Below are 106,677 nucleotides of genomic sequence, written 5' to 3'. Positions count from 1 at the left end.
AATTTACAAATTCGCATTTAAATTTAAAAATAGATTGAGACGAAAGAATATGTTTGAATTTAAGAATTTTACATTGTGAATACCCCCGTGTTGAAAGTATACGTCTACTGACAATATAAAAATAAGATGATATGATAATTGGTATGATTGCCAATGAGACAACTCTATACAGAAATTACTTAGATAACTATAAATGCATAGGATAAATAAGAGACTACGGACTACCTAGCTTTGAATAATTAAGACTATAAGTTGGTAAGTAATACTTTAACACATACATCACCAACTCTAGACTATATACAAATGAGGAAATGTCGTATTATTAGGATTCAGCAATTAATTAAAGAATCAAGCTTAAGGCAAAACATAACAAGCAAATAATGCATGGATAAATAACGGACACAGTTCACAGATATGATTTGATAGTAGAATGCCGACATTATTTATTTAATTGACAAGTATGTGTATGTGTGACAAAGGATGCTCAAGGTTAAATTCTAAAGAGAACAAGGGTCAATATCCCCTAACACGTAGGCTCATATTCGGATTTTCCCCTGGTTGTCAGTGGAGCGAACAATTTTTAAAAGATAAAACAGTTTAACTCGGAATTGTTCCAATTCATAACTTTTTTATAGACTTCCTTGAGCATTCAATTCTGCGACCGTTTACTTTGTTGTGCATGAGAACATCTCATACGTTATCAACATTTAATTCTACCGTTTCTAGCTTTGAAGACAAATAAATTGTCCTATATATCGGATATTGCTACTTGCTTTGCTGATCGATGTTACGAAGAAAAAAACGATTACTATGTCTATAAAAACTACGAGCAACATATCTGCACTTGCACGCAACATATTTACGATAATCTATCAAAGTAACATAGACTACATGGAATCATTTTAAATATCCTGTATAACATCATTTGCAGTAACTATTTAAGTCAATATCTAAGGATAAAACTATTACCATGAAACATGTCGATCATATTGTTTATTAATAATACAATAATCTTTATATGCATATTTCCAAATTTCTTGGTTTACTTTGTGACAACAAATATATACATATATATATCAAGGCAATAAACAGCAAGCATGACATAGATCGTATAAAAGCAAGCATGAGATATGTATCCTTACGTCACCTTAAATTGGTTATTACCCATAATCGGACATCTTTTAGGTTGACGCTTTAATTTTTGATTTTTGTTGTTGTCCATGACGTTATTTCTTTTTATTCCTGAGTAAGTTGAACATCTACCATTTGTCATTCTTTTAATAAATATACCTGATGGAATAGTCGACAAGCATACATAAATACTTGCAAATAATTGTTAACAAATGCAAAGAGTTCCAAGGTAAATTCTAAAAGGAGAATGTCCATAAAACATGGAAAACTCAAACACTCGACTACATCAACTAGCAGAAAGAAAAAAAAAACTGTCATACTCCTGGCCTAGTGCAGGTTTTTTTCTGAAAAAAAATTAGATTAAACTTGGCTGTATAGTAAACTAAGGGTTGGGATCCCGTTAACATGTTTAAACCCGCCCAATCTGTATGTATGTGCCTGTCCTAAGTCAGGAACCTGTAGTTAAGTGGTTTTCGTTTGTTTATGTGTTACATAAATGTTTTTCGTTCATTTTTTGTACAAAAATTAGGCCATTAGTTTTATCGCTTGAATTGTTTTACATTGTCATTTCGGGGCCTTTATAGCTGACTATGCTTTGCTCATTGTTGAAGGCCGTACGGTGACCTATAGTTTTTAATTGCTTTTTCATTTTGGTCTCTTGTGGAGAGTTGTCTCATTGGCAATCATACCACCTTTTCTTTTTTTATATAAACCTCCCACTTGTACGACAATTGCTTATTGTTCTGGTATATTGACAAAATTGATAGAGCAACCCAAATAAACGCAATTGATTACTAGTAACGTGAAAATCCAGAACATACATCACAGACATAAAACAGTTGGCTGAAAAATTCAAACCAACATACTGATAAATCTTAGAAAGATGCAAACTGAATCAATTTGTAGTAAATGGCATATACAGTAAAGTAAAATTCAATATACGTATATGCACCCAATGAGAGCTTTTAATACTGACATGTGACAGCCAGATATAAAATAACCCAAGTGTGTATTGCAGACCGTTATTGTTAATCTACTTCCTTGTCATTTTGATAATGATTTTAATTTGAATTTGAATTTTTTATACTGGCTAAGGAAATTGACAAATATTCATCAAACGTGGTACGGCCGGTTCTGATTTAAATGTCAAATATAAAAGTACTTGTAACTTAATACAGACCACATAACTCATTAAATATTGTAAAATCTTTAAAAATATAATTCGCATGTAACTAGAAGGTACTCTGTTGCAGATTCTAGATTTTAGCGTCTGTTTTTTTTCTATGGTATAGTATCACCGTGTTACATGATTATCACGACTGGTACCACATTATTAGCTTGATCTACCTACCCTTCAGGTGCACCTGAAAACACCCCAGTTTTAGATATGGTTCGTGTTGCTCAATCTTTAGTTTTCTATGTTGTGTTGTGTGTACATTTGTTTCTTTTCCGTCGTCTTTGGTTTTTCAACCATGGCATTGTCAGTTTGTTTTTTTACTTATGAGTGTGAATATTCCTTTTTTGGTATCTTATGCCCCTCATTTACTTTTTGTGTTTTGTGATGCTTATTTTTATACTATATATCGCATATATGCGCACAGTCTAGACTGTGTTTTTCACACATGTAAATATTTGCTATCACAAAAGATTTTTGGTTGAGTATATAAAAATGTCTGAAATTGCATACTCCTGTACCAAGGCAGGAGTATGGCCATTGTTATATTTTAAGTTCTTTTCTGTGTGTGTTACATTTTAACGTTGTGGTGGTTTTTTTTTGTCGTTTGTTTCCTCTTATATTTGAGTGTGAATTCACATTGTTATAAAACGTGTCACAAATCTTTTCTATCCCAAATTCATGTATTTAGTTTTGATGTTATATTTGTTATTCTCATAGAATTTTGTCTAATGCTTAGTTCGTTTCTGTGTGTGTTATATTTTAATGTTGTGTCGTTGTTCTCCTCTTACATTTAATGCGTTTCCCTCAGTTTTAGTTTGTTACCTGGATTTGTTTTTTTCTATCGATTTATGAGTTTTGAACAGCTGTATACTACTGTTGCCTATATATATACTACTGGATTTGATCCATACTATGAAATCCCGACAAATATAATTTTAAATCGTTTAATTCTCATGTAACAAATATTTACAACAAAATTAAAAGATTCATGTATAAATTCAATGAGTCTATTGATAATAACAATAAGGATACATAACATCAGCATCATCTAAAATTAGAAAGTTTCTATGTATCAACCAAAAGTTTTCCGAAAAATTATAGCAAACGTCTTTGCTACTTAGTATTTGATTGAAGCTTCCAAATGATTTGGTCACCATTGATAAGTCATTATAATTATCAAAGGTACCAGGATTATAATCTAATACTCCAGACGCGCGTTTAGTCTGCATAAGACTCATCAGTTACACTCTGGCGTATTAAATTATAATCCTGGTACCTTTGATAACTATTGGTACAGACATTTTCTTATTTAAGGATAACTTTCCTATGAAAGGATATATAGGGACTGTCGACTCTTTTACTGATTGGCTAAATAAATGACTGATTTTTCAGGAAAGTATTCTACTTGTTTTCGTAGTAATATACATGTGTCACCTTTGAAAGCTATATATTTTTATTTTACAACAAATGGACGTAACTTAAACGTTTGTGACCAACATGTTACAAGGGTTCATGTTAATATTCTACAAGGGTTCGTATAAGTATACAGCGCTCCTTCAACAAGAGTTAAAAGAGCGAATATGTTAATTTCTAATATATCTGTAAAACATGATTTGTTCTGCATTGCTCCTTACTTTTAAATATACATGTATATCAACACTAGTATGTAAAACAAGAACTTCATTCTTTTGTTAATATGATCAAGATACTGAAACGTCGTAATTGTAATAATCCGACAGGAGATGTTCTTTGCCAATCAAGTATTCCTTAGAGCACAGCGTTTTCCAAGACAGACCCAGAATTAAGTAATTTTTTAGACAAGGCATAGAAATTAAAACAAAAATCGGATAACAACTAGTAATTCCCTGGTTATTACATAAATGAACAAATTGAATGTTTCCTTTTGAAAATGTATATGCCGTAAAAAGCGTTGATCATGCGCACTTTTTTAGAATGCAGCGTAACATCTACCACGCTTCATATAAAATGTGCTTCCGTCAACACTTTTACACTCCAAACAAACAAGCTAAAGAGGCATTCAACTAAATTAAATTCCTGTGGGACTAATGCAGGTATAATTGTTCTATCGTTTATTTGTTTCGTATGGTATAAATAGTCGATAATAAGTAACGTATTATTTCATAAGTTCAAGATCAAAACGAGGCTACTTGTATACACTTTAGACCTATTTCCTTTTTAGGGACCGTGCAATATTTATCAGGCACCAAAACAAAATTACGACAAAAAAAAGTGAATAACCTATACTGATTTGGGCTGTAAAAACCCAATGACCTATGACTTAAATGATGAAAAAAAGTATGTGTCCTTTTACACTACAAACTATTCAGAGTCAGAAAAAAGACTATATTTTGACTGGTTGAACAGAGATTTGATATGACTCTACATAATCTCAACAGCTCTCTTTGGTCTTATCTTTACTTAATATATTAAAGTCTGATTGAGGACTTAATTATCTTGGTACAATCTGAATATGGTCTCAACAAATTGATAGCTTGGTTCATTTCTATCAATTTTAAGGATTGAATTATTAAAACGATAAAAGAGCTAAAATTTTCAGTTGGAACTAATTTTAGACATCATTTTTTTATTATTTTTTTGTGAATTTTCGAATCAACTTGCTTATAAACTAGGTTATTTGATAATTTTGTGTATTGCCCTCAAATTTATGAATTATATTAATTGGTAAAAAGGTAAACATTTTGAATTTAGGCTTAAATTAAGATAGTCACCTTTAAATTTTTTTATAACTTTTTCAAATTAACTTGTATTTTCATATAGCTCTACCGCAATCTCATTTATATGTTGGGCTTACACAATTACAGGTTGTTTGGTAATTTTGTGTATTGCTGACAGTTTTATAGATTAAGTTGATACCTAAAAAAGCGATAACTTTCAGTTAATGCTAAATTCAAAAAGTTACCTTTAATTTTTTTTTATAACTTTTTCATATCTACTTGGATTTTTATAAACATCTTCATCTATCTCATTTATACATTGATCTTAGAGAATGCTAGGTTGTTTGGTAGCTGCCATTTTTAAGGATCTTATTTTAGAATAGGTAAAAGAAGGTAATATTTTCTGTACAGGCTAAATTTACCTGAAATTTTTTTTCAAATCAACTTGGATTTTTATATGACTCTACAGCTATCTCATTTATATGATAATCTTAGAGAATGTCAGGTTGTTTGGTTGTTTGGTGTATTGCTGTCAAATTTATGGATTTAATCAGTAGGTTAAAAAAAGCTAAAATTTTCAGTAAAGGCTAAATCCAGATAGTTACCTTAAAAAAATGGTATAACGTTTCAAAATCAACTTGGATTTTCATAAAACTCTACCGCTATTTCAATTTTATATAGATCTTACAGAATGCCAGGTTTTTATGGTAGTTTGGTTTATTTCTATCAAGTTCTATAATTTAATAAGCATGTAAATAAAGCTACATAAAAGTCAAAAACATGTCTGCTTTTGCTTAATATCATAATTTCTTTCTTGAAAATTAGAATGTATAAAGTAAATATTTGAAATAAAAAACATAATCTGTTATTAAGACAATGATTGGTAATTCAGCATATGATAATATGACTAGTGTTAGAGATATTGTCCCTTAATTTTAATTATTCCCTTTATTTTAAATTGATAGAGTATTTTGAAAATTATATACAAATTGGATATTAACAGTTAATAATTGTTTTTGATTGTCAACAAGTTTGAATAAATCTTCATGTCCTATGTTCACAAAAGTGGAAAAAAGTGGTAACTCTATGCCTGAAGTGGATGAAAATTGAGTTTGTTCTACTAGGGTTTGTACCGGTCCTACCTGCTTGATAAATATTGCACAGTCCCTTAACATAATCAATATACAGAGGTCTTAATTAAAATGTATTAAAATGAGAGCTGTTCATCAAATGATTATTCCTCACAGCACTGTATTTTCTGAGGCAGAACCAGAATTAGGTAGATATTTCAAATGTGTTTCTGTTGCAAAAGTTGAAATGTTAGTACACTTTGTAGCATTTGAATCAAGATCTTCTGTGTACCTAATAAAGAGATTTCTGTACATGTTCGCTACACGCGAGTTACATGTATATGATAGAAATATGTACACACCTTGTAAAGCATTGAATAACGAAATTATTATAGATAGGTGCGTCATGGCCAGAAATGAATCAATGATCTGCAAAACCCAGGTTATACCTGTCAAACTAAATAACTTGATATATATTACACTATTGTGACGGGTAGCTTTGTTGGTGCTTGATCTTTCCATTTTTGGTGTCATGCTTATTTTGCGCATTGTCATGAGAAAAAATATTATGTTGCAACCACAAATTACTGCCACAGGAATGATCAAACATGCTATTACTGAAGTTGCATTTTTGAGGAAGCAGATTGTCTCCCTCTTTCCATATCCTGTGTCGTTATACTGTGATAATGTAACGGTTATATTTATGACTATGATAGCAGCTGGTGTACAATAAGAATATAAAAGATATAGAAGCATAGTTCGTTTCTCGTGGTGTGCGTCATGTGGTGTGTTGATAGTACTAAATGCCTGGAACATATGGAAGGTACAAACGCTTAAACAGGCGAAAGAACTTAAAAGGAAGAAATGAAGAGTTATACCAAAAACTTTACAAAAAACATCATGGTCAGTTTTGCTAGCTCCGAAAGTAAAAACTGCTTGCAAAAAGAAAAGTGAAAATACGAGTGACATGTTATTTTTACCTGGAATGGATCTTAAATTAGGAAATATACAATAAGTGACAAAGGTCAGAAAGAGACATATCATGGATATGACAGAGGCAATGGTCGTTACAGTATTGAGTATGTAATTAATGCCTACTTCTGGTTTTTTAAGCGATTTCATTGTATCTACGCATATTCTTGCTCCACCACTTGCTGTGAGTTTGAACATTCCTTGATGTATTTTTATATTAGTCGACTTTAAAATGATGAATGAAGAAGCTGTTGAATCTATAATTATTTCATCTTCTTCCAGGTTTACTTGTTGACATAAAAGGAGCTCAGACACGTGACTAAATGTATAAAATTTGTGTGACCGTCCTTCTTTTGAATCAGTTTTTGATAAGTAACACATCCCAGTAAACTGTGCAGCGTTGTTTATCATTGTCTTTGTATTCCTTGCCCTCTGATCTAAACTCACTTTGAGACTGATATGAAAATCATCACTAGAGATGTTAGCTATTTCTTCTCTTAGATGTACAAGCTTGATTTCAATGTCTTTTCTAAATACACTTTCTTTGATGAAGAATTCTACATTTGCCAATATCTCTACGCCAACTATTTCGTTGGTGTCACAAGAAATATTTGTAACCATGTTCGAAGAAACCACATCTAGTTTCTTCTCAAGTGTTAGATAACTCTTAATGAATTCTTCTAATCCATTTTCAATATCTTCTAAAATTTTATCATATGCCACAAGATTTATAATGCATTCTATTCTGATCGGTAATATATAGCCCAACTGTTTAGTAACCAGGAGCAATGGAGTACAAGAAGCATTGACAAGGACATATCCAGGTGAACAAGTTACGTTTCTACATTTGTTCTGAAAAATAAATAATGTGTATTTCTGTTACAGAAAGGAAAAATTTGCCTTGATAACAAGACCGTTAGTTTTGGACATGGAATCGTATTACACCTACCAAAGGCTTATTAATATAGGCAACAGTGTTTTACCACTGTTCACAAGTCATAAATCGTTAAGGATAAAACAAATTTGGGTTACAAACTAAAATCGAGGGAAACACATTGACTATAATAGGAAAACAACGGAGCAACAGAAACACTTGAAGTTATTTAGGGTAACAGTTTGTTGATTTATATATATAATAAAAAGCGTATACACATATATTTCTTAACATCCTTATTACTCTTGTTATATTTTCATAGAATATATAATGACATGCAATCATATGCCTTATACGAAGAATTGATGAAATATATACCCCTTCCACTAAAACAAAATATAAAACACTTGAATTTGTGTTAATAAATAATAACACAAGACTGTGGGTCTCAACCATACCATTTACATCAAGTCGATTAATCCTTTTTAAAAGAGGAGCGAAATTACCAGAGGGACAGTCAAACTCATAGATCGAAAATAAACTGACAATACCATGGCTAAAAAAGAAAAAGACAAACAGACAAAAAACAGTACACAAGATACAACTTAGAAAATGAAGACTAGGAAACACGAACCCCATCAACGACTGGGGTGTTCTCATGAGCCCCGATAGGGTAATCAGATCCTGTGACACCCGTTATTTTGAAAAGGTTTGAAAATAATAGGAAAGAGCTACTCTCTTGTAAATGAATGATGTTTTGCTTTGTTTGACATAAATTAAAGTTACGCTGGTGTTGTTAAATTTCAATAAGTTATATTTCGGAGAGGGTTGGGTTTTTTTAAGGAAGGAGTGAGAGTGGTTTGTAAATAAATTAGTGTGGTTTCATTTAAGGTTCTGACAATATTGGTTTGATTTATAAACATTTCGTATTCCTGTCTCATTGCAAGAATCTCCTAAGGAAATGTCGATTTTTTATTTATTCTGCAGAATAAGATTTATATTTCTGGTTCTATTTTTACTTTTTTTTGTTTCCCTATTAATAAACTTTATATCATATTCTTTTAATATTAAATCGGCCTCATCACACTCAATGCCTCTTACCATAATTATATCCTACATTGCTCATATTATCACTTTATTACTTTGTGTATTACGTATTGTGTATTTCACTAATGTTTTATATAATCATTGTATTATGATGTTTTTGTATGTTGCACGACAAGTAGTACTGCAACTGACATCGAAAAAGACGCTTAGTTAACGAGTTTAATGGTCCGGAATAACACACGGCTGCAAATTGTTTTAAATGATAGAATAATATCTATATTTTAATTTCTGTCGGGTCGTGAAACGTTTCTATGGTCACATTTTTGTATTTTATCCCTTTAATGGGGGTACCCCTCAATTTACGCTTTTGGGTAGTTACCTTAAAATCCAAAAATATATTTTTTGGTTAAATTTCCCGCTATTTTCGTAAATATTTTCTATGCACATATCATCAAGGATCATCGGAATGATGAAGACATAAATATAATACCATCTCCAAGTAAAACTTTCAAACTTTAAGTTGGCTGATTTTTTAGATAGAAATTTAACGCGTTTTTCTTTGAAAACGAGAAAACATATGATTCAAAAACAGTATTTGACATTTGAGAGGACAAAACATATTATTGCGATACTGCATGCAAATTTTGTTGGGCAAATTCCAAACAATTTTGTCAAAAACTCAAAAATAAAAACATCATTTGTACCTTTTTTAATTACGGAAATTTCCTATCCGTCAATCAGCTCCACCATTTATTTTTTCCTTCACAATCAATTTGATAGTTTCGATGTGATTATGTAGATTTTGTAGGAGAAGTTAATTTATTTTTGAGTGATTTGAATATATATATAGTAGTTCTTTCGTGTATTTTCTGTAAAAAAGTTATATTTTTGTTAATAAAATTTTGACTTTATATAAAAGTTAACCAAATCCTTCGGATAAGAGGTTTTTCCGGATAATGACTATAGTTGACATTGTGTGAAAATACATTTTATGTCAATGTTTAACCCCAGAGCAATTAATATGCATGCAAGTGGTCGGGGGAAAAGTACTATTGAAGTTTCGCAGAGATTTGGTGTGTGACAAGGTGATGCTAAAACCAACTTCTCTTGATATTCTGCTTTCCGTGGGCGAATCATCAGTGATGTTATGAGACTTGCACCAGAAGGCAAACTTGGTGTGCATCTTTAAATTAGATTGATTGATTGATTGTTGGTTGCTTAACGTCCAGTGGCAAATATTGCATGCATGTTCAGGATGAGAACAAGTTAACAATAAAAAACAATAGTTAGGTTTTGTCATAATAGATGCCATTCGGGGTGATGATCGGGAAAATTTAGACTGCCAATGGAAAATGATGGTATATTGGATTGGGACAGAAGTTGTCCATTGCAACATGCCACCTACGGACCCCTCAAAGAGTTGATGCAAGGGTTTTTAACGTGCAAAGAACGTGACACTCCCTTTACACGAGGCATCGGATTAAACGTCCCCATTCTGACCGGACGTGACTGCGAACTTGATACATCCCGCACAGCCAAACGGACGCCCCACTTCGTTTTACTGCCGGTCGGGGGAAGACCAAGTGACCATATTTCGTTTCCCCAGTCACCCTTGGGGAACTTTAAATTAGAAACAACAGAAATCCATATATGTGATCAAACTAATCAACATGTATCCTCACAACCTGACACTTTTATACGATCTCGCGCTCAGTTTCTTCCTTGTAGTTGGATATGAAAACAAGGTTTTTGTGTAAAAGAAGAACCTTTAAAAAAAACAGAAAACTACGCAAAACTGAGTCCTTTAAACGTGTTGACAGTCTTTAAAGTTGTGCTTATTAATGTGAGTAATCATTTATCCATGCATAACCAAGTACTTATTGAAGTCAACACCTGTGCAATTAAGTAAAACAGTTACTGAAAAATTAGAATTTGAACTTGCTGTCAGTTCATTAATAACGATTGTTAGTGATGTGATTTGTTCTTCCATAAGAAAAAGCCTTTCTCATGTAGCACATCCTCTATATATACCGATCAATTTTATCCAAGATTGTCTCTGATGCTTACCAAACTGCCATACTCGAGAACTAACTAGATATTATGACACCTTACAATTCAGACACAGTGAAGCCAAGGGATATGAAATATAGAGTTTAGCTCTGAACTCAATTTAGGGGATGCCGTATCTGCTGCAGGAAAATTGAAGTCTATGTTAAGACTTTCAGAGTTACACCAAGGTGTGTCTAAAAATATCAAGGATACATTAAAAGAAGAACAATTACTTCACACTGCCACCAGTGCTCTTATGAGCTATGTCCTCGTTTTGGTATTTCTATGGAAATGATGCCCGCATAGCTTGTTAATAGATATAGGAAGATGTGATATGAGTGCCAATGCTACCATTAAAGGTCACGGTCCGGTCTTCAACACGGAGCCTAGGCTCAAAAATTCATTTGTTAGTTAATTGATGAAAAATAACACAAAGGCGCTTCTGAACCGTATATTGTCCCTAAAGATAACAAAAATTCGTAAACGTATGGCTATTATAAAATCAATCGTTTCTGCAGCAACATTCGCCCCATTACATTTGGGATTGGAAGTGCAGATACATCATGCATATGCATATGGGAATATGGGTCACGAACATTGATCGAAACTTTGTACTCACATTTCTTTTGTGTTTCCTATGCAAAGGTAAGACTACATCTGACGAGTTTGACCGAATCATGACGGTATTTACGCTCCAAATAGCATTTGTACTCAAAAACTGTGTTTGTTTTGAACAAACTCTGTCCTGCGCCTTACTTGCTCTTATAAAAAAGGGACCTCGCATTCGCCTCGGGTGACTATAGTATATTTTGTGTTATAACTGCTCAGTCCAGACTTTGCAAAAACACAATATGTATTTATCTATAACTAGATACTAATTTTTACAAAATACACAACCTTTAAGATGCAAAATTAAAAACACTGTTTCAGCGCTTGAATTTTGTTTTTTTCAAAAATAGAAAAAATATTGAAATAATTTGATAAAGTGGTGTTTTAAACTTTAGAAAATAATTCTGTAATATACTATAGTGAAATACTATACACAATATGAAAGTTTATGGATGTGAAAAGGTCAAGGCCACTTCTTCTTTTGTTATGTCTTAAATGGAAAAAAATCAGAAGGTTCCAAATCAACGCCATTTTGTGATGACAGCTCTTCATATAAGTAGTCAAATTTGTCGTTTTAACATCGTTATAGCATATGCCTATGATTGAATCGTTTTTGTAGCATTCTATTGAATAAATATCAAAATATTTCTCCTTTTTGTCCTTGTGGTTGAAATATTGATATTTTTAGGTCTGACCTTTGACCTCAATTTCACAAAATTGTGACCACTCTGGATTTTTACGACCCAACTTTTCTCATTGTAAACGTTTTCCTCTTTCTGTCGATATATAATTTAGGTGTGTGTTCTTCCGGACCATTAAAGTTTTAAAAAATGAACTCTGGTTGCAGTTCTAAAGGGCCCGTGATTGGTATAATAAAATAATGTCTAAATGTCTAATGTATTTGCTAAAATAAATAAATATTTTGGATGTGATTAAAGCCGTTTCATTTTACGATATTAAAATGAATCTTCGTATTATTTACATCTTATACTTACATTAAGTTTATCTAATACTTGGCCGATTTTACACTCGGTAATTGTCACCTCCGTATCTGTGGGTATAAGAAACAACGTCCTGAATGTAGTAACAACTCCTCCCGCGTAGGAACATGATGTACAGGCTATATTTTCATGATGAGAGGGGGTTGTTGCTTCACTTGGTGTAGTTGTAGTGGATGGTTTGAATCCTAAATCAGGATTACAAAGTGTACAGAATATGTTCTTATAACCTTTATAACTTTTGAGATATGTAGTATTCAGTTTCTCACAGGCCCAGACGACATCTTCATCAAAACGAGGCCATGTACCTGAAACATTGCACAGTTTTATTGTGTTTTCTGTGTCATCGCAAAGAACTTGATTTCGTTGATTTGGTTTATATTTAACACCACAGTTTATCTGGTTAGCATCTGCTAAGATAGAAGTTACGGAGAATTGAAAATAAATCTGTAATGACTTCGTGGCTAAACAAGTAATTTCTATATCCCATGGTTGAAAAAAATGTGTAACTGCCATGACATCGAAAGGTTGCATATTAACCGAATCGTCTGCACAAATTGCACAAAATATATTTCTGAAATGACTTTTCGAGTCATGTTTGCTTACTGGAAGATCATACATCAACTCGCCACGCTCATAGCAGTACGCATTCAATCCTTGATCAGCATAACGACACATACTTGATATAACATTTCCTCCGGAACAATCCAAGTGCTGGTCAAGTTCATAATCAATACAACAATCACGATTAACCGAACAGTTGGCAAAACAGGAACACTGCAATGATTGGTTACCGGTTAATTGTTCTTGATTAAAATTGTAGATTCCGCAAAGTTCGGGACCATATGATTGTGAGTATAGGGACATCAAATTAGACATATTGACTTGCCGGTCATTGTCGAAATACAGAAGTTGAGAAGTAAGTTTTTTTCCTTCATTCACATGGATACCTGATTTATTGATATAACTAGTAAGATATTTTTCTAAGAAATCAGCAATGAAATAGGCACTACCTATTTTGTATTTAATTTGATCATTATTTTTATCAAATATTAGTGATAAATCTCCTTTGATATCAGCATATTGATACAAATCATTTTGTCTATTACACCAGTAACAAAATGCATTTTTAAATGGGACTGTCACGGCAGTTGTATTATAAACCATGCATGCTTCGTCCACGGATCTAGACTTAAATAGTCTCTCGTCACTCTGAATGCAAGATGAAACGACGGTGGAATTTGAATCTTTCCGCGGAGGATTACAAATAAGGCAGAACACACTTTTATAAATATCAAACGGAAGTTGAAATGAATCGCAAGCCCAATCGATATCATAATCATAGTTTTGCCAGGTACCAGTTATATTACAACGACCAATCAGATCTTCCTTTATTGGTTGGCATGTATGAGCCTCGTAATGAACATTTTGTTGGACATAACGAACGGTACATTTCTTTTCTATAACCATATCTGCTATTTCATCGAAACTTGATAAGAAATTAAAATCTGCAAATTCTTTACAATTGATGTCTACTGTCCATGACTCGGTGTCTGTTTCATTATGACACAACGCACAATGAATATTCCTATAGGTTGTATTTGTTACACTTGTTACCGGAACCAATGAAAGATCAGAAGCAAGTTTTGAGTCATCTTCACACAGTTTACTCAGTTTCTTATCGGTGCCATTGGGGCATGTTGTGATCATTGAAATATAATATTTTGAGAGCAGATTTTTCGGGTTATATATAACATCATTTTTACAAATTTCCTTATATTTGGGTAATGCTAAGTCTGGGCAGCAATTTTGGTTTAGAACACATCTATCGCAACTACATGTTGGACATACAGAATGTATGTCTTTTAAATCTCTATCATAATATGGCAGCGATAAACCGGTTACATTACAAAACTGAAAGCCACATGTCGCAGCATACTGGTTATAGATATATTCCAAATCAGGTAAACAGTCAGTGTTGCTTGAACAGCACAAAACAAAGACGAACAACTTGTGTATTCTGTAATAAAGATAAATAATGTGACATTTAATTATAATTATACATGTAAAAATTATGATTTCATAAATGAACTCTTTTTACTGTCGATTTACACGTACAACATGGATATTATATCAAAGATTTCCAATAAAATCACACTATTCGACATAACAAACATATCTGAAAGTATGCCTGCCTTGTACATTGTATCCTAAAGCGGAAGAAAAGACAACATGCATATTTTTCTCGTTAAATATACAGACATTGTGGAAATAGATGCTTTAGAAAAATTGACACAGTCTGCAATTCAAATATTCAAATCTGAGTGATTTATTGACAGCAAGCTTTTAATCCAATCAAGTTACTGGTAAACACATGGACCGATTACTACGCAGTCATTTCACTCCATCCATATCAATAGTTTATTAAGAGAGATTGTTTTAAATTATTTAATCAAAATAAGGTTTGAAAAAATTCAAATTATAAAATCTGAAGTGAGATAATTATCGCATTTTACTTCAAATAAGGTATGTGGTCAAAACAGTAAAATGTGTACACGTCTTACTTTATTCTATAATTTATTTAAAATTCCTCAAAGAAGTAGAAATTCATCTTTCCGTAGAATATAATTAAATAGATTTGCTGAAGCTGTATCCATACAAAAATGATTTCACTTGACTAAATCATTTGTTGTTTACTTCTTGTATTTGCTTATAATGACGCAGTTATGGGAAGAGTATGTAAATGTATTTTAACGTCATTGCTTAGATATTGTTTTATGACATATTTGGCGTTTAACTTGTCCAAATTACTTCTGAAAAACAAACATGTATGGATTTTGATATTTTATTAAAGTTTTGTTTATGATGACATTTTCAGTTTTATGACCGACTTATGATGTCAAGGAGATATTATAATTTCTAGTCTGTCTCTTTCACTGTGACAAAAAGTTTGTCGCTAATAGACCAACCGATTTATAAATGTTGAAAATGTAGATAAGCCGGCAATATACTATTATTCCTACGGATTGTTTTGAAGTTTATGCATCCAGTACAAACAATTCAAGTTTTCAGAATGAACCCGTATGGTCCTAAATACCGTTGCTACTTATATTTAGCGTTGTGCAAAGTACAATTATAAAAAAGGGATATCATGACGTTTTAACTGGATTGTATATCGAAATCTTCTTATCAATTGTTAAGTTTCTTATTTGTGACACATAAATATTGGAAACACAAATTCGATGACCCCTTTTAAATGCCTACCAATATAAAGGATACAATACTATAAGTTTATGTACTTCGAGGCATACAAATTATGTTGACTCATATTGTGTTTTGAACTGTCATTTCTTCAAAACAATAAAATAAACGACACAGAGCAATCATTTATCGATCATTCTTTCAAAAATACAAACTTTATAGTGGATATTTTTATCTATAGATTTATTGCAAACTTTAATACAATATGCCAGGATTTGCTTATTTTAACATAATGTCCTTGATTGATGGTTACTGCTTTTATTGCAATAAGAGTACCATATAGTTAAGTTTAAACATCCTTTTGAAAGTTGTGTAGGTGCAGTCATGAATTGATTGAAAATTTAACACGTACGTTGTCGAAAAATAATCCGTCCTGCTTACCCCGATCACCATTTTACAGAATGCAACTTATCATCGTATTTGACTTGCAAGAATGGTACTAGAAGGGCAGGAAGTGCAAGCTGCAAAGGCCTAATAGTAAATTGATACATAAAAAAAGTACGAAACATAAAAGGAACTGCAACCTTCTTCTTCTTTCGTAATTCCCTCCTGTTTAGGAGCACTCGGATGAGACCGATAAATGTTAACAGTATATGTACATTAAAACACACAATAAATCCTCTGTAAAATATGAATGAACAGCATCCTCCACCATAAAAACCAGAGTATTTAGTCGTGAATTTATATATAAGCATTTTTTTTTATTTTTAATATTAAACATATTTTATTAACAATCACCTGTTACATCAACCCTCAGTTGCCCAGGGGAGCAACTAAGGGGCCCCAATTTTTACAGTCTCATTTGTCGGGAAAAAAGCAAATGAGAAAAAAAAACTCCCACTATGAATTATTAACATCACCTTTATAAATCTTATCTATCCTTGTACAAATGTACATGTACCTGCAATCATTATCGATCTATATATCTTTACCAGCTCTCACCAAATATAATTTTTTGAATAAAGTATGTTTTTATCTTTATTTATTTCTCAAAAAGGCTACCTGTATTTATTAGGCAGTTTCAATTTTATCGTACACATCAAGTCTTTTGTTATGTTATGTATAAGCATTAATATAGGGACTTTTAAAGTAATGTAGTATTAAATTGGCAAGAGATATACTAAATAAATTACATGTTCGAAGACTCATAAATTTAAACAGGTGCTTTTCAATGCAATGTAAAACATAAGCATGACTAATTTGGATGTTGAGTTACATTATTTAATTAGGCTTAACGTTAATTTAAACTGCCAAGATATAGTATAATCATCATGTACTTTTAGTGTAAGAATAAAGTATCTAAGTTTTCTTATAAGATGAAAATTTATATAAACTGAAATCATGACTTTGATGTTATAGAGGTATTATTTTGATTAGTTTAATAATGTTTGTATGGCGTACTACTTTTAAGTTTTTTGAAATGACACTGGCTTGACCTTACACAGAGATATACCCCTAACTCCACGCACTAGCTAGGCATTAGTAATGTTCATTCTTTTCATGTGGATTAGGTGGCAGTAGTCCCTTGATTTCATTTCTATTGTTCTTAGTATCAGTTTGTCATTCGGGAGAATATTCCTTTCAACAAAGCTTTGACAGTCTATCAATAATTCTGTGATAGCCAATTTGCTATTGAAATTGATTGTCCATACACTACTTCCAATTTTGCTAACAATATATTCTTTTATCTGTTGAAAGAGCGATTTTCGAATGTGTCTATACGCTGGGCAGCTTGTTAGAAGGTGTTGAAGATCTTCAGCTTCAATCTTACATATTGGGCAGGTAGGATCTATATCTGCTTTATGGAGCAGACATCACAAAATAAAACATACATACTACATAAAGCAATGGCAAAGTTAAGAAATCGCAAAAATAAAATTCTGATCGAAAAACAAGGTAGAAGGCACACGATAGCATTGTATGACAACAGGGGCAATAATTGTCAAATTAATGTTCACCGATTTGACAAAAATTATTATACTTTATTTATAACATACTGGAAGGTATATCTAAACTACATACTATCCCAATGTATTTTAGACCAGACGCCATATAATAATCCATCCAGATGATCTCCAAAGGCTGCCGACGATCATATAGCCATATATGAACATACATGTATATATATATTCACAGTTTTCGAGCACGTGCAATCGGAATTTTCAAGGTCTGTTTGATTTCATCTAATAAGTTAAAATAAAATATATGCAAATTATTGTTTTACCTCAGATCAGGCAACAAAATGGTTTTTCCTAGTTCCTCCCATGTTTCACTTTTGAATGTTGCCTTTACTTGTCTTTCAAATGAATAAACATTCTGACCATCACATGCTAAGTATGCGCACAAAAAGGTCAAACTCCAGTTTGCATGAATACGGATTTAAAAAAAGTGAATTAATGATTTACATTTTTAAATAGTACATCAGGGATGTTTAAATACCTGATTTAGACGATAATGCACCAAACTGACTGCTAAAAGCAACACATTATTTCTATAATCCGCTTGTTGCAACATAAAACAAATCTTATTCTAGTATGTTATTTGTTTGTCTTATTCGTATCATTTGTCCATTAGAGAATCTGACTAAGTTTCAATAAATTCTAATGTAAGGAGGATGGAAAAACATGAGTATTCACTTCCTTTCTTTAGAAACGGCATCCCAAAAAAAACAAAACAAAAAACTATAAAAGAAAAATTGCATTATATTATAAAAATTGAGGAAAGTCTCATTACATTCTACGCTATAGTGTACTCTGACAAACTCAATATGATGTGAAGTTCGCCAATATACAATATCTGAGGACAACATAATAAATGAGGTGCAAAAAAAACGTCAGTTGTTCAGAATTCAGTCACGTTCAAACGGTTCGGGAGCAGTTACGGAAACAAAAATGCGAAAAGAGACTAAAAGGACAGACGAACAAAGAGACTCCATCATCACTTCATATCACTCAGTAAAGAAAACGGAAAGCTTAATATGATATGGATGATTAGAATAACAAATTTCATTTTTATATAAAATTCTTTATTGTCCTACAAACAAATGAAAGAATTGTAAGATATGGATTCAAAATCATGTTGTCCTCATTTTTTACAGGTAAACATCAGCAGTAGAAAATAGCAAATTCGAAAATCAACTGTAATTTAATAAAATGTTGTCTGTTGACTGTTCGTATCACTATGAGTAAGACTTTAAATCTTCCTTACATGAGTTTGAAAATCCATAAACTGGTCAATTCCTTTTTTTCCAAAATCAAAATCACTAAATCAGATCTTTTTTTCAATTTATCTGAAGTCTTATATTAAGTTTTACAATAACTTTGTTCGAAATTTGATTTATAAATTTCAACCTACCTTAGAATCATGGTTAGTTTCTGCAAACCTGGCAAAGTTATCAAAGTAGCAATTTGTTACCTGTGATTTTATTTTTTATCTTTTTTCTCAAATGATGATAGCATTTTCCATTATTTGAATTGTTATCATAAATCCTTATTTGTACTGTCCTTACTTCAGAATGAGTTAAAACTAAACAATCAGATATTCCCATATGTAGGCTGTCAGTTCAAATACTACTCTGGTAAAAATACATAACAACATTCCCTTGACGAGAATGATTGTAAATTTCCGGGGTATGTACTAAAATCACGATTTTCAGTTTAATGAGTTTTATGTGATTGATCAGGCTCCATTAGTTTTTATGAAAGAAGTTGCTCTACAATTTGTTTTCGTAATCGATTCAATTTAACACTAGGTCAGTTGATATTTATTCATATAATTTTGAAACCTTTGTTTAAATCTAAGAATTCGGTGATTATTTGAAAATAAGAATTAACATCATACACGTACGCACGCTCGTACACACGTACGTACACACATTTTTATTTGAAATATTACACTAATAAACAAATTGTTGTGTTCATTAAACAGTTAATTGTGCTAAAGCTCCGACTGAGACTCTACAATGCGAAAAGTAAAATAACAAAAATACCGAACTCTGAAGAAAGTTATAAAAGGAAAATCTCTAAGCAAATGACAAAGTAAAAAACTCCAACACATCAAACGAATGGATAGCAACTGTCTTATTCCTGACTTGGTACAGGCATTTTCTTATTTTAGAAAAATGGCGGTTTAAACCTGTTTTTATAGCTAGCTACACCTCTACACTTGAATGACAGTCGTTGGACTGTTGTGGCGCTGTTGCTCTTTTTTCGAGGGTTTATTTTACTCTATAAATTTATCTGTATTTGGCTTGGCTGATTACTGGTTCCGAATGATGTTCAAGGCACCAATTTTGTGCGTACGGGAATCGTTTCAACTTCCGAATAAACTGTTAAAACAACAGATGGGCAGAAAGTTTTACCGGATAAGTAGAAAATCATACCATATATTCTTCTCTTATAAAAGTCAGAGTTGCTTTTTTTTCTCTCTCTCAAAGAAGTAAAATGTGTGTATGTTTTTTTAAGCAATTGAATTCTACCTTCTTATATCGAATTCTGACTTAGTGATAAGTTTTATATTTCCAATATTACACATATATAATTACATTAGATGTATGTTTCATTATAATACGTTATTCTGATTGGCTACACTGCAATCTCGCGTTATTCCTTAGTCAATTGCATTAAACAATAAAATCTATCATTCATGATGACAGGAGGTCCCACAATAAAGTGCACAGGTAAATTAAATAAAAACTTGATAAAAATCGTGTTTTCATGATCCTAGCTAAAACATGTAATTATAAGTATTGAATCCTTCATTTTGTAACTTCATAGGGATTTGTTTATTTTTCCACATTTTGTTTTCCTAATTTTTGTAATTTTAAAAACATTAGTACTTGAAAATTTTTAAAAAATCACAATGTTCCTTATGAAAACTAGACCATTTTAGCTATTAAATCCATTTTTTGACATTAAGAAAAGTTTTACGTGAAAGAGGATAATGTCAAGGTACCATAAAAGATACCATATCGATATGCTCTACAGACAGTATGATTGTACAAAAATGTTTCTCCAAAAGGTAAATACTGAAATTATTATAATTTAGACTTAAAAGCATATAACTCATTTATATTATGTAATAATATATAGACAGTGATTAAGAAATAATTACTATTGGCCATTATATTGGCATCAAACAAATAATGTAAATACTCAGCTTATAAAGGAAAGATATATTCTTTTTATATTAATACTTGGCAGTTACAAACATATCAATTAATGTAATATCAAAATCAATACACTGGTAATCTTCATTTTCATAAAACTGATAAATGAATAAATTCAATATGATGACTGCTTTTATCGTTATATCTTAACAATCATTAATATTTATTCACGGATGTTCATTTTCAAAAGATTAAATTTAAAAAAACAAATAGGGAATATGTCCATAGGGACACAGATCATGCCCCGCTAGCATATATCGTTATAAAAGGACACAACTGAAGAACGATTAAAGTGACGCTACCAAATTTGAACTAAAATTTAGTTTTGTGGTAATAAACATTGTATATATATATTCCATAATATTAAGTTTTAGACAAACTTAAATTGTTAAGGGGCATAACTCTAGAACAGTAAAAAATGACTCTTCCAAAATTCATACTTCATCTGTGTTTTATGGTAATACGCAATGTATATAAGTTTTATAACATTTGATGGAAGCAAATTAAAGTAAGTAAACGGAGACAAAAAAAAATCATTTTTTTTTTATTTTGTAAAGGGCCATAACTATTTAACGGTAAAAGTAACGCCACTGAAATTCAAACTGTATCTGTGTTTTATGATAATAAGTAAATAGTGCCTTAACTATCTAACTAAATTTTTACCACATCTTAGATTGTGGTTTACCGTCTACGTCGTCTGGTCTTTTAAGTATCTGAGAATGAATTCGCATTGCTATCAGACTTGTTTCGGTATTTGTGCATTTAGCATTCGTGTATTTAGTTATGATGTTTGATTTAGAAGAAAAACAGAGATAGTTAGATAATACAATTAATGGTTTCATTACTAACACAAGTTTATATAAATATTCTTGTAATTGTTACAAAATACATTTATTTCGATTTTTATATTCATTTTTTAGAAACTTACATGTGACGTCACTTTTTGTGGTATTCATACATTCGTGTGACGCATTGCCTATTACGGACTGTGCGTCACACGAATGTATCAAGATCACAATTATCTCTTAAAATGCCCTGTACCAACTCAGGAAAATAGTTCGTTTCTTTGTATGTTGCATTGGCGTTTTTTTGTTGTTGTTGCACTTCAGTCTTTTTTCTTTTATAGTTGATGTGTTTCCCTCGATTTTTAATGTAACCTAGTCTTTATTTATATGACAAAAATTACAAATTTCTGAAAGAGGGACGAAAGATACTAGAGGGTCAGTCAAACTAATAAATCGAAAATAAACTGACAACGCCTGCTAAAAATGATATTTACATTTTTAACTATTATGTCTGTTTGTTTTGTTCACGCATCGTTGTCAATATAATGAAATTTAATGCGACTGTCATACAAGTGGGAAGTCTAGCTAGCTATAAAACCAGATGCAATTCACCATTTTCTACATATGAAAATGCATGTACCAAGCCAGGAATATGACAGTTCGTATTCATTCGTTTGATGTGTTTGTGATTTTGATTTTGCCGTTTGACAAGGGACTTTACTTTTTGAATTTTCCACGGAGTTCAGTATTCTTGTGATTTTTTTCCCACTCGTACCATCAGTTGATATAGTCTCACATTTGATTAGGACAGTTTTTATAGAATTCTCCTTTTTGAATTTACTTTTTCACACCTTTGACTTCGGTATTTTTGTTATACTTTATTGGTATGAAAACTTGATGTTGACGCAACTTTCTTCTATCATAGCAACTTTGCAATTTCTGTTTTTCTTACTAGCTAATTAATTTATACTGAGAAAGTTTTCATGAAGATACAATTAGATGTTATATAATTGTCAAATCAGATAATTATTTTCTCTTACAACACTTCTTGTCTAAAATTATACATATTGGTATATTTTTTTATTTTTTTCTTATAATTCTCAAGTCGGCCCTGTGATATCAATAAGCAAAACGTACTCATTACATTCACATTTTTAATTCTCTACGTGATTTCCCATTGGTCGCTTAAATTATTACCATATTCATGTTTAAGCATGAGTAAAAAATAATAATTTAAAACATGTTTGTCATATTTTGCGTCCACACTTAAACTTCCCTTATGTGGCTCATATTTATCAAAGAGTATATTATATATCCAAGCAAACTATAAAAGAATTCCAACGGACAGAAGGCAATGTTACTGAAAATCCCAGATTACTAGTTAAATAAGAATGTTGATCATTTGTGAAACAATAGACTAGATAAGTTTAAAATGGTTTCAGTATGGCTGTCTATCTCAGTAGAAAAACAAACAAATACAATGTTAACAGTGTTTGTACTATTTTAAGAAAACATGTGTAAAACATGAATGGAACATTCAAAAAATAGAATAAAACTGAAAACTCATACGATATATTCTTATCTTCATACAAAATATTGTAACTGACGAAAATCAGTACTTAAGGAAAAACACATTTTTTGAAATGTGTAAGGCAACAATAGTATACAGCTGTTCAAAAGTCTAAATCGAATGAGGGAATACAAATCCGGGTTAGAAAGTAAAACCAAAGGAAACACATCAACTATAAGTTGAAAACAATGGAAGAACAGAAACACTGAAGTGCAACAAAAACAAATGCTAAAGCAACATATATAGAAACGTTTTTTATGGCTAGCCAAACCTCCTGCTTGTATGACAATGTTACACAAACTGTTAAAATGACAACGTTACCAGATCGGAATACAGTACAAATAAAAGCAAGAACACTCAGTACAGACAGAGAGATACATAAAAAACAAATGTAATATTACATGTTGACGACATGTAAACCACAGAATAAAAACGAACACCTGAGAGCCCTAGTGTAGTGGATAGCGCATCGGACTTCAAAGACAAAGGTTCCTGGTTCGATTCCCCATTACGAGCAAAACATTTCAGGGACTGAATTTTCGGCTATTCATTGTCCTCATATGAGAATATGGTCTTGAAAAAACAGTGATAGCCATCAGAAGGGGACGATAAATGGCTGAACCGTGTTAGAAGAGAGCAATATATGTTGCACATAAAAGACATCCTTATAGATTTTGAAAAAGAGTAAGCTAATGCCGCTACAAAGGAACACTCGCATCAGCAAATTGGAAAAGGATTGTTATAAGTTGTAACAACTTGTTTCCCAATCCACTATAAAATAAAAATATATGTTTAAACTAGCAACTAAAATTAATTTACGACAGTACACAAATACAGCAAAATAGACTTATGAACTGAGCGTAACACGAATGTTTCAAACGCTACTAAAGGTGTCGTCACGGGTATGTTTTTCTAAATTGAATATGAAATCGGGATTAAATTTGTAATGGTGTTATTCAACCATTTTCTATCAATAACAACCATATCTTTTTTTTAATTGTGGTGGTAATGGTGCAATTAGTTGCATTTTCTAACAAAGTCGGTGTTTTTTTCTCATTAGTCAAAACGATGTAGAACAAATAGATCCTTTGAAATCCAGTGCATATTGGTAATGTAAATGAAAGATCATACAAATTAATTAGGTGATTAATAATTTTACTTTGACATACATATAGAAAATGAAAATAGATTAAAACCACAAATGATAAGACATAAAAAAATATACAATCAAAATTACAAATAAATTAAACCATACATAAATACGTGGGACGCAGTACAAATGTCGTTGGTGAGTTTAGCCACAAACACATCGTATAGATCAACAAATTCGTGATGGTGTCCATTTGATTTACGGAGTGTCATGTTTAATCTTTACTCCTCGTAACTCTGTTGGAGCAGTTTCGACGTAAGGAGCACACTCCTGAATATTAAGTCTGTATACTGTGAACTTTAACGAGCATAACCTATCAATTTGGATATATAGAAAATATACGATGGGACACAGGGGAGAAGAGTAGTTTACTGCTTAGAAATGTAAAATTGATAATTCGGAAGTTGAAATTGTCCCGTTTGTCATAATTTTAGTGTGAAGTCGTGTATGTGTCAATATTGAGGAAATAATCAAGGTATGAAGCAGTCCTTTTAGCATCAGTAGTATTCTTAATTACAGTTTCGTTAGAATATTTGAGATGTGAGTACTGGCTGAAATATGGGTTTTGAGTTATAGGACATCATCAATATATCTGGAGGTAAAAATAAAGAATTTCGCATGGTGCTTTTTGTTTTTGTCTTCAAGAAGGTTCTGAATTGATTCTGTATCACACAAGTATAAAAACAAATCGGCCAGTAGTGTTGCACATTTATTACCCGTTGCATAGGTAAACATACATGTAAGTGAAAACAAAATAATGGAATTAATTTTATCAATAAAAGTCAATTTGTGGAAGATAGCGTTAATCATCGATTGAAGTTCAGATATTGGTTTTCTATATATGATTGATTGATTATTGGTTGCCTTGAGAAAGAAAATATCTTTCAAAAATCGGAAATTTAACTAACCAATGATATTGAGCTTATGAGTTAACAATAAGAAACATTGCAGTGTGTGTTGTAAGATATTGCGTTGACAAAGGGACAGTTTGACTAATGTTTCTTACGAATGCATGTATTTATTCATTCATCCTCTACTTTCAAATGTTGGAAACAGGACATTTTGGTAGTGATGTTTTTTTACGAATGCATGTAATAGTATTTATACATATATCTTCGACTTTCAGATGTTGGAAAAAAGTAAAATCAAAAAAATACTGAACTCCCAGGAAAATTCAAAACGGAAAGTCCATATTCAAATGGCAAAATCAAATGAAAAAACACATTAAACAAATGGACAACAGCTTTCACATTCCTGACCTGGTACAGACATTTTCAAATGTAATATAGGGGACATTTGTCCTATGGTGTTTTTCACGAATACTTGTATTTATACATGTATCTTCGACTTTTAAATGTTTGAAACGGGACATATTGGTAGTGATGTTTTTCACGAATGCATGTTTTTATTCATACATCATTGACTTTTAAATGTTTGAAACTGAACATTTTAGAAGTGATGTTTTTCACGAATGCATGTATTTGTACATATATCCTAAACTTTTAAATGTTTTGGTATAATCGTTCCTGTTGAAAGTATCCATATCGTATAATTCACTCACTTATTGACATTCATTTACCTTTCATTGTCACCTTTTCAATTCGGTTCAATCGATGGTATTAATGACGTACTATTCAGTTCAAATACATTTCATTCAGTCAGATGATTTAAGTCACGTTCCTAGTGAATGTTAATAGAAAGTTATTTACAGTAATTTTTATCACAAAAACTCGTAATATTCGTATGGGATGAATATATTTAATTTTGAAAACATAAGGGACTGTCTGTTTGATTATAACTTTTAATCATACCATAGCAATATTTGATCAACTGTTTTTATCTTGTCTTATATCTCAGTTCGCTTATTAGGTCTTTCCACTTTTCTGTGGAAAGACCTATTGTTTTTCTTCTGATTATTTTTTTTTTTTTTTTTTCTTCCGCCTAATTTTGTTCTTGCGATAAACATTTGTTTCGCAATATGTCGCTTAGATATTTGGTATATGATATCGAACAGTTTATGCGCTTTTGGAATTTACCCTGCGTAAACGAATACTTTTCTTTGTAGGAGTTATCTCCCCAAACACTGTTTTCCTTGTTAGCGCATCTCCTTCGCAACCGTAAAATATTATGACAAATTTATTTTACAAAATTGCTCGTTATATCCTTCGCATGATTTGTCCTATTTTGACCGAAGTGATATGAACGCTCCATATGAGAGTTATTTCCCCTTATGCATTTGATATAAGTGATATGCATTTCTATCTTGTAAACCATAAGTGCTAAAGACCAAGGATCTTTTGATTTGAGGTCCTTGGTCCAAAAAAATAAAAATTAGGTCAAGGTCAAAGGTCAAGGTCATATTCCAATTTTTGAATTTGGCTTATTTCCACTAATTTCCAGAAACTGTATAAGATATCGACAAATTATTTTTTCTAAATTGTTAGTTGCGACATGTCGTAACACGTAAATTTTGATTGCAAGGGTACGTTGAACGTAAAAGTGAGTTTTCTCCCCTCTTGTATTTAAAAATACGTGTATGGTGATATAACTGATTAACCAAATATAATTAAGTCCTATGGTCTTTTGATTTGAGGTCCTTGGTTTATGACCTTGAAATTGATCTCAAGGTCATAGATTAATTTGACGTTCTAGTTTTTGACCTTTGCTTTCAGCTCATATTTATACATGATATATCCATGAGACTTTTGGCGAAAGGTATCAAACCATTTAACCTTGAAAAAAACAACCGGAAGTGACCTTGTGTAAACCGGAAGTAGCTATTTTTGTACCTTATTAATAAAAAAGTATATAGAACCAGATCTTTTTGGAATCAGTGTCAATTAAATATTCAAATATTATCGGAAGTAACATTTTTCAAACCGAAAGTAACAAATTATCTCCCTTATTTAAAAAATATTGTATAGAAACCATTTATTTCTGGAATCAGCGTACAATAACCTATCAGTTGACGATTGAAATGACATTTTAAACTTAATTTTACAACTTTCATATTAAAATACATTGTTTTCAGTGGAAAGACCTTCAATTGTTCTCTGAACAATTGGTTTTTAATTATTCTAATTTTTGGTTGATATAAATACCTGAACAGATTAGTTAATAATAAAGTGTAGATACTAGTTTGATTCTAGAAAGTACATGATACTATAACGATATAGATTAGTAATTGTTCATGTTTCGAAATACGGACCGTAACGTGGCAAATGTAAGAATAGTTTGCCTTGTTTTTCAGAAATTACTGTCATCGTTAGTCTTTGAAGGTCGTTTTCATCTTTATTTTGTAGCTTTTTCAGTTGGATAATTACAGCAAGGATATGATAATCGAAGGATTCGATATTTTCAAAGTTGTCATTTTGGCTGTAATGTTTCTCACGAATGCATATATCTATTCATCTATTTTCGACTTTCAAATGTTTGAATTAGACAGTGATGTATTAACGAATGCATGTACTAGTATTTATACATATATCCTCGACTTTTAAATGTTTGAAACGGAACATATTGGCAGTGATGTTTTCACGAATGCATGTTTTTATTCATATATCATTGAGTTTTAAATGTTTGAAACGGGACATTTTGGTTGTGATGTTTTTCACAAATGCATGTATTTATACATATATCCTTGACTTTTAAATGTTTTGGTGTGATCATTCGTTTACTAGTAATTCTCTAATTTCTAAAACATTTATTCACTTTTCATTGTCACCTTTTCAATTCAGTTCAGTCGATGGTATTTATGACGTATTATTCAGCTTCAAATACACATCATACAGTCAGATGATTTCAGTCACGTTCAAAGTGAATGTAAATAAAAATTTATTTACAGTAATTTTTATCTCAAAAACTCGTAATATTCGTATGGGATGAATATGTTTTATTTCGAAAACATAAGGGACTGTCTCTTTGATTATATCCTCTTATCATACTATAGCAACATTTGATCAACTCTTTTAATCTTGACTAATATCACAGTTGGTTTCATATTCTATTAAATTATTTACTGTTTATTGCTAAAAATGCCTTTACAGTTTAAATGATTAAGTTTAGATAAAATTTCACTTATATAACGTACATGATACTTTAACGTTATAGGTAAGTAATTTTTCAGGTTTAAAAATACGGATCTGAACGTGATAAATGTTACTTTTACCTTGGGTCACTTTCAAAAAATTCTGTCACCGTTTGTTTAAAAAAGGTCTGTCCTATGTGTTCTCCTATTTATTTGTATTGCAGTCCGGTAATGTTATGTTGTCATTGAAATGTTATATTTAACATTGACATTAAAGCTTGAGGTTTGGAACCAGGTTCAACCCCCATTTTTTTTCTTTAAAAAATGTCCTGTACCAAGTCAGGAAAATGGACATTGTTATATTATAGTTCGTTGCTGTGTGTGTTACATTTTAACGTTGTGTTTCTGTTGTGTCGTTTGTTTCCTCTTATATTTGAGTGTGAATTCGCATTGCTATAAGACGTGTCACGGTATTTCTATCCCAAATTCATGTATTTAGTTTTGATGTTATATTTGTTATTCTCATCGCATTATGTCTAATGCTTAGTTCGTTTCTGTGTGTGTACCATTTTAATGTTGTGTCGTTGTTTTCCTCTGATATTTAATGCGTTTCCTTCAGTTTTAGTTCGTAACCCGGATTTGTTTTTTTCTATCGATTTATGAGTTTCGAACAGCGGTATTCTAATGTTGCCTTTATTTATATTTATTTTGTTGTTTTCTAAAACTGGATGTACAATAAGGATATGATAATGGAAGGATTTCATATTTTGAATTACAAATTTTTAGAGTTGTCATTTTACGTTTATGTTTGTTTAAAGGGTGCATGCTTCATAAATTGTAAAGGAAGGTGCCAAAAAAAACATGTGAAATTTGTAATTTTTTAGGACCATTTTTAACCTTCGTGAACCTTCTCCTTTCTGCACACTACACTTAACTATAATATCTAAGATTGCTAACATCTTGTTATATTTTTTTTCTTTAGTTTAGTTTGCACAAAATTATCTATTATGTTTGTCTGTCTGTACTTCGACATGAAATTTGAAGATGTTCAATGGACTGTAATTTCGCTGCATGGGAACTGACTTTGAAAAAGAAGTTTCCCTAAAACGACAAAGTGTGGTTTCAGAATTAATTCAATCAAATATTTTATGTTTTATCGTAAACGATTCGAAACAATTTTCAAAATTTCAAATTTTATAGATTAAGATAATAATTTCCCCTCTCCCTCCCTCTCCTAGAATATAATTATTAATTACAACTATTAAGATTTCTTATTCATGCTGCCTCGTTCTGTAGAATATCCTGAATACTTGACTTCTAATTCTTCTTTATTTTCTCCTTTTATTTGAAGTTGTGTGGTTTTGAACTATGCAGCTTCAAATAAACCTCATCTAATCTCATGATTTACGTCACATTCAGCGAAAGTGTCAATAAAAAGGTATTTGCAGTGATTTTTATTACAAAAACTCTAATACAGTTGTATGGTTATAGTATATTTTTTTTGAAAACATAAGGGACTGTCTGTTTGATTTTATCACCTAAACAGAGCATAGCAATATTTGATTAACGATTTTAATTTGGTCTTGCAAATAAGTTGACTTCAAATCATTGATTAAAAACGATAAAAGATAAAAATCATAAAGTTCAGAGTCTGTCTGCACGTCTAAAATGCACTTGCTGCTTTGAATGATCTGGTAAAGGTAGGTCTTTTTTCTGTTTTAAAAAGCTTCAAGCAGAAATAGTCAACAAAGGGATTTGATAATCCAGGGTTGCAATCATTTAACAACATATTTTTCAAGTTCTTATTTCAAGTTGGATGATTTTACAACATGTCATCTCATTTTTACTTCTACCATTTTGTCTGGCCCCAGTTGTGAGTTTTGTTCAGTGACCGGTTGTGAACATAATATAACACATGAATTATTTTGGATATGTTTAACGAAGTTCATATTTTCTGACGGACAAACATTCTTCGAAGCTTAACACGAATCGTATCTGCGCACTCTGCCAGTAAGTGTCCTCACTGAAATAGTCAACGGTTAGTGGAATCCAACGACTGAAAACTGCGGTTCGGATAAGACTCAATAGAATATCGACAATAAAACCGGAACAACAAATTATCGACGATAAAACTCATTCGATTATTTAGTGACTATAAAAACACTCAATCATTATCGACAAAGGAAATCCGATCAATCGACTATCGAAAATATATAGTCGCTTGGCATTATTTTTTTGAAGAAGTTCAAGAAAACAAAATTCCAGTTTTCCTTATGTCCTTTCCCGGTTTTTTTAATTTGAGGTCATATATCAAAAAACCTATTGCAAGAGACCTAATGGTTTAATCATGTACCGATATGAAGATATAGCAAATGTCTCAATTTAAAACATCAAATAATATTTGACCATAAACTCAGTTTCATGTTCATTGGTCATGAATCTGATATGAAAAGCCCAAACGTAGGGATAATGTATGGTTTAGGAGTTATGGTGACTTGAAATATATAAGGGGAGATAACCGATTTAAAGAGACATTCATAACACTGTAAGTCAAATGTAAAGAGAGTTGCGCCATGTTGTCAAATGTGAAAAGAGGAATAACGTTAACTAAAAGTACATGTCACTGCAAAATTGGTCGAAACATGCTGTTAAATTGATAAAATATCGTCCTATATGTTACGGTAACAGGAGAGGAATAGCGATAATAATAATAATAAATATATGCAGGGATATATCACCTATAGGAATAGGTTTTAACCATCGTCAATGTTTTATTCACGCGCTTAAAATATATTCAATATGTTGCGAAACAAAAATAAAACCATCTTAGGTGGGGAGGAAATAAACGATATTTAGGACAAAATCATATCCAAAAGATGAACTAAAAAATCAACTGAATATAAAATTCTGTATTGTTTGCTTGAAAGGCTTACAAAAATATTTTTCAAAGTTCAATATTAACTTCATTTACTGTCATTTAAAATCATGGTGTTCATATAGGACAAGGCGATTGCTAAAATAGTTCTTAACAGTCTTAACCTGTAAAATTATCCAACCTCAAATAAGATCTTGAAAAATCTTCTGTTTTAACTCATTGCTGTTTTTCGCCCTTTAATATACATTATTGTTACATTACATTTTATCACTTATTTGTTTTATTATGGTCAATTTTATTTAATTCATACAAGATCAGGACAATATTGATATTATTAGAGAATAATGCGTTTTATGCCTTTATATTTCATATTTTACAGATAATTTCATAAAACAGAATGTGTGATAAAAACAAATATTTGAGAGTTGTCACCTTTTGTGTGCATTCATTCTTGATAAATATGCACATGAGTAACTGCCAGAATCAGCCAAATTTTGAGCGTATCTATAACCACTATGCTGCAGCCTGTGGATTGCAATTCTGCAATGTTTCACTTATATCATTGTCATATTTTCACAATAATTTAACAACTCTTGGCTCTGTTTGTCTTCCATGTCACTGTAATGATTGCATTCTGAATATAAACTGTTGTCCTGATTTTGGATTACCTCGCTACCGAGAGAAATGTATGAACGATGTTATATACAATCCATATAATCTGTTATCAGATGTCTACTTTTCTGTGCTAGACAAATGTCCTCCAAACACGCCCCCGAAAATTAGAAATCTCTGTGAAAAAGAAACTGATCTCATTCAAAATTTAACTCTGGTACCCGTGACGAGTAAGACCAGGACAACTTATAGAAACGTTTATTGTGCTCAGTGTCATGGCGAAACAGATTTAGAGCCATGGACTATAGACATAAATTGTCAAAAATTTGCAGATTTTAACTTTTTGTCCAGTTTTGAAGAAATAGCAGAACTTATAAAGGTAAAAATGTGTACTGTACGATACGTTCAACAAAATGCCAATAATAAGGCTGTCCCGTGTAAAGGAGCAGCTGATAACTTGATAGGAAGATGCAACATGACAGGGACTTGGAACTCATATGATTCAGATATCGATATGGCATGTAATCACTTTCAACTTCCATTTGATAAATACAAAAGTATATTTTGTTTGATGTGTAATCCTCCATCACAAGATCCGTTTACGGATTTAGTCTCTGTGTGTAACATAACAAAGGACAGCACAAAAAGTCTAGAAAACGCATGTGAAATGTACAAACAAAGCAGCGTAACGTTTCCGTTTAAAAACATGTTTTGCTACCTTTGCAACAGACATGACGACAAAGATAGGTATAATGATATAAATGGGTATATAAGTTTAATATTTAAAGATGATATAGTGGTTTATAACATGGAACAATTAATATTTAAGAAAGATTTCTTGACGCCATATCTTTCTAATCAAAGCATTAAACTAAACACCAATTTCAAACTTGGGAACAGACTAAACAGTTCATATGATTTTTTTGACAATGAACGACAAGTTAATGTGACTAATCTTATGACTCTATTTTCATTAGCATATGGGCCAAATTTATGTGGAATTTACAACGCCGACCCTAAACCGTTGGCACCCGATTGTTCCTGTCATGAAACTTGTGTTTCGTATGGTACCTGTTGTGTCGATTTTGAATTAGATCAGCTTTTGGAATGCTTAGATGGAAACATTGTGGCTGGTATATGCCGTTATACTGATGAAGGTATCAATTCATATTGTGAAAGGAGGGGTGAATTCATGTATGATCTTCCTGTTAGTAGAAGTGACACCAAAAAACACTACAAAAATATATTTTGTGCACTGTGTGCAGACAAGAAATTTAATTTCCCAATAAGATTTCCCGTGAAGAAGTACGCCCATAAATATTTTCATCCATGGTCGGTTGAGATAACATGCGCAATATCCAATCTGCTTCCAATATATTATCAGCTCTCTATGACAGACATCTTTAAATCTGCTACTAGAAAAAATTGTGATATAAAATTTAAACCTGCCCAAGGAAAAGATGCATATTGTGATGACAAGCCAATCAAGATAAGCACATGTAATATATCGGATACATGGTCACATTTTGATGCTGATGTGTTATGGGCTTGTGAAAAGCTAAACACAACATTTTTGACAAATTACAGAGGATTTCGAAACGTGTTTTGTACTTTATGCAATCCTGATGTACACCTAGGGTTCATTCCACCACTACCACCACCAACGACAGGCGTTATACCTCGGGATCCTGAACACCGTCCAGTTATTTGCACTTCGTGTATAAGCAGCGCAGGGGTTGTTACAACGTTTAGGGCATTATTTCAAATATCGAACGATGACGACGAAAAGGTAACTGAGTGTACTAGAGGACAGGTCTTGGATACTTTACATGTAAGTTAAACTTATATAGCTCTACAAGAGATTGAAATTTCCCTTTCACAAGGGTTGCACCGCTTAACTACTTTAGCTTTGTTGGCAGACCGGTGGTATGCTATGTCTAAGGTACCGGATTCAATCCCAAATTGATTAAGTTGTAGTTTTGAAAGGAACTCCATGCTCGATTGTCACAAATATATCAAAAACGTTCAATTGTCTCGCATTTTATGGCTATAGCTCGCAAAATTGTTTTCCCTTATAAATAAAAAGAAATCACAAAGCGGAAAAAAAGGATAATCAAACAAATTATCAAAACAAAATTGATTTTTTGTTCGTGTATTGTTTGTACATAAATAAGGCCGTTAGTTTTCTCGTTTGACTTGTTTTGCATTTATTATTTCGGCGTCTTTTATAGCTTTCAATGCGGTTTGTATAAACTACTATGCGGAATGGGTTTTAATTACTGTTGTCAGACAATGTAAATGTCAAGGCTATTATCTTCTTGTTTGTGATTAAGACTATTGGTGGAGAGTTATCTCATTGGGTAAACACCTCATCGGAATTTTTTTTTTAACATTTTATAACATTTCCACTTAAATTATACACCTCAAATACTCTCTGGATATAAATGAGAGGGGTAAGAGGGGTCCTGATCCCGAAATCCCGGGCTTAAAAACACAGGATCCCGAGGTCCCGAAATTCGAAAAAAGAATTCCCGGATCCCGAAAGGGTCAATCCCGAAATCCCGAGCTTAAAAACACCCGATCCCGGAGTCCCGATAAAGGTCCTATCCCCCCTTTTTTAGTGTTGCGATAATAATCTCTCTATCTTCAATTATGTATTCCTGTCAAGTTATTACAAAAACGTATTTAAATTGTTTACTTTTGTACATGTATTTATTTTTGTGTCTTTCAGAATAAATGCAGAAACATTATATGTTCTCCTGGATATATACTTCTTAATTCAACTTGCGAACCAATACTATCCATGACTAAAAATCTCGGATATTTGCTACCTATCCGTTTGGAATTTGTATCTAAAATAAATCCCGCCTCATATGATTCCTTGTTACAGAAAACGGAAACAGCAATAGAAGATTATTTGCGCAGATACCTTAAGCTAAACACAGGCCTACATGTTTTATCTGCCGACCTAATCACAAATTCTTCTTGTGTCATAAATGAAACTGTAGGAATGGAGATACTAGCGAGCATTGAAGTGTTTATTGACGAGATAGTTTCTAGGAAAGACATCGAAACAAAATTAACCGATATCAGTGAGGATGTGGTTAACATCACTGGATACGATAATGTAAACCTGACAATCTCCTTAGATTATAATGCAATAAGCACAAAAACAAAAATAAATGATATCGGACAGTTTACTGGACTCTGCTATTCATCCACAACAGACTCAGATTTTAAAAGATCGCACATGTATTATAAGTTCAACCTCGTGTCTAATCTACTCTTTTGTAAGCAGGTAGCCCTCGATAAAAGTGAAGTTATCGTTCTTTTCAAACCATTTACTTCCGTTACAATCGTGTCAAGTAAAGTTGAAATAGAACAAGGACATTTTAGAATAGCCGAAAATGGCATGGTAAGAATATGTATCGATACACTGTTGTTATTGAAGAAACCTAAAGTGCTAATAGACAAGGTCATTTCTACAATAATGGCCGCAGCAACAATTATTTCAATGATTTGTCTGTTCGCTACTTTTGTTACATACTGTATATTTCCAAGCCTGCGATCTGTTCCTGGTAAGAACAACATGTCTCTGGTGTTTTCATTATTTTTTTTACAGGCTGTATACACTTTTAGTGCGAATCAAATCGAAAACCCTCTGTCTTGTCAAGTGATCGGAATTATAATACACTTCTTTCTATTGAGCTATTTTGCTTGTTTGTGCGTTTGTACCTTTCACATGTTTAAAGCATTTAGCAGCATCAGCGGACCGTATAGTACAGGCTACAGTTATCGAATTATGTTAGCGTATTGTTTGTTCTCTTATTGTACTCCCACAATTATAATTATTATCAATATAGCGGTTACCTTTTCGTTGGCTGATAACATTGGTTATGTTCAGTTCAGTTTCTTGTATATTCCTCCATTAATTGTGGAGCACTACCCAATGGGTATAGTTTTAGCAACTATGTACACCTTAAAACATAAGGAAACAATTAATTATATACAGATGACTGAATTTGGTTATAATAATCACTAAATGATAAATATCATAATTAATTCATAGGATTGTCATCAAAAAGTTTTAAAAGATATATAATAATTCATATGTGCTGGGTTGTAAGAAAATTTTAAGAGACAACTGCATATATTTACAAATAAGAATTAAAATGGTCTCAAGTTAAAATTACTTATAATTATTAGTTAAGAGTGCTATAATTACATCAGGAACTATAATGAAAATTATATTTCATAAGACTTATGTAAAATGGTTGGGGTTTGGAAAAATTTAAGCTATCTATATGGCGTCAGGGGGTATATCTGCTTTTTAAAATACTCATCTGCAGTTATTGGAACAGTAATCATTCCTATTTCGTGTATTTGTGTGTGTAATGTAGCATTTTTCATCATAACAATGCATAAAATAAGTTCTACACCGAAGATACAGAGGACAAGTTCACACAAAACTACTCATGACAACAGCATCGTCTACATTAAACTTTGTAGTATAACGGGTATCACGTGGGTATTCCCGATCATCGATGCGTTTTTACCAATGACCTTATTAACTGTGATGTTTTCGTTGTTAAATATGTTACAGGGTGTGTACATCTTTCTGTCATACATATGTAATTCACGTGTAAAAAGGTTGTATAAGAACTTGTGTGGTTGTAATAATACAGATGGCTTGGATTCAAACTTTACAGGGATAACCAATAGTTCACAAGTTTTGTCAGCAAGCAGTGTTAAATATCTATCGCAACAAAACACAAAGTCTATCCGTGAAAGTAAAATTTGATCTGTTCGACTTAAAGATTTGAGCCTTAGGGCTTGATTTTGCTGTCAGTACCAATTAAGAACAATTGGTAATCATTTGCTCGTGAGATGCATTTTATTGGAAAATCAATTATTTGTATGTATTGAAAAATGAGCTATTTGCATATTATATTTCAATAAAACAGTGTTTTTTTCTTGTCATTTTAAAACAGTTTCTACGTTTGTTGAAGAATAGTTTTTACAATGATAAGTTAAATTCATGAGATATAATTCATTGTTAAATAAAGGCAACTGTAGTATACCGGTGTTCAAAGGTGATAAATCGATTGAGAAAAAAAACACATTCGGGTTACAAACTAAAACCGAGGGAAACACATCAACTGTAAGAGGAAATCAAAGGAACAACAGTAACACTGAAGTGCAACAACAACAAAAAAAACGCCAACATTAAAGAAAAGAACTATAAGATAGAGATAACTTGATATTCTTTCCCTGGTGGTACTGTGCTAAAATCAATGTCACTGGCGGACCCAGAAATTTGGAATTGGGAGCGTAATTCTATAAAACGGATTAGAAAATGTCCCTCTAGACCCGCTACCGAAAGTGAAGAAAAGGGAACAAATAGAATACCGTACACACTGTCTCTGTTTTAAATGCAATTTAATTAGTTGATTTTATTTGATTAAAAAATCTAAGTTGTATCTAATTATATTTAAGTATATGACATAAGTTATCCAAATATATTAGGCATGTTTTCTAACTAAACGCACTGAGGGAACACCTAGCTATCAATGACAATATGTCACGCGAGTCTTAATGGTCAAGTTGTATAAGAATAACAAAAACCAGGACATACTGTTCCCAGCAAAAACATACTATGGATTCTTAAAAAAAACTCTTGATAATCTCTGTTATCTTAAAGAATGAACATAAAGATTGTTTTAATCCTCAATCTGCTTTTATAAGTTATAAGAAGATGATGTATGATTGCCATTGAGATATCTCTCCACCATAGAAAAAATTACGAAGAAGTTAAAAACAATAGGATAAACATAAAACTGGGTCATCATACGTCCTTCGACAATGAGCAAGGCCGTTCTTGCATAGTAAATGTGAAACAATTGAAACGAAAACACCAACGGCCTGATATATGACAAAACAGTGAACAAACACACGTAGAATGTGAATACATATAGAAAGATATGGGATGAGTGCCAATGAGACAACTCTCCATCTAAGCAACACTTTATAAAAGTAAACCATTATGGGTCAAGGTACAGCCTTTAGATATGTTCATTAGCGATTAAATTCCCCCATAACCTAATATAGAGATGTAACAGCACAATTGAAGAACTAACTGTAAAGATCAGATGACTCCTTAGATCGACACGAAGTACAAACACAAATAACACAGATACAGACATAAAATGTCGATTTAAGTGCAGTCTCAGTTTTTGGATGTCATTTAAAAGTCAATGATTTTTAATAAATAATCATGTTCTCCCAGAATAATGAATCAGTCAGTATACATCCAACAGATTCAACGTAGGTAGAGACGTCATAAAGAGAAAACTCAATCAGATTTAAATCAATTTATTTAAGCGTAAAGCAATTTGTATGTAATGTGTCTTTCCAATGGCAAAACGTTTACTTACGAACGAATGGTACTCTTGGTGACCCACATTTCAATTATAAAAACTATTAAGTAGGTCAAAATACAGTGGTGGTTGCTTCTGATGAGCATTTCTAGATTGGCATTCATCATGAACACTTTAAATGTCTAATAATAGGACAGAACAATTTGGAATAATTGTATATATAACCACAGAAGTAAAAAAATAATTAATCAGAATCAATTTTACATGAGTAAGTTTAATACTACCTACACCCTCCCAGTTCTCCTGTGGAAAAAAAGAGAAACTAAAAAAATAACATTACTATATATGTGCAATGATTAAAATGATAATGGTTTATGTGATTTTTCATTTGATTTTATTTTTTCACAAGAATGAATTTACAAGGTGTTTATAACATACTCGCACATATAATGAGCAAAATTGTTAGATATTCTTTTGCTTAATATGAAAATACTTATGTGAAGAAAAATGTATAACATATTTTTATCTTTAATATGTATGACTCTGATAAATTAATACAACTTTAACCTCGTTGACTTAACAGATTGAAATATAAAAAAAAAAGAATTGACTTACTGCCCCCTAATCAAAAGCCTATATTAAACATTCTTAGAATTTGCTCGATATTCTTTCAGAATTTGGGAAATAAAATCCATGAAAAAAACGTTTATAGAATATATTTATCTTTCATATATAACTTTTTGAAAGATATGTTTTACAAAATTACAACGAACTTTATCTTCTAAAAAAAAGTTACTGAATGACTCGAGTCGATATTACATTTACTTTGCTTTAATACAATGTGCATCACATATGTCTTAAGTGAAATAAACTTCCGTTAGTAACCACATACTGTTGTACCGAGATAAGTAATCTTTAAATTAAGTAAAATGTGAAAAAAAATCTCAGAATTTTACAGAAAGATATGACAATAGGTTTTGATGACATCATTATGCTCAGTAGATACATGTTCCTGGTACACGGTTATTCTCAATAGAAGTGTCCATTCACATGCATCGCTGGTCAATAAGTTTGTATATTGAGTCATTGTAAAATTCATAAATGATACTTGAAATATGTATATTTGTAATGAGAGTTTATCGGTATAAATAATATAAACATCTATATATATAAACTTTTTGAATAAAAATAATCTATATCCTTCAACACAGATCAATTCATATATTACAAGATATAAACATATATATATAAACTTTTTGCATTAAAATAATCTATATCCTTGAACATGTTGAACGCAGATCGACTTATATAAGTAATTAAACTATAATGATTCATCTCACTATATAAGTAATTAAATTATTCATCTAACAAAGTATTCTTCAATACTACCTTGTCTGAGGTATATTGATCAAAACGTATATCTGATACAAGATACATATGCTGAGAGCTGTCTGGCTCATCATTGGTTGTGTAATCCAGGTAAACAAATCCATACTAGATACGATGGAGGTGAAGACAAAGCTAAGGTTTTGTCTGGTGTTTTCCGCCATTGCATTGGTCCTAAAGATCATAGTTTTTATCAGTCCAGGATGGGTAGTGGTCAAATCTTACTTCCGGGATCCATTACCAACACATGTAGTCCAAAAAGCAGAACATGTGATAGACAGGAGACACGGAATTTCCATTTCTTTTGGAGTCTGGTTCTACAAGGTAAGTAAATAAGTTAGTAAGTAACATACAGTTATACAAGTATATTTTTTGGGGCCCTTTATAGCTTGCTGTTCAGTGTGAGCCAAGGCTGCGTGTTGAAGGCCATACCTTGACCTATAATGGTTTACTTTTATAAATTGTTACTTGAATGGAGAGTTGTCTCATTGGCACTCATACCACATCTTCCTATATCTATATATACATAGCAATTTGATATTTACATCCGGTGCATTGGGCCTATATGTCATTTAAGCAATATTATATCCTTTTCGAAAAACGTAAAGGTTTACAAAATTGAAATATAAAATTAGACGTGATGGGTTTTTTTCTATGAATGAATGCTGAATTTACAAATTTTGTGGTTGGAATTTGATAGTCCTTCAGTAAATGAATGTCTTTCTTTATCAAGGTGTGTAGACATGAGAGGAACAACGATGAGGGGGATGAAGGGAAGAGGGAATTCATTGAGGAGAAGACAACACCTAAGGACACAAGACGGACAAGTGAAGGCCGCCATCACCACCACGAGAGACACCCCCATAGATGCTATCACAGAAGCTACAAAAAACAACAACATGGACAAAGAATTGATTATGTTGGTGAGGACATTGAACAAGCCCAGAGGAATGACAAAACATTTGAAAATAACATACCAACAGATTTTATTGAGGCAAGAGAGTTTATCAACACATCAGTTGGTAAGTGCTGCAATAATTGTTCCTGTTCTTTGTGTTACTGATGTCAAGTATATTATATACAAAATAAGACTTTACAATAAGTGAAGTTTCCAAGTAATACAGAAAGTCGAGAAATCTACCTGTAACATGTTAACTTATCATTCGGTCATTACAAATAACATTTATTTCATTGTAGACTAGAAATCAAAATCTGACACTAACAAAGGAGCCGCTAATGGTATAATTCAAACCAATGACTAAAACAGGAAAACCAAAAAGAAAATAACGACAAACTCATATATTATTCAGTTGTTTTCTTTATCTGTGTTTGATGGTATTAATGGGATAGCGAGTCGGCTATGTTTTGCATAATTATAGATTAAAGTTTCTACCTTATACATTACTATGGTTTGTGGTAAACTGTGGAAAAGGAGGTCATGTCTTATCCCAAAATATTTAAGGTCTGTCATGTACTTTACGAAGACTTAATGGGAGACTACTTTATTTTGTGTTTGTTTTTATTTATTTATCCCCTATAAAAGAAAACTAGTACGTGATATAGGGAGGTGGAAGATTCCAAAGAGACATTCAAACTCGTATTTCGAAATAAACCGACAAGATTCCGACAAGGCCATGCCTGGCTTAAAAAAACAATCGACAAAGAATTAAAGACTGAGCAATACGAACCTGTCGTGTATCTCTTGTTAATACAAACTCGATGGTAAATTTAATTCGGTATGTCACATTAGGGGAAAGGGGATAAAATTGCAGTATCATTTTAATATTTCCTGGTTAAAATCAGCTCTATTGTTGAATTCTTTCGTTTCCGTATATAATTTACTTAATATTGTGATTTGAATAGCAATGGCTTAAATTTGAATCTGACGAAGAAAGGTTTTTTAAAAGTACGCTGATAATGACTCAATGTTAAACGTGACCCTTACATTCCTTATTGAACTACTAATATTTAAGTCAAATAGCATTTGTATGGTCTGAAATGTTGAATGCGAGAATAATATCTATGTTTGTTTTAAATAAAGTGTTAATATTTGCTGATATCTGAACCTAAATATACAACAAATAATACACCGAAAATAATTTTGCAGTAAAACTATATAATAAGAAGAGGGTGTGGAAATCCTGCATCTGTTCATAAGACTTCATAGACTGTGATGTCTTTACTAAGAAAAAAATCAATGTTTTAAAGATGATCAATTTAAGTTCTACAGTAAAGATCCTTTAAGAAAACCATATTACGGCAGGAAGATGGACTTCCTAAATTGTATTTCTCGTGTCAATTTTGCTGTTAGATTTTGTTATTTAGGTCGTGGTTAGACGGTAAGAGAGACGAACAATATTGAATTAAAAAATAAAAGCTGTTTTAAATATCGATATTCGTTGTAGCAGTTTGTCAATGAATGGTATAATGGGAGTACAAAAAAGAAGATGTGATATGATTACCAATGAGACAAACCTTCACAAGAGGCCAAATGACACAGATGTTAACAACTATAGGTCACCTCACGACCTTCGACAATGAGCAAAGTCCATACTGCATAGTCAGCGTTCATTATTTGTTCTCTCTAAATGTACAGTCCTACGTCAGCATATATCGAAATGAACATGCAAATTACTGAGAAGTACGAGGTAAACAAAAGATACAGCAAACTTTAATTAAACAATAACGCTACAATTACCTTTCTTTTTCATGCTAGAATTTGCTCGCCATGGACGGTATGAGTTGACATGTTATGTTACCATTGGCCTCATTCTGGGATTAATTGGTATGGCTGGTGCCATTAAGTACGCACGTGGTGGTGGTGTAGGAAAACATACTGGAAGACTCGTTTGTTCGACTCAAGTTTTCTCATGTAAGTATACGCATAAATAGACAAAAATGTTGTACTTTGTATTTCGTTAATGAAAAACTCAATTGCAATTCTTGTCGTCAATAAATGTAAGGTGTACACAACATCCAGATCAAATTAGAAATATTCTTATACACGAATAACAGTTGTATCATCGAAAAATAACCGCTCAAGCTAATTGTTACCAAAATTCAAAATCAGTTCTTCAATCGCATGCTACAAGTTGTAATGTTATTTATATTAAAATGATTAAATAAAGACAATTCAGTAACGTTCTATTTCCTCTATTACAAAATGTTTCTGTCTTGTAGCTTTCTTCTACTGGGTAGCCATTATCAGAGTTGCTACGTTCGTCATTCAGCTGAGAACTATTCAGAAGCATGAAATTCTTGACGATCATATGGGTCACGATGTTTGGTTTTCTGTTCCTTGGTGCCTTATCGTGGGAGCCATCGGGGCAATTGTCATGGATATATCAGCTTTATTCCATCTCATCATGATATCACGTGACCGGAAGTCTGATGGGGTAGAATACTCATTTCACACAGAAAAACACGGCTCAAGTAAAGTTCCGATTATTGCTCCGAGAGGATACGAACAACTTATGATACCACCACTATATACTCAAGAAGAAGCCGGCCCACTTCCCGAAAAAGAACCTATTTCGTAGACTTATATTGTAATTTTGTAAATTTTTCGAAAAATGGTTTAAACATAGTTTTGACGAGAACGGCTTGCCATATAATACAATGATTATATAAAACATTAGTGAAATACACAATACGTAATACACAAAGTAATAAAGTGATAATATGAGCAATGTAGGATATAATTATGGTAAGAGGCATTGCGTGTGATGAGGCCGATTAAATATTAAAAGAATATGATATAAAGTTTATTAATAGGGAAACAAAAAAAAGTAAAAATAGAACCAGAAATATAAATCTTATTCTGCAGAATAAATAAAAAATCGACATTTCCTTAGGAGATTCATGCAATGAGACAGGAATACGAAATGTTTATAAATCAAACCAATATTGTCAGAACCTTAAATGAAACCACACTTATTTATTTACAAACCACTCTCACTCCTTCCTTAAAAAAAACCCAACCCTCTCCGAAATATAACTTATTGAAATTTAACAACACCAGCGTAACTTTAATTCATGCCAAACAAAGCAAAACCTCATTCATTTACAAGAGAGTAGCTCTTTCCTATTATTTTCAAACCTTTTCAAAATAACGGGTGTCACAGGATCTGATTACCCTATCGGGGTTCATGAGAACACCACAGTCGTTGATGGGGTTCGTGTTTCCTAGTCTTCATTTTCTAAGTTGTATCTTGTGTACTGTTTTTTGTCTGTTTGTCTTTTTCTTTTTTAGCCATGGTATTGTCAGTTTATTTTCGATCTATGAGTTTGACTGTCCCTCTGGTAATTTCGCTCCTCTTTTAAAAAGGATTAATCGACTTGATGTAAATGGTATGGTTGAGACCCACAGTCTTGTGTTATTACTTATTAACACAACTTCAAGTGTTTTATTTTTTGTTTTAGTGGAAGGGGTATATATTTCATCAATTCTTCGTATAAGGCATATGATTGCATGTCATTATATATTCTATGAAAATATAACAAGAGTAATAAGGATGTTAAGAAATATTTGTGTATACGCTTTTAATTATATATATAAACAACAAACTGTTACCCTAAATAACTTCAAGTGTTTCTGTTGCTCCGTTGTTTTCCTTTTATAGTCAATGTGTTTCCCTCGATTTTAGTTTGTTACCCAAATTTGTTTTATCCTTAACGATGTATGACTTGTGAACAGTGGTAAAACACTGTTGCCTATATTAATAAGCCTTTGGTAGGTGTAATACGATTCCATGTCCAAAACTAACGGTCTTGTTATCAAGGCAATTTTTTCCTCTCTGTAACAGAAATACACATTATTTATTTTTCTGAACAAATGTAGAAACGTAACTTGTTCACCTGGATATGTCCTTGTCAATGCTTCTTGTACTCCACTGCTCCTGGTTACCAAACAGCTGGGCTATATATTACCGATCAGAATAGAATGCATTATAAATCTTGTGGCATATGATAAAATTTTAGAAGATATTGCAAATGGATTAGAAGAATTCATTAAGAGTTATCTAACACTTGAGAAGAAACTAGATGTGGTTTCTTCGAACATGGTTACAAATATTTCTTGTGACACCAACGAAATAGTTGGCGTAGAGATATTGGCAAATTTAGAATTCTTCATCAAAGAAAGTGTATTTAGAAAAGACATTGAAACCAAGCTTGTACATCTAAGAGAAGAAATAGTTAACATCTCTAGTGATGATTTTCATATCAGTCTCAAAGTGAGTTTAGATCAGAGGGCAAGGAATACAAAGACAATGATAAACAACGCTGCACAGTTTACTGGGATGTGTTACTTATCAAAAACTGATTCAAAAGATGGACGGTCACACAAATTTTATACATTTAGTCACGTGTCTGAGCTCCTTTTTTGTCAACAAGTAAACCTGGAAGAAGATGAAATAATTATAGATTCAACAGCTTCTTCATTTATCATTTTAAAGTCGACTAATATAAAAATACAGCAAGGGATGTTCAAACTCACAGCAAGTGGAGGAGCAAGAATATGCGTAGATACAATGAAATCGCTTAAAAAACCAGAAGTAGGCATTAATTACACACTCAATACTGTAACGACCATTGCCTCTGTCATATCCATGATATGTCTCTTTCTGACCTTTGTCACTTATTGTATATTTCCTAATTTAAGATCCATTCCAGGTTTTAATAACATGTTACTCGTATTTTCACTTTTCTTTTTACCAGCAGTTTTTACTTTCGGAGCTAGCAAAACTGACCATGATGTTTTTTGTAAAGTTTTTGGTATAACTCTTCATTTCTTCCTTTTAAGTTCTTTCGCCTGTTTAAGCGTTTGTACCTTCCATATGTTCAAGGCATTTAGTACTATCAACACACCACATGACGCACACCACGAGAAACGAACTATGCTTCTATATTTTTTATATTCTTATTGTACACCAGCTGCTATCATAGTCATAAATATAACCGTTACATTATCACAGTATAACGACACAGGATATGGAGAAAGGGAGACAATCTGCCTCCTCAAAAATGCAACTTCAGTAATAGCATGTTTGATCATTCCTGTGGCAGTAATTTGTGGTTGCAACATAATATTTTTTCTCATGACAATGCGCAAAATAAGCATGACACCAAAAATGGAAAGATCAAGCACCAACAAAGCTACCCGTCACAATAGTGTAATATATATCAAATTATTTAGTTTGACAGGTATAACCTGGGTTTTGCAGATCATTGATTCATTTCTGGTCATGACGCACCTATCTATAATAATTTCGTTATTCAATGCTTTACAAGGTGTGTACATATTTCTATCATATACATGTAACTCGCGTGTAGCGAACATGTACAGGAATCTCTTTATTAGGTACACAGAAGATCATGATTCAAATGCTACAAAGTGTACTAACATTTCAACTTTTGCAACAGAAAAACATTTGAAATATCTACCTAATTCTGGTTCTGCCTCAGAAAATACAGTGCTGTGAGGAATAATCATTTGATGAACAGCTCTCATTTTAATACATTTTAATCTAGACCCCTGTATATTGATTATGTTAAGGGACTGTGCAATATTTATCAAGCAGGTAGGACCGGTGCAAACCCTAGTAGGACAAGCTCAATTTTCACCACTTCAGGCATAGAGTCACCACTTTTTTCCACTTTTGTGAACATAGGACATGAAGATTTATTCAAACTTGTTGACAATAAAAAAAAATTATTAACTGTAAATATCCAATTTGTATATAATTTTCAAAATACTTTATTAATTTAAAATAAAGGGAATAATTTAAATTAAGGGACAATATCTCTTACACTAGTCATATTATCATATGCTGAAATACCAATCATTGTCTTAATAACAGATTATATTTTTATTTCAAATATTTACTTTATATATTCTAATTTTCAAGAAAAAAATTATAATATTAAGCAAAAGCAAAAATGTTTTTGACTTTGATGTAGCTTTATTTACATTCTTAAATTATAGAACTTGATAGAAATAAACCAAACTACCATGTAACCTGGCATTCTGTAAGATCTATATAAAATTGAAATAGCTGTCGAGTTTTATGAAAATCCAAGTTGATTTGGAAACGTTATACCATTTTTTTAAGGTGACTATCTGGATTTAGCCTTTACTGAAAATTTTAGCTTTTTTTAACCTACTGATTAAATCCATAAATTTGACAGCAATACACAAAACAACCAAACAACCTGACATTCTTTAAGATTATCATATAAATGAGATAGCTGTAGAGTCATATAAAAATCCAAGTTGATTTGAAAAAGTTATAATTTTTTTAAAGGTGATTATCTAAATTTAGCCTGTACAGAAAATATTAGCTTCTTTTACCTATTAATAAGATCCTTAAAAATGGCAGCTACCAAACAACCTAGCATTCTCTAAGATCAATATATAAATGAGATAGATGAAGATGTATATAAAAATCCAAGTAGATATGAAAAAGTTATAAAAAAAATTTAAAGGTGACTTTTTGAATTTAGCATTAACTGAAAATTATCGCTTTTTTAGGTATTAACTTAATCCATAAAACTGACAGCAATACACAAAACTACCAAACAACCTGTAATTGTGTAAGCCCAACATATAAATGAGAGCTATATTAAAATATCTTTATTTAAGCCTAAATTCAATTTTTTTTCACCTTTTTTACCAATTAATATAATTCATAAATTTGAGGCCAATACACAAAATTATCAAATAACCTAGTTTATAACCAAGTTGATTCCAAATTCACCAAAAAAAATTAAAAATTGATGTCTAAAATTAGTTCCAACTGAAATTTTTTCTAGCTTTTTTTATCGTTTTAAAAATTCAATCCTTAAAATTGATAGAAATGAACCAAACTACCAATTTGATGAGACCATATTCAGATTGTACCAAGATAATTAAGTCCTCAATCAGACTTTAATATATTAAGTAAAGATAAGACAAAAGAGTGCTGTTGAGATATATTAACAAAAGAATGAAGTTCTTGCTTTACATACTAGTGTTGATAAATTAACATATTCGCTCTTTTAACTCTTGTTGGAGGAGCGCTGTATAATTATACGAACCCTTGTAGAATATTAACATGAACCCTTGTAACATTTTGGTCACAAACGTTTAAGTTACGTCCATTTGTTGTAAAATAAAAATATATAGCTGTCAAAGGTGACACATGTATATTACTACGAAAACACGTAAAATACTTTCCTGAAAAATCAGTCATTTATTAAGCCATTCAGGTAAAGAGTCAACAGTCCCTATATATCCTTTCATAGGAAAGCTATCCTTACATAAGAAAATGCCTGTACCAATAGTTATCAAAGGTACCAGGATTATAATTTAATAAGCTAGAGCGTAACTGATGAGTCTTATGCATACGAATCGCGCGTCTGGAGTATTAAATTATAATCCTGGTACCTTTGATAATTATAATGAATTATCAATGGTGACCAAATCATTTGGAAGCCTCAATCAAATACTAAGTAGCAAAGACGTTTGCTATAATTTTTCGAAAAACTTTCGGATGATACTTAGAAACTTTGTGAGCAAAGTAGTATTTTTTTCTAATTCTAAATGATGGTGATGTTATATATCCTTATTGTTATTATCAATAGACTCATTGAATTTATACATGGATCTTTTAATTTTGTTGTAAATATTTGTTACATGCGAATTAAACGATTTAAAATTATATTTGTCGGGATTTCATAGTATGGATCAAATCTAGTAGTATATATAAAGGCAACAGTATTATACAGCTGTTCAAAACTCATTAATCGATAGAAAAAAACAAATCCGGGTTACAAACTAAAACTGAGGGAAACGCATTAAATATAAGAGGAGAACAACGACACAACATTAAAATATAACACACACAGAAACAAACTAAGCATTAGACAAAATCCTATGAGAATAACAAATATAACATCAAAACTGAATACATGAATTTGGGATAGAAAAGTACCGTGACACGTCTTATAACAATGTGAATTCACACTCAAATATAAGAGTAAACAAAAGACAAAAAAGAAACACAACGTTAAAATGTAACACACACAGAAACGAACTAAAATATAACAATGGCCATACTCCTACCTTGGTACAGGAGAATGCAATTTTCAGACATTTTTATCATGATATATACTCAACCAAATATTTTGTGATAGTATATATTTACATGTGTGAAAAACACAGTCTTGACTGTGCGCATATATACGATATATATAGTATAAAAATAAGCTATATGCGCACAGTCAAGACTGTGTTTTTCCCAATTAATGACACAAATGGCGATCGATAGAGAAATTTAATCGAAAGTGGGCACTTTTACAAAGCAAAAAATAATGGAATGAAAACGGGGCGATACAGGCCAAATTCTGACATGAAAATGGGATTGGACTACTATTTAATGTATCTAACTTGCTAGAATGCCCGAAAACTTATACAATGTTAGATAATAAAAATCAGATATTTGCAAAGGCTTTTCCGTGCAAAAACTTCAATCATCACATAAATCAGTATGAAACTAATTATGCCGGCATCACACATTGGCGTATAGACCGGCGTGCACCAAACGTACAAAGAAAATTCACAAAGTCAGTATACGTTAGTTGTACGCCAGAGGAACGCTAAGCAATCGTTAAACGCGCGTTGCATAAGTTTGAAGTACTTTTTTCCTTCGTAGCGTCATTCCATCTACATTAGACAAACGACAGGCATACGCAACCATACGTTTCTTGAACGCCCGATGAACGCTTAGGCACACTTCTCGTACGCCCAATACACGCTTAAAGCGCGTTGTGCACACGTTACAGTTATGATTGACAGGTTCAATACATCTAAAATTACTAGCGTATTGGCAGCGTACATGATTTTTTAACACGCCCGGCGTACGTCGGAGCTTTACACTGTTGTGTGACGCCGGTATAACGATACCTATAAAACAATACATGATAATACAAAAATAGCATAACATAACTAGAGGCTCTCACGAGACTGTGTCTCTCACCTGATTCTTCATTGGTTTTGGAAATCATGTAAAAATAGATTAAAATCATAAGACAAAATTTGTTTAAATATTTGATATACAGTAGTTCTCTAAAAGAGTTAAAACACTTTGTCAGCACCTCATAAGGAACATTTATGCCATGTTTTATTTCATTCCATTCAGTGGTTCTCTAAAGAATACATTTGTATGTTTTCCAATAAGGTCAATTGTTAAACAAGATCCACCTCTGACAGTCATCCTGGACGAAGAATCGTTTTCAAAGTGAAAACACTTGGTCAACACCTGATAAGGAACATTCATGCCATGTTTGGTTTCATTCCATTTTGTGGTTCTCAGAAGACATTTGTTTGTATTTTCCATAGGATCCAGTGTTAACCGAAATACCGGCGCTAACGACCATCTTTGATGATGGATCGGCTACAAAGATAAAACACTTGGTCAGCACTTCATAAGGAACAAGCATGCCATGTTTTGTATCATTCCATTCAGTGGTTCTCTAGAAGTTCATAATATAAAATTTTAACGATGACGTCGACTGTGTTGGTTTCCCAGTTTTTTTCATTTCGTTATTAACTTCCCAGGACAACTACTCAGGGATTATAGATGGATATGCATTGTTTTCATAGGAGACTTTAATTTTTTTTTAGTTGTTAGTTTCCCGAGAAAATTAGTCAGTGATAATATATTAATATGTATTGTTTCCCACCAAAAGTTTTTTGATAAGTTTCACGGGCAACATATAACGGGATTGTAGATTAATATCCTGAAGAAACTAATCAGGGATAATGGATGAATATGTATTTATTCAAACGGAATCGTTTTTGTTTTCTAAATAAAAACAGGACTTTTATACATTGCTAATAGTATGGAAAATGTATCATTTCACTTGGAAAAAATAGCATAAACATTTCCTTTGGAAACAATTCATGTCCATACTCATTATTAGTTTCACCAAACACAAACTACAAAACAAACGTTTTCTTGAAAAACAATACATGTTCATCGATAATTCCTGATTTGATTTTCCCGGGACACTAACAACCTGAAAAAGAGTCCTCGAGAAACTATACAATGTTATATTATGAGATGTCTTGGTTCAAGAAGTACGATTTTGTAAGTCTTAGCATTAATGACAACTATAAACAATAGCATAATGAAAAGTCCTAACTTTAGAATTTGCTTTAATTTTTCCTGGATAATTTTCAACTAACCCTTACAAGCATCTTTAAACATATGCTATTGTTTATAGTTGTCATTAATGCTAAGACTTACAAAATCGTACTTCTTGAACCAAGACATCTCATAATATAACATTGTATAGTTTCTCGAGGACTCTTTTTCAGGTTGTTAGTGTCCCGGGAAAATCAAATCAGGAATTATCGATGAACATGTATTGTTTTTCAAGAAAACGTTTGTTTTGTAGTTTGTGTTTGGTGAAACTAATAATGAGTATGGACATGAATTGTTTCCAAAGGAAATGTTTATGCTATTTTTTCCAAGTGAAATGATACATTTTCCATACTATTAGCAATGTATAAAAGTCCTGTTTTTATTTAGAAAACAAAAACGATTCCGTTTGAATAAATACATATTCATCCATTATCCCTGATTAGTTTCTTCAGGATATTAATCTACAATCCCGTTATATGTTGCCCGTGAAACTTATCAAAAAACTTTTGGTGGGAAACAATACATATTAATATATTATCACTGACTAATTTTCTCGGGAAACTAACAACTAAAAAAAAATTAAAGTCTCCTATGAAAACAATGCATATCCATCTATAATCCCTGAGTAGTTGTCCTGGGAAGTTAATAACGAAATGAAAAAAACTGGGAAACCAACACAGTCGACGTCATCGTTAAAATTTTATATTATGAACTTCTAGAGAACCACTGAATGGAATGATACAAAACATGGCATGCTTGTTCCTTATGAAGTGCTGACCAAGTGTTTTATCTTTGTAGCCGATCCATCATCAAAGATGGTCGTTAGCGCCGGTATTTCGGTTAACACTGGATCCTATGGAAAATACAAACAAATGTCTTCTGAGAACCACAAAATGGAATGAAACCAAACATGGCATGAATGTTCCTTATCAGGTGTTGACCAAGTGTTTTCACTTTGAAAACGATTCTTCGTCCAGGATGACTGTCAGAGGTGGATCTTGTTTAACAATTGACCTTATTGGAAAACATACAAATGTATTCTTTAGAGAACCACTGAATGGAATGAAATAAAACATGGCATAAATGTTCCTTATGAGGTGCTGACAAAGTGTTTTAACTCTTTTAGAGAACTACTGTATATCAAATATTTAAACACATTTTGTCTTTTGATTTTAATCTATTTTTACATGATTTCCAAAACCAATGAAGAATCAGGTGAGAGACACAGTCTCGTGAGAGCCTCTAGTTATGTTATGCTATTTTTGTATTATCATGTATTGTTTTATAGGTATCGTTATACCGGCGTCACACAACAGTGTAAAGCTCCGACGTACGCCGGGCGTGTTAAAAAATCATGTACGCTGCCAATACGCTAGTAATTTTAGATGTATTGAACCTGTCAATCATAACTGTAACGTGTGCACAACGCGCTTTAAGCGTGTATTGGGCGTACGAGAAGTGTGCCTAAGCGTTCATCGGGCGTTCAAGAAACGTATGGTTGCGTATGCCTGTCGTTTGTCTAATGTAGATGGAATGACGCTACGAAGGAAAAAAGTACTTCAAACTTATGCAACGCGCGTTTAACGATTGCTTAGCGTTCCTCTGGCGTACAACTAACGTATACTGACTTTGTGAATTTTCTTTGTACGTTTGGTGCACGCCGGTCTATACGCCAATGTGTGATGCCGGCATAATTAGTTTCATACTGATTTATGTGATGATTGAAGTTTTTGCACGGAAAAGCCTTTGCAAATATCTGATTTTTATTATCTAACATTGTATAAGTTTTCGGGCATTCTAGCAAGTTAGATACATTAAATAGTAGTCCAATCCCATTTTCATGTCAGAATTTGGCCTGTATCGCCCCGTTTTCATTCCATTATTTTTTGCTTTGTAAAAGTGCCCACTTTCGATTAAATTTCTCTATCGATCGCCATTTGTGTCATTAATTGGGAAAAACACAGTCTTGACTCTGCGCATATAGCTTATTTTTATACTATATATATCGTATATATGCGCACAGTCAAGACTGTGTTTTTCACACATGTAAATATATACTATCACAAAATATTTGGTTGAGTATATATCATGATAAAAATGTCTGAAAATTGCATTCTCCTGTACCAAGGTAGGAGTATGGCCATTGTTATATTTTAGTTCGTTTCTGTGTGTGTTACATTTTAACGTTGTGTTTCTTTTTTGTCTTTTGTTTACTCTTATATTTGAGTGTGAATTCACATTGTTATAAGACGTGTCACGGTACTTTTCTATCCCAAATTCATGTATTCAGTTTTGATGTTATATTTGTTATTCTCATAGGATTTTGTCTAATGCTTAGTTTGTTTCTGTGTGTGTTATATTTTAATGTTGTGTCGTTGTTCTCCTCTTATATTTAATGCGTTTCCCTCAGTTTTAGTTTGTAACCCGGATTTGGTTTTTTTCTATCGATTAATGAGTTTTGAACAGCTGTATAATACTGTTGCCTTTATATATACTACTAGATTTGATCCATACTATGAAATCCCGACAAATATAATTTTAAATCGTTTAATTCGCATGTAACAAATATTTACAACAAAATTAAAAGATCCATGTATAAATTCAATGAGTCTATTGATAATAACAATAAGGATATATAACATCACCATCATTTAGAATTAGAAAAAAATACTACTTTGCTCACAAAGTTTCTAAGTATCATCCGAAAGTTTTTCGAAAAATTATAGCAAACGTCTTTGCTACTTAGTATTTGATTGAGGCTTCCAAATGATTTGGTCACCATTGATAATTCATTATAATTATCAAAGATACCAGGATTATAATTTAATACTCCAGACGCGCGATTCGTATGCATAAGACTCATCAGTTACGCTCTAGCTTATTAAATTATAATCCTGGTACCTTTGATAACTATTGGTACAGGCATTTTCTTATGTAAGGATAGCTTTCCTATGAAAGGATATATAGGGACTGTTGACTCTTTACCTGAATGGCTTAATAAATGACTGATTTTTCAGGAAAGTATTTTACGTGTTTTCGTAGTAATATACATGTGTCACCTTTGACAGCTATATATTTTTATTTTACAACAAATGGACGTAACTTAAACGTTTGTGACCAAAATGTTACAAGGGTTCATGTTAATATTCTACAAGGGTTCGTATAATTATACAGCGCTCCTCCAACAAGAGTTAAAAGAGCGAATATGTTAATTTATCAACACTAGTATGTAAAGCAAGAACTTCATTCTTTTGTTAATATATCTCAACAGCACTCTTTGGTCTTATCTTTACTTAATATATTAAAGTCTGATTGAGGACTTAATTATCTTGGTACAATCTGAATATGGTCTCATCAAATTGGTAGTTTGGTTCATTTCTATCAATTTTAAGGATTGAATTTTTAAAACGATAAAAAAAGATAGAAAAAATTTCAGTTGGAACTAATTTTAGACATCAATTTTTAATTTTTTTTGGTGAATTTGGAATCAACTTGGTTATAAACTAGGTTATTTGATAATTTTGTGTATTGGCCTCAAATTTATGAATTATATTAATTGGTAAAAAAGGTGAAAAAAAATTGAATTTAGGCTTAAATAAAGATATTTTAATATAGCTCTCATTTATATGTTGGGCTTACACAATTACAGGTTGTTTGGTAGTTTTGTGTATTGCTGTCAGTTTTATGGATTAAGTTAATACCTAAAAAAGCGATAATTTTCAGTTAATGCTAAATTCAAAAAGTCACCTTTAAATTTTTTTTATAACTTTTTCATATCTACTTGGATTTTTATATACATCTTCATCTATCTCATTTATATATTGATCTTAGAGAATGCTAGGTTGTTTGGTAGCTGCCATTTTTAAGGATCTTATTAATAGGTAAAAGAAGCTAATATTTTCTGTACAGGCTAAATTTAGATAATCACCTTAAAAAAAATTATAACTTTTTCAAATCAACTTGGATTTTTATATGACTCTACAGCTATCTCATTTATATGATAATCTTAGAGAATGTCAGGTTGTTTGGTTGTTTTGTGTATTGCTGTCAAATTTATGGATTTAATCAGTAGGTTAAAAAAAGCTAAAATTTTCAGTAAAGGCTAAATCCAGATAGTCACCTTAAAAAAATGGTATAACGTTTCCAAATCAACTTGGATTTTCATAAAACTCTACAGCTATTTCAATTTTATATAGATCTTACAGAATGCCAGGTTACATGGTAGTTTGGTTTATTTCTATCAAGTTCTATAATTTAAGAATGTAAATAAAGCTACATCAAAGTCAAAAACATGTTTGCTTTTGCTTAATATTATAATTTCTTTCTTGAAAATTAGAATATATAAAGTAAATATTTGAAATAAAAACATCTATAATACTAAAATTACGAGGTCCAATTTGTCAGCCGTCATCACGTAAAAATGACGAATCAAAGAATTCAACTTTATATATAACTAATATAGTACAAAGGTGTAGATTAAAAATTACACCACTCCAGGCCCTTTTGTTTTCCACGTAATTAATATTGCCAATAATTAAGAAGTTCCGGGTCGAGTCCGATACCGGTACCAATACTATATTCACCTGTAACCTATTACCTTATCTGTACGTTCCGCATCTGACAGGCGCACCAACAAACGGTGTATTCAGGATTAATATGCTAAATACACGGGTCATAACCACAGGGTTGACACTAATAAATTGTCAATTGTTACCTATTGTAGTATTTTAATCAGTAAGACTTTCTTAGATAACAATACGAATACTAAAAATCTGGACTAAAAATAAGGCGTATAGGTACAGTTTTCAATTTGTTAGCGGGCATGACGTAAAACATCGAATCAAAGAATTCAACTTTATTTATAACTAATATGGGACAATGCTGTTGATTAAAAAATACTCCATTCCAGGACCTTTTGTTTTCCAAATAATTAATATTACCAACAATTGATAAGTTCCAGTTCGACGGGTTTAAACAGAAAGATTTAAAAGCAGAGAAAACTGTGTATCTTATAATCGGCATGACTTTTTCAGATGACAATACTAATACTAAAATAAGGCTTGCGCATAGTTATATACTTTAATTCAGTCACAGACCCGCGATATCACGGGTGTGTTCTAGTAATCTGTTATTAAGACAATGATTGGTAATTCAGCATATGATAATATGACTAGTGTAAGAGATATTGTCCCTTAATTTAAATTATTCCCTTTATTTTAAATTAATAAAGTATTTTGAAAATTATATACAAATTGGATATTTACAGTTGATATTTTTTTTTATTGTCAACAAGTTTGAATAAATCTTCATGTCCTATGTTCACAAAAGTGGAAAAAAGTGGTGACGCTATGCCTGAAGTGGATGAAAATTGAGCTTGTCCTACTAGGGTTTGCACCGGTCCTACCTGCTTGATAAATATTGCACAGTCCCTTAACATAATCAATATACAGGGGTCTAGATTAAAATGTATTAAAATGAGAGCTGTTCATCAAATGATCATTCCTCACAGCACTGTATTTTCTGAGGCAGAACCAGAATTAGGTAGATATTTCAAATGTTTTTCTGTTGCAAAAGTTGAAATGTTAGTACACTTTGTAGCATTTGAATCATGATCTTCTGTGTACCTAATAAAGAGATTCCTGTACATGTTCGCTACACGCGAGTTACATGTATATGATAGAAATATGTACACACCTTGTAAAGCATTGAATAACGAAATTATTATAGATAGGTGCGTCATGACCAGAAATGAATCAATGATCTGCAAAACCCAGGTTATACCTGTCAAACTAAATAACTTGATATATATTACACTATTGTGACGGGTAGCTTTGTTGGTGCTTGATCTTTCCATTTTTGGTGTCATGCTTATTTTGCGCATTGTCATGAGAAAAAATATTATGTTGCAACCACAAATTACTGCCACAGGAATGATCAAACATGCTATTACTGAAGTTGCATTTTTGAGGAAGCAGATTGTCTCCCTTTTTCCATATCCTGTGTCGTTATACTGTGATAATATAACGGTTATATTTATGACTATGATAGCAGCTGGTGTACAATAAGAATATAAAAAATATAGAAGCATAGTTCGTTTCTCGTGGTGTGCGTCATGTGGTGTGTTGATAGTACTAAATGCCTTGAACATATGGAAGGTACAAACACTTAAACAGGCGAAAGAACTTAAAAGGAAGAAATGAAGAGTTATACCAAAAACTTTACAAAAAACATCATGGTCAGTTTTGCTAGCTCCGAAAGTAAAAACTGCTTGTAAAAAGAAAAGTGAAAATACGAGTGACATGTTATTTTTACCTGGAATGGATCTTAAATTAGGAAATATACAATAAGTGACAAAGGTCAGAAAGAGACATATCATGGATATGACAGAGGCAATGGTCGTTACAGTATTGAGTATGTAATTAATGCCTACTTCTGGTTTTTTAAGCGATTTCATTGTATCTACGCATATTCTTGCTCCTCCACTTGCTGTGAGTTTGAACATCCCTTGCTGTATTTTTATATTAGTCGACTTTAAAATGATGAATGAAGAAGCTGTTGAATCTATAATTATTTCATCTTCTTCCAGGTTTACTTGTTGACAAAAAAGGAGCTCAGACACGTGACTAAATGTATAAAATTTGTGTGACCGTCCATCTTTTGAATCAGTTTTTGATAAGTAACACATCCCAGTAAACTGTGCAGCGTTGTTTATCATTGTCTTTGTATTCCTTGCCCTCTGATCTAAACTCACTTTGAGACTGATATGAAAATCATCACTAGAGATGTTAACTATTTCTTCTCTTAGATGTACGAGCTTGGTTTCAATGTCTTTTCTAAATACACTTTCTTTGATGAAGAATTCTAAATTTGCCAATATCTCTACGCCAACTATTTCGTTGGTGTCACAAGAAATATTTGTAACCATGTTCGAAGAAACCACATCTAGTTTCTTCTCAAGTGTTAGATAACTCTTAATGAATTCTTCTAATCCATTTGTAATATCTTCTAAAATTTTATCATATGCCACAAGATTTATAATGCATTCTATTCTGATCGGTAATATATAGCCCAGCTGTTTGGTAACCAGGAGCAGTGGAGTACAAGAAGCATTGACAAGGACATATCCAGGTGAACAAGTTACGTTTCTACATTTGTTCTGAAAAATAAATAATGTGTATTTCTGTTACAGAGAGGAAAAAATTGCCTTGATAACAAGACCGTTAGTTTTGGACATGGAATCGTAGGCTTATTAATATAGGCAACAGTGTTTTACCACTGTTCACAAGTCATAAATCGTTAAGGATAAAACAAATTTGGGTAACAAACTAAAATCGAGGGAAACACATTGACTATAACAGGAAAACAACGGAGCAACAGAAACACTTGAAGTTATTTAGGGTAACAGTTTGTTGATTTATATATATAATTAAAAGCGTATACACAAATATTTCTTAACATCCTTATTACTCTTGTTATATTTTCATAGAATATATAATGACATGCAATCATATGCCTTATACGAAGAATTGATGAAATATATACCCCTTCCTCCAAAACAAAAAATAAAACACTTGAAGTTGTGTTAATAAGTAATAACACAAGACTGTGGGTCTCAACCATACCATTTACATCAAGTCGATTAATCCTTTTTAAAAGAGGAGCGAAATTACCAGAGGGACAGTCAAACTCATAGATCGAAAATAAACTGACAATACCATGGCTAAAAAAGAAAAAGACAAACAGACAAAAAACAGTACACAAGATACAACTTAGAAAATGAAGACTAGGAAACACGAACCCCATCAACGACTGGGGTGTTCTCATGAGCCCCGATAGGGTAATCAGATCCTGTGACACCCGTTATTTTGAAAAGGTTTGAAAATAATAGGAAAGAGCTACTCTCTTGTAAATGAATGATGTTTTGCTTTGTTTGACATAATTTAAAGTTACGCTGGTGTTGTTAAATTTCAATAAGTTATATTTCGGAGAGGGTTGGGTTTTTTTAAGGAAGGAGTGAGAGTGGTTTGTAAATAAATTAGTGTGGTTTCATTTAAGGTTCTGACAATATTGGTTTGATTTATAAACATTTCGTATTCCTGTCTCATTGCAAGAATCTCCTAAGGAAATGTCGATTTTTTATTTATTCTGCAGAATAAGATTTATATTTCTGGTTCTATTTTAACTTTTTTTTGTTTCCCTATTAATAAACTTTATATCATATTCTTTTAATATTAAATCGGCCTCATCACACTCAATGCCTCTTACCATAATTATATCCTACATTGCTCATATTATCACTTTATTACTTTGTGTATTACGTATTGTGTATTTCACTAATGTTTTATATAATCATTGTATTATGATGTTTTTGTATGTTGCACGACAAGGGCCCGTGATTGGTATAATAAAATAATGTCTAAATGTCTAATGTATTTGCTAAAATAAATAAATATTTTGGATGTGATTAAAGCCGTTTCATTTTACGATATTAAAATGAATCTTCGTATTATTTACATCTTATACTTACATTAAGTTTATCTAATACTTGGCCGATTTTACACTCGGTAATTGTCACCTCCGTATCTGTGGGTATAAGAAACAACGTCCTGAATGTAGTAACAACTCCTCCCGCGTAGGAACATGATGTACAGGCTATATTTTCATGATGAGAGGGGGTTGTTGCTTCACTTGGTGTAGTTGTAGTGGATGGTTTGAATCCTAAATCAGGATTACAAAGTGTACAGAATATGTTCTTATAACCTTTATAACTTTTGAGATATGTCGTATTCAGTTTCTCACAGGCCCAGACGACATCTTCATCAAAACGAGGCCATGTACCTGAAACATTGCACAGTTTTATTGTGTTTTCTGTGTCATCGCAAAGAACTTGATTTCGTTGATTTGGTTTATATTTAACACCACAGTTTCTCTGGTTAGCATCTGCTAAGATAGAAGTTACGGAGAATTGAAAATAAATCTGTAATGACTTCGTGGCTAAACAAGTAATTTCTATATCCCATGGTTGAAAAAAATGTGTAACTGCCATGACATCGAAAGGTTGCATATTAACCGAATCGTCTGCACAAATTGCACAAAATATATTTCTGAAATGACTTTTCGAGTCATGTTTGCTTACTGGAAGATCATACATCAACTCGCCACGCTCATAGCAGTACGCATTCAATCCTTGATCAGCATAACGACACATACTTGATATAACATTTCCTCCGGAACAATCCAAGTGCTGGTCAAGTTCATAATCAATACAACAATCACGATTAACCGAACAGTTGGCAAAACAGGAACACTGCAATGATTGGTTACCGGTTAATTGTTCTTGATTAAAATTGTAGATTCCGCAAAGTTCGGGACCATATGATTGGGAGTATAGGGACATCAAATTAGACATATTGACTTGCCGGTCATTGTCGAAATACAGAAGTTGAGAAGTAAGTTTTTTTCCTTCATTCACATGGATACCTGATTTATTGATATAACTAGTAAGATATTTTTCTAAGAAATCAGCAATGAAATAGGCACTACCTATTTTGTATTTAATTTGATCATTATTTTTATCAAATATTAGTGATAAATCTCCTTTGATATCAGCATATTGATACAAATCATTTTGTCTATTACACCAGTAACAAAATGTATTTTTAAATGGGACTGTCACGGTAGTTGTATTATAAACCATGCATGCTTCGTCCACGGATCTAGACTTAAATAGTCTCTCGTCACTCTGAATGCAAGATGAAACGACGGTGGAATTTGAATCTTTCCGCGGAGGATTACAAATAAGGCAGAACACACTTTTATAAATATCAAACGGAAGTTGAAATGAATCGCAAGCCCAATCGATATCATAATCATAGTTTTGCCAGGTACCAGTTATATTACAACGACCAATCAGATCTTCCTTTATTGGTTGGCATGTATGAGCCTCGTAATGGACATTTTGTTGGACATAACGAACGGTACATTTCTTTTCTATAACCATATCTGCTATTTCATCGAAACTTGATAAGAAATTAAAATCTGCAAATTCTTTACAATTGATGTCTACTGTCCATGACTCGGTGTCTGTTTCATTATGACACAACGCACAATGAATATTCCTATAGGTTGTATTTGTTACACTTGTTACCGGAACCAATGAAAGATCAGAAGCAAGTTTTGAGTCATCTTCACACAGTTTACTCAGTTTCTTATCGGTGCCATTGGGGCATGTTGTGATCATTGAAATATAATATTTTGAGAGCAGATTTTTCGGGTTATATATAACATCATTTTTACAAATTTCCTTATATTTGGGTAATGCTAAGTCTGGGCAGCAATTTTGGTTTAGAACACATCTATCGCAACTACATGTTGGACATACAGAATGTATGTCTTTTAAATCTCTATCATAATATGGCAGCGATAAACCGGTTACATTACAAAACTGAAAGCCACATGTCGCAGCATACTGGTTATAGATATATTCCAAATCAGGTAAACAGTCAGTGTTGCTTGAACAGCACAAAACAAAGACGAACAACTTGTGTATTCTGTAATAAAGATAAATAATGTGATATTTAATTATATTTATGATAATTATACATGTAAAAATTATGATTTCATAAATGAACTCTTTTTACTGTAGATTTACACGTACAACATGGACATTATATCAAAGATTTCCAATAAAATCACACTAATCGACATAACAAACATATTTGAACGTATGTCTGTCTTGTACATTGTAGCCTGTAGCGGAAGCATGGACAAAATGCATATTTTTCTCGTTGAATACACAGACATTGTGGAAATGGATGCTTCAGTAAAGTTGACACAGTCTGCAATTCAAATCATATCAAATCTGGGTAATTTGTTGACAGCAAGCTTTTAATCCAATCCAGTTACTGGTAAACATATGGACCGATTACTACGCAGTCATTTCACTCAATCCATATCAATAGTTTATTAAGAGAGATTGTTTTAAATTATTTAATCAAAATTAGGTTTGAAAAAATTCAAATTATAAAATCTGAAGTGAGATAATTATCGCATTTTACTTCAAATAAGGTATGTGGTCAAAACAGTAAAATGTGTACACGTCTTACTTTATTCTATAATTTATTTAAGAAGTAGAAATACATCTTTCCGTAGAATATAATTAAATAGATTTGCTGAAGCTGTATCCATACAAAAATCATTTCACTTGACTAAATCATTTGTTGTTTACTTCTTGTCTTTGCTTATAATGACGCAGTTATGGGAAGAGTATGTAAATGTATTTTAAAGTCATTGCTTAGATATTGTTTTATGACATATTTGGCGTTTAACTTGTCCAAATTACTTCTGAAAAACAAACCTGTATGGATTTTTTTTATTAAAGTTTTGTTTATGATGACATTTTCAGTTTTATGACCGACTTATGATGTCAAGGAGATATTATAATTTCTAGTCTGTGCTTCCTCTTTCACTGTGACAAAAAGTTTGTCGCTCTAATAGACCAACCGATTTATAAATGTTGAAAATGTAGATAAGCCGGCAATATACTATTTTTCCTACGGATTGTTTTGAAGTTTATGCATCCAGTACAAACAATTCAAGTTTTCAGAATGAACACGTATGGTCCCAAATACCGTTGCTACTTATATTTAGCGTTGTGCAAAGTACAATTATAAAAAAGGGATATCATGACGTTTTAACTGCATTGTATATCGAAATCTTCTTATCAATTGTTAAGTTTCTTATTTGTGACACATAAATATTGGAAACACAAATTCGATGACCCCTTTTAAATGCCTACCAATATAAAGGATACAATACTATAAGTTTATGTACTTCGAGGCATACAAATTATGTTGACTCATATTGTGTTTTGAACTGTCATTTCTTCAAAACAATAAAATAAACGACACAGAGCAATCATTTATCGATCATTCTTTCAAAAATACAAACTTTATAGTGGATATTTTTATCTATAGATTCATTGCAAACTTTAATACAATATGCCAGGATTTGCTTATTTTAACATAATGTCCTTGATTGCTGGTTACTGCTTTTATTATTTAGTATATCTCTTGCCAATTTAATACTACATTATCTATCTCTGCTTGATTGAGCAGACATCACAAAATAAAACATACATACTACATAAAGCAATGGCAAAGTTAAGAAATCGCAAAAATAAAATTCTGATCGAAAAACAAGGTAGAAGGCACACGATAGCATTATATGACCACAGGGGCAATAACTGTCAAATTAATGTTCACCGATTTGACAAAAATTATTATACTTTATTTATAACATACTGGAAGGTATATCTAAACTACATACAATCCCAATGTATTTTAGACCAGACGCCATATAATAATCCATCCAGATGATCTCCAAAGGCTGCCGACGATCATATAGCCATATATGAACATACATGTATATATATATTGACAGTTTTCGAGCACGTGCAATCGGAATTTTCAAGGTCTGTTTGATTTCATCTAATAAGTTAAAATAAAATATATGCAAATTATTGTTTTCCCTCAAATCAGGCAACAAAATGGTTATTCCTAGCTCCTCCCATGTTTCACTTTTGAATGTTGCCTTTACTTGTCTTTCAAATGAATAAACATTCTGACCATCACATGCTAAGTATGCGCACAAAAAGGTCAAACTCCAGTTTGCATGAATACGGATTTTAAAAAAGTGAATTAATGATTTGCATTTTTAAATAGTACATCAGGGATGTTTAAATACCTGATTTTGACGAAAATGCACCTAACTAACTGCTAAAAGCATCATATTATTTCTATAATCCGCTTGTTGCAACATAAAACAAATCGTATTCTAGTATGTTATGTGTTTGTCTTATTCGTATCATTTGTCCATATGAGAATCTGACAAAGTTTCAATAAATTCTAATGTAAGGAGGATGAAAAAACATGAGTATTCACTTCCTTTCTTTAGAAACGGCATACCAAAAAAACAAAACAAAAAACTATAAAAAAAATTTGTATTATATTATAAAAATTGAGGAAAGTCTCATTACATTCTACGCTATAGTGTACTCTGACAAACTCAATATGATGCGAAGTTCGCCAATATACAATATCTGAGGACAACATAATAAATGAGGGGCAAAAAAAAACGTCAGTTGTTCAGAATTCAGTCACGTTCAAACGGTTCGGAAGCAGTTACGGAAACAAAAATGCGAAAAGAGACTAAAAGGACAGACGAACAAAGTGACTCCATCATCACTTCATATCACTCGGTAAAGAAAACGGAAAGTTTAATATGATATGGATGATTAGAATAACAATTTTCATTTTTATATTAAATTCTTTATTGTCCTACAAACAAATAAAAGAATTGTAAGATATGGATTCAAAATCATGTTGTCCTCTTTTTTTACAGGTAAACATCGGCAGTAGAAAATAGCAAATTCGAAAATCAAATGTAATTTAATAAAATGTTGTCTGTTGACTGTTCGTATCACTATGAGTAAGACTTTAAATCTTCCTTACATGAGTTTGAAAATCCATAAACTGGTCAATTCCTTTTTTCCAAAATCAAAATCACTAAATCAGATCTTTTTTTCAATTTATCTAAAGTCTTATATTAAGTTTTACAATAACTTTGTTCGAAATTTGATTTATAAATTTCAACCTACCTTAGAATCATGGTTAGTTACTGCAAACCTGGCAAAGATATCAAAGTAGCAATTTGTTACCTGTGATTTTTTTTTATCTTTTTTTCTCAAATGATGATAGCATTTTTCAGTATTTGAATTGTTATCATAAATCCTTATTTGTACTGTCCTTACTTCAGAATGAGTTAAAACTAAACAATCAGATATTCCCATATGTAGGCTGTCAGTTCAAATACTACTCTAGTAAAAAAACATAACAACATTCCCTTGAGGATAATGATTGAAAATGTCACGGGGTATGTACTAAAATCACGATTTTCAGTTTAATGAGTTTTATGTGATTGATCAGGCTCCATTAGTTTTTATGAAAGAAGTTGCTCTACAATTTGTTTTCGTAATGGATTCAATTTAACACTAGGTCAATTGATATTTATTCATAAAATTTCAAACTTTTGTCTAAATCTAAGACTTCGGCGATTATTTGAAAATAAGAGTTAACATCATACATGTACGCACGCTCGTACACACGCACTTACACACATGTTTATTTGAAATATTACTCTCTTTTATCGACGATAACCTCATATAAATTGATGTGTTCATTAAACATTTAATTGTGCTAAAGCTCCGACAGAGACTCTACAATGCAAAATGAAAATAACAAAAATACCGAACTCTGAAGAAAGTTATAAAAGAAAAATATCTAAGCAAATGACAAAGTAAACAAACTCCAACACATCAAACTTAGAACAATGGCCGTTTAAACCTGTTTATATAGCTAGATATACCTCTCACTTGAATGACAGTTCTTGGACTGTAGTGGCGCTGTTGCTGTTTTTCTAGGGTTTATTTTATTCTATAAATTTATCTGTATTTGACTTGGCCGATTACTGTTTCCGAAAGATGTTCAAGGCACCAGTTTTGTGCGTACGGAAACCGTTTCAACCTCCGAATAAACTGTTAAAACAACAGATGTGCAGTTTTTTACCGGATAAGTAGAAAATCAATCCATACATTCTTCTCTTATAAAACTCAGAGTTGCATTCTTTTTTCTCTCTCAAAGAAGTTAAATTTATTGATGTTTGTAAGCAGTTGAATTATTCTTTCTTATATCAAATTCTGACATATGGATATGAATTATATTTCCTTTATTACATGTATATAAAATATATATGAAGAAGTTTTTCCCAATTGTTTGTATATGAATAATTGTTCCCTTTTTGGAAGGGGGTTTGATCTAGGAAGTTGTATTATTTTCTTTTATTATTATTATTATAGGAGTCGGACTTCTGTTTTTTTTTTTCTCAATCGATTTATCAATTTCTAAAAGCAGTATACTACTGTTGCCTTTATTTCTAGATATGTTTATTTTTCCACTTTTTGTTTTTATAGTTTTCTATTGTTAAAAACCATAAAAGATATCATTATAATATGCTCTACAGACAGCATGATTGTGAAAAAATGTTTCTCCAAAAGGTAAATGCTGAAATTATTATAATTTAGAATTGAAAGCATATAACTCAATTATATTATGTATTAATATATAGAAAATGATTAAGAAATAGTTTGTTAATATTTGGCATTAGAAAAGCAACACACAAAGCTTGTAAATACTCAGCTTATAAAGGAAAGACATATTATTTTTACATTATACTTTGCAGTAAGAAACATATCAATTAATTAATAGCAAAATCAATGCACTGGTAAAAAAATAGGGACGAAAGATACCAAAGGGACAGTCAAACTCATAAATCTAAAACAAAGTGACAACGCCATGGCTAAAAATGAAAAAGACAAACAAAAAACAGCACACATGACACAACATAGAAAACTAAAGAATAAACAACACGAACCCCCTAAAAAAAACTAGGGGTGATCTCAGGTGCTCCGAAAGGGTAAGCAGATCCTGCTCCACTGTGGCACCCGTCGTGTTGCTTATGTGATAAAAAATCCGGTAAATAGTCTAATTCAAGGTTCATTTTCATAAAACTGATAAATGAATAATTGTATCATGATGACTGCTTTTATCGTTATATCTTAACAATTATTAATATTTATTCACGGATGTTCATTTTCAAAAGATCAAATTTAAAAACAAATGGGGAATATGTCCATAGGGACATAAATCATGCCCTCGCTAGCATATAACGTTATAAAGACACATAACTGAAGTAAAAGTGACGCTACCAAAATTGAACTTAAACTTAGTTTTGTGGTAATAAGCAATATATATACATTCCATAATATTTAGTTTTTGACAAACTTTCAGTTAGATAACGGAAAAAAAAAAAAAAAAATCATTTGTAAAGGGGCATAACTCAAGAACACTAAAAAATGACTCTACCAAAATTCATACTTGATCTGTATTTTGTGGTTATGAGCATTGTATATAAGCTTCATAACATTTGATTGGAGCAAACTAAAGTGAGAGAACGGAAACAAAACAATCAGCAATTTTTCATTTGGAAAGGGCCATAACTCTAAAACGGTAAATGACTACACAAAAATTCAAACTCGATCTGTGTTTTATGATAATTAGTAAATAGTATCTAAACTATCTAACTAAATTTTTACCACATCTTAGATTGTGGTTTACCATCTACGTCGTCTGGTCTTTTAAGTATCTAACGTGACCTGTTCCCGAATATGAATGTTTCGCTGAGAATTAATTCACATTGCTATCAGTCTAGTCTCGATATTTATACATTTAACATTCATGTATTTAGTTATGATGTTTAATTTAGAAGAAAAACCGAGATAGTTAGATAATACAAATAAAGATATCATTACTAACACAATTTTATATGAATGTTCTTGTAATTGTTACAAAATACATCTTATAACACCATTACAAACTTTATCCCGATTTTTATATATCAATTTTTAGAAATTCAAATGTCTTCACTTTTGTGGTGTTCAAACATTCGGGTGACACATGGTCTTTTACGGACTGTGCGTCACAAGAATGTACCAACATCACAATTATCTCCCTGTACCAACTTAGGAAAATGGCAGTTATTATCAAATAGTTCGTTTCTATGTATCTTGCATTGGCGTTTGTTTTTCTTTTTTGTTGTTGCATTCACTGTTTCTGTTGTCCGTCTTTTCCTCTTAAAGTTGATGTGTTTCCCTCGGTTTTAAATTTAACCCAGATTTGTTTTCGCTCAATCAATTTATGAGTTTTGAGCAGCGGAATACAACTTGTGTCTTTTTTTTCACAAATTAAATAACTGCAAATTCCTAATGTATACAGTTGAGGGCTTTAATAAAAAGTAGGTTAAGTTGGTTACAGAGAGATCAAATCTAAGACACTGAATAATAATATTTATTTGTTTTATGGTGATAAGGATTATAACACAATGTTGATTGCTGTACCCGTATTTTGTCATTTTTATCTATTATGTCTGTTTGTTTTGTTCACGCATCGTTGTCAATATGGAATTCGATGCGACTGTCATACAAGTGAGAGGTCTAGCTAGCCATAAAACCAGGTTCAATCAACTAGTTTCTACGAAAGAAAATGCCTGTACCAAGTCAGGAATATGACAGTTGTTATCCATTGGTTTGATGTGTTTGTGATTTTGATTTTGCCATTTGATAAGGGACTTTCTGTTTTGATTTTCCACGGAGATCAGTATTTTTGTAATTTTAGCCTTTTTTTTCCCTCGTTGAATCAGTTGATGCATTCTCACATTTGATTTGGACGGTTTTTATAGAATTCTCTCTTTTTGAATTTTCTTTTTCACACATTTGATTTCGGTATTTTTGTTATAGTTAACTGGAATGAAAATTTGATTTTGACGTAACTTTTTTTTGTCACAGCATTTTATTTTATTACTAGCTAATAAATGTATCTGATATCAGTAGAAAGTTGTCTTGAGTGTACAATTAGATGTTATATAATTGTCAAAATCAAATAATTGATTTATCTGACAACACTTTTAATGTATACATATTGATATATACTTTTTAATTTTGTTTATAATTCTCAAGTTGGCCCTGTAATATCATGAAGTTAAAACGTACTCATTACTCTCACATTTTCAATTCTCTTCGTGATTTCCCATTGGTCGCTTAAATCATTACCATATTCATGTTTAAGCATGAGTAAAAAATTATAAATTAAAACTTGTTTGTCATATTTTGCGTCCACACTTAAACTTCCCTTATGTGGCTCATATTTATCAAACAGTATATAATATCTCCAAGCAAACTATAAAAGAATTCCAACGGACAGAAGGTAATGTTACTGAAAATCCCAGATTACTAGTTAAATAAGAATGTTGATCATTTGTGAAACAATAGACTAGATAAGTTTTAAATTGTTTCAGTATGGCTGTCTTTCTCAGTAGAAAAATAAACAAATACAATGTTAACAGTGATTGTACTATTTTTAGAAAACATGTGTAAAACATGAATGGAACATTCAAAAAATAGAATATAAACTGAAAAACTCATACGATATATTCTTATCTTCATACAAAATATTGTAACTGACGAAAATCAAACTTAAGGAAAAACACATTTTATGAAATGTGTAAGGCAACAGTAGTATACCGCTGTTCAAAAAAGTCTAAATCGAATGAGGGAATACAAATCCGGGTTAGAAAGTAAACCCAAAGGAAACACATCAATTATAAGTTGAAAACAATGGAAGAACAGAAACACTGAAGTGCAACAAAAACAAATGCTAAAGCAACATATATAGAAACGTTTTTTTTTTTTATATCAACTGCCATATTTCTGAATTGGTACATTTTAAGTTAAAAAAAAATGGTAGGTTGAACTGTTTTTATGGCTAGCCAAAACTCCTGCTTGTATGAAAATGTAACACCAACTGTTAAAATGACAACGTTACCTGATCGGAATACAGTACAAATAAAAGCAAGAAAACTCAGGACAGACAGAGAAATACATAAAAAACAAATGTAATACTACATGTTGACGACATGTAAACCACAGAATAAAAACGAACACCTGAGATCCGTAGTGTAGTAGATAGCGCATCGGACTACGAACACAAAGGTTCCTGGTTCGATCCCCCATTACGGGCAAAACATTTCAGGAACTGAATTTTCGGCTATCAATTGTCCTCATATGAGAGTATGTGTCTTGAGAAAACATCGATAGCCGTCAGAAGGGGACGATAAATGGCTGAACCGTGTTAGAAGAGAGCAATATATGTTGCACATAAAAGACATCCTTATAGATTTTGAAAAAGAGTAGGCTAATGCCGCTTCAAAGCAACACTCGCATCAGCAAATTGGAAAAGGATTGCTATAATTTGTAATAACTTGTTTCCCAATCCACTCTATAAAAAATATATGTTTAAACTAGCACATAAAAATAAGTTACGACAGTACACAAATACAGCAAAATAGACTTATGAACTGAGCGTCACACGAATGTTTCAAACGCTACTAAAAGTGTCGTCACGGGTATTTTTTCTAAATTAAATATGAAATCGGGATTAAGTTTGTAATGGTGTTATTTGACTATTTTCTATCAATTACAAACATATTTTTTTTGAATTGTGGTTGTAATGGTGCATTTAGTTGTATTTTCTAACAAAGTCGGTGTTTTTTCTCATTAATCAAAACGATGTAGAACAAATAAATCCTTTGAAATCCTGTGCATATTGGTAATGTAAATCAAAGATCATATAAATTGATTAGGTGATTAATAACTTTACTTTAATATACATATAAAAAATGAAAATAAGATTAAAACCACAAATGATAAAGACATAAAACAAAATACAATCAAAATTACAAATAAATAAAACCATACATAAATACGTCAGACGCAGTACAAATTTCGTTAGTAAGTTTAGCCACAGACACATCGTATAGCTCAATAAATTCGTGATGGTGTCCATTTGATTTACGGAGTGTCATGTTTAATCTTTACTCCTCGTAACTCTGTTGGAGCAGTTTCGACGTAAGGAGCACACTCCTGAATATTAAGTCTGTATACTGTGAACTTTAACGAGCATAACCTATCAATTTGGATATATAGAAAATATACGATGGGACAGAGGGGAGGGTATTTTACTGCTTAGAAATGTAAAATTGATAATTCGGAAGTTGAAATCGTCCCGTTTGTCATAATTTAAGTGTGAAGTCGTGTATGTGTCAATATTGAGGAAATAATCAAGGTATGAAGCAGTCCTTTTAGCATCAGTAGTATTCTTAATTACAGTTTAGTTAGAATATTTGAGTTGTGAGTACTGGTTAAAATATGGGTTTTGAGTTATAGGACATCATCAATATATCTGGAGGTAAAAATAAAGAATTTCGCATGGTGCTTTTTTTTTTGTCTTTAAGAAGGTTCTGAATTAATTCTGTATCACACAAGTATAAAATCAAATCGGCCGTTGCATAGGTAAACAAACATGTAAGTGAAAACAAAATAATGGAATTAATTTTATCAATAAAAGTCAATTTGTGGAAGATAGCGTTAATCATCGATTGAAGTTCAGATATTGGTTCTCTATATATGATTGATTGATTATTGGTTGCCTTGAGAAAGAAAATATCTTTCAAAAATCGGAAATTTAACTGACCACTGATATTGAGCTTATGAGTTAACAATATGAAACATTACAGTGTGTGTGTAAGATATTGCGTTGACAAAGGGACAGTTTGACTGTAATGTTTCTTACGAATGCATATATTTATTCATGCATCCTCTACTTTCAAATGTTGGAAACAGAACATTTTGGTAGTGATGTTTTCTTACGAATGCATGTAATAGTATTTAAACATATATCTTCGACTTTCAGATGATGGAAAAAAGTAAAATCACAAAAATACTGAACTCCCAGGAAAATTCAAAACGGAAAGTCCATATTCAAATGGCAAAATCAAATGAAAAAACACATTAAACAAATGGACAACAACTGTCACATTCCTGACTTGGTACAGATATTTTCAAATGTAATATAGGGGACATTTGTCCTGTGGTGTTTTTCACGAATACTTGTGTGAGTCTTGTGTAGGCAAGGCGCGTTTTTGGCGTATTGAATTTTAAACCTGATGCTTTTTGTTATCTATTAATCATGTTTTTCTGTGTCTAATATGTTCTCCTATTTATTTGTATTGTAGTCCTGTAATATTATGTTGTCATTTCAATGTTATATTTAACTTTGCCATTAAAGTGCGAGGTTTGGCATGCCTTAAAACCAGGTTCAACCCACCACTTTTATTCCCCTTTAAAAGTGTCCTGTACCAAGTCAGGAAGATGGTCATTGTTATATATTGTTCGTTTCTCTTTGTGTTGCATTTTAACGTTGAGTCGTTTGTGTTTTCTCTTATTTTTGAGATATTGAGATAAGACGTGGCACGGTACTTGTCTATCCCAAATTCATGTATTTGGTTTTCATGTTACATTTGTTATTCTCGTGGTGTTTTGTCTGATGATTGGTCTGTTTCTGTGTGTGTTGCGTTTCGATGTTGTGTCGTTGTTCTCCTCTTATATTTAATGCGTTTCGCTCGGTTTTGGTTTGTTACCCCGATTTTGTTTTTTGTCCATGGATTTATGAGTTTTGAACAGCGGTATACTACTGTTGCCTTTATTTATACATGTATCCTCGACTTTTAAATGTTTGAAACGGGACATTTTGGTCGTGATGTTTTTCACGAATACATGTTTTTATTCATATATTCATATATCATTGACTTTTAAATGTTTGAAACTGAACATTTTAGAAGTTATGTTTTTCACGAATGCATGTATTTGTACATATATCCTTGACTTTTAAATGTTTTGGTATAATCGTTCCTGTTGAAAGTATCCATATCGTATAATTCACTCACTTATTGACATTTATTCACCTTTCATTGTCACCTTTTCAATTCGGTTCAGTCGATGGTATTAATGACGTATTGTTCAGCTTCAAATACACATCATTCAGTCAGATGATTTAAGTCACGTTCCTAGTGAATGTTAATAGAAAGTTATTTACAGTAATTTTTATCACAAAAACTCGTAATATTCGTAAGGGATGAATATATTTAATTTTGAAAACATAAGGGACTGTCTGTTTGATTATAACCTTTAATCATACCATAGCAATATTTGATCAACTGTTTTTATCTTGTCTTATATCTCAGTTCGCTTATTATTCTAATTTTTGGTTGATATAAATACCTGAACAGATTATTTAATAAAGTGTAGATTATTTGGATGGAGAGTTGTCTCATTGGCACTCACACCACATCTTCCTATATCTATTTACCTCAGGGTTTGTTACTCATGCTGTGTGGATGCAGTAGAATGTGTCCCCGTGCTTGTAGTGTTTGCCCTTATATTTTTCAGTTATTGGTTGTTTGCCTGTGAGAGAGCTTTCACATGTTTAAATCTTTATTGTTTATTTGGATGGAGAGTTGTCTTATTGGCACTCACACCACATCTTCCTATATCTAGATACTAATTTGCTTCTAGAAAGTGCATGATACTATAACGATATAGGTAAGTAATTTTTCATGTTTCGAAATACGGACCGTAACGTGACAAATGTAAGAATAGTTTTGCCTTGTTTTTCAGAAAGTACTGTCATCGTTAGTCTTTGAAGGTTGTTTTTATCTTTATTTTGTAGTTTTTTTCAGCTGGATATTTACAGCAAGAATATGATAATCGAAAGATTCGATATTTTCAAAGTTGTCATTTTGGCTGTTATGTTTCTCACGAATGCAAGTATCTATTCATCTATTCTCGACTTTCAAATGTTTGTGTTAGACAGTAATGTTTTTAACGAATGCATGTACTAGTATTTATACATATATCCTCGACTTTTAAATGTTTGAAACGGAACATATTGGCAGTGATGTTTCCACGAATGCATGTTTTTATTCATATATCATTGACCTTGAAATGTTTGAAACGGGACATTTTGGTTGTGATGTTTTTCACGAATGCATGTATTTATACATATATCCTTGACTTCGAAATGTTTTGGTGTTATCATTCGTTTACTAGTAATTCTCTAATTTCTTAACATTTATTCACTTTTCATTGTCACCTTTTCAATTCAATTCAGTCGATGGTATTTATGACGTATTATTCAGCTTCAAGTACACATCATTCAGTCAGATGATTTAAGTCACGTTCCTAGTGAATGTAAATAAATATTTATTTACAGTAATTTTTATCTCAAAAACTCGCAATATCCGTATGGGATGAATATGTTTTATTTTGAAAACATAAGGGACTGTTTCTTTGATTATATCCTCTTATCATACTATAGCAACATTTGATCAACTCTTTTAATCTTGACTAATATCACAGTTGGTTTAATATTCTATTAATTTTTTTTACTGTTTATTGATAAAAATGCCTTTACAGTTTAAATGATAAAGTTTAGATAAAATTTCACTTCTATAAAGTACATGATACTATAACGTTATAGGTAAGTAATTTTTCATGTTTAAAAATACGGATCTGAACGTGATAAATGTTACTTTTACCTTGGGTCACTTTCAACAAATTCTATCACCGTTAGTTTAAAAAAAGGTCTGTCCTATATGTTCTCCTATTTATTTGTATTGCAGTCCTGTAATGTTATGTTGTCTTTTTAATGTTATATTTAACATTGACATTAAAGCTGGAGGCTTGGAACCAGGTTCAACCCCCATTTTTTTTCTTTAAAAAATGTCCTGTACCAAGTCAGGAAAATGGACATTGTTATATTATAGTTCGTTTCTGTGTGTGTTACATTTTAACGTTGTGTTTCTGTTGTGTCGTTTGTTTCCTCTTATATATGAGTGTGAATTCGCATTTCCATAAGACGTGTCACGGTATTTCTATCCCAAATTCATGTATTTAGTTTTGATGTTATATTTTTTATTCTCATCACATTATGTCTAATGCTTAGTTCGTTTCTGCGTGTGTACCATTTTAATGTTGTGTCGTTGTTCTCCTCTTATATTTAATGCGTTTCCTTCAGTTTTAGTTCGTAACCCGGATTTGGTTTTTTCTATCGATTTATGAGTTTCGAACAGCGGTATTCTAATGTTGCCTTTATTTATATTTATTTTGTTGTTTTCTAAAACTGGATGTACAATAAGGATATGATAATCGAAGGATTTCATATTTTGAATTACAAATTTTTAGAGTTGTCATTTTACGTTTATGTTTGTTTAAAGGGTGCATGCTTCATAAATTGTAAAGGAAGGTGCCAAAAAAAAATGCGAAATTTGTAATTTTTTAGGACCATTTTTAACCTTCGTGAACCTTCTCCTTTCTGCACACTACACTATAATATCTAAGATTGCTTACATCTTGTTATATTTTTTTTCTTTAGTTTAGTTTGCACAAAATTATCTGTTATGTTTGTCTGTCTGTACTTCGACATGAAATTTGAAGATGTTCAATGGACTGTAATTTCGCTGCATGGGAACTGACTTTGAAAAAGAAGTTTCCCTAAAACGACAAAGTGTGGTTTCAGAATTAATTCAATCAAATATTTTATGTTTTATCGTAAACGATTCGAAACAATTTTCAAATTTCAAATTTTATAGATTAAGATAATAATTTCCCCTCTCCCTCCCTCTCCTAGAATATAATTATTAATTACAATTATTAAGATTTCTTATTCATGCTGCCTCGTTCTGTAGAATATCCTGAATACTTGACCTCTAATTCTTCTTTATTTTCTCCTTTTATTTGAAGTTGTGTGGTTTTGAACTATGCAGCTTCAAATAAACCTCATTTAATCTCATGATTTACGTCACGTTCAGAGAAAGTGTCAATAAAAAGGTATTTGCAGTGATTTTTATTACAAAAACTCTAATACAGTTGTATGGTTATAATATATATTTTTTTGAAAACATAAGGGACTGTCTGTTTGATTTTATCACCTAAACAAAGCATAGCAATATTTGATTAACGCTTTTAATTTGGTCTTGCAAATAAGTTGACTTCAAATCATTGATTAAAAACGATAAAAGATAAAAATCATAAAGTTTAGAGTCTGTCTGCACGTCTAAAATGCACTTGCTGCTTTGAATGATCTGGTGAAGGTAGGTCTTTTTTCTGTTTTAAAAAGCTTCAAGCAAAAATAGTCAACAAAGGGATTTGATAATCCAGGGTTGCAATCATTTAACAACATATTTTTCAAGTTCTTATTTCAAGTTGGATGATTTTACAACATGTCATCTCATTTTTACTTCTACCATTTTGTCTGGCCCCAGTTGTGAGTTTTGTTCAGTGACCGGTTGTGAACATAATATAACACATGAATTATTTTGGATATGTTTAACGAAGTTCATATTTTCTGACGGACAAACATTCTTCGAAGCTTAACACGAATCGTATCTGCGCACTCTGCCAGTAAGTGTCCTCACTGAAATAGTCAACGGTTAGTGGAATCCAACGACTGAAAACTGCGGTTCGTATAAGACTCAATAGAATATCGACAATAAAACCGGAACAACAAATTATCGACGATAAAAACTCATTCGATTATTTAGTGACTAAAAAAACACTCAATCAATATTAACAAAGGAAATCCGATCAATCGACTATCGAAAATATATAGTCGCTTGGCATTATTTTTTTAAGAAGTTCAAGAAAACAAAATTCCAGTTTTCCTTATGTCCTTTCCCGGTTTTTTTAATTTGAGGTCATATATCAAAAAACCTATTGCAAGAGACCTAATGGTTTAATCATGTACCGATATGAAGATATAGCAAATGTCTCAATTTAAGACATCAAATAATATTTGACCATAACCTCAGTTTCATGTTCATTGGTCATGAATCTGATATGAAAAGCCCAAACGTAGGGATAATGTATGGTTTAGGAGTTATGGTGACTTGAAATATATAAGGGGAGATAACCGTTTTAAAGAGACATTCATAACACTGTAAGTCAAATGTAAAGAGAGTTGCGCCATGTTGTCAAATGTGAAAAGAGGAATAACGCTAACTAAAAGTACATGTCACTGCAAAATTGATCGAAACATGCTGTCAAATTGATAAAATATCGTCCTATATGTTACGGTAACAGGAGAGGAATAGCGATAATAATAATAATAAATATATGCAGGGATATATCACCTATAGGAATAGGTTTTAACCATCGTCAATGTTTTATTCACGCGCTTAAAATATATTCAATATGTTGCGAAACAAAAATAAAACCATCTTAGGTGGGGAGGAAATAAACGATATTTAGGACAAAATCATATCCAAAAGATGAACTAAAAAAATCAACTGAATATAAAATTCTGTATTGTTTGCTTGAAAGGCTTACAAAAATATTTTTCAAAGTTCAATATTAACTTTATTTACTGTCATTTAAAATCATGGTGTTCATATGAGACAAGGCGATTGCTAAAATAGTTCTGAACAGTCTTAACCTGTAAAATTATCCAACCTCAAATAAGAACTTGGAAAATCTTCTGTTTTAACTCATTGCTGTTTTTCGCCCTTTAATATACATTATTGTTACATTACATTTTATCACTTATTTGTTTTATTATGGTCAATTTTATTTAATTCATACAAGATCAGGACAATATTGATATTATTAGAGAATAATGCGTTTTATGCCTTTATATTTCATATTTTACAGATAATTTCATAAAACAGAATGTGTGATAAAAACAAATATTTGAGAGTTGTCACCTTTTGTGTGCATTCATTCTTGATAAATATGCACATGAGTAACTGCCAGAATCAGCCAAATTTTGAGCGTATCTATAATCATTATGCTGCAGCCTGTGGATTGCAATTCTGCAATGTTTCACTTATATCATTGTCATATTTTCACAATAATTTAACAACTCTTGGCTCTGTTTGTCTTCCATGTCACTGTAATGATTGCATTCTGAATATAAACTGTTGTCCTGATTTTGGATTACCTCGCTACCGAGAGAAATGTATGAACGATGTTATATACAATCCATATAATCTGTTATCAGATGTCTACTTTTCTGTGCTAGACAAATGTCCTCCAAACACGCCCCCGAAAATTAGAAATCTCTGTGAAAAAGAAACTGATCTCATTCAAAATTTAACTCTGGTACCCGTGACGAGTAAGACCAGGACAACTTATAGAAACGTTTATTGTGCTCAGTGTCATGGCGAAACAGATTTAGAGCCATGGACTATAGACATAAATTGTAAAAAATTTGCAGATTTTAATTTTTTGTCCAGTTTTGAAGAAATAACAGAACTTATAAAGGTAAAAATGTGTACTGTACGATACGTTCAACAAAATGCCAATAATAAGGCTGTCCCGTGTAAAAGAGCAGCTGATAACTTGATAGGAAGATGCAACATGACAGGGACTTGGAACTCATATGATTCAGATATCGATATGGCATGTAATCACTTTCAACTTCCATTTGATAAATACAAAAGTATATTTTGTTTGGTGTGTAATCCTCCATCACAAGATCCGTTTACGGATTTAGTCTCTGTGTGTAACATAACAAAGGACAGCACAAAAAGTCTAGAAAACGCATGTGAAATGTACAAACAAAGCAGCGTAACGTTTCCGTTTAAAAACATGTTTTGCTACCTTTGCAACAGACATGACGACAAAGATAGGTATAATGATATAAATGGGTATATAAGTTTAATATTTAAAGATGATATAGTGGTTTATAACATGGAACAATTAATATTTAAGAAAGATTTCTTGACGCCATATCTTTCTAATCAAAGCATTAAACTAAACACCAAGTTCAAACTTGGGAACAGACTAAACAGTTCATACGATTTTTTTGACAATGAACGACAAGTTAATGTGACTAATCTTATGACTCTATATTCATTAGCATATGGGCCAAATTTATGTGGAATTTACAACGCCGACCCTAAACCGTTGGCACCCGATTGTTCCTGTCATGAAACTTGTGTTTCGTATGATACCTGTTGTGTCGATTTTGAATTAGATCAGCTTTTGGGATGCATAGATGGAAACATTGTGGCTGGTATATGCCGTTATACTGATGAAGGTATTAATTCATATTGTGAAAGGAGGGGTGAATTCATGTATGATCTTCCTGTTAGTAGAAGTGACACCAAAAAACACTACAAAAATATATTTTGTGCACTGTGTGCAGACAAGAAATCTAATTTCCCAATAAGATTTCCCGTGAAGAAGTACGCCCATAAATATTTTCATCCATGGGACGTTGAGATAACATGCGCAATATCCAATCTACTTCCAATATATTATCAGCTCTCTATGACAGACATCTTTAAATCTGCTACTAGAAAAAATTGTGATATTAAATTTAAACCTGCCCAAGGAAAAGATGCGTATTGTGATGACAAGGCAATCAAGATAAGTACATGTAATATATCGGATACATGGTCACATTTTGATGCTGATGTGTTATGGGCTTGTGAAAAGCTAAACACAACATTTTTGACAAATTACAGAGGATTTCGAAACGTGTTTTGCACTTTATGCAATCCTGATGTACACCTAGGGTTCATTCCACCATCACCACCAACGACAGGCATTATACCTCGGGATCCTGAACACCGTCCAGTTATTTGCACTTCGTGTATAAGCAGCACAGGGGTTGTTACAACGTTTAGGGCATTATTTCAAATATCGAACGATGACGACGAAAAGGTAACTGAGTGTACTAGAGGACAGATCTTGGATACTTTACATGTAAGTTAAACTTATATAGCTCTACAAGAGATTGAAATTTCCCTTTCACAAGGGTGGCACCGCTTAACTACTTTAGCTTTGTTGGCAGACCGGTGGTATGCTATGTCTAAGGTACCGGATTCAATCCCAAATTGATTAAGTTGTAGTTTTAAAAGGAACGCCATGCTCGATTGTCACAAGTATATCAAAAACGTTCAATTGTCTCGCATTTTATGGCTATAGCTCGCAAAATTGTTTTCCCTTATAAATAGAAAGAAATCACAAAGCGGAAAAAAAGGATAATCAAACAAATTATCGAAACAAAATTGCTTTTTTGTTCGTGTATTGTTTGTACATAAATAAGGTCGTTAGTTTTCTCGTTTGACTTGTTTTGCATTTATTATTTCGGCGCCTTTTATAGCTTTCAATGCGGTTTGTATAAACTACTATGCGGAATGGGTTTTAATTACTGTTGTCAAGGCTATTGTCTTCTTGTTTGTGATTAAGACTATTGGTGGAGAGTTATCTCATTGGGTAAACACCTCATCGGAATCTTTTTTTAACATTTTTAAACATTTCCACTTAAATTAAACACCTCAAATACTCTCTGGATATGATTGAGAGTTAGGGGGTAAGAGGGGTCCTGAACCCGAAATCCCGGGCTTAAAAACACAGGATCCCGAGGTCCCGAAATTCGAAAAAGAATTCCCGGATCCCGAAAGGGTCAATCCCGAAATCCCGAGCTTAAAAACACCCGATCTCGGAGTCCCGATAAAGGTCCTATCCTCCTCATGAATAATATTACTTTTGCAAAACAAAACTTTTAGTGTTGTGATAATAATCTCTCTATCTTCAATTATGTATTCCTGTCAAGTTATTACAAAAACGTATTTAAATTGTTTACTTTTGTACATTTTTGTGTCTTTCAGAATAAATGCAGAAACATTATATGTTCTCCTGGATATATACTTCTTAATTCAACTTGCGAACCGATACTATCCATGACTAAAAATCTCGGATATTTGCTACCTATCCGTTTGGAATTTGTATCTAAAATAAATCCCGCCTCATATGATTCCTTGTTACAGAGAACGGAAACAGCAATAGAAGATTATTTGAACAGATACCTTAAGCTAAACACAGGCCTACATATTTTATCTGCCGACCTAATCACAAATTCTTCTTGTGTCAGAAATGAAACTGTAGGAATGGAGATGCTGGCGAGCATTGAAGTGTTTATTGACGAGATAGTTTCTAGGAAAGACATCGAAACAAAATTAGCCGATATCAGTGATGATGTGGTTAACATCACTGGATACGATAATGTAAACCTGACAATCTCCTTAGATTATAATGCAATAAGCACAAAAACAAAAATAAATGATATCGGACAGTTTACTGGACTGTGCTATTCATCCACAACAGACTCAGATTTTAAAAGATCGCATATGTATTATAAGTTCAACCTCGTGTCTAATCTACTCTTTTGTAAGCAGGTAGCCCTCGATAAAAGTGAAGTTATCGTTCTTTTCAAACCATTTACTTCCGTTACAATCGTGTCAAGTAAAGTTGAAATAGAACAAGGACATTTTAGAATAGCCGAAAATGGCATGGTAAGAATATGTATCGATACACTGTTGTTATTGAAGAAACCTAAAGTGCTAATAGACAAGGTCATTTCTACAATAATGGCCGCAGCAACAATTATTTCAATGATTTGTCTGTTCGCTACTTTTGTTACATACTGTATATTTCCAAGCCTGCGATCTGTTCCTGGTAAGAACAACATGTCTCTGGTGTTTTCATTATTTTTTTTACAGGCTGTATACACTTTTAGTGCGAATCAAATCGAAAACCCTCTGTCTTGTCAAGTGATAGGAATTATAATACACTTCTTTCTATTGAGCTATTTCGCTTGTTTGTGCGTTTGTACCTTTCACATGTTTAAAGCATTTAGCAGCATCAGCGGACCGTATAGTACAGGCTACAGTTATCGAATTATGTTAGCGTATTGTTTTTTCTCTTATTGTACTCCCACAATTATAATTATTATCAATATAGCGGTTACCTTTACGTTGGCTGATAACATTGGTTATGGCGTCAGGGGGTATATCTGCTTTTTAAAATACTCATCTGCAGTTATTGGAACAGTAATCATTCCTATTTCGTGTATTTGTGTGTGTAATGTAGCATTTTTCATCATAACAATGCATAAAATAAGTTCTACACCGAAGATACAGAGGACAAGTTCACACAAAACTACTCATGACAACAGCATCGTCTACATTAAACTTTTCAGTATAACGGGTATCACGTGGGTATTCCCGATCATCGATGCGTTTTTACCAATGACCTTATTAACTGTGATGTTTTCGTTGTTAAATGTGTTACAGGGTGTGTACATCTTTCTGTCATACATATGTAATTCACGTGTAAAAAGGTTGTATAAGAACTTGTGTGGTTGTAATAATACAGATGGCTTGGATTCAAACTTTACAGGGATAACCAATAGTTCTCAAGTTTTGTCACCGAGCAGTGTTAAATATATATCGCAACAAAACACAAAGTCTATCCGTGAAAGTAAAATTTGATCTGTTCGACTTAAAGATTTGACATGAGCCTTATGGCTTCATTTTGCTAGCAGTACTATTTAAGAACAATTGGTATTCATTTGCTCGTGAGATGCATTTTATTGGAAAATCAATTATTTGTATGTATTGAAAAATTAGTTATTTGTATATTATATTTCAATAAAACAAAGTTTTTTTCTTGTCATTTCAAAATAGTTTCTACGTTTGTTGAAGAATAGTTTTTACAATGATAAGTTAAATTTATGAGATATTCATTGTTAAATAAAGGCAACTATAGTATACCGGTGTTCAAAGGTGATAAATCGATTGAGAAAAAACACATCCGGGTTACAAACTAAAATCGAGGGAAACACATCAACTGTAAGAGGAAATCAAAGGAACAACAGGAACACTGAAGTGCAACAACAACAAAAAAAACCGCTAACATTATAGAAAAGAACTATAAGATAGAGATAACTTGATATTCTTTCCCTGGTGGTACTGTGCTAAAATCAATGTCACTGGCGGACCCAGAAATTTGGAATTGGGAGCGTAATTTTATAAAAACGGATTAGAAAATGTCCCTCAAGACCCGCTACCGAAAGTGAAGAAAAGGGAACAAATAGAAAACCGTACACACTGTCTCTGTTTTAAATGCAATTTAATTAGTTGATTTTATTTGAATAAAAAATTTAAATTGTATCTAATTATATTTAAGTATATGACATAAGTTATCCAAATATATTAGGCACGTCTTAACTAAACGCACCGAAGGAAAACACATATAAATGACAATATGTCACGCGAGTCTTAATGGTCAAGTTGTATAAGAATAACAAAAACCAGGACATACTGTTCTCAGCAAAAACATATTATGGATTCTTAAAAAAACTCTTGGTAATCTCTGTTATCTTAAAGAATGAGCATAAAGATTGTTTTAATCATTAATCTGCTTTTATTAGTTATAAGAAGATGATGTATGATTGCCATTGAGATATCTCTCGCCCATAGAAAAAATTACGAAAAAATTAACAACAATAGGTTATTCTATGATAAACATAAAACTGGGTCATCATACGGCCTTCGACAATGAGCAAGACTGTTCTTGCGTAGTAAATGTGAAACAATTGAAACGAAAACACCAACGGCCTGATTTATGACAAAACGGTGAACGAAAAACAAAATTGACGGAACAAACACACGTACAATAAAAAGTAAAATCACATGTGAAGGGTTAATACATATAGAAAGATGTGGGATGAGTGCCAATGAGACAACTCTCCATCTAAGTAACAATTTATTAAAGTAAACCATTCTAAGTCAAGGTACGGCCTTTAAACATGTTTATTAGCGATTAACTTCCCAGATAACCTAATTTAGAGATGTAACAGCACAATTGAAGAACTAACTATAAAGATCAGATGACTCCTTAGAACGACACGAAGTACAAACACAAATAACACAGGTACAGACATAACGTGTCGATTTAAGAGCAGTCTCAGTTTCTGGATGTCATTTCAAAGTCAATGATATCTAATAAATAATCATGTTCTCCCAGGCTAATGAATCAGTCAGTTTACATCCAACAGATTCAATGTAGAGACGTCATAAAGAGAAAACTCAATCAGATTTAAATCAATTTATTTTAGTGTAAAGCAAATTTGTATGTAATGAGTCTTTCCAATGCCAAAACGTTTACTTTCGAACGAATGGTACTCTTGGTAACCCACATTTCAATTATAAAAACTATTAAGTAGGTCAAAATACAGTGGTGGTTGCTTCTGATGAGCATTTCTAGATTGGCATTATATACCATAGAAGTAAAAAAAAAATAATCACAATCAATTTTACACGAGTAAGTTTAATACTACCTACACCCTCCCAGTTCTCCTGTGGAAAAAAAAAGAGAAACTAAAAAAATAACATTACTATATAGATAGATAATTAAAATGATTAAAATGATAATGGTTTATGTGCTTTTTCATTTGATTTGATTTTTTCACCAGAATGAATTTACAAGGTGTTTATAACATACTCGCACATATAATGAGCAGAATTGTTAGATATTCTTTTGCTTAATGAAAATACTTATGTGAGGAAAAATGCATAACAAATTTTAATCTTTAATATGTATGACCCTGATAAATTAATACAACTTTAACCTCGTTGACTTAACAGATTGAAATATAAAAAAAAAAAAAGGAACTGACTTACTGCCCCCTAATCAAAAGCCTATTTTAAAAGTTCTTCGAATTTACTGGATATTCTTTCAGAATTGGGGAAATAAAATCCATGAAGAAAACGTTTATAGAATATATTTATCTTTCATATATAACTTTTTGAAAGATATGTTTTACAAAATCACAACGGACTTTATCTTCTAAAAAAAAGTTACTGAATGACTCGAGTCGATATTACATTTACTTTGCTTTAATACAATGTGCATCACATATGTCTTAAGTGAAATAAACTTCCGTTAGTAACCACGTACTTTTGTACCGAGATTAGTAATCTTTGAATTAAAGTAAAATGCGAAAAATATCGCAGAATTTGACAGAATGATATGACAATTTCAATAGGTTTTGATGACGTCATTATGCTTAGTAGATACATGCTCCTGGTACACGGCAATTCTCAACAGAAGTGTCCATTCATATGCATCGCTTGTCAATAAGTTTATAAAATGCATCAGAGTTTTTGAAAAGATTAATGATTTGATTTTATATATATTAATACCTTATATAGTCATTGTAAAATTCATAAATGATACTTGTATATTTGTAATGAGAGTTTATCGGTATAAATAATATAAACATCTATATATATAAACTTTTCGAATAAAAATAATCTATATCCTTCAACGCAGATCGATTCATATAAGTAATTAAAAAGTAAAATCACAAAAATACTGAACTCCGAGGAAAATTCAAAACGGAAAGTCCCAGATTCAAATGGCATATCAAATAATAAAACGCATCAAACGAATGGACACTTAAACTATTCCTACCTTGTCTAAGGTATATTTATCAAAACATATACTTGATACAAGATATAAACATATATATAAACATTTTGCATTAAAATAATCTATATCCTTGAACGCAGATCGACTTATATAAGTAATTAAACTGTTCATCTCACTATATAAGTAATTAAATTATTCATCTAACAAAGTATTCTTCAATACTACCTTGTCTGAGGTATATTGATCAAAACCTATATCTGATACAAGATACATATGCTGAGAGCTGTCTAGCTCTTCATTGGTTGTGTAATCCAGGTAAACAAATCCATACTAGATACGATGGAGGTGAAGTCAAAGCTAAGGTTTTGTCTGGTGTTTTCCGCCATTGCATTGGTCCTAAAGATCGTAGTTTTTATCAGTCCAGGATGGGTAGTGGTCAAATCTTACTTCCGGGATCCATTACCAACACATGAAGTTCAAAAAGCAGAACATGTGATAGACAGGAGACACGGAATTTCCATTTCTTTTGGAGTCTGGTTCTACAAGGTGAGTAAATAAGTTAGTAAGTAACATACATTTATACAAGTATATATTTTGGGGCCCTTTATAGCTTGCTGTTCAGTGTGAGCCAAGGCTCCGTGTTGAAAGCCATACCTTGACCTAAAATGGCTTACTTTTATAAATTGTTACTTGGATGGAGAGTCTCATTGGCACTCATACCACAATTTCCTATATCTATATATACATAGCAATTTGATATGTACATCCGGTGCATTCGGCCTATATGTCATTAAAGCAATATTATATCCTATTCGAAAAAGTAAAGGTTTACAAAATTGAAATATAAAATTAGACGTGATGTTGTTTTTTTCTATGAATGAATGCTGAATTTACAAATTTTGTGGTTGGAATTTGATAGCCCTTCATTAAATGAATGTCTTTCTTTATCAAGGTGTGTAGACATGAGAGGAACAACGATGAGGGGAATGAAGGGAAGAGGGAATTCATGGAGGAAAAGACAACACCTAAGGACACAAGACGGACAAGTGAAGGCCGCCATCACCACCACGAGAGACACCCCCACGATAGATGCTACCACAAAAGCTACAAGAAACAACAACATGGGCAAAGAATTGACTATGTTGGTGAGGACATTGAAAAAGCCCAGAGGAATGACAAAACATTTGAAAATAACATACCAACAGATTTTATTGAGGCAAGAGAGTTTATCAACACATCAGTTGGTAAGTGCTGCAATCATTGTTCCTGTTCTTTGTGTTACTGATATCAAGTATATTATATACAAAATAAGACTTTACAATAAGTGAAGTTTCCAAGTAATACAGAATGTCGAGAAATCTACCTGTAACATGTTAACTTATCATACGGTCATTACAAATAACATTTATTTCATGGTAGTCTAGAAATCAAAATCTGACACTAACAAAGGAGCCACTAATGGTATAATTCAAACCAATGACATAAAACAGGAAAAGCAAAAAGAAAATAACGACAAAATTGTTCAGTTGTTTTCTTTATCTGTGTTTGATGGTATTAATGGGATAGCGAGTCGGCTATGTTTTGCATAATGATAGATTAAAGTTTCTACCTTATACATTACTATGGTTTGTGGTAAACTGTGGAAAAGGAGGTCATGTCTTATCCCAAAATATGTAAGGTCTTTCGTGTACTTTACGAAGACTTAATGGGAGACAACTTTATTTTGTGTTTGTTTTTATTTATTTACCCCCTATAAAGAAAAACTAGTACGTGATATAGGGAGGTGAAAGATTCCAAAGAGACATTCAAACTCGTATTTCGAAATAAACCGACAAGACCATGCCTGGCTAAAAATAAACCGACAAGACCATGCCTGGCTAAAAATAAACCGACAAGGCCATGCCTGGCTAAAAATAAACCGACGACCATGCCTGGTTAAAAAAACTATAGACAAAGAATTAAAGACTGAGCAATACGAACCCCAATAAAAACTGGGAATGATTTCGAGTGCCCCGGAAGGGACTGCATATGTTACACCTGTCGTGTATCTCATGTTAGTACTCGATGGTAAAATTAATTCGGAATGTCACATGAGGGGAAAGGAGATAAAATTGCAGTATCATTTTAATATTTCCTGGTTAAAATCAGCTCTATTGTTGAATTCTTTCGTTTCAGTATATAATTTACTTAATATTGTGGTTTGAATAACAATGGCTTAAATTTGAATATGACGAAGAAAGGTTTTTTAAAAGTAAGCTGATAATGACTCAGGGTAAAACGTGACCCTTACATTCCTTATTGAACTACTAATATTTAAGTCAAATAGCATTTGTATGGTCTGAAATGTTGAATGCGAGAATAATATCTATGTTTGTTTTAAATAAAGTGTTAATATTTGCTGATATCTGAACCTAAATATACGACAAATAATACACCGAAAATAATTTTGCAGTAAAACTATATAAAAAGAAGAGGGTGTGGAAATCCTGCATCTGTTCATAAGACTAATTTACTGGGATGTCTTTACTAAGAAAAAATTTAATGTTTTAAAGATGATCAATTTAAGTTCTACAGTATAATTGATGATCCTTTAAAAAACCATATTACGACAGGAAGATGGACTTCCTAAATTTTATTTCTCTTGTCAATTTTGCTGTTAGATTTTGTTAGTTAGGTCGTGGTTGGACGGTAAGAGAGACGAACAATATTGAATTAAAAAATAAAAGCTATTTTAAATATCGATATTCGTTGTAGCAGTTTGTCAATGAATGGTATAATGAGAGTACAAAAAAAGAAGATGTGATATGATTGCCAATGAGACAAATCCTCACAAGAGGCCAAATGACACAGATATAAACAACTATAGGTCACCTTACGACCTTCGACAATGAGCAAAGTCCATACTGCATAGTCAGCGTTTATTACTTTGTTCTCTCTAAATGCACAGTCCTACGTCAGAATATACCGAAATGAACATGCAAATTACTGACACGTACGAGGTAAAGAAACGATATAGCACACTTTTAAAATTAAACAATAACGCTACAATTACCTTTCTTTTTCATGCTAGAATTTGCTCGCCATGGACGATATGAGTTGACATGTTATGTTACCATTGGTCTTATTCTGGGATTAATTGGTATGGCTGGTGCCATTAAGTACGCACGTGGTGGTGGTGTAGGAAAACATACTGGAAGACTCGTTTGTTCTACTCAAGTTTTCTCATGTAAGTATACGCATAAATAGACAAAAATGTTGTACTTTGTATTTTGTTAATGAAAAACTCAATTGCAATTCTTGTCGTCAATAAATGTAAGGTGTACACAATATCCAGATCAAATTAGAAATACTCTTATACACGAATAACAGTTGTATCATCGAAAAATAACCGCTCAAGTTAATTGTTACCAAAATTCAAAATTAGTTCTTCAATCGCATGCTACAGGTTGTAATGTAATTTATATTAAAATGATTAAATAAAGACAATTCAGTTACGTTCTATTTACTCTATTACAAAATGTTTCTGTCTTGCAGCTTTCTTCTACTGGGTTGCCATTATCAGAGTTGCTACGTTCGTCATTCAGCTGAGAACTATTCAGAAGCATGAAATTCTAGACGATCATATGGGTCACGATGTTTGGTTTTCTGTTCCTTGGTGCCTTATCGTCGGAGCCATTGGGGCAATTGTCATGGATATATCAGCTTTATTCCATCTCATCATGATATCACGTGACCGGAAGTCTGATGGGGTAGAATACTCATTTCACACAGAAAAACACGGCTCAAGTAAAGTTCCGATTATTGCTCCGAGAGGATACGAACAACTTATGATACCACCACTATATACTCGAGAAGAAGCCGGGCCACTTCCCGAAAAAGAACTATTTCGTAGACTTATATTGTAATTTTGTTGTTGTTAAATACATTTGAGTTATATTAGATTAGAGAAGTCGCACGTGTTATAAGTTAGTGGACAATTTTGAAATTTTGATAGATTATTTTAAGAAAACTCCACCGTATGAACCTTTTTTTTATGTTTCATCACACACACTTGAAATTACAAGTTATGTTTGTTGCTATATTATTCCAAGTGAAGGGATATGAAATACATGATATTTGTCCTAGTCTAAACAGAAGAACCAAATGACTGCCAACCAATTGATGTTTTTCTGTATATAAAGAAGAATTGGCTACAAAGACCATATATTTTTATTTATACTTTTTGGAGAATGGCAAAATCAGCTGTTCTCAACTTGTGTTATAAAAATACTACTATAAAGATAAGTTAAAGGAATTAAATGTTTTGTTTTGTATTTTAGGTTTTTTTTGTGTCTGTCTCTTTTCTATATTGATCTATGAAAAGAGCTCTCGCAATTTTTTGAATATCGTACAAGATTTATTATCAAATCTTTTACACTATATTCGGATAAACAATAAAACTGCACTTTTACAATTACAAATTACAAAAAGACCCGACAGAGATGAATAGGTAAAACAAAATGAAAACTTTAATTGGATTCTGAAGCCTGTCTGGAATTTTCATGCATATTTAAACACTGATTAAAAAGGGGGAACAGACAAAGGTGTGTTCGGTGTGAGCTTTGAATTAAAATGGTTTACTTTTAGACTTGGATGGATAGTTGTCTCATTGGCACTAAAATCATATCTTCTTATATCTATATAAATATCCCAATTAAAATTTATTATTTCGAAAACCGTTCAACTAATTTTAAACGAGAGACAAAAGATACCAAAGGAATTTCAAACTCATAAGTAATAAAAAAAATACTGACAGTGCCATGTCAAAAAAACGAAAAACGATGAAAAACCATACAATATTACCCAAAACACAAACACAGAGCTACTCGGAACCGGGGTTGTTCTCAGATGCTCCAGAAGAATAAGCAGCTCGTGTCCCGAATGACCTACCCGTCCTGTTTCTCATGTAAGTACAAACCCGGTGATAAGCCGAATTCGAAAAGTCACATTCGAGAGAATGGGGACAGGATTGTGGTCAAAACAAATGGAACATATCCGTGGTCATCTGGGAAATAGATATTCCATTAGATATGGAATTTCGCAATTTGGAAGCCGAAATCGACCCTCATAATCAATTTCTAGGTATAAGTCAAAACATGAGACGGACTCAACTGTCTCCTTTTCTTCAATTTCTATAGAATAGATGAATTTAACATACTCAACAAACTTGGAAGTATTTAGTGAGAGGACACTATTTTTATAGCGGAACGTAAAGTATAAAATTAGGAAAATGCTAGTTTCTTTTCAGAGTTCCTCAGAAGTTCCTGTATGAAGTCAGTCTTATATGAATAAGGGAACTATTCACTAGAAGAGGAGCACAGTTGGTTCCCTTGGGCATGAAGATTTTTTTGCTGTTGAAAAACCCGTCCTTAAAATTAAAAAAAATATGTTGTCAATCAATACATCAAGCATCATTATAATGTCAGTTTCAGAGGTGTTTTTTTTTTAATCAGTGTTGGGTGGTGTTTTTTTTTTGGGGGGGGGGGGGGGGGGGTATATACGTTTTATCTCTCACTTGAACAAGATACTTGTATCTACGTTATCCAAAATTATTCTTGTTAATGAAACCAAAGCAGGACCATTTTTTTTTAGTTTGCCTTTTACTTCGAAATGGGAATAATTGTCTTATAAAGGGTAGAAAATTCAAATGCTTAAATACTTTCGCAAGAAGAACTTACTTTTATTTACTTTAATGGATCTTTCGATTTGTTTTTAAGTATCACCATCTGAATTCACGCCGCTCTAATAGAAGGTACTTTTACAATAACTTTAAAGCCTGGCTTAGATTGCTAATCAAAGTTATATTGATATTTTGTGGCGCACTTGGAAGACCAAGTAATTAAACGTCGTTTGCAAAGGTACTTATGTAATGTAGGTATCCATTACAGCGAAGAAGGATCCAGTTGTTCATCTATGATTTAAATTCAAATGGAACATAGAACTGAGCTATATGCTTATTCAGGATGTCCTCCTCAGTAAGTGTCGTGGGGTATATGTTGAATTTCCAAGTGAATTTTCAATACTTTTGATTATCGAGTAGTTTATGTCATGTGACTTTCACACAGACACGATGTTGTTTGGGGCTTTCAACAGCAAATTTAAGTAAAACACTTTGGTCTTTTAAGATTTATGTACTAGTAACTCGTGTAATTATAGACCTACTAGTTAGTTTTTAACTCTTATTTGCATCAACAAGCAAACAGCCTGAACGGTTAGCCCATTCGGAAGAGTATCTATGTCTCCTTTTTTGCGAATCCATCATTATTTTAACTTTGGCAGTACGGACTATTTATATTTAATGGTTTTTTTAGACTCCTTCCTTACGAACACAGGTCTAAAAAAATAATCAACACGCAATGTTTCGGCAACAACATGTGAAAGCTATGCACAGGTAGTCTTTATGTGTTTTAATGATGTACTTGACAATGATTGTTCTTTAAACGAACCAACAAGTCTATCTAGCCTGAAGTTTTATTGAATCAATAAAAAGATATATAAAAAAAAATACAGGAAACTTTCATCACGAAAATACCGTTTTAAGCCTGTGTATATCATCTAGATATCACGATACTTTTTAATATGGTATGAAAAAGTTTCGTGTTCATAGCGTAGTAAAACAAAATATCAGTTCAAATCACAGAAGGAAGAATTTGAAATCTATACAAACATTTGACATACATAGTTATAATGATAATCATAAACATTCGTTGAGTCTAACTGTGAAATAAGTCTGCACATTAATCTATATAAAAAAATATTTAACGTTTGCTGCCTGGCAAGCGTAATTGTCAAGCATACTAGTATTAGATACAAATAAAACTTACATCCCACTTAGCAATCTATAAGGCGAATAAACAGACTCATGATGGTTTACTTTTATAAATTGTGACTTGGATGGAGAGTTGTCTCATTTGCACTCATACCTCATCTTCTTATATCTATCAAAATGATCATAGTGTGGGTGATCCATCTTTTTTTTGAAGATGCAAAAACATGACACGTAGATTCATACTTGTTACTTTTGGTGAATTTTTACTTCTTCCTTGGAAAATAGACAACAATACAGTGTATAACTGACATACACGATTCAGGCTGGCTTAAAGGGATTTCATTCAAATGAATTTGAGTGATGTATTTCACAAAACTTGCAAACAACATGAACAAGCAGCAAGAAAATTTTCTAAATATTTATCCTTTCCAATTATTTATCTAGCATTTCGGTCATGTCAATGTAATACTCACTAATAGATAAAAATTAAAATAGTTTTAATATATTAAAATGTTGTCTTCGACAATTCATAATTTTACTAAAAGAGTTGTTAAAATAAAAAAATGAATTGCTTAAGACAATTTTACTACTATAACAATAAAAACCATAGTAACACACACAAAAACGTATATTCGTAATAGAATAAATCAAGTTGAAATAATTTGTGGAATAGATAGGATTTTCTCTGAAGAAAAAAAAACACACTGCTTATAAAACATTTATTAGATGACTTGACACTTTTTGCAACTCAGTCTACCAAGACAAAAAATCCTTCCTAAAATCAATAGTTCTAGCATGTAAGTATATAATTGAAAAGACAAGATTATTAAGTTAACATAATCATTGATTATTAGGATCATAATGCAAATATCTATGGTAACCATTTTTTCGTGTATTTATCTGACAGGTATTAATAATATGTTGAATACAAGGCATAGAAATCATTAGTAAAATTGGGAATAGAAATGGGGAATGTGTCAAAGAGACAACCACCCGACCAAAGAGTAGACAACAGCCGAAGGCCACCAATGGGTTTTCAAAGCAGCGAGAAACTCCCGCACCCGGATGTGTGCTTCAGCTGAACCCTAAACAAAAATGTATACCAGTTCAGTGATAATGGACGTCATACTAAACTGCGAATTATACACAAGAAACTAAAATAAAAAATCTTACTAGACTAACAAAAGCCAGAGGAAAGGACAGGCGCAAAAATGCGGCGGGGTTAAACATGTTTTTGAGATCTCAACATCCCCCTAAATCTCTAACCAATGTAGAAAAAACAAACACACAACAAGACGCACAGTAAAACTCAGTTCAAGAGAAGTCCAAGTCCGATGTCAAAATGTACATTATGATAAGTCATATTCGTTGATTAACAATCTGATTCTGTTATTTCACACATATAGCTATAGCTAGTTCTGAAGGATCTCCCCTTGATGACCTTTGCATTGTTGTGATGTAAAAGTCCCTCACTGCTGTGCACTGGTCATGAGGAGAACTACTGCAGAATGAGATACTATATTCCTGGTTCTATTTTTACTTTTTGTTTCCGTATTAATAAACTTTATATCATATTCTTTTAATATTAAATCGACCTCATTGCACTCAATGCCTCTTACCTTAATTATATCCTACATTACTCATATTATAAATTTATTATTTGTGTATTACTTATAATATTGTGTATTTCACTAATGTTTATATAATCATTGTATGATGTTTTTGTATCTTGCCTGACAAGGGCCCATGATTACTATACTATATATAAAAATATTAATTTTCGCGAACCATTTAGGTCACGGAAATTCCAAAATATGGCATCAGTAAGGAGAGTTGTGCAAATAATGTGAATACACAGAACCCCCATCCAAATTATCTTTAGCTAAAAGTGTTCATCATTTTCTATTTTATATGTACTAACAACATTCCATTTTTCTATAATTTCGATTAAAATATTCCAAAATCTGAGTTAAAAAAAGTCAAATGCCCAAAATAAACATTGTCTGATTGGTTGAAGTACTGTGGCGTCAATGATAAGCATAGCAAGCCTCGATGTAAAGCACACGCTTCACATGAATAAGGAGAGTTTTACAAATAATGTGAATACACAGATCCTCCATCCTATTTATATTTTGCTGAAAATGTTGCAATGTTCATCATTTCTGTTTTGATTCTGCTAACAACATTCCATTTTTTCTTTAATTCCGATTTATATATGTGGAACCCGCAATAAAAATAGATGGCCTCAATGATTTAAACGCAACGCAAAAAATTCCGTTGACCCTGAATTCAACGGATCGATAATAGCATCATCACCATCAACAAAATGTTTACCGTTATCTTTGTGAAATTTCAGTTATATAGTTCTTTAATTAGAGAAATTTTGGTAAGTATTACTTATTAATGTTAAGGTTCTACTGATGTGCTCCTCTAGACCTTTTTGACGGTCCGTTTTATCCCATTTATCTCAATATTATCTCCGATGACAGTAATGTCAACCCGACCTATTCGTGTCAAAAGTGAAAATCGCATCGATTTATTGAACTAATTTCTTCTTAAACTGTGCATGCATTATTTCTGTATTATATGATAACCAATCACATTCACGTTGCATGTTTGCATGAAAATGGTCATGTATTAGTGAATTGTAAGGGCGATGCAACTTGAGGTCAGTGCGCGATCACGTGACATTATTATTTGTAAACAAATTTAAAACATGCTCCCCGCGTAACACGTGTCTGAATTATCCTTTCAAAGTGTTATGAATCTTTCAATCACTATTTTATGAAATATTTCTAGGTTTGCATATCAGTAGTCAAAGTGAATTAAACGTAGTTCTTAGTTGTGTTTTTTTTTTATATAGAATTAGAAGGTAAATCTACATAAGGGGGTCTCATTGGGGGGGGGGGGGGGTGGTGGTGTTCTGATCCCAGATCCCACTTACTGTTTTGTCAGATTCCCATATCCCGCTTACACTATGTACATGAGCAATTTTCATTTTTTTGTCATTTCCGGGGTCCTGCAGAACCCCATTTCCCGTTTTCACGACAGACCTCATTTCCCATTTTCATGACACAATAATTTGACTTTCACGTTTCACGCTTGCGAAAAATTGTCAATATTGGTCACGCTTAGACCCAATGAGAACCACACACTAGTCAGTATTTAACTTCACCCAAAAAGATGACTCAACTTCACTCTATATTTAAAACCTGCATACTAATTTAAATAGCATTTGCTCCCCTTGAACACTATTTGGCCCCTTCCGTGTCATTTCCCTTTAAATTTGCTGAAAAGTCATACTTTAAGTCCATTTACAGTAACGGCTAATATTTGATTTTACCATCTTAATTTCAATTTTCATATTGAACACATTTGACCATTCAATATGAGTTCCCATGTATTTTTGTCATATATGAAGGAGGTTTTAGGTCATGTTTTCCTAAACACCTTATTGCTATTTGTCTGTCTGGATTGTTAAAACCACAAAATCAAATATTGATGAATATGCAAGTTTTCAACAATCCCGGAACATTAACAAAGATGTGTGTGAGAGGGTGAAAATTACCCTTCTGATGTACTGATATTTTTAGCACCCTGAGTGAGAATCTAACTCAGGACTTTCAGCACTGTAGCCATCGGTCTTAACCACAAGATCACGAACTCACATTTGATGAACTAATTTCTTCTATATTAACTGTACGTGCATAAATTCTGTATTATTTGATAACCAATCACATTCACGTTGCATGTTTGCATGATAATAGGTTCTGTATGAGTGAACTTACAGTAGTGTATTGCAAAATTAATGCAAATTGTGACGTCAGTGCGCCTTCACGTGACATAATTATTTGTAACCAAACCGGCTTCTCATGTAATGTAACGGTTTATTTCGTCCTCTGTGATATTTTATCCTGAGGATAATTTGTCCCGGTAATTTTTTTCCAGGCATGGTATTTCATTTCACAGGTTGATTTTTCCCAGAGGAGTGAAAATCTATCAGATTTCTGTGTTATGCGGATAGTATGTACGGGTATATATTTGCCGTATTATATTTCACAGAACCGTGTGAAAAAGAGTCCCATTAACTACTATGTAAGTTACTCTCAATCAATATATACCTGACTATAATTATAAAATGTTTACAAAGGTAAGCAACTGTCTAGGGCCAGGTAAGGGAGGGGAAAAATTAGTATTAGTACTATTTCGCAGAACGATAAACAGATGCATAGACAGACCAAGGAAATTTAGCTTATGACATATATGTAAGAAATCATTGAAGCTTGATGGGAGTGGGCAACCCTCTGGTCCATCAGAGCCCCCACACCTTTTTGAAAAGTTCTGGATCTGCCACTGAGATTTGCAGGTTTTCTTAGTAAAGATACCTTAAAATATCACAAACTGTGTGCTTTCCAGACCATAGTTTACATTTTTTTTCATATTTTGCCGTGTCAAAATGACCTAAATTTAAAGGACAGTATATAGACCCAAAAATGGTATATCACATTCTACACATCAAGATTTTAGCAGGAAAGACTGCCATTGGAGTTTTTAACCATTGTGACTTTTTAATTTGATCTACTCCACTAATTAAAGTCGTTGAAGTAGAATATTTAATGTAGGTTTGTCCACATTTTGGTATATATTAATACATGACAGAGCTCCAGATAAGAATTCACAAATTGGGTTTTTTACCCACCATTTTCTTACATAATTGGGTGATAAAGTTTTTTGATTGCATTATCAATTCCAATTCACCCCTCATGTTAATATCAAATTGGGTTTTTCACCACCAAGCTCCTTAATGTATTGGGTTTTTTCATCAACACAATATTGAATATTTAGGCAATATCAACCCCAGATTTTTTTTCCATCTTAAATGTTTCTTTCTTTGTTTAGCTGTTTTATTTGGTTTAATTTTAGGGTTAGGGTTATTTGCTAGCTGTTTTATTTGGTTTATTGACTGAGAAGCAATTGTAGGTTTAATTTGTGTTCCATTTCAAACCTTCTGCCAGTTTTGTATTTTCTCATATAAACTGTAAAAAAATGGATATGTGTATTCACAGGCACTCGTCTTATACCTTTATATAATAAATTCTGAGACCAGTGCCTGTGTGTGTATTCATTAATTAACCGTAAAATGAAAAAAAATAGAATGACGTTACGCTCGATGTTGGTGTCACTTTTGGTAACGTCGTAACGTCAAAATCATGTTATATGATTGACGTTTTGTAATATTGACGTCCATTATATTTAACAACTTAACCACAAGTTTAACACTTGGTTTTCTGTTAATAAAAGGATATACGGGTGTATGCCAGGGGACCTCTAGACAAATGGAAATATATATAAGGAATACGTATGGTGTTTTGTGAAAACAGAAATTGTGGGATTTACGCTACATTCAAGTCCACGCGTATGCATGCATGCACAATTTGTTTTAAAATAATGTTTACCGGTCGAAAAAACAAGATTTTGTTTTATTATGAAAATCGCACTGAAGAGGAGAAACCCTTACAATTTTTAGATTTTTTTTATACTAGTTCTTTTTGTTTTTAACTTTAAATATGGCTGTAGGGAGTATAATCTTTTTATATCAACCTTTAACAAATTAACTTTTGCGTATTTTCAATGATTGTAACATTTTAAAGTCTGTCAAAATTCTACGATAACAATATTTGATTGTTAAGTTTGATTTTTTGGGGATTTGATTGGTTTTAAAAGGCGCGCCTCCGGGTGCAGGATATTCTCGCTGAATTGGTGGCCTTCGGCTGCTGTCTGCTCTTTAATTTAGTCGGGTTGTTGTCTCTTTGACATATTCCCCGTTTCCATTCTCAATTTTATATTCTATGTTTTACTTTGTTCTGTATTTTTTTCTCTCTCTCTCATTTACCTGTTTTGTCGTTGATGGTATCTTATTTTTAAAATTGTTCTTATTTGGTACATTCTTGATTTCTCAACGAAATGATTTTCTGTTCCTTAGAATACAATTTAAGTAAAGTTGTACGTTAATGTCATGTGATTTTCTCCCGAGTAATTTTTTAAATTTTGCATTTCTCTAAAATATCACAAACCAAATACTCATTGTTTAATGTAAGAGCTATCAAACGCGAGAGAAAAGATAAATAACGCGTCATACATTTCTAAATCACTTCTTTTAATATCAATTGGAGAAATAAAAAAATAATAAAAAAATTCTTCAATGTAATAGATATTATTGCTTCGGACAATATTGATACAATATATAGTGCTCTCATCCTGTGCCGTGACACATTATTAAGCCGTGACACAATAAAAATTTCAAATGAAAATCAATGAATCAGTTCACATAAATTAACACATTCCAAAACATTATTATTCTCTTCTTCGGTTATAGGTTGCATTTCTGTAAATATTGCATTGACAATGCAATTTCCCATAGGAACTCCTTTTACGGCTAAAACTGTACCACTTTTACCATGAAGTTTTGAAAAATATCTTATCCTAGAATTGAAAGTTTATATGCACCACAATTTGGCAACCACACCACATCTCCTTATTTATATATTTTGACAATATACAGATTATTTCTAGTAGTATGTTTTTGTTCTACTATTAAGTATATGGCGTTAAAGAGCTTGGGTTGCGGTTTTTGTTGTATTTAAGTCACATTGTTTGGTATGGTGACACAATTATCTACTATATCGACTTCAATTTCTAACGCGTCGACCTAACATCTGACAAGTCAGTATAATTATCTAACAAGTCAACTTGAAAATATCAGACATGTTGAGTTGAATATTTGACATGCCAACCTGAATATCCAACATGTTGATTTAATGTCCAAAACTTTCTTCATCAATATCTATGTAAGGCAACATACAGTATCGATGATTTTTATTTGATACATATATACTTTTAAAATATTACTCATAAAACGGAAAAATTTCAACCTATGTTTGGAAATATTAATATCCAATTAGCTTTACGTATAACATATCTCCGTATTTGATTGTTTACATATCGATATGTGTCAGTATTTCAATACTTTAATTAATACGAATATCCATTATGTATGATATGCTAGTTGTATTTGATGCGATAATTATGTTCTCCACTGAAGCTATTAATTTTGTATATACATGTAGAATTTTGTTGTTGTTGGGTTTCTGTTTCATTAGCTTAACAAAAAAAAAGACACGAAAGAAAAAACATTTGAAAGAAAAAGTATATTCTGAATTAAGTTTTAGATGTTTTTATAACAAAATAAATACGTTTCAAAAACCGCCATAACGCAAAAAAAACCCGGTGAACGTCAAAAACGTCAAATAAGCGACGCTGTGACATTTTGGTAGACCACTATGTGACCAATGTATTTTGATAATTTGTACATTAATCTTTATCCTATTTATATTGAAATGTTCCTTCGGTTTGAGAATTTCCGATTATCGCTTAAATTTTCTTATTAATTATACAGTTTTCACTTATTTCTAAAGATTTGTAACAACTTGTTTTTTAGTATTTTAGAAAAAAATGAAGATGCCATTTTTGTGACATTTTGGTAGACACCCTTTCAACGCATCAGTAATCGAAATAAATTGACAAAAATTTTAACGAATGCATACTACCGTTTCTTTTTTATTAGGAATTTATCATATTTACTTCATTTCTCCGTTCCGAAATGCACAATCCCTTTTTTTTCTTCGTTTTCTTTAAAAACCATCGAAATTACTAACGTTAAACGTTAGTTAAAAGTTTTGTGACGGGAGCCCTGTGGGGACTCATATACATAATTAGATTTTATGTAATGCTAAAAAAGAGACTGCTATATGAATAAATGCAGTTCAGATGTTCCAGTTTAACGAACATATAGTATTTTCGGACTAGATACCATGCTTTACATATTTTTACTCGGTATTGATAATTTCAAGTAGAGCATGTTTTTTTTAAACGTTGTTGTGACAGTGTTTTTCGGGGCTTTGATTTTGATTATGATGTCGAAGTTCTAATTGAATTCGTTCTTTTAAATTGGGAATGAACGTTTTTAAAGCATTTTCCAAGTTCGTTTTACATAATGATATTTGATATAAAGACTTTAATGACAAACAATCTCGCTATCGATGGATTCTCATCTGTTATGCCGCAAAGGGCTTATATTTTTCCTTTAGTGTCTACAAGCTGAAATGGATTCTTCCAAGGTCTACTCGATTCGAAAATGGTGTCGACTACGTCATACAAATATGACATCACAAAGCCATAACTTTCCTCTTCCAAATGGTATACAATTTTTATATTTTATTTACTTATGGGTATCCGAAATTTGGAGGAACCCTCAAAAACAATATTAGTATGTTACCCGTCTACACGCAAAAACATATGATTTGTCTTGTTTGTTTTTGAAAAGCTTATTGACAAAAGTGAATAAAAACTAATAAGCCACCGTAAAAATAATGTTTTAAGTGCTCCGAAGATTTAAACACAAAAAACCATTTGATCTTCTCGGTATTTTTCTTATTTTAAGCCGATAATTGGTCAGAGGTACATGAAATTAGAAAACGTCACCAACACCGAGCGTAACGTCTATATAAACTCTAATTATACTTGAATGTTTATGTTTTATTTCAATTTTCATAAATCTGGGTTTAGTTGTCTTTTATTAGAACTTTTGGTTTCTGATGCTTTATCATGTCATAATTGATTTGGCCTTTCACTTTTTCCAACTGATTTCGTTTTTGAGGAAACCCTGCTTTTATTAGCAATGTTCTCGTTAAGGTACGCACACACGCCCGTGTGTTCGATGGACGCTTCCTTAAAACACTGGCTGAGTGTTGTTATCATCATAACTTTCCCTAAGCTTTTCAAAAGAAGCAGAAAACATGCTTCTATTCAATATTTTTACCGGACATTCACTTTTGTTTTAATTCATGGTATGTTATGATAAATCCCGAGCAATGCGAAAAAAATATGACTTCATGACACACGCTAGTTGGATAAACGCAAAGAAGATCGAAATGTTTTCAAAAACACGTGTACCTATTGAGCAACGGAAAACTCTAACAGGGACCCATTTCAGCTACTTGATGCAGGGATCTATTTTAAGAACGAAAGGAAATTTCCAATTATAAATATTATAAAAATAGTTTACGCGACGACTGTAAACAGATATTAGGGTAAATCGCAAATGGTAGCCAATAAAGGGGTTGAGAACTCATGGTTTTGGAATATAATTGGGTTTTCCTTTGAATTAATTGGGTTATTGAACCCTGCAATGGGCAATTGCATTGGGTTTTTTATTATTTGTATTGCGTGATCACGCAAATACGCAGCTTATCTGGAGCTCTGTACAAACATGTTTAGAAATAATGTTGAGCCTGTTCCTAGATGCCTGTTATAGACTTCAATATTTATTGTTTATTGAAAATAAATGGAATCAATTCTTTCAGAAAAGTTTAATTCTATGGAAATGTATCCCCCCTTTTATAAGTTGAAAAGGCTACATAGAGGTCAATATACAGTCTCCAACAGAAAACCAAAAAAGGAAAAATAAAGTGAATTTTGGAGAATTATTAAATGTACATGCATTTGAAATATTTAAGATATATTGTTTCAATTTTTTTAGTTCTAGGTTCCACATAACTACCATTTTAGAAAACGATTTCAATGCTAAGTCTATTAGAGGGATATTTGATTTTCATTGGTTGTAAATATGGAATCTTATTCAGTGGCAAAGGAAATAGACACTGACAAGTCTTAGATAACATTTTATATAGTTTTGAATTTTTCTTCGTCAGTTGACTAAAATAAGATGGAGGTGTGTTCTAATTTCCAACAGAGGAGCAATCAACCTATATCAATATGTGCATGAAGCAAATTGATAGTTGCTAGATACTGAATGATTATATCCACAATAAAGGTTTAACCTGTGCATATATACTTAAAACAAGATAAAAAAAAGTCATGTCTTTTTCAGGACTTCTGAATCCAATCATGTAGTATGGAATGTTATTGAGATATGGTTTGGGTGGATGGATGGTCATGAAGGACCTGTAGTACAAAGTATATCACTGGATTTAGCTCTTTGTCTAAGTGTATTATTAAAGTACTTTGCTTTGAGCTCAGTTCATTGTTATGCAATTCATTCTTTGTGAAATTAAGATTTGACAGACAACTCTAATGGACAAGGATTTGTCAAAGTAGTATCATCTCTATGTACAATGTAAGTATTCAGGAGATAAAAGCATTCTATTTTGATTTGAACCATACATTTTATAAAAAAAAGTGGGAACAAATTTACCGGACAATGCTACTCCCACTACTAGCAATATGATGCTAGGTTGTTTTAATACATCTGTATTGCCTGCTGATGACTCGGCCCTGAGTGTAAACGGTCCTTCAATTAGGAGGGAAAAAAATTATAAGGCCTATCCAGTCTAAGGGAGCTACCATTTGATTTTTATGGGGGGAGCTAGGATGAAATTTGAAAAAAAAGGCAGGACAGGATTTTGAGTAAAAAAAAAAGGCAGGATGAGTAACTTGGCAAAAAAAAAAAGGCAGGATGACAATTGTTGTAAAAAAGTCAGGATAAGCTAAGAAAAAAAGAGGCAGGACCGAATAGACTGAAAAATAAAAAGGCAAGACAGAGATTACAACTAAAAAAAAAGGCAGGACAAAATTTTTCATCCTAGCCCCCCCCCCCCCCCCCCCCCCATAAAAATCAAATGGTAGCTCCCTAATCGATTTCTAAAACTATACTTCATTGCACATGTTCAACATTTTTATACAACCACAAAAAATTAGGGGTCGTAAATTGGTATCCTGTCCGAAAGATGGTTTCTGGATAATAACTTTATTATAAGTCAACAGAAATCAACAAAATTATAACACAACGTTTATAACCACAAAAGGAAGCTTGGGATTGATTTTGGGGGTTATGGTCCCTAAGGTTTAGGAATAAGGGGTACAAAGGTGCCCAAAACAAGCTTTAATCTAGTGTCGGTTTAAAAAGTTGTGTATAAGTATTTCAATTGTTCTGAAATTGTACCACAATGTTTAATACCATAAGTAGAAGGTTCGGATATATTGTGTGGGTTATGGGACAAACAGTCTAATAATTACGGACCAAAAACAAACATTTTTGTAAATTCAAGACCCTTAATTGGAGTTTGTCCAGAATGGTTCTTGAATTACCTAATACCAATGCTTTATGAAATCTTCTTTGAAAATTGGAGTTATCTTTCTTTGTTCAGTCAACTTAAATCAATTATACAATATACAATGCAATATTCACTTTATTACCAACTGATAAATTAAAGCAGTCATTAATAACCATTCAGTGATTGCAAGCACTTTCTAGGGTATGCCCTTTTACAAATGGAAAAATTATACATTTTTTTAGTTTCTGATCTCTTAACTGAAGTTTGTCTCCTCTAAATGTTTCTCATTTCAGAAATTAAAAAGAAAATTTCTTTAGATATTTTTGTTTGAAAGGATTAATATTCAGCAGCATAGTGAATTGCTCCTAACACAAAAGCAAAACAAATATTTAAGTTCATTAGACCACATTCATTCTGTGTCAGAAACCTAAGCTGTGTCATCTATTTAATCACAATTCAAACTCAGAGCTGTTTCCAGCTTGAATGTTGTGTCAATACTAGCCCCAACTGTTCAGGCTTCGACCTCTGCAGTCGTATAAAGCTGGGCTCTGCGGAGCATCTGGTCCATTCATTTGTTTATTTTTCAATTTGTGTGAATTAACATAGTTACAGTAAATGCTAATAACTGCACTTTCATACCACAACAAATATTGTATTGGTACATGTATCACTCAAATGTGTATCCATATAACAAAAAAAATGAAAAGGAATAATTTTGCATTACCTTTTGAATACTATGACTTTTTAGATATGTAGACATATTAAGACTCATTAGTAGATGTTGATAATATTGGCTTAAAATGCTTGAAATTCTATCAGATTACTTTTGGAGCAGTTATGAGTTTTGAAATTAGAAAGATCATATCATATGCAACAAGTGTAGTAAGTTTCAAGTTGATTGGAATTCAGCTTCATCAAAAACTACTTTGACCAAAAACTTTAACCTGAAACTCCCACTTCCATTTTCTATGTTCAATGGACCGTGAAATTGGGGTCAAAAGTCTAATTTGGCTTTAAAATTAGAAAGATCATATCATAATGAACATGTGTACTAAGTTTCGAGTTGATTGGACTTCAGCTTCATCAAAAACTACCTTGACCAAAAACTTTAACCTAAAGCGGGACAAACGAACGAACGGACCCACAGACCAGAAAACATAATGCCTATCTACTATTGTAGGTGGGGGCATAAAAAATTTAATAAATAACACTCATAATGCTCAGATTTGGTTGTCATCGTGCAACATAGTTAATAACACCATATAGAAAAAACATAGAACTCATTTTGTCATAAGACACTGTCAAACATCCATACATACTATCCACACTCATCTGTGTCCACACTTGTTGGTTTAATAAAATAATGTCTAGTGTCATATAACGCTAATTGCTTTCCTTTGTCAATCATGGACTAGTTCAGCACCAGCCAGAATTGCCTTCGGCAAATTGAAAGCAAAAGTAAAATGCTTTATTAAATTTAGTCTTTAGTTGTATCTGGTGCCGGTAACAAGAAATTGTATTAAGTGAGATCGTAAGTATTGAATTAAGGGGAAGATAAGATAATACTAAAATCATTCAAAGAGTGTAAACCAATGCTCCCTCGGGTTGTTCGTAGATCGGTCTTATTTCCCCCTTAAGTTGCATCGTAATAGTTTTCAAGTTACGAAGTCTTAATAATTTTCCGGTGTATCCGTGTTAGATTCCTCGCAAAAAAATTAGAATCACCTTAAATGAATCATACAAACGTTTTTATGAACGATGAAATGCGCACAACAATCAAGTACCCATTTAACCTAAGGGAAATAATTCTGGCTGGGTGCAATCAACAGTTTTTTTTATGACGTCACATTTTGAGGGACCATGCATAAGCGACCCTTAGTGGTGGACTGATTAATAAAGATACTTGTATAAAACTAGATATCACTGGAATCAGAATGTTCTCTAGTTTATAATGAAATAAAAATAATGTGTACTTTAAATATATTAAAAATATTCCATCCAATGAACATGGGGGAAAAAAGGTCTAATTTGAACATAAAAAACTTGAAACCAGGTCATGTGCACACCCATGAAGCTATGATTCATGCACATTTTACATAATCAAAACTGTATGAATTTTGTAGGTTTTTACCTGGCCTTTCAAAAAAATCTTGTTTCAGGGTACGGTTTCCTGCTCCGAAAAGAGCTACAGTGGCTGCAAATAAGTTTTCAATTTTCACTGCCAAAAAACAGGATGTTTACAGTGTTGTCTCCCCTCAAAACATGTAAAGTTAATATAATTTTTAAAATTATTTCAATCATTCAACCTGTTTTAATTGAAAGCTAATTAACTAATTTTTACAATCAAATACAAAAAACATGATACCCTTTTCACCAATTGAGTGAATAAACAGGGGTTTCCCTCCATGGTTATTTTTAGTCGGGGAATAACCCCTAGTTTTTTTTTATACGAAACTGTTTATAGCACCCTTTGCTACAATGCATTTTTGATACAAGTCAAAATTGAATTCAAATATTTACACCGCTTCAAACATTAAATTTAACTGCTTATAGACCATTATTATTCTTATAAAATACAGCGCTAAACCTGTCACTTGTATGCCAGTCTTGTCAATTCCATTACGGAAAACGATGCGTGAACAAAACAGACACAATGGGCAAAAATGTCACAAATTGGATTAAAACAGCAACACGAACCCCACTAAAAACTGGGGGTGATTTCAGGTGCTCCGGAAGGTTAAGCAGATACTGCTCCACGTGTGGCGGCCGTCGTGTTGCTCATTATATTACGAAGCCAGTAAATAGTCTAATTCGGTAGGCTACATTCGTAAAAAGACTTGTAATTACGACATAAGGAATATATCCGATATCATCTGTATAACGGATGTTCTATAACGGTCAACCAACTCATAATGGCGTCCATACAATTTAAGAAGTGATGATTTCAACTTCACCATTTGGAACTGTTGGTTTAAAAATGAAAAAGGTCACAATTTTCTCATTGCTTTATATTTAACACTTCTCTGAACATGCCAACATTGTAATGATTTACAATATAAAGAAAAATATTATCCTCCACACAAGATAACACTGATATATAAGTACTTATTCAGATCACTTTAAGATAGACTTGAGAATCGTTCTTAAATCATGCATTTTTCAAAACATAAAGAGCTTTCAATCATTCTAAGATAAGTCTGAGGTTGGGTCTTGTTACACTCTTAAATCTTAAGATGCTCTTTAGAGAGGGGGTCAATTGGGGGTCCGTTAACATGTAAACAACACCTAGATTTTTGGCAAAAGCAATTAACAACAAATGCAAAAATGCTGATAACAGTTAACAAAGTTGGTTGAAAACAGTTAACAGCTTAAATTTGTCTCAGATAACAGTTAACAACACCTTTAATATTGCCAAAACAGGTTAACATAAACAGTTATTGCCCCTTCCCTTTAGACGTTCGTAGTATAAGAATGCTTCTTGTTACCGGTTGGTTGTTATTGTTGGTGCTTTTCGTCTATTGTTTTGTTTTTAGTTGGTTGTAAGATTTTTAGTCTATTTGCCTTATTCACAACTTTTCTAGACCTCCCGTTATTTTCATAATGATGTTCTTGAAGACTTTTAACTGGTTACCCGTCTTTTACGTGTTTAGCTCTGACAACAAGGTTGACCCCGAGATACCCGTATAACATGTTGCCGGGGAAGGCCAGTCTATTGAAAACCGTATGCTTCACTGCAGATGCAGTTTAAATATTGATGTCGGATAAACGCTCAGTGTGAAAGACTGCAAAGTTTTATTTATTTGTATACCAATCCAGTATTACTACTGGTGTTGTTTCGATACGTCAAAGTTTTACCACTTGTGGTTTAAACTTGGCTTGTATTTTGGCTAATTTTAACTGACATATGAAATTTATGTAAAAATAATATATA

General features: G+C 32.1%; 7 protein-coding genes across 7 annotated transcripts; 5 read left to right on the top strand and 2 right to left on the bottom strand.

The window, feature by feature from the left end:
* Positions 1-6,245: 6,245 nt before the first annotated feature.
* Positions 6,246-14,333, bottom strand: LOC139525301 (uncharacterized). Its single transcript, XM_071320503.1, has 2 exons — positions 12,621-14,333; positions 6,246-7,898 (listed from the first exon to the last, which is right to left on the bottom strand). The coding sequence occupies exons 1-2, from the start codon at positions 14,331-14,333 to the stop codon at positions 6,246-6,248; spliced, it is 3,366 nt and encodes a 1,121-aa protein (XP_071176604.1).
* A 17,585-nt stretch (positions 14,334-31,918) lies between these two features.
* Positions 31,919-33,910, top strand: LOC139525300 (uncharacterized). Its single transcript, XM_071320502.1, has one exon. The coding sequence runs from the start codon at positions 31,919-31,921 to the stop codon at positions 33,908-33,910; it is 1,992 nt and encodes a 663-aa protein (XP_071176603.1).
* Positions 33,911-35,305: 1,395 nt separating this feature from the next.
* On the top strand, positions 35,306-43,536 carry LOC139524721 (uncharacterized). The gene is made up of 5 exons (XM_071319747.1): positions 35,306-35,485; positions 39,927-40,157; positions 40,567-40,855; positions 42,550-42,705; positions 43,014-43,536. The coding sequence occupies exons 1-5, from the start codon at positions 35,321-35,323 to the stop codon at positions 43,370-43,372; spliced, it is 1,200 nt and encodes a 399-aa protein (XP_071175848.1). The 5' UTR covers positions 35,306-35,320; the 3' UTR covers positions 43,373-43,536.
* A 12,986-nt stretch (positions 43,537-56,522) lies between these two features.
* LOC139525299 (uncharacterized) lies at positions 56,523-61,259 on the bottom strand. Its single transcript, XM_071320501.1, has 2 exons — positions 59,547-61,259; positions 56,523-58,175 (listed from the first exon to the last, which is right to left on the bottom strand). Exons 1-2 carry the CDS (start codon positions 61,257-61,259, stop codon positions 56,523-56,525), a joined length of 3,366 nt encoding a protein of 1,121 aa, XP_071176602.1.
* A 16,053-nt stretch (positions 61,260-77,312) lies between these two features.
* Positions 77,313-79,301, top strand: LOC139525298 (uncharacterized). The gene has a single exon (XM_071320500.1). The coding sequence runs from the start codon at positions 77,313-77,315 to the stop codon at positions 79,299-79,301; it is 1,989 nt and encodes a 662-aa protein (XP_071176601.1).
* A 971-nt stretch (positions 79,302-80,272) lies between these two features.
* On the top strand, positions 80,273-81,984 carry LOC139525297 (latrophilin receptor-like protein A). Its single transcript, XM_071320499.1, has one exon. The coding sequence runs from the start codon at positions 80,273-80,275 to the stop codon at positions 81,860-81,862; it is 1,590 nt and encodes a 529-aa protein (XP_071176600.1). The 3' UTR covers positions 81,863-81,984.
* A 3,102-nt stretch (positions 81,985-85,086) lies between these two features.
* LOC139524720 (uncharacterized) lies at positions 85,087-89,119 on the top strand. The gene is made up of 4 exons (XM_071319746.1): positions 85,087-85,352; positions 85,759-86,050; positions 87,877-88,032; positions 88,341-89,119. Exons 1-4 carry the CDS (start codon positions 85,146-85,148, stop codon positions 88,709-88,711), a joined length of 1,026 nt encoding a protein of 341 aa, XP_071175847.1. The 5' UTR covers positions 85,087-85,145; the 3' UTR covers positions 88,712-89,119.
* The last annotated feature ends 17,558 nt before the right edge of the window (positions 89,120-106,677 follow it).

Source organism: Mytilus edulis, chromosome 5 (genome assembly GCF_963676685.1).
Source record: "Mytilus edulis chromosome 5, xbMytEdul2.2, whole genome shotgun sequence".
Classification (NCBI taxonomy): Eukaryota; Metazoa; Mollusca; class Bivalvia; order Mytilida; family Mytilidae; genus Mytilus; species Mytilus edulis.
The sequence above is the reverse complement of the archived record's forward strand: the minus strand, read 5'-3'. Positions and strand labels throughout refer to the sequence as shown.

Excerpts from the sequence above, each read along its gene's own strand:
- LOC139525297 (XM_071320499.1), top strand. The coding sequence starts at position 80,273 with ATGACTAAAAATCTCGGATATTTGCTACCTATCCGTTTGGAATTTGTA.
- LOC139524720 (XM_071319746.1), top strand. The coding sequence starts at position 85,146 with ATGGAGGTGAAGTCAAAGCTAAGGTTTTGTCTGGTGTTTTCCGCCATT. Across the intron at positions 85,353-85,758 it reads TTGGAGTCTGGTTCTACAAG|GTGTGTAGACATGAGAGGAA; the intron begins GTGAGTAAATAA and ends TTCTTTATCAAG. Across the intron at positions 88,033-88,340 it reads TTCTACTCAAGTTTTCTCAT|CTTTCTTCTACTGGGTTGCC; the intron begins GTAAGTATACGC and ends TCTGTCTTGCAG.
- LOC139525299 (XM_071320501.1), bottom strand. The coding sequence starts at position 61,259 with ATGATCACAACATGCCCCAATGGCACCGATAAGAAACTGAGTAAACTG. Across the intron at positions 58,176-59,546 it reads AAGTATTAGATAAACTTAAT|AACAAATGTAGAAACGTAAC; the intron begins GTAAGTATAAGA and ends TTTATTTTTCAG.
- LOC139525300 (XM_071320502.1), top strand. The coding sequence starts at position 31,919 with ATGCACATGAGTAACTGCCAGAATCAGCCAAATTTTGAGCGTATCTAT.
- LOC139525301 (XM_071320503.1), bottom strand. The coding sequence starts at position 14,333 with ATGATCACAACATGCCCCAATGGCACCGATAAGAAACTGAGTAAACTG. Across the intron at positions 7,899-12,620 it reads AAGTATTAGATAAACTTAAT|AACAAATGTAGAAACGTAAC; the intron begins GTAAGTATAAGA and ends TTTATTTTTCAG.
- LOC139524721 (XM_071319747.1), top strand. The coding sequence starts at position 35,321 with ATGTATTATAAGTTCAACCTCGTGTCTAATCTACTCTTTTGTAAGCAG. Across the intron at positions 40,856-42,549 it reads GTTTATCAACACATCAGTTG|AATTTGCTCGCCATGGACGG; the intron begins GTAAGTGCTGCA and ends TTTTCATGCTAG. Across the intron at positions 42,706-43,013 it reads TTCGACTCAAGTTTTCTCAT|CTTTCTTCTACTGGGTAGCC; the intron begins GTAAGTATACGC and ends TCTGTCTTGTAG.
- LOC139525298 (XM_071320500.1), top strand. The coding sequence starts at position 77,313 with ATGCACATGAGTAACTGCCAGAATCAGCCAAATTTTGAGCGTATCTAT.